The sequence below is a fragment of the Harmonia axyridis genome, chromosome 1 (assembly GCF_914767665.1).
Source record: "Harmonia axyridis chromosome 1, icHarAxyr1.1, whole genome shotgun sequence".
Lineage (NCBI taxonomy): Eukaryota > Metazoa > Arthropoda > Insecta > Coleoptera > Coccinellidae > Harmonia > Harmonia axyridis.
Window position 1 is genome coordinate 64,592,835 of NC_059501.1, and position 144,179 is coordinate 64,737,013.

At 34.6% G+C, this 144,179-nt stretch overlaps 9 protein-coding genes and 2 long non-coding RNA genes across 15 annotated transcripts in view; 6 read left to right on the forward strand and 5 right to left on the reverse strand.

Moving 5' to 3' along the window:
- Positions 1 to 1,570: 1,570 nt before the first annotated feature.
- LOC123688908 (piggyBac transposable element-derived protein 3-like) lies at positions 1,571 to 4,113 on the forward strand. Its single transcript, XM_045627656.1, has 2 exons — positions 1,571 to 1,808; positions 2,027 to 4,113. Exons 1-2 carry the CDS (start codon positions 1,789 to 1,791, stop codon positions 3,843 to 3,845), a joined length of 1,839 nt encoding a protein of 612 aa, XP_045483612.1. The 5' UTR covers positions 1,571 to 1,788; the 3' UTR covers positions 3,846 to 4,113.
- A 1,202-nt stretch (positions 4,114 to 5,315) lies between these two features.
- Positions 5,316 to 13,219, reverse strand: LOC123671112 (serine--tRNA ligase, cytoplasmic). The gene is made up of 6 exons (XM_045604798.1): positions 12,802 to 13,219; positions 12,528 to 12,744; positions 7,843 to 8,003; positions 7,127 to 7,399; positions 6,817 to 7,073; positions 5,316 to 5,659 (listed from the first exon to the last, which is right to left on the reverse strand). Exons 1-6 carry the CDS (start codon positions 13,120 to 13,122, stop codon positions 5,389 to 5,391), a joined length of 1,500 nt encoding a protein of 499 aa, XP_045460754.1. The 5' UTR covers positions 13,123 to 13,219; the 3' UTR covers positions 5,316 to 5,388.
- A 129-nt stretch (positions 13,220 to 13,348) lies between these two features.
- On the forward strand, positions 13,349 to 23,540 carry LOC123671111. The gene is made up of 5 exons (XM_045604797.1): positions 13,349 to 13,497; positions 13,576 to 13,825; positions 14,136 to 15,607; positions 16,268 to 16,436; positions 20,077 to 23,540. The coding sequence occupies exons 2-5, from the start codon at positions 13,699 to 13,701 to the stop codon at positions 21,717 to 21,719; spliced, it is 3,411 nt and encodes a 1,136-aa protein (XP_045460753.1). The 5' UTR covers positions 13,349 to 13,497; positions 13,576 to 13,698; the 3' UTR covers positions 21,720 to 23,540.
- A 579-nt stretch (positions 23,541 to 24,119) lies between these two features.
- On the forward strand, positions 24,120 to 89,748 carry LOC123671110. 4 transcript variants are annotated; one of them, XM_045604796.1, is made up of 11 exons: positions 24,120 to 24,320; positions 31,956 to 32,090; positions 38,777 to 38,957; positions 41,036 to 41,242; positions 43,018 to 43,130; positions 47,029 to 47,164; positions 52,784 to 53,123; positions 61,654 to 61,929; positions 69,483 to 71,320; positions 80,521 to 80,558; positions 81,458 to 81,678. In XM_045604796.1, the coding sequence occupies exons 2-10, from the start codon at positions 31,957 to 31,959 to the stop codon at positions 80,530 to 80,532; spliced, it is 3,237 nt and encodes a 1,078-aa protein (XP_045460752.1). In that variant the 5' UTR covers positions 24,120 to 24,320; position 31,956; the 3' UTR covers positions 80,533 to 80,558; positions 81,458 to 81,678. The 4 variants fall into 4 exon arrangements, with proteins under 4 accessions (XP_045460752.1, XP_045460751.1, XP_045460750.1 ...); XM_045604793.1 differs by lacking the exon at positions 80,521 to 80,558 and adding an exon at positions 89,472 to 89,748 and having other exon boundaries at positions 24,122 to 24,320; XM_045604795.1 differs by lacking the exons at positions 80,521 to 80,558; positions 81,458 to 81,678 and adding an exon at positions 89,472 to 89,748.
- Positions 89,749 to 101,186: 11,438 nt separating this feature from the next.
- LOC123670869 lies at positions 101,187 to 102,958 on the reverse strand. Its single transcript, XM_045604445.1, has 2 exons — positions 101,823 to 102,958; positions 101,187 to 101,504 (listed from the first exon to the last, which is right to left on the reverse strand). Exon 1 carries the CDS (start codon positions 102,899 to 102,901, stop codon positions 101,843 to 101,845), a length of 1,059 nt encoding a protein of 352 aa, XP_045460401.1. The 5' UTR covers positions 102,902 to 102,958; the 3' UTR covers positions 101,187 to 101,504; positions 101,823 to 101,842.
- An 860-nt stretch (positions 102,959 to 103,818) lies between these two features.
- Positions 103,819 to 105,099, reverse strand: LOC123672952 (myeloid differentiation primary response protein MyD88-like). The gene has a single exon (XM_045607322.1). It carries the CDS (start codon positions 105,097 to 105,099, stop codon positions 103,819 to 103,821), a length of 1,281 nt encoding a protein of 426 aa, XP_045463278.1.
- Positions 105,100 to 105,253: 154 nt separating this feature from the next.
- Positions 105,254 to 108,484, reverse strand: LOC123670867 (aryl hydrocarbon receptor nuclear translocator homolog). The gene is given in 5 exon segments (XM_045604443.1): positions 105,254 to 105,544; positions 105,672 to 106,067; positions 106,615 to 107,094; positions 107,097 to 108,295; positions 108,298 to 108,484. Coding segments are annotated over 3 exon segments (1,641 nt in total). The 5' UTR covers positions 108,404 to 108,484; the 3' UTR covers positions 105,254 to 105,544; positions 105,672 to 106,067; positions 106,615 to 106,758.
- On the reverse strand, positions 105,279 to 106,672 carry LOC123672960 (gastrula zinc finger protein XlCGF17.1-like). Its single transcript, XM_045607331.1, has 3 exons — positions 106,615 to 106,672; positions 105,672 to 106,067; positions 105,279 to 105,544 (listed from the first exon to the last, which is right to left on the reverse strand). The coding sequence occupies exons 1-3, from the start codon at positions 106,670 to 106,672 to the stop codon at positions 105,279 to 105,281; spliced, it is 720 nt and encodes a 239-aa protein (XP_045463287.1).
- A 21,998-nt stretch (positions 108,485 to 130,482) lies between the features above and the next one.
- LOC123670864 (myeloid differentiation primary response protein MyD88-like) overlaps positions 130,483 to 144,179 on the forward strand; it is a 16,799-nt gene continuing 3,102 nt past the window's right edge. Inside the window, exons 1-2 of one of the 2 annotated variants that reach the window (XR_006746005.1) lie at positions 130,483 to 130,628; positions 141,934 to 143,654. The gene's annotated coding sequence lies outside the window, so the exon portion shown is untranslated. Of the gene's footprint in view, positions 130,629 to 141,933; positions 143,655 to 144,179 lie in introns of those variants that run through there. The other variant, XM_045604440.1, reaches the window with a different exon arrangement.
- LOC123670881 lies at positions 131,810 to 133,018 on the forward strand. The gene is made up of 3 exons (XR_006746012.1): positions 131,810 to 131,871; positions 131,926 to 132,015; positions 132,066 to 133,018. It is a non-coding gene; the product is annotated as an uncharacterized LOC123670881 (long non-coding RNA).
- Positions 138,901 to 139,217, forward strand: LOC123670882. The gene is made up of 3 exons (XR_006746013.1): positions 138,901 to 138,962; positions 139,017 to 139,106; positions 139,157 to 139,217. It is a non-coding gene; the product is annotated as an uncharacterized LOC123670882 (long non-coding RNA).

The window sequence follows — 144,179 nt, forward strand, 5'->3', positions numbered from 1 at the left end:
GCGATGAGACCGTCTCAGGCGCCTATGTTTGAGAGGCGACAATTCGGCCCAGTTTGCTGGTCGCCTTATCATATTTCACTTTTGATTCTTAAAAATATTAAAAAATGCACATTAAAAATACAAGCCAACGGCTTAAAATAAGTAGAAGAAGAAGAAGAAGAAGAAAAACATTAGGTTGTTCCGCTCCGCTGCTCCCTGCAATAAAAATCTTTTGTACGCGGATCCATAGAACAAGTATGTATATACTTACTCTATGCGCGGATCCAGGCAATGTTTGAGGGGGTGGCATAGAAAGTCACGACTCATATCGATTAGCAAAATAGTCGTCTTTCCTATTGGCAAAACATTGAGAGATTCGATTTTCACAAGCGTCTGTTGAAACGAATTCTTTACCAGCAAAATATGTTCGCCATGGACAGGAATAGATAGTAACCACTTGCTGCCAGGTCCGGACTATAAGATGTGGATGCATAAAAACCTCTAGCGAGTCACTATATCGATGTGTGTGACCTTACCATGGAGCACAATTCCTCTCCTATTGGTCGCTTCTGGGCGATTGCTTCCGTCAGAAGGTCCAAATGTTGACAGTACAGTTCCGAGCCAACATTTGTGCCTAAGGGTAGCAGCTTATGTAGATAATTCCCTGCCAATCCCACCAAACACACATCAAAACCTTCCTGGCCGTTTCCGACGGCTCACCGCGTTTTTATCACGACTGTTTTCGCTTGACGCTGTCATAAGTCATCAACTTTTCATCACCAGCTACCAACCGTTTCAAAAATGAAATTTTGTTGCGATTCCAACAGCGATTCGCAGATGAAAATTCGGTCCGATATTTGTTTTGGCGGTAAGTCATGTTGGACCCATACATATCTAGCTTCTACTTGAGACCATCCTTATACAAATGGTTCCAAACGGTTCTTTGTGCAATCTTCAACTCTTGAACAATGGAAACAGGACTCGACAAAATCCATGATATTATCGATATTTCCGACAATTGGTCTTCCAGAGCGGAATCGACGAAACCAAAATTGCGCGTGATTGGGTTTGTCAAAGACCATAAACACTATTTATATTTTCAGCCGCTTGGCTTGCATTTTCGCCTTCATCGAAGAAAAACTAAAATAGCGTATTTTTTCTTTGTTATAGTGTTAATCTTCAACGCGCGCTCAAACTAAACTAAGTAAACCAATCACAAAACTGTCGCAAAAGTTTCTGTAGTAGGAATTAATCTCATCTTTCTAACGCCATTTAGTGGAAACCGATCGCACTTATACAACGTGAGATGCAGAGACCTATCTTCAACCATTCTAGATCTTATCCCACCTTTCACCCTTTTGAGTGTCCACGCATCTTTTTCGTTAATTCTGGATACACATTTTTATATTTATAAGATCGGCAGTTTCCGACGGATTTGAGTTCGTGTGTTTTTAAAAAAATTCTCACCTCACTTAACGTCAATTTTTCTAATTTTAATTTATTGGAGAATAAATATATGCATGATATAACTTTCTTTCAGCATATAGGGATAAACGTTGATCATAACAAATGCACAAACTTGGAATTCCCGGACCCTTAACCCATTACAGCCCCGTGGCAACTTAAGTTGCCACGGCGCATTCGACTACATTCTATGCGCACGCGCATAGATATTGAAGTTCCATTGGTAAATTCCGGTCATGTGATATGTCCTGTCTCGAATAGCACAAACGTCAGTCAGATATTGTCAAACAGTGAGTTAGTGTATAACGATTTATTCAGAGCTCTTGAACTTTTTCATTCACCATAATGGCCGTCGATGAGAGATTGTAAGTATTCTATTTCAATAATGCATGCACATTTGTATTTTTGTACCAGTTTTATTCAATATGAATTCAGCAGTATATTTCTTCTTCACAGTAATATTTTCATGCAATATTTTGCTTTTGCCATACGGGCAAAGTTTGATGGCAACTAAAGTGGCCAACGGGAACACGTGACAACGGTTTCTGCAATATTTACATTTCTTACTGAATGATTTCGACAGGTATACTCGTGGAAGATCAGGCACTGGATTACTTCTTCATGAATTAATTGACCTTATCGAGAACGATGAGGACATATCAGCCACCAATATAGCCATATGTCCACCTGATGAACTTCCTGGTGCAGATACAGATAAGGACTCTGATTTATCGGATGAAGAGGTAGTTGGAGATTTTGACCACCTTCCTGCCCGTATATTACGCTCTCAGGTGGAAATGCAGAATCCAGAAATCGATGATGATCACGGCAATCCAGTCGTCCAAGATGAGAACCATTCAGAAGAACCTAGACCGACGACTTCTTCGCAGACAAGAGTAAGAAGCACCAAACGTAAGCGTCCCACAGAACGTACTTGGAAGCCGAAAATGAATGGGTTATCTTCAAGTATTCCTGAACTTGAATGCGAATACCGACCGGTAGCAGAAGATCTTCTGAAAGAAACGGTAAAAAGCCCTATTGAGGCTTTTAGGGCTTACTTCTCGGAAGATTTATTGAGTCATATCGTAACCGAAACTAATCGTTATGCTATGCAGAAACTCGTTCACAACCTGAATGCCACTGCTGAAGAAATGATTACATTTGTCGGAATTATGTTGATGTCAGGTTACCACCCTCTTCCATATAGAAGACTCTACTGGAAACAAGATCCAGATGTTCATTCGCACTTAGTTTCCGATGCCATCCGTCGAAACCGATTCGATGAACTGATAAGTTTTATTCACCTTGCCAACAATGAAAACAATGATGGAAGTGATAAAATGTACAAGGTCCGACCTATTTTTGATCACCTCAACAACTCTTTCAAACAAATCAGTCCTGGGCCCACTATTAGTATCGACGAGAGTATGATTCCTTATTACGGAAGGCATGGGTGCAAACAGTTTATTCGCGGAAAACCTATCAGATTTGGGTTCAAGTTATGGGTTGCCGCGGATCCATCTGGATACATCCATCATGTTGAACCCTATTGTGGAAGTTCAACTCGTCTTCCAGAAACTGGACTCGGTCAAGGAGGTGACGTAGTAATTGGACTTGTAGACCACATGAAATTGTCAAAGGGTATTCGACTCTACTTTGACAATCTTTTTACATCGGTTGGGTTGTTGGAAGAGCTTAGTTCTAGAGGACTTGGTGGAACTGGTACTCTGCGTGAGAATCGCTGTAGTGTTTCAATGAAACTTCCAGATAAAAAAACGTGGAAAAATAAACCCAGAGGTGAAACATCCACCAGTTCTTCAGGAGATATTTTAGCAGTCCGTTGGAATGACAACAATGTTGTTACTGTACTTACTAATTGTGATAATGTACATCCTATGTCAAAGTCAAACCGATACTCCAGAATTGAAAAGAAGGTCATTTCTGTCAAAGTACCAGGTCCTATTGCTCGTTACAATAGTAACATGGGTGGAGTAGATCTTTCTGATCAATTTTTGGCTTCCTACCGAAACAGAATCAGGTCGAAAAAATGGTGGTGGCCTTATTTCTCTTGGACTGTGGATGTATGCAGCACACAAGGTTGGTTACTGTATCGTCGCCTTGGGCATGATATTCCTCTATTGGATTTCAGACGTCAGTGTGCTATTTTCATTCTGAAGTCTTACGGCAGTCCTCCAATGGTAGCAGGAGTTCGATCATCTCTAGAGTTCACACCAGCTCTCGAAGAAATAAGAAAAGATCGAACAGATCATTTCATCGAAAAAGGTGAATCCAAGTATCGCCGTTGTAAAGTATGTGGCAGGCGTACAATTTTTGTATGCAAGAAGTGTGAAGTTCCTGTTCATCCTGATGAGTGTTTCAAAATTTTTCATGATGTAAAATAATAATATTTTATGTAATTTCATAGGAAATATTATACGGTTGAATCACAATAGATGTATACGATTGATATGCTAGTTTTATTGTACTTTGGAAAATTTCTTCATGAATTATCCCAGTGGCAACTTAAGTTGCCGCTTCATAGTAACTCTCCTGCATGTTCGATCATTATTTTTATAACACAATATCACTTTTTGAGTCTAAATAACTCATCAGACAAAGTTTCAGTTGAAAATCTTCACGGGGGAATTATGGGCTTTAATGGGTTAATATTTTGCGTTCTACAGATCCAATTTGGATGAAGTTCGGTATGAGAATTCATGTTGGGTCATAATTCTCATGGGAATTCCAACATTTTTTTAAGCGAAATAGAAGATTGAATGGAAGCATTGTGCTACACCCATTGGTAGTTTTTTTTTCAATTAATTCCTTTGGCTGATACTGTCTGAACCTTAGAACATTAAATCGCCTTATAACTAATGCATTTGTTTTGATGACAACATTCGCCACTTCTTGTCTGATGGGACACTATAGCAGTAGCATAACACAATTTGATTAATTTCGAAATTGTCAATTCATGTTCAAAAATATTTTACGATGTGATTTATTCATAAAAATTCTTTCGTGTTTCAAAATGGTCAATGTTTTTCTCAGTTTAATGATTTAGCTATTGCGAAGTTATGAAAAAAGGATTCCTGACAGAGCATTCAATAATCAAATCAGGATTCTTCACGCTTATGGCTAGCACACACAATCAGCTAGCTTGATTGTGATTGGTGACACTAAATAACTATCATCTCTCTTGCATGTATTCAGGATCAAGCAGAAATGTTTACTTTCCGTTCCTTCTATCTATATTCTAAGGTCTGAACATTATCGAAAATATGCAATCTGAAGTTGAATGTAAAATATTCTTTGCCTGAAAGCTTAATATGGTGAACAGAGTGAAATAGGTATAATATCAAAGTATAAGGCTGAAGGATCTTAGGTCGATGGCCATTTGTTTGTTTATGAACAATAAAGTACTGTTACTACTACTACTATCAAAGTATGTATTATTGTAGATGAGGTCAATAAAATTCCTGTTGAATTGTTTTTAATATTGATAAATAACTTTTATCATGTAGACTTTTTTGAATTTTCAACAATTCTTATTGAACAACCAGCATAATATAGACCTCAGCTAATTCTACACTTTCTGAAATTCTAAAACTCGTTTTCAGACAAAACTAAACGACAATTTGCGAGTAGTAGTGCATGCAAAAAATGTTTTGATTATTGAATTATTGATTGGTGCTCGTGTAAAAAGACCTACTTTGAGGATAATATACAAAATTCAAATAAACAGCAGTCAATTAGCTTAACCAATTGCGGAAATTTTTTAGATATTTCAGTATGTATTTTCAGATTTACCTGGTTCGTTTTTCTTTAATTATTGGAAGGATGTTGAGGTTGGTAGACAGGAAAAATAAACCAAATTGAATTATGTTTTAATTTATAAGCGGAAATATCGAAGTTATAATAAATGATATTATTAACTAAACACATTTATTCTTCGCCTGCTCCCTTCTTGTTATCTTTATTTTGTTTCTTAGATTTTTTTTCCTTTTCAGTGTCAATTGGAGCTGGTTTGACAAAGGGAATTTCCTCTTTGTAGGGTTCTGGCATGAAGTCTTTCAAAACTTCCGGGACCTTGATACCACTATCAGTCTGGTGTACTTCAAGAATAGCACAGATTACTCTTGTTGTAGCACACATAGTTGCATTCAACATATGCACATAATCAGTTGTAGTATTCATTTTCTTGGTTTGTCCATACCTGAAATAAATATTAATATTAAAAATTTAAGTAGTTACTGTGAAAGTAAACATCAATTGCTGTAATAAATTTAGTTGGAAAATTCTACCAATTCTCTTGATATAATTATTTATAATTGTATTTACATATTATATCAAGTTATTCTTCATTCATGGATGTTTTTGGTCCAGGTATTCATTTCTACATATGTTTATGAGTTATTCATAAAAGAATGAGGTAAAGTTGAAGTTATATTATATATGTTCAACGAAAAACAAATTCAAATTTTATTAATTATTAATAAGCATGCTGAGAAATTGTGAATATTTCTCCTGGTTTTAATTTAACCAAATTTCTCTTGATAAGAAAATACAACTTGTATCAACCTAATAATAAAGTTTTGTTTCAAACAAAATTGAAAAAGTATATTCTCAATTCAATTTAAATTCAATTCATTGACTCAATACCTTGAATTGTTCAGAGTTTTAGTATGATGCATGGATACCATATCCTATATAAAACATCATGATTTCAATATATACTAAACTGTTTCACCTTCTTAACATTAACTATCTAAAAATTAATATTGAGCAGCGGGTTCAAACTTTTCGAAGTTGTCTTTTCCTAATCGAAATGAATATTTTGAATCACTATTGATGCACTTGATTTCTTCTGGATAATGTATATTCCAAAATGGAATGAAAAATTCGTCCTAAATCCAGAATTAAATTTGGTTCAAAAAGCGATTTCTATACCGTTTGCTCATCATAATTTGACAACACAATCTATAAAATTTGAAGGAAACGATCAAGGAAACAAAATTCAAAAACTCATTTCTGAGAAATGTTCTGCTAAATTATACTCAATCAATATTTTTTACTGCTGAGTTCTAGCTCTCATAGTTTCGAAGTTATGAAATCTTCATTCAAACTTCAGAACACACAAGATATTTGACGTTGAAAATTTATAATGAAAAACTGTTTCATCTAGGACGTGCCAACACACATTTTTAATTTTGTGAATGTGTGAACTCACACTCTGAAGCATTCACTGTAAAAACTTCAATATGGCTTTAAAAATATTTTTCCTAGTCAGATTCCCAAAGTAATAATAATTAACTAAAATATACGAACAGCTTTTAAACCTTCTCGAACATTCAATCACAAAATATTAGTTACCTCACTAGAAGTCTTCGAGCTTGATATTCCAAACAATTACTGCATGACACAAGTTCCCTAAAAGCACCAGACCCTGGGAACCAAGCCTCTAAGTCTAACTTTTTAGCAGCTGCATGGTTCAGAGCTCCCGAAACAATATTAACAATCCTATAAGGTATTTGCAAAGATTTATAAAAATCTTCAGCGTTTGCAATCATTTCATCCATCATTATCCAAGATGCATTGTCAAATGGGGAGGTCAAACAAAACTGTTCTACCTGTAAGAAACCATAAGTCAAAAAGCAAATTCAGAAAATGTTGCAGAGTTTACCTTCTCGAATTGATGTACTCTGAAAATACCTCTTGTATCCCTACCATGAGATCCTACTTCCTGTCGAAAACAAGTTGATATTCCTGCGTATCTGATAGGCAGAGAAGACTCTGCTAACCACTCATCTCTATGGAATGCAGCAATTGGCTGTTCAGAAGTGGCGATAAGATATTTCTCTTCAATATCTTTTTCTCCTGCCTTCTCACTCCCCTTTCCTATTACTTTATATAGTTCTTCGTCAAACTGGGATAACTGTGCTACTTCTTGCATAACCTTGGATAATGATAATAATACATTCAAGTTGAAAAGATAAAATTTCATAATTTCGTATTCTTAATACAAGCATCAGTTGACCCTATTCTTCTTTATATTATACTTTTCAAAAATGGGACTATAAATGCCAAATTACAGAAATGAAAATTTATTTCAACATTATTTCGATCTTTTAGTTTTTCATTATTTCATGAAATCAGATTTCCAAAATTCTTTATACAGGGAGATCTTTCTCATCCATGAACAATACATGATCATTTATGATGCTGATCCTGATTTTTATTTAGAATAATGAGTAAGTCAAACTTTGAAGCCTAAAAGTGACTGAAATTGAAAACAGTAAAATTTGATGAGGAAATTATTTTGAAATGTCTACCTTCTAATGAAGTTTGTATTATTCTTCTTAAGAGAACTATTGAAAAGTTCAGCATTATAGAAATTACCTCTTTTCTCATGAAAAATGGTGTGTAAAGTGGTTTATATTGCTTCTTATGTAGAATTCGAAGAGCAAGATTAATTAAGGCTTGTTCTAGAAAAACAGCAGGTCCAGTTAAATAATATCCTCTTCCTCCAGAAACTAATGTACCCCTTTCGCCATCCATTCCTAGAGAAGAGAAAAGTTGTAGTTTCATTCTGGTTTATGAAATTTTCATGAGTCTCCAATAGATCAGCAGTAACAGTATACTTAAACAGCCATCTATCTACAAATATGAAGCGGTGAATTCGTACTTAGTAACCAAAACTTATTTCACCAATTTCAGTAAATTTGGTTCAGAACTCTTAGTTTCTGAAGATGACAACATTCCGAACATTCATTAAACGCTTGAAATATTTCAAAAGCGGAGACAAATCCTTGTACAGAAAACTTAGAGGTGTGTTGGAGTACATGTATTACTTTTGAAGGTGATCAAAATCTCTTGACGCTAAAGTGAGGGTCTTTATTGAATTTTTTTCAAAACACTTGCATAATTCCATTTATAATGATGATAACTCAAATTCATTCATTAAGTAACATAGATCATTTCAAATCATCCTATAGGGTAGTATCAGCTTATGTCACAGAACAGCTTTTAGGGAAGCCTTCAACGCTTCCATCGAGATAGAAGAGAATATTAGTCTATCTCCATGCACGCTTCACATGACTGATTGGTCATGAGTCATGACTACTGATAACCACTTCAAATCAGTGTAATCACAAATCTGTCCAATGGGCTATGCGTATCGTTATTTCTTTGTTACTTGTACCCTCTCCTTTTGATTGGACCAGATAGTGCTGTTATAACACACGGGCGTAGCCAGGGGGGGGGGGGTTTGGTGGTTCAAACCCCCCCCCCCGAAATGTTAAAGATGTCAAAAAAACTTTTTTTTTTTTTAAATCTCGAAAATATTTTTTAATGGAATTTGTAAAAAGTGAATGAAATTATCACTCTCAGTTCAATTAATTTGTAATTTGAAATTTGAATTAAATTACCCCTACGTAATCCAGTCAATTTGTGCTCACATGTGCCCCTCAAAGGAAAGTTATGGGTTAGTTTGATTTTTTCGATCGTATGAAACAGGTGTTTTTTTTCGAGGTATATAACTTTAAGTTGGCATTACTGTTCAAGATGCCGACCAATTTAACAGCTGTCAAGTGATTTATTCTTAGTTTGATTTGGCAATTCATCATGAATAGACTCACGCCTGAACAACGCTTGAAAATAGTGCAATTTTATTTCGAAAATAATGGTTCTGTGCGGAATACATATCGCGCACTACGTCAATTTTAATTTGTTTAGCGATGAAGCGCACTTCTGGTTGAATGGCTACGTCAACAAACAAAACTGCCGCATTTGGAGTGAAGCTAATCCTCAAGTGTATGTCGAAACACCGTGACATCCAGAAAAACTGACTGTTTGGTGCGCTTTATGGGCTGGTGGAATCATTGGTCCGTACTTCTTCAAGAACGATAATGGCCAGAACGTTACAGTCAATGGTGATCGGTATAGAGCCATGATTACTAACTTTTTCATTCCTGAATTGAACAACCATGATGTCCAGGAGCTGTGGTTCCAACAAGACACGTTTGGTGACCGCCTAATTTCACGTTTTGGACCAATTGGCCTCCAAGATCTTGTGATTTAACACCTCTAGACTACTTTCTGTGGAGCTATGTAAAGTCATTGGTCTATGCGGATAAGCCACAAACCCTTGACCATTTGGAAGACAACATTCGCCGTGTTATTGCCGATATACGGCCACAAATGTTGTAAAAGTCATCGAAAATTGGACGTCCAGATTGGACTACATCCGAGCCAGCCTTGTCGGTCATATGCCAGAAATCATATTTAAAATGTAATGCCACAAGATTATCTTGCAGATAAATAAAATTCATATCAATCGTTGTTTTATTGCAATTTAAAGTTCTATAGCTCTAAAAAAAACACCCTTTATTTTTTTGGGTTCTGAATCCGAATCTGAGGTTTAGCACCAAAATTCTGTGACGGAACATTAAAAAAAATACAAAAAAATTTAATCTTCTGACGTTTTCTTCCATCAAGTTTTTTATCCGAAAAACCTGGCTCAAACGATTGTTCAAAATTGGCGTATTATATCTATCTCTGCTAAAACTCAGATGATGGGGTAGTTTTAATTTCTTCGATTTATTATCTTTGTTTCTTGGGTACAGAATTTGAATCTGAAGTTTGCCACCAAAATTTCAGGATAAAACATTGAAAAAAAGGCAAAAAAGGTGACAACTATCATTTTTTACCGGTTTTTTGCATATAAACTTTCTACTCATAAATTTGAATTTGAGTGCTCTGTTGTATAAATACTACGACGGTATTTTGTACAAATACTACGACGGTATTTTTTGCCTAAATATATTTATAGGAATCGATGTAAAGAAATAAACTAAATTTCAAAAAGTGATTTTGAAAATGCTTTTTTCTCAAAACATACTTGAAAAATAAAACTAGTGAAAATAGACTGAATGGGTTGGCTCTTTTAAAGTTGATATATTTCAAAAGAAAAACATAAGATTTTTTTTATAATATGTAAAACCCCCCCCCGAAACTGAAACCTGGCTACGCCCGTGTTATAACTGTATTCCTGCTTAGTAATACTATTTCTTGATTAGGACCTCTGTTCAAGTTCGAATTATAAATATTCTAAACTTAACTATTAACTCTGATTGGCCCATCAAGTTCGATCTTTTCAGATGTGTGTATCAGTATATGCAACAGTTTAACGACAATTATAGATTAATCTGCCTTCATTTAAGATTTTTACATTTTTTTTGGTTGTGAAATAGCCTAATTAAATTTCACTCATGATTGAATTGATCTCATAAGTCTGTTCCTCATTTCATAACTCAAATTAATAAGTTAAATTCAATCACTTGTGCTCTTATTAGTGATAATTGTAACCGGATAATGATTTTCTTCATACATCATAGGTTAAGTTAGGTTTTCTTGTTACCTTATAGGTTAAAATCAATTTTCTGCTGAAAATAGCGCATTTTAATGATATTTTCACAAACTATACCATAGACCAATGGCGAAGCTAGAGGAGAGCCAGGTTTTCCTTAAATATTTGCTGGCTCCCCTCTAAAATATTGCATGAGCAAAAATTCAACATGAATTCAATGTAAACTAGATGGACTTAGAAATCTTGGCCCCCCTTAAAAAATCCTGGCCTCTTGTTGGCGCCCCCGTTTCTTGAAAGCTGGAGTTGCCAGTATCATAGATAATCAGTGCAAAAGATACCACACACTTCATTAGTGAAAGTGACCTCCTGTCAAATTGGCAGAATTTTTTATATGTTATAGTCCAAGTCATTCCAAACAAAAAGTTCACTGGGCAAAAGTTTTTCTATAGGTTAGTTTTGACACTAAAGGCCCCTGAAAACTTTCATTGGTTCTCCATTGTTAAACAATACAAAATATTATTCTGAATAATAATCACTATTATGAGTTATCATTAATATGGAATACTGGTTACAGCATTGTTCTTTGGTGTTGTTACATATGGTCAATTATACAGTGTGTCCCAGCTACTTAGGCCCAGTTTCACCAAATGCTTTAATCTTGACTTAGCTCTTAAGTGAGGCCTTAGATCACGATTAATGTAATGTAGCGTTTCACAACACTCCAAAGCGCCATTTAATCGACCAATCGCGATTTAGCACTAATCGGCCATTTTTGGAGGATTATAACCTTTCAAGTTGAGATTAATAATTATTTATCAGTATGGAACTCTTGTCTATGTAATGATTTTTCTGGAAATTTCTAATTTTTGGGTCAATTTTATCGAAATATGACTATATGTATAGGCTCAATATTTCCCATTCAAAATACACGTAAACTTTGTTTTTGTGTTTTATGAAATTTATTGCAAAGAATAATTTATTGATATGTTTGATTGAAATATTATTCAAGAAGCAGTTAAACTTGTTAATTAAAATAAATAAGTTAATAAAATTACTTATATAGTTTTTTTTCCAGACTGTGTGGTTTTGTGAAATGGGATAATTTCTTTTTAACTTCTGCAAGTTTCCGACATTTCGAAGCACATCACTCGACATTTTCGGCAAAAATTAACTTTGTTTTTTGTTTACAAGATGACAAATGTTTTGAAATGTTATGAGTTATGAATGAATGACACCTGACACCTAGCGCCAATGGTGGTCATCACTGCTTATACGATACAGAACACTGTATAACTTTTTGTTCACAACGTTGCCAAATGGTTTGACTATTTAATCGCGATCATCTTCGGACGGGTTGATGCATGGTGAAACAGAAAACACTGTTAAGCCTGCTTTAGTAACAAGCGGAGTTTAATCAATCTGGGATCAAGTACTGTTTGGTGAAACTGGGCCTTACAATTTTTCAATTAAACTTGGATTTAACCTCATAGAACTTAAAAAATTGTAAGTACCATAGACACACTGTATAATTGACCATATGTAAGAACACCAAAGAACAACACCAATGAAGAATAAGTCCTCAAATTAGCTTAAATTCAGCCGTTTCTTGGTGGTTGAGAGTTTCAGAGAAACTATTAATTTTAAATATTTGTAAAAAATAAAATACTAGCCAAGCTTTGCGAGACATATTTTAATTCAATAATAAAATAGTACTCACCATCAATCATATGAATTAAATCAACATGAGAATATTTCTTTTTTGATTCACAATCTCCAAAAGTCCTCTCTACCTTATTATTATCCTCATCATCATCCACTGGTACTGAGTCATGTAAATGATTACCAACTTCTCTTAAAGCATTGTTTCTAGCTTTTGCAGTTTCAGCTAAATCCTGTTCATTCCTGAGAATAGCCTCATCTATTAAAGTACGAACCTTAAATTTGAAATGAACTTGAAATTAACGGAATATAAGAAACCACTGATTCAATACCTTTTTGATTTGATTAACTGTTAAGGGCTTCAATAATTCACCAGTTACATCAATTAAATTATCTGATACATTAGATGGAACCTCTTCATTAACATCTCCTTGAGGTTCTTTCTTTTTCATTTTTTCACCAATTGTTTTGCTACAGAGATTTTTAAGTTTATTCCAGTTATCAGCATTATGTCTCAACTGCCTCCATAAGGAATCTTTTTCAACAACCATGTCAACCAAAGCTACATCTTTAAATCTTTTCTTTTGATTTTCTCTTATTTTATCTATATTCCCACCCTTGTCATTTCTGAATAAATCCAAATCCAACACCATTTTCTCTCAAGATTGTGTAAATTCACTGGAAAATGCAAACGCAGCAAACGTGAAAGACCAGCGTTTGTGGATTCAACTCATTTGTAGGTTATTAACTTTGACGTTTACACATCTGTACCCAGGGTAGCCAATAGCAATAGCTTCACCCATGAACTAATGAAAACAAATAACCCATGGAGTAGATGAAAATTCCACTTTGGCTGTTAGGTATAAAGTCCTATAGGTAGATCAAATAGAACATGACAATATTGACATGGATTTGATCCTGTGTTGATAGCTGTCAAAAATTAAAAGAATTCAATTTGTACATTTGAGCAGAATTAGATATCACAATCATTCTAATTGTTTTTGGGGAAAACTCTTTTGGATGTTAAAGTAAGCCTCATTAGTTTATATAAAAATTCCAATGTATTCATCATTTATTCAAATAATAATATCTGCTCAATATTCCAGATTGTATGCAGTCTACTGAATTCAATGGTTTTATAAATTTTTAACAGTATTTTATTTCATGCTAAGATATATTCAAACAGGATATAAATTATTCCTAATTACTCAAGCGTGATAAAAATCTAAATGTCAAACTCGATCCTACCTCATTTATTAAGCGATTCTCCACCCCCATTAGTTGCAGATGATGAAGATTTTGAGGATGAATTTGGGGATTTCAAAGCATCTGATGAGCTATCTCTGGATAATGAAAGTGAGTTCAATAGATTCATTTGATTTAAAGAAAAGTTTCGAATGTTTGTTTGCTCAAGTTACCCTTGAATAACTATTTATTCTCTTGGAGATAATGATTTATTATAAATATAGAAATAGTATTGAGTTTTTTTTATGACATATCCTCTTCTTCTCGATAATAATCAATGATTCATTTTTGGGAGATTTACAATAGTCACATGAAACTCTAATATTCTTTATTGAAATTTTGTGAATAATAATTTTGAACATATGTTACTGTTTTTGATTATACAAGATGTAATGGAACCTAATTGTGTTTTTTTTTTCAGACCCATCAACCCCATCTTCTTTGAGGAACTCTAAAGATTATTTTCCTGATACTTTTGCTGACTTTCATTTTAGTAATGATGAGAAAAAATACCAAATATTTGATGAATCTGAAAGTAAATCATCAACAAATATTTTAAATTCGATACCTCCAGATGATTATTACTCCATATGGAAACAGATTGAGAATAATATTCCAGACATAATTGATAATGTAGAGATATTTCAAGCACCTAAAGAAGATATTGATATCCCAAAAGACACTAGGGAGGTTCAAAAATCAGAAATAGAATACCATGAGAATTCATCAATCGATACTTTTCATAATAATATCAATCCTTCAAATGTAAATTCAGAAAATGCTCACAGTCGTAACGAAGAAAATATTGAGAATGAAGTATCCTCTGAAGAAAATCAGGAATCTGCCAAAGAAACAAAAAAAGAGGAAAGAAATTGCACAAATTCAATGGAAGAAAATGGGACTTCTCAAAGTGTTGAATTGCATAATGATCATGTATTAATAGAAAATAATTCTGTACTTGAAATGGCAGATCCTGTTTTTGATGATATATCTAATATATTTGAATCCAAAGGACAAAAAGCAGAACATACTCTCCATACACCTACAACTGATGAAAAAAACTATTTGGGTTTGAGTAAATATGACAGTGAAGAAGGATTACAGAAAAATAGCAAAATGTGTGATTCTTATAGTGAACAACATGACATGAATGAGAAATCAAAAATTGTTGATTCATTAGAATTGATAAATGATCATGTAGAACACACAGACAAATTCACAATAAATAATCACATAGAACATACAGATATGTCTCCTTTTCATTCCACTGGTAATGATCATCTTAGAAATTTTGTAGAATTAAATAAAACTTCAGCTGAATCCCATAATATAGATGATGTTCCTCCAATGGAAGAAGAAAAACAAAATATTGATGATGATTTTGGGGAGTTTGCTGATTTCAGTTCATGTACCTTAAATAAAAACAACATTACAAGTGTAGAACATTCAGGTACTATTGAAATAGATGAAGATTTTCCTGAATTTGAAAGTCATCAAAAGTATATTAGTACTTCATCAGTAATATGCAATAGAACCGAAGAAAATCCTGAATTTAGTGAAAAAGAAAATTCTGAAGAAATTGATGAATTCGATGATTTCACTAGCTATTCAGCACAAAATACAGAAATTAAGGGTGATTCTTTAGATAAAGTTCTAAAAATATGCGAGACCCCAGAAGAAGCTTTGAATGAAACTCAAAATGTTCTGAAGAAAATATTTTTGATGGATGAATGCTCTACTGCGGACTATTCCAAATATGATTATACCATGAATAATTCTGTTTTTGAAAATCTGAAGGATATTACAGAATCTAATGCTTTGACATATCAGTGGGGCAAATCAGTGGCTCAAAAGAATATTTTGAAAACTTTAAATATTGATATAAGGAATATAGTAAGTAATTTATATTTGCAATGTTTCCAAGATTAGACAGAAATATACTTTTCCTACAACAGCACAAATTTAAATAATTTGAGTAATATACTTAATTCAATTCAAAATGGCCTTCGTTGACAGTATCTGTTCATTTCTTGTGTTTCCATAGAAACTACTTCTCAAAAGCCCAATTTCATTGGTCTACCAAGCAAGGTGTGGGCAGAGTGCTGTGTGGAATTATATTTCTCACAGTATGAGCAATACATAGTTTGGAAATTGAGAAGAATACGCTAATTTCTATAGCTGTTGTAGGGAAAGTATAGTGTGCAACATGTGGAGGAAGTCCTTTTCTCACTCGTGTGTTTGCGGCACAAGTCTGAAAGGCAAATGCCGCACTCACAAACGTCCACACTCGTGAGAAAAGTTGGAGTTTCCCCACTTGTGGCACAATATATTATTTAGTTGTTGAATTTAGCTAAATAGCTATTGTGTGCCATTGCCTTCTTAGGCTACTATACAATATCTTATTTATATTAGTGTATATATATATAGTTTTATTTTATTACAATACATGTATCTGTTCTTTGGAGCTTCTTTGAGATATTGAAAGAGCCAATTAAACAAAATTATCTTGGATATAATTCAATCATAAAAGTTAATCATCAATTAATTTTTCAGTTATACGGTCCATCATGGAATTCTGGCGTGCCTATATTTGCTGCTAATTTATGTTCAAAACCTTTAGAACCAATCAAATCTGAATTTCCGATACCTACATCTCCCCAGAAAAACATTGAATCACAAGAATTTGACTGGAGTGGATCTGGTCTTAGTAATTTGCAAGATTGTAAGTTAAAATAACTTTTGATTTAATTTCCTATTTTGCCATTAAAACATTGAGAATATTATGAATTTAAAAATATTTTGGAACGCAGATCCTGATGGAATTTAATTTCCTTTAAACATATTTTTTATTGAAATAGACCAGTTGATAAATTTTTAAATTCCAGGGACTTTCATAGATTTTTTTTTGCTTGCCCTATTCAAAATTGATTTTCAAAATAAACAGTGCATTTGCTATTATTTGGTATTTATCCAATAGCATCAACTTTTTTTAGTTTGGGCTTTGTAATTTCCACTAATCTAGATATAGATTAGTGAAAATTACTTTGCTTTTTGGTTATATATGCAGTGTTTTTGAAGCCATCTGTGACAAAAACTAAAAATATAGACGAAGCAATTTGACAGTATCACAGATTACAGATAATATTTGTAATCTGTGGACAGTATAAAAAATATTTTCCTATTTATTGACATCCTCATAAATTATACTTTTAAGACCTTGTATACAGGGTGTCCCGTAAAGACCACGTCAAACCGAGGAAGAATGTAGATCAAAGGATAACCCACCTGATATGACAAAATTCCCATTATAAAAGTCTTACCGTTTTCGAAAAATTTTTTTTTTTTTTTGAAAAAAATGAATTTTTGCCTCTTTCAATAGTTTCGGCCTTACCGTTGGTACAATTTTACATCTTTCTGGTTAATTTTTTCTGTAAAATATTGCCGAAGAATGATTTCAACGTTTACATTGAAAACATCATCCGAAAATTTTAAAGGGGGGCTATGAGAAATATTTTTATTGTAAATTTTGGTAGTGGATTATTATGTTCATGAAGTTTAGCCCATCGTAGTGAAAAAAAAATGTACCAAGCTACTGCTGCACATTACACCAATAAATTGTCTATTTTATAGTGATTTCAAAGAGGTATCACACAAGTCATTTGTTATTCAAAGAAAAAAGATATGGCTGTTTTTATCCAAATGGGTACGTTTCTGACAAAATCAAGTTTGTCAATTCTGTTAACAAATCTTCGATGTTGCATTACTTAGTGAACAATGGCAATTGTTTACGTGCGAAAATATTACTCGCATAATTATTCACCTCAACAAAATTCAATTTTGCCGGCAAATTTTGGAAATGATGTTTTCCAAAATCCAGATCCAGATTTTTTTAATAAGATCATTTGGAGCGACGAGTCTTCCTGTACCAAGGATGGGTACATGAAGACCTAAATCCTCTGGACTCTGAAGCCGAATTGCGGATGCGTTCTCTCAATTCGGCTTCATCATGTATGGGTGTTGCGTATACTTTGTCTTTTAGGCAGCCCCAATAATAAAAGTCCATAGGATTTAGGTCAGGTGAACGAGGAGGCCACAAAATTTCACCTTCTCTTCCAATCCACCGGTGGGGATAAGTTCTATTCAAATGTGCGGTAACTTCGAGTGTTCGAGTCCGTAATTGCTGGGCATCCATCATGTTGAAAACACAGACTACGTCGCAGCGCCAGTGGCACATCTTCCAATAAAATGGGCAGCTGGTTGGTTAAAAATTCCAAATAATTATTTGCGTTCAGTGATGGCGGCAGTTCGATCGGGCCCAAAATTGCACCATTAAATATTCCAGTCCATAAATTGATCTTGAATCGATATTGTGATCTATCTTCTCTCACCTCGTGTGGATTTATGATATTCCAGCTATGCCTATTGTGGAGGTTCAGGTACCCATCCTTGGTACAGGAAGACTCATCGCTCCAAATGATCTTATTAAAAAAATCTGGATCTGCATGATGTTTTCCAAAATTTGCCGGCAAAATTGAATTTTGTTGAGGTGAATAATTATGCGAGTAATATTTTCGCACGTAAACAATTGCCATTGTTCACTAAGTAATGCAACATCGAAGATTTCTTAACAGAATTGACAAACTTGATTTTGTCAGAAACGTACCCATTTGGATAAAAACAGCCATATCTTTTTTCTTTGAATAACAAATGACTTGTGTGATACCTCTTTGAAATCACTATAAAATAGACAATTAATTGGTGTAATGTGCAGCAGTAGCTCGGTACATTTTTTTTCCACTACGATGGGCTAAACTTCATGAACAAAATAATCCACTACCGAAATTTCCAATAAAAATATTTCTCATAGCCCCCCTTTAAAATTTTCGGATGATGTAAAATTGTACCAACCGTAAGGCCAAAGCTATTGAAAGGGGCAAAAATTCATTATTTTCAAAAAAAAAATATATCTCGAAAACGGTAAGACTTTTATAATGGGAATTTTGTTGAGGTGAATAATTATGCGAGTAATATTTTCGCACGTAAACAATTGCCATTGTTCACTAAGTAATGCAACATCGAAGATTTGTTAGCAGAATTGACAAACTTGATTTTGTCAGAAACGTACCCATTTGGATAAAAACAGCCATATCTTTTTTCTTTGAATAACAAATGACTTGTGTGATACCTCTTTGAAATCACTATAAAATAGACAATTTATTGGTGTAATGTGCAGCAGTAGCTTGGTACATTTTTTTTTCACTACGATGGGCTAAACTTCATGAACATAATAATCCACTACCAAAATTTACAATAAAAATATTTCTCATAGCCCCCCTTTAAAATTTTCGGATGATGTTTTCAATGTAAACGTTGAAATCATTCTTCGGCAATATTTTACAGAAAAAATTAACCAGAAAGATGTAAAATTGTACCAACCGTAAGGCCGAAACTATTGAAAGAGGCAAAAATTCATTATTTTCAAAAAAAAAAATTTTTCGAAAACGGTAAGACTTTTATAATGGGAATTTTGTCATATCAGGTGGGTTATCCTTTGATCTACATTCTTCCTCGGTTTGACGTGGTCTTTACGGGACACCCTGTATATATTAAATTGACAAGAAAAATATTTAAAACAAAAGCGAAAAAAAGGTTTGAGAACTAGATATCTACAATAATCCAGACTTATTACAACGTTATTATAGAGAAACAACCTCTATTTGGTAACTTTATGATGACATCTATTTCGGAGAATGTTTTTTTTTTTAATTTTCATTTTCTCTATTGTCATTGAAAATAACATTCCAAGCTCCCTAAATAATAATAATAATCTAATAATAGATTGCTATAGTGAAAATATGAATCAAAGCAATCTTCACTATGACATACTAATGAGTTTTTTATAAATACTTATATGCATTAAAAAATTTTGAATGTGCTCACCAAATAATTTGAATATGATTAGAAAAATTTGTGTGTTGGTGAAATTGAAATGATTCAAGAGATATGCTCCATAAATAGCTTGAAAATTATACAAGACTAAATGATTTATCTTTTCAATCTTTCATGCTGCTTTCACATTGGATCATTTAAGATTCTTCTGCTGCTATGTTAGATTTGAGCGAATTCTATGTAGATTGTCCTACAAATATGAATTCCCAAGATGGGGATATATTCCATTCTACCTTAGCATCTTTTGAAGATTATCAGATTCTAGACTATTGTAAGTGTAGAAGAAAATATGTTGTATGCAAATTCTAACTTTTATGTAGCTATAATTTTATATTGTAGACATGTAGACAATAAAGCAATTTCTTATCAATCCATAAGTAGATATAAATTAATTGAGAAAACAATTTTTTCAGCTGTAGGAAACGCCGACACAAGTGCTCCTCCTAATTTACAAGAATTAAGCAAGACAGAACCTGAAGTACTTCAACCATCTAATGCAGAAGGAATGTCAACATCTACATTATTGAGTAATTTTGGATTTGAAATGGGCCCATTGGAACAATTAGAATCTACAAATAATACAGAAGAATGTGAAACAGATGATGATTTCAGTGATTTTACCTCACATCAGGGAACTATAGAGAAAGAAATGAAAAGTGAAAATATGTTGCCCTTACGAGAATCACATATAAGCAGTAATTCACAACAAGACTATTCAGAGATGGATAAAGTATCTATCTATTTCAAAGAACTTACAATGGGAAAATCAGAAGTTATTAGAAATGATCAATTAAAAACAAATTCCAAAGTCAGCTTTGATGGTGACGACAGTTTGAAAGTTTCTAAAACTACACAACTACCAGAAGATTTACCTTTTGTGTCCAATGTCTGTAAAGAACCGTTAAAAATTAGTTTAGAACCATTTGGTTCTCAAAATGATCCAATGAAAAACAATATTTCATTAATTGAAAACATTAGATCAAATAACTCTTATATTTTAGCAGATGACTTTTCCTCATTTGAAAGAGAAGAGATAAAGGATGTTAAAACAGATGAGATTACTGTACAAAGTGGTGCTCAACATCAAGAGGATGAATTTACAGATTTCCAGTCATCTTTACCAAAGGCTACTTCTTTTACAGGCATGGTACTCCTTGAACCTCTCAAACCTTCAATATTACAACCAGAACCTGTCCAAAGTAATGCACTCAAAATAGAGTGGCCAGAGCCAGGACTCGACGAATCTGAAATAAATCGTATAGTGAATGGTGTATGTCGAAAAAATTCAACTAATGAAAATGTTGAGACAACCAATAATGTACAAACAATTGACGATAATTCTAAACAGCCTATACAACATAATGATCAAGATGAATGGTCTGATTTCATGTCTGTGAAGCAATCTTTCAAAACAAGAACATCAACACCAGACTTACCACTATCAGTGTTCAATTTAGGTAGTATTCAACCCAATAAAGTAAGTGCTCCTTACGTTGCCCCTAATGGTGTTGTCCATTCGCCATCAAAAACACCAACCATTTCGTTCCCTGTAGTCAACCGCAATTCACAAAATAATACTCAGCAGTATTCACATCAGAGACCCTTTATTACTAGTCAGGCCTTCAACGCACTTTATTCAACTAGCAACTATGAGGTACCACTTCCCAGTACATCTATAGGAGGTAAAACAATCGATCAAATTGATGTCAATTCGGGAAAAAACGTTGGTCTCAATTTCCCTCAAAATGAAGGCATAAATTACACGATTCAACATAATACACCTTCTAGTATTAGCCATAGAATTGAAGAGGACGATGACTGGGGAGATTTTGTTTCTGCTCCTAATACTATATCTCAATCAAATTCTAGTGCTAATTTTTTTCAACCTTCTACTTACATGAATTCAAATTTTGGTTTCATTAGTAAAAGTGCTACCATTCCAAAAACCTCAACTAAGAGTAATGTAGTGCATCAAGACAAAAACAATCTACACATTTTATCAACAATGCCTGATCTCGATTTTGTTTCCTCTAAATCCAGAAGTACAATAAAATGACAAAATGAAAGTTTTGTTTTGTAAACATTTGTATATATTTTCAAAATGTCTATAGAAAATTGGTTGATATATTTAAAGAAGAAATGAAACAAAAGTTGTTGAATACAATTGTATTTTATCCACTCTTGCATTTTGTGACTTGGAAAAATTTGAAATGTTAGATTTCCTGGGTTTTTTGTGCAAATTATACATAATTGGAAGATTTATACTGATACATTCATAAACTTTATTTATAAACATAAAAATATATTTTATTATTGCTAATGAACATGTGTGAATTTGAATATTCTCATATATGTAAAGCAAAATAAAATTAAAGAGCAGTGGTAAGAGGCAGTGAACAGTTATTTAATTTAACTTTTACTGCAATTTTTCTTTTCATTACTAGAAACAAGCAATTACATTAGTGACTGAATTGTTATCCCAAATACAAAAATTTGATTCAGTTACTTTGAAATATCCTTATAAATGAATTTGTATATTAGTATAACATCAAATTGGAATTAAATGATGAAACATGATATTATGACATAACTGATGTTGTTAGTATAAATTTTTTTCTTATTGCAAAATTTTCTTTCAATCATTTAATTTTCTTATTTTGATTCAAGGCTATGGTCCAAATTTGACTAGATGTGCATTATAGTTTTACAAAATTGTTGATTTTGAAATTGAGTGAATTTTACTGTTTATGCTTACTCTGGTTACATTATTATCCTATATAAATATCTTAAAACCAAATGATGAGAAATTGTTGAGAATATTCTTTAGAAAATTTCTATTTTTATTGAAATAATTTTCACTGCAATTGTTCAATCATATCATGACTTATTCACGTGAATAAATTCTTGCAATGTATTTCTAGAATTTGATGTGAAAATGTATCTTACAAAAAAGATTGGTTATACTTGTAATTAAGATGTGTATATATTCAATTTGATTTGAGACTTATTCGAATATATCATGGTATGAACAATTTTTTGAAAATTACTTCATTAAAACCGTAATTCTTGAAGAATATTTGACAATAAAGAAATTTAATTTTGGCATGTACCTAGCCAAACAATCATGATGAATTGAATTTATTATTTGATTAGATCTTTATGCTTGCTTATATTGTTATGTTATTTGTTTGAATAAATCCAATTCAAATAAAAAATAATAGGTTCACAATGAATCAATTAAAATTTGAAAATATTACAAATTATATATTAATTACTGAAAACACTCATTGAAGAATATTATTCTCATTTCTTTTCAATCAAATAATAACTAATCTTGCTGGTATTCTTGAAAATAATTTCATTCATTGTTGATCTATTTGTGTAAAAAAATTCTGGTTGAAAAATTCAATACCTCTTTCTGATTTGATTATTATAAAGGTATCAGGAATTCAATCTAATTCACTTTATTTGTGAAAATGAAAGTCTTGGTCACTGAGTAAAAGTAATTTTATTGTAATAATAATAATATCCTTGATTAATTTTCTTCTACTGATGTTTAATTTATTTTCCAACTAATAAAAAAAATCTAGTCACTCCAAAAGTGGTTTGAAAATTTACCACCACTATAACTTATTTAAAATTCACACTGAAAATAGCAACATTTGATCGAAATCTCATGTTTGATATGTTCAAACGGCTAAACTTTAGCATAATTATGTAAATAATGATGTATTATAGTTCTATTTGGTTGAGGGTATACACACCTAATGATAGTTGAAATTTGTTGATATATTCTGTGACAATATATATATAAATATGTATTTAAACATTCCAAAATAAAAATTTTTGGATATATAATTTTTAATTTGATCTGAAAGATTGTTTTTTTTAATTTTCCATTAATATTTCAGAAAATATACAAATTACAATTCCAACTGTACCTTCCTAATAACTAATAAGTGTATCAAACACTTTCATTGTTATCAACAACAACAAAATTTTCCATTTTATGTCTACTACTATTTTACATAAGATTCAACAAACGGTGGAAGAAGTGAATAAAATTACTTCAGATCTAAATGAAAACCTAGTTGAAATTTTGCATATGGATTCAGAATTACGATTTCAAGCTGTTTCATGTTGATTGTGTTACTAGAACCATTGAAACTTCTTGTGTAACATCGAAAAAATTCCCCATATTTCTGTAACAACAAATTTGACTCGGTTGAAATATAATCTGTATATGTCAAATATCGAATCATCGGAACCCCTAGTGTAGATTTACTAACCGACAACAATGGCATAATTTCAAATTGCATCCCATTTATACTTATCTTCAGTTCGGTTGGTCTCCAACGTTGCATGAATGAAAGAGCGCTCAAAAGCTCCTTATGCCAGGTTAGCGCTCTTCTCGAATTTTATTTACTTTTCTGTGCTTAGAGAACTTGACGTATCTATATGATTTTCGTGACAATATAAAAATTGAAACTGTCGAAAAATTTTAAGTGACGAAACTCACGTGTTTATACGCATAAAACATATCCAAATCATTTGTATGGTTTCTGATGAATAGGGCCGAGTCTAAATTGTTGAGAGGATTCAACTCATAATGATTGATGATCTGTTAGTTTGATGAAAAATGCGGATTTTTCCTATTGTGAGTCTTTACATATTTCTAATCCATATTAAATACTAACCTAATTTAGTAGACATCAGCGGCGTAACTATTACCATCAGGGGCTCATGGCAAATTCTTTGAATTGGACGCTAGTGAAAAAACGTTACGTTTATATGAACCGGTTGAAAATTGTTATTGTTATGTTATTTATTACGTGTTTTCGTTATCCTTTGCCCAATTCATATGGATCCATATACAGGATTTTTCCAAATTAGACGTGAACCTTGGAGGAGGTGTTAGTATCACTCATTTGCTATCATTTCAGCCATATTTATTGTTATCCAAAAATCAATAGTTTCCGAGATATTTGAGTTTTTTGAAAAATTTCTCACCTTACTTCATTTTCTTCAATTTTTTTCTGCGTTGGCAAAAGTTTGATTCAAATTTTGGATTATTTTCTTCAGAAAAGGATATGATATATTTATGAATGAAAAGGGCAAAACTATACTGTATTCGACAATGAATAAGAATCAATATGATTTAAAAGTTTATATTGGAAGAAAAGAATAGTAAATTTCTAATATAAATTTTACTTTTGAATTCTTCAATTTATGTAGGACAGAATTATTTTAAAAACTTCCTTCTTTATCTCCTAAAAAAATTTTTTTAGAATGCAGTCACTTATAGTTTCATTTCAGAAGATTTTCATTAGAAAGTGGATAGAAAATTAACAAATTAAACATTTTTTCAATTGCAATTGAACTGAAAATTTCGTTCAAAAATGAATTCATAAATTATGTTCGAAATGACCTCCGCCATTCCTTATACAAGCCCGAGCCCTCTTTCTCAGTGCCGTATCTAGGAAGTGGCAAAGGTGGCACTTGCTACGGGCGCAAGGTCCGCAGGGGCGCCCAAAAATATCAAGAAAAAAAATATTGAAGCACCAGTCAAAATAATTCGAAAGATCACAACTCAGTTTTCATGTATTCTAGGGATTCATCAAATCAAGTAGCTTAATATTTTAACCAACTACTTGACTTGAAAATCAAGCTCGTGAAATATTACATACATACTTGAATTTGGCTTGACTTGATTTGAGATATTTATTGCTTGACTTGATATCCAGCTATTTGATATTACTTGAGCTTGATACACACGAGTCTCACGTCGTATATTTCTGAAGGGTCGTGGGCGCTTAGACAAAATAAGGGGATTCCCCGAACTCCCAGATGACTGAAGCGATCGCCAGCAGTGGCGTAACTAGAATTGACTCATGGGGGGTCGTTTACCTCCACTTTGGAAAACCACAATCTTTAAATTTTTATATTCTTTTATTAATTTGGTTGGGAATTGGGATGCCTAGACTGTTCTCCATGAATCAATTTTTGTTTATTGAGGTTCTGCGTGATTCTAGAAGAATATACGTAAACATAATAAAATCATAAAACTCCTTTGGTTGCCGTCGGCTGAGAACAACCGTAAACGGTGAATCCATGAAGGATAAGGCATTAAAAACAGATGGTGTAAATTTCAGTTGAAAATATTCCACCATCGGGTATTTTATAACGTGAAAAAAATGTAACTGGAATTTCTTTGACAAATTAAAGTGGCAGAACATTTCAAATTTATCTAAAAATCTAAAATATTCTCACTTTTCAATTAATTCCACATAAAAAAATATTTTTTTTTCTCATGACCTCTATTTTACAGAGAATTTTTACGTACCTCTGCATTCCCAATCAATTCAATTATTTATCATTTTGATTCATATAATACTGTTATATGAGACTATAGGCGCATATGTTCAATTACTGAATTATAGGGAAGAAATAATCTCAAAAGTAAAAAAAAACATCAAAAATATTGATAATCGTGAATCGAATTGATTAATGCTAAATATGAAAATTGATAAAACGTTTTCATAAGACAAGTATTTTTTATTTGGAATTTCAGATCCATCATGAGTTAATGGGATTTTTATGAATAAAAATGGTGGCGACGAGTAGTTTTTTTCGAATGAACCTTTTTCATTTTTTATTCTGCAAATACGTAGTAGTATTATAAAACTGCGGTTTGAACCAAGAATGTTCAGTGCATCCCATTTTGGGTGAGACTGCCAGGTTTCTCGCTTGTTATTTAAGATAGAGCCTTGCGGTTTTCACGTTCCTGTCCTACTTTTTCGTGAAACTCAAGTTGGTCTAATCAGATTTTGCATAACTGTTTCCGTTCAAGAGATACATGGCGATTTTGGTTATCGAAACTTCGAGTTTTGGTTTCTTTTTGAGTTTTCCGGAAATCACAGACTAGGTACTCCACACAGTCAGAAATTGCGGTTTTTCCTCATTTACCTAAAGTTATTTCCGAATAACTTTCGAAGTATTCATTTTAGGTTTGTTCAAGTAACTCCCCTTCTTTTTATACGTAGAATTGATTTGAATAATAAAAAATATAGCTTCTAATTTGAAATTCCTTAGTTTTGATGGATTTGAATTGTCGTAGTCTCGGTCCAAGTTCATGATCTTCTGATAAACGCCCTGTACATTTTCGACACAAATCGCAAACAGTCCAATACTAGATACTACGTATTTGCAAAACCGAAAATAAAAAGGTTTTTTCGAAAAAACTTTTTCTGCAGAAATATCCAAAAAGGCGAGTCCTCGTCCAATAATTTTTTTCATAATAATCCCATTAACTATTGAACCGCAGTGACGGCTCGTCAGGGTCGGCAGGGTCGGCCGGGCCGACCCAAAAATTATCGGGAAATAGAAAATAATTATAGATATTCAATTCATTCAAACTCAATCGGAGTTATCGATTTCGATATCCAAATTCCCTCGGTAATGAATATTTCCACTCAGAACAGGAAAATATAACTTATACCGGCCAATATTTTCTTTCGGACCCACCTAATATTCGATTTCCAAAGCATCCAGCGTTGTTATTCCCTTTCATAAATTGTAACAAACCACAATCGTAAATGGTTACTTTTCGTAACATCACCCCAAACAAGTTATTCCAGAATTGTACGTAACACCGTAACATTAGGTCTGAAATGTAACACAAATGTTACAATTATACAATTGCAACTCCTGGAATGTCACTGAAAGCATCTCATCACGTTAGGTCGGCCAAGAGCCGATGGCGGAACCGGCGCTACCGAGAGCGCTACGTAAAGGAAAAGATACTACGACATACGCCCAGAATACGACCACTCAGTAGAACGGCACAACAACTCGATGTTAGGTCGCTTCCCAATCCACAGGGTCGGCCGGCCGGTTATCCTATTGCAGAGCGTCAAGCAGCAACTTTTCACAGTTTATTTCAAATATTTGATAATTAAATGAATGGTTAATTATGAGACATTATGTCTTAATCAGAAAAGAATATAGAAAGAATATTCGATAAGAGAGAAGAATTAATTGAAGTTTTTGATCATATCAGCGACAATTTGGATGAATGGGATGATATTACAATACGTGAAGCTACCGGTCTGAAGAAAATGTTGAATGATTTCGAATTTTTATTCATTCTCCACTCTTTTAATTTGATTTTTACATACACAGATCCCGTTTTCTCTATAATCCAGCATAAGTTATCAGATATAACTTATTGCAACGCCAGAATCACTTCTTTATTATCGACTCTGAAAAAATTTCGCACAGAAGATGAGTATTTCATTCGCTTATATTCAGAAGTAGAAAAACTCCCAGAAGTAATGCCACCGAGTGCTAGACGTCGAAAACGTAAAATAGATTCCGAAATTCAGCTCACGGATAATTCCTCAATGAAACGGCTTTTTTGTGAAATTCTGGATTTAATTATAACTCAAATTGAAATAAGGTTTAAAGACATTTCATCACTTCATTTTTTGGAACTAATGAATTTTAATAAATTTGATATATACGTTCGTAATTTTCCGGAAATACCTTTCAAATCTTTGATCGATAATTACAAAAACTTTTTCGATAAGGATAAACTCAAACGTGAATTACAAATTTTGTACTCGGACAATGCTATCTTCGGCAATTCAAATACGCTGAATGGTATTACGGAATTCATTTTCTCAAATAATATTGTTTCCGATGTTCCTGAATTATATAAGTTATTTTGTATGATTTTGTCCCTTCCACCAACATCCGCGTCAGTAGAAAGAAGTTTTTCAGCGCTCAAAAGAATAAAATCTTTCAGTAGGAACACGATGTCTCAAGACCGTTTAAATAACCTGGCACTGATATCAATCGAAAGAGGTTTAGTTAAAGAACAAGCCAGAGGAAACATTTTTTTCGAGAAAATAATTGATGACTTCGCGACAAAGAAAGATCGTCGAATTGATTTGATCTATAAAAATGAATAAAGGGTACGCAAGCTCATACATTTTTGACCAGAATACATGCGGTCATTTCCACAATATTTTTTGTGGTCTTTATAAGATTTTTTTATATTTTAATTTTATACTTTTATTTATATGTATTCATGAGAGGTTTTCTCTATGTTTATTCAAATATATATTTTATGTTGATAATTGAACAAAAAACCAACGCGTCGTCAAATAGTACCTCTTGGGTGACGTGGAAATCTATTTGTTTATATATAGATATATATATATTTTTTATATATATATATATATATATATATAATATATATATATATATATATAAAAAAAAAAAATGTGTGGCCGACCCACATCTCGAGGGCACGAGCCGTCACTGTTGAACCGTTGAGTTCATACCCAAGGTATGGTATATTGCTAAAATTTTCCTCAAACAAGCTATCTAATGATGCAATTATATACAGGGTGTACCATTTGAAATAAGAGAGTGGTCTGTTTCCGGTATAACTGGAAGCTGTAGAGATTTGAAAATATTTTAGAGAGAAAGATTATCGTCTCAAACTCCTAAATGCAAATTTTCAGCACAAATTTATGATTAGTTTTCCATAAACGTCTAATAGGCCATCGCGGTGAATCACCCTGTATATATACATAGGCGTACAACTTTGCTTCCGCCGTTTTTTTCCGTAATAAGAGGCTTTCGCGAATGAGTTTCTCATGCAAATTGTCCCTCAGACACAGACATTAGTTTTCGTCTATCTAATATAGAAATAGGACATCCCAATCAAAATGTCCGATTTGGCCCACCTGTTCAATAAGAGTTTTAAAACCAGCCTAAGGCTGGTTTTAGAGTCACGCTGACCGTCGGCGCTGACAGGCCAATATGTATGATTACTTATGAAGCGTTTTAGAATAACGCTGACGGCTCAGCGCTGACCACCGTCAGCGCTGAGGAATCGAGCGCGTACGCGCCACGCGTCAGCGCCGCTGACCAGGCCACGCTAACGCGCTACCGAGCTCAGGGAGCGTTACTGTGTTACGTAAAACGTACGCGCTGACGGGGACAGTCAACGCAACAATGAATCGCGATATTGATACTGGTTTTTTGATTGAAGTTGTGGTTGGGCATGACTGTACCTCACGACGTTGAGCGTGACTCTGAAACGAGTTTCTAGTTGCTACACGCTGAGCGCTACGCGCGTAGGCTTCAGCGCTGACGGTCAGCGTGACTCTAAAACCAGCCTTAGATACTTCGTACGAAATTTCCTAATTATCCCGTCATCAGAACAATAGGAAAAATTCTAATACTTAATTCCGTAACAAAAAATTCGACTAGGTTTTTTTTATAAGTTTATCAGCAATTAATTAATATACCTTGTTTTCCATAAGCTAATTAGATGACGAAGGCTGTCAATATACCCCATTCAACGTGGCGAAGACTCGTCCAATGAAAAGACCTCTTTCTCTTAAAATTAAGTTTTTATACAAATAATCATGCACATCGAATTTCAAGAGGATACCAGGGGCGGATCCGGGCGATGTTTGAGGGACATAGAAAGTCATAGCTCATATAGGTTAGCAAAATAGCGGAATTTTTTTGTTGGTACCTACTGTACTGTGTTTTTTTCATAGAAAGATGTATTTTTGTAAATCATATCATATTCAGTTTCCAAAATTTTTAGATTAAAAAAATTTCACATATTTCATTAACATATGTAAATTTATTTCACAAGAAAACTCAGGCGCATGGAAGTAGGTATAAGGAGTAGTAAAAAGAAATCCATTATTTTTGCATGAAGAACAAGGCTTCAGTTACCATAGTTAGAATGATCCAATTTAGGTCAAATATCCGCTGTTTCTTTTGATAACTACAGTTCTAAGTTAACAGTTGTGCCTTAGGGGAGCAGCTCTTCGTAGATAATTCCCTTCCAATCTCACTAAACACACAGCAAAATCTTCTCGACCGTTTCCGATGGCTCACCGCGTTTGGACCACGACCGTTTTTGCTTGACTTTGTCGTAAATGATCCACTTTTCATCACCAGTTACCAAGCGTTTCAAAAATGGGGCGATTTTGTTGCGATTCTGCAGTGATTCGCAGTGGAAAATCGTTCCATGCGATAATTCATGTGGATCCCATACATCTAGCATCTTCTTGAGATCAGCCTTATGCAAAAAGTGTTCCAAACAGTTCATTGTGCACTGGAGCAATCGAAACAGGACTCGACAATGTCCATGATTTTATCTATATTTACGACAATTGGCCTTTCAGTGCGTGGTGCATCTTTGACATCGAAACTACGAAACGGAATCGACGAAACCAATATTGCACATGATTGACTATTATAGTATCAGGTCCATAAACACTATTCACATTTTCAGCCGCCTGGCTTGTATTTTTGCCTCTATCTGAGAAAAACTATAAAATATAGCGTATTTTGTTTGCTTGTGTTTATCTTTGTGGCGCGCTCAAACTTAACTGAGTTAACTTATCACAAAACTGTCAGAATGATTTTGTAGAACGAAATCTCGTTTTTATAACGCCATATAGTGGAACCCGATCGGACTCGTAGAACGCGAGATACAGATAACTAAAGCCATCTATTGGAAAAATAATGGATCCTTTTTTACAGTACTATTGAATAAAAACATATGATCAAATATTAAAAACTCAATAACAAATTCTAGTCTCCTATTTTTTTGACTAGCGTATCTTTGGATAATATTTTCAGCGTTCAGACTGCTGCAAATGGTCCTGTGTATATGCATTAATATCAATCCATTCAACATTTCTAGATCCATTCAACTATTCTAGATCATATCCAATCTTTAACCCTTCTAAGTGCCCACGCATTTTTCTCGAAGATTCAGGATACATTTTTATATTTATAAGGTCTGCGAGGGGGGGGGGCATGGCCCCCATGCCCCCCCCTGGATCCGCCCCTGGAGGATACCTAATATCATCGGTACCTTTCGTCTATAAAAAAAAACCGACGACAATGACATCATGATACAATCCTATACGCTTTTGTGGGCTCCAAAGGCCTAATAGGCGCATGAATTACGAACGCTCGAAAGCTCCTGACATTAAGTCAGTTCTTCCATTGAACATAAAAAATCGTAAAAAAGGGATTGAATGGTTTTCCTATAGTTTATGAATGGAAATAATATTATTTTCCACCAGTCATTCAATCACATATAAGAATCAACAAGTGGTCTTCAGTTTGTTTGTATTCTATGTGTCTAAGCAGCAGACACAATAACAAATATGGAGTAACTATACACTCCCCTACACTTTTTATTACCTGAATTCTCACGAATTTCATTGTTTTTCTTTCATCCAAGTATGGTGTTCGACAACTGCCAGATAGATGTATATTTTCATATGAGAAGTCACTATAATAGACTGAAAAACGTGCAAAGTGTTGTTGATTGTACTCCCCCGGCAGCGTTGAAAAGGATCAGCCACTCAGAAACTAGGTAAGATTGGTTTATTTGAATAATTATTATTGCAAGACAAAACCTCAGTTGTAATCTTCAAAATTTCTTAACAACTAACAGCGGCTTAGCTTAAGCTTGCCTTAGGGGGAACCTGTAACAAAATGTTACGAGAGGCCCAAAGGAAGGGTTAAGTTTTTCTAAAAAAACCAAAAATTCTCTAATTTAACTAAAATAATAATATACAGGGCAATTTCGTCAGATTTCAGCAGAAGTTTACACTAGTCAAGATAGTTTCTAAAGAATGTTTGGTTCACATATGGTTGAGGGCCTCACTTGAAACTCTACAGGGTGATTTGTTTGATTCGACCGATTAATCTTTAATTGATAATTTTGATATGGCTCATTTGATTATGATGTTATCTAGTTAGGGGATCTCACAATCCCTTTAAGCTAGAAAAAAGGAATGGCTCATTTTCGGGCTCGATTTTTGAGAGAATTAATTTGGTGAAAACCTCATACATTCAACTGTTTTTAAGCATTAAAGAAAATTGGAAAATGGCGTGAAATGAAAAGTTCTCATAACTTCTTCATTACTGGTGCTATCAACATGAAACAATAACGTTCTACAAGCACTTTTCCCTAAAATCATATTCTAATGATAATGAGGCTAGACATCCTCTGGTGATAATACATATGACCAAAATAACTTTGGGTCACGTATGTCGAGTTTTCTGAGTGACAATGTACCAAGGGCATCTACCCTTATTGCATTTTATCCAAGGATATAATTTTGCCCGAATAGCTGTAATATTCTAATTTTGAGCAGAGAATGGTCTCGAATGATTGGGTTCGTCTCACTGATAAATTAAAAATCGATTTTGTCCGCCGTCAAGATACTTGAAATGTTTTTGTAGATTCAATAAACCTAGTTTTAAGACCCCTTTCGCATTCCCGTAACAGCAACCCCCTAACGGAGTTGAGTACAACCCCTTAATTTTGAATAGGGATAAGGGGTGTTGCGACACCTCATTTTGAATATCTTATCGAGTACCATCTTTTCCTGAAATTTCGCTCTGAAATTTCCATCGATAACGAAATGACAGATAAAATAGTGGAAGAGTACAACTACTTTAATACCTTCGAAATGTGTCGGATACGAATAATATTCTCGAGATAAATTCCACATTATCTCTTTCACTATTTTCGCTGTTATTTCATTATCGATGGACATTTTGAAGCGAAAGTTCAGAGTCAGATAGTACTCGATACGATCTTCAAAATTAGTTATCGCCCCCTATTCCCTATTGAAAATCTAGGGGTTGTAGTTACCCCTGTTTCCATATTTTCATTTTGATGTCGAAAAATCGAGGTGTCAAGTTTTCGTTGCATCACCTTGTATATTGTCTCCGAAGGGTAAAGTTGGCACATGAATGAATGAATATTCTTTCGATATTCTACTTGAATTTTCTTAGATTCTGATTACGAGATAAACTCAAAATTCTGCATTTATTCTTATTTTATATTTTCTTGTAAATTATAAATTAAAATTTGCTTTGAGCTTGAAGTTAATATCCTAAATATACAAAAAAAAAATTGTTACGGTGGAATTTGTTGTCACGGAAATATTTGGTATTTCAATTCAGTGCTTTTACCCTTTTTAATAGTTTTTGAGTCATGGATTTTTGAACTCGTTCGGATTTCGGAACGAATACTGTAGAATAGAATAGAACATACATTTATTCACCAATTATAATCGTATAAACAATGAAAATGGGAAAAGTCACACAAGAGAAAAAAATCATGTACAGGGTGGACAAATAAGCGAGGTAAGCGGCTATATCTCAGGATCCACTCATCGTAGAGACTTGCGGTAAAAAATTTTACCACTAAAGTGTACAAGAGAACACACTGGAAATTGTTTTGAAGTTCATACCTCTACCGCTAGGGGGCGTAATAGCTACCGTCGAGTAGAAAAATGAATTTTACTCGAAAATGTTTCATATGAAGTTGAAGAAAAAATATCATCACTGTAATCCTTGAAGAATTCTCTATCTTTTTGAATTGTCACTTTCGATTTTACGAAATCATATAAGGGTAGGTGAAAGAGAGAAATCTGACTGATTGAAACGGCTCTAACTTCAGTTTGGCTCAACATTTTTGAGCAAATTAGATCTCGTCTGGAAGGTAATATCTTGTTGATTGAAGACAAAATATAGTCATGATAAATTTGTTTTTGCTGCTTTCGATAGGGGGCGCTCAGAAGTTCATTGTTTTGTTCATTTGACACCGAAATTTCAAATGTAATTATAGGATTTTCTCAACAGAAACAGAAGTTCCATCAAATTTGCATGAAAAAATCTCATGATCGCAAAGCGATAATTTCAGGCGTTCTGAAGTTATGGCCGAAAGAAGATATTCTTCAACTGATACACTGGGAAAAACCAAATTGTGTCTTTAAGTTCTAACAGAAACAGAAAGTCCATCGAATTTGTATGAAAATACCAAAAGGTCGCAAAGCGATAGCTTCAGGCGTTCTGGAGTTATGGCCGAAAGAAGACACAATTTAGTTTTCAGTGCATCAGTTGAAGAATATCTTTTTTCATCCATAACTCCAGAACGCCTGAAGCTATCGCTTTGCGACCTGTTGGTTTTTTCATACAAATTTGAGGGGCTTTCTGTTTCTGTTAGAACTTAAAGACACAATTTGGTTTTTCGCAGAGTATCAGTTGAAGAATATCTTCTTTCGGCCATAACTTCCGAACGCCTGAAATTATCGCTTTGCGATCATGAGATTTTTTCATGCAAATTTGATGGAACTTCTGTTTCTGTTGAGAAAATCCTATCATTACATTTGAAATTTCGGAGTAAAATGAACAAAACAATGAACTTCTGACTTAGCGCCCCCTATCGAAAGCAGCAAAAACAAATTTATCATGACTATATTTTGTCCTCAATCAACAAGATATTATCTTTCAGACGAGATCTAATTTGCACAAAAATGTTGAGCAAAACTGAAGTTATAGGCACTTCAATCAGTCAGATTTTTCCTTTCCACCTAACCTTATTTGCTGTCGTGAAATCGAAAGTGACAATTCAAAAAAATAGAGAATTTTCCAAGGATTACAGTGATGATATTTTTTCTTCAACTTCATATGAAACATTTTCGAGTAAAATTCATTTTTCTACTCGACGGTAGCTATTACGCTCCCTAGCGGTAGAGGTATGAACTTCAAAATAATTTCCAGTGTGTTCTCTTGTACACTTTAGTGGTAAAATTTTTTACCGCAAGTCTCTACGATGAGTGGATCCTGAGATATATCCGCTTACCTCGCTTATTTGCCCACCCTGTACATACGTTAACATACATTAATACAGTATGAAATCAATATTCAATGTTACTCCTCAAAAATTCGTTAACAGAATATGGTTCTAGCCGTAGCAACAAGCTGTAGATCTCCTTTCGAAAATATTCAAAGGTTTTGTTCTGTTGCAATTTGGTTGGAAGTATGTTATTCAGTTTCAAGCACATATATGTACAATTTCCCTCAGTTCTCAGTCAGAGATTAACAATAAAGAATTGGTATCTAGTCCTATATGCATTACTTTTCCCGAACTTGTAGAAACGACTTTCATTTCTGCACAGAAATTGCAGACATTTAAAAATGTAGAGACCACAAAGTGTAAGCATGTTATTTTCTTTGAACACTCCTCAAGCCAAAGGGAGCTTTAACAGCCATCTTCTGAAGGCGAAAGACGGACGTCACATGCCGATCATTCCCCCAGACCATAGCTCATCACCAACTGAAAGTTGGAAAAATAAATTGATTTAAAAAATTCAAGGCTAAACTCTGATTTCAATACGCATAGAACAAATACTGTCTTGCTCAATTTTTTACTTAGTTTATCAATGTGCTCAGTCCATTCAAGATATTCATCGATGTGAATGCCTAAGAACTTGGTAGCTGCTCCGGAAGAGATGATTTCACCCGATAGTGCTGATGGTCTGCTTCAACTTTCCTAAGTTAATGTGAGAAGAGGACAAATGCCGTCTTATCCACATTCAGATGTAGATTATTCAATGTGCAACATGTTTGTACACATTGATAATAGTCCAGGAGGAATCGGCGCATGAGTACCGAAAACTATTCCATCTCAATTTTTTTATGTGATCCTCTTCAAATTGTCCTACTGATATTATAAATGCATGTTGCCATGGGGCAACCCCGGGCCATATTGTTTAAACCGAAATTGTTTAAACAATTGCAAGAAATTGTTATTTTTCAACCGGACAATTTTTTTTTATATTCTGTATTGAAATACAAATAAAAAAGGCTCTTCGACTTTTTACGATAAAGTTAATATTTTTAAAGATATGAATTTTTAAAGGTTCGAAAAATCTCAAATTTGGGTACTTTCGACCCATGAAAAATATTAAAAAAAAAAAAATAAATATTAATAATATTTTTTTCTTAATTCTTGATACAATAGTTAATAATATTGTAAATAGAGATCTTAAAAAATTTCATTGTTTATACCTGTTTTTTAATTTTTAATTTCGCGCACTCACAAGTATGCGTCGCTTACCTTTAAATATCGCCGTCTCTCTCTGACTCATGCGCTGCATCGGCCTCTCTGTGTCTTGAATCAATATTTATCATCTATCTTAAAAACTATCAACTTTATCAAGATTTTTAAAGAGAGCAATGTTATTATTAATTAAATTTTCTACAATTTGTTTTGTATACATTTTTTTCTGAAATCAATTTTTCAAAAGTTATTTAAGCATAAATCGGAACATGTAATTAAAATTACTTTTTTATAAGTTTATGTTATTTTTTAATGGTAATGATTCAAGACACAGAGAGGCCTATGCAGCGCATGAGTCAGAGAGAGACGGCGATACTTAAAGGTAAGCGACGCATACTTGTGAGTGCGCGAAATTAAAAATTAAAAAACAGGTATAAACAATGAAATTTTTTAAGATCTCTATTTACAATATTATTAACTATTGTATGAAGAATTTAGAAAAAAATGTTATTAATATTTATTTTTTTTTTTTTAATATATTTTTCATGGGTGGAAAGTACCCAAATTTGAGATTTTTCGAACCTTTAAAAATTCATATCTTTAAAAATATTAACTTTATCGTAAAAAGTCGAAGGGCCTTTTTTATTTGTATTTCAATACAGAATATAAAAAAAATTGTCCCGTTGAAGAATAACAATTCCTTGCAATTGTTTAAACAATTTCGGTTTAAACAATATGGCCCGGGGTTGCCCCATGGCAACATGCATTTATAATATCAGTAGGACAATTTGAAGAGGATCACATAAAAAACATGAGGTGGAATAGTTTTCGGTACTCATGCGCCGATTCCTCCTGGACTTTAAGTGTATTCAAGAAGATCTTGGATATCTTGACGATTCTTTCCGCGTATGAGAATGTTCGAGTCATCTGCAAAGTTCACGAATGCTATTGAAAGTTGTGAAATTAAACTCAGATCTTCATTTCTTTCATTGAATTTGGATAATATATCTAACGATATTAGGAATATAATTTATATAGACAATAAAGAGCAGCGGGCCAAGAACACTACCCTGTATCACACCTTGCTCAATAGTTGATTGCACGGATGTATAGTAAACACCATCAATCGAAACAGATACATGCTGTGATCGTCCTCTAAGGTAGCACTCAAAGAACTTGAGTTGTGCATCTCGTATACCATATGCCTCGAGTTTCTTCAACAAAATTTCGTGGTTAAACGAGTCGAATGCCTTTGAAAAATCCAAAAAAAATCCTAGCAGCCATTTCTAAACCTTCAGTTATCATCTCCACGCTATCTCGGTGTTTTTTCCTTGCGTGAAACCATGTTGTTGTTAATTTAGAACATTAAACTTTCTAAAGAAACTTACTCCGGATTTGAATCCCGCTGCTGGCTATCCAATGCGCATTGCTGTTCTGGTTTTTGAGGCATCTTTTCAACTTTCAGCTGCATTCATAATTTTCGTTAATTAAATTAAAATAACAATAATCAAATTATTGATAAAAAATATTCTATCAATGTAAAACCCTGTATAATTATTCTCAATTGTAGAATTCGATGAACCGCCGTAAAATTCTAATATAAATCTTTGTTTTATTCTTGAGTTATTGTGTTTAATGTGTAACAGAAATTATTAAATTTTTTTTTATTAATGAGTAAAATTTAATCTTTGAAAATCATTTTATGCTCGAAATTCGATAATTACAGGTACTGTAACGAAGTGACAAGATTTATATAAAATTAAATGCAATTTTTCGAAAAAAGCGGCCTACAACAAATAGTACCACAGATAAATGTGGGGTAGATATTTCTAAATCAGAATTTTATAGAGATAAAGAGTATGATATCAAAAAATGGACATTCCCATTAAAAACAAGGTGGTATCGTGTTTCACAACTTTCGGACCAGCCTGTAGAGTCAAAAATAATTCAAGCTGTCGATTCAGTCAAAATTTGAATCATTCTCCTAGCCCAAAATTAACAAGAGTTATCGACCGATCGAACATTATTGACTCACTCTGTATATCATATATGTTAAGTTTCAAGTACCGTCATCACATGTTTCCCTTTTTTTTTGTTAACAAAATGTTCTTTATAATTTGTTACATTCTGTGAATCCTTCGAAACCTCTTTCTTGTAAATAATAGAATAATGATATTCAATGGAATTATTGAATTCAGTTTCCAACATGTCGAAATGGCCCATTTTCCGATGCACAGTTATGGAATTAAGAAGCATAATTGCTGTTATGGTCAGCTGACGGATATGGTGACACCTGGAGACCATAATCCACCACCAAAAAATAAAAGACTTCCTCGTCCGAAGACAAGACGGCACCCCGAAGATTCCCCACATCGTTTGGTGAGTGTTGTTATCCATATACTCATTACCTTTCTTATTTAGTTCAATTAACTCGATGATGCCCAACATGGTTTTAGATCTGATCACTCGACGGATTTCCGTTGAGTGATCAGAAACTGCTGCTATTTAGCAGCAGTTTCCTTTTTTTCTTATGTGTATGAATGCCTTGACAATGGCTTGCATGTAGCAGGGTCATTTTTTGACCTCTTGCGAGCATTCGATAGTCATTCATTTCAGTTTCTAGTTGACAAGTGTTACAAATTGGGTTTTCGAGGTGTATTTTTGGATTGGCTCCGAAGCTATCTCGAGGGTAGACCTACTTCTGTAAAAGTTGAAGGCTGCCTATCTGTGGGAGTGCCACAAGGATCCGTCCTTGGGCTTCTTTTATTTTTGCTCTTCATCAATGATCTCCCTGTGAATTTAAGAGTAATTTTCCTGGATTTGCTGACGTGTAGACGCTTTTCGTCTTCAATAAGAGAGTTTTTATTGAGTCTATTCGCTGATGGTGGTTCGGTAGTAGTTTCGGCCCCAACATTCGAAGAACTTCAGGCTCTGTGAGCTTTTACTACAGAGCTTTGTGAACTGGGATAGTGCTATTCTATCTAAGAGTGGTAATAAATTTCTTGGCATTCACCTTGATAATAATTTAAAATGGGATTTGCACATTGATTCCGTTTGCAAAAAACGAAACAGTTCTTATTTTGCATTAATAGGGTGAAAACCTTACTTCCTTTAGAATCGCTAATAAATATCTATTACAGCATGGTATATAGCCACCTGTAGTATAATATTCTACTGCGGGGAAACTCTTCGGATGTTGGAAGGGCTTTCATAATACAAAAACGTATTTTACGTATGATATTCAGCATACCTCCACGTTCGTCCTGTAGACCCATATTTGTAGAAAACAATATTATCACCTATTATGTCTACTATATGTGACAGAAAATGCGAAAAAATTCATACAGTTGTCTAGTTTTCATAACTACGGAACCAGAAGTGATAGAAGCACAGATCAACAAAGTTGGAAATGTCTCCTTTGTATCAATGTGTTAAACTGTATAACCATTTTCCTCACAATATTAGATTTCTTGTTTTTAGTAAATTTAAGAAAATTGTTAAAAAGTTATTATTGAATAGATGTTATTATACAGTGAATGATTACCTCAATGATGGTAAAGTGATTAGTTGATTAATTTTTTTCATCTGTATGACTTATCCTAAACATTTATTTGTCTCAGAGGATTAATAAATTATTATTATTATTATTAATATCATTGGTGGCTTGTCCTATGAGGCAGATGAGGAAGTGCATCACCAAATAAATTCCGGAAATTGCACATTTTAATCGAATCCTTTATTAATCCATTTCATTCTCAATTTCCCATCATACGGTACGGCACTGGATCTATCTTCCATAATATCCGGAAAATCAAATCGGGGGCTTCAAAATACCAATGGTATGAAATGTACGACCGGCTTACTGGCAGTATAACTTCAGATAAATTATTTTGTTTGCAATGATATTAGCAGTAGATCAGATTTTTTTGACAAATTTGAAAGTAATGAGGTTTTCTGATTATATTGGTGTACAGACGGCTTAGTAAGACGGTTTGGAGATTTTTATTGCAGATGTTGAAAAACACAGCCGAGCGGAACAACCTTATGCTTGAGAATTGAAATATAAAAGGTGGCCAGCAAACTGGGCCGAATTGCCGCCCCGCAATGTTTCACCCCTAAAGCCGATCCTGATCTCTAAACCCTAAACCATCAGACCAATGAAAACGTGAACGGAGTGCGAAACTGGAAACGCCTACTACAGCGTCTCAAGGGAGCTGAAGACCCTATTCGGAGTTTCCAGTTTCGATCTTCTAGAGGTGGATTATTCAAGACAATTCTTCATATTTTACGTCAGTTCAAAAAAAAAAAAATTTATTGATGAAAATTAAAACAGTTAATTCAGTTATATTCTGCGATACCTATTTGAATGAATTCTATGACTTTCCGCATGTCTTTGTAACAATATAGACTCATCACGAAGATGAAGTGAACTTTTATTTCATATTTGAAATTTTCAGGCAGATAAATTTTCAAGAGCATCTGGCAATATTTCCTCATCGTCCAATTATCTATCTACCGGATATTCTAATGTGACAAATAAATCGAAAACTAGTGATGGAGTCTCGAAAAATAATTGCCATTTTTCCTACAATTTAGTGATCCCTGGTTCTAGTGCCAGAACTTCCTACCCAAGTACTGACAGAAATATGCCCATGGACAAAGTGGTGAGTTTAAAATAGAAAGGCATTTTTTAAATTAGAAAAATTTGATAGTTTACGTTTAAAAACCAAAGTTTGTATTATAACTTAAAAACTACTTGCAAAAAAAATTGATGACAACACCAACGGATTCTACTGAAAAAAATTCCCGAAGAATGTTTCTGTTTCATGTTTATAGCATCAGTAATGATGAAGTTATGAGAACTTGTCATTTCATACCAGTTTCAATTTTTTTATTTCAACTTGAAAACAGTTGAACGAAACGAAAACGAAAATGTATCCTTTTTTTCTAGAATAAACGGATTCTGAGATCCCTCACTAAATGAATTTGAGACACCTGATACACTGGAAACTTTGCTTAGATGAATTTTAAATAAACGCAAACGACCAGGAGATTATAGTATTCATCACCAGACCTAATAAGGCCAATTGAAAAGTCCCCGATCTACCATAGTAAAACACATTTTTTTTTTGACAAAATTCGATTTTATTATTCAACATAGGTAGTTGCCTTCGAGGGCGATACAGCGATTATAGCGATCTTCCAACTTTTCGATACCATTTTTGTAGTACGATTTGCTTTCGCTTCAAAATAGAGCTCAGTTTCGGCGATAACTTCTTCACTGGCGCTAAATTTCTTTCCAGCGAGCATTCTTTTGAAGTCTGAGAACAGGAAAAAATGCTGGGGACCAGATCTGTCGAATACGGTGGATGTAGAAGCAATTCGAGGCCCAATTCATACAATTTTGCCATTGTATTCATTGATTTGTGACACTGCGCATTGTCTTGATGAAACAGCACCTTTTTTTTCTTCAAATGGGACCATTTTTTAACGATTTCATCGATTAAACGATCCAATGACGCTATATAATAATCGCTGTATGGTATGTGACATCACTGGTGACCAATCTAAAGGTGTAGATCTAATAGTTCCATTAATAATTCTCATAGAAGTGTTAAGCTGTGCATCAATTTTATGAACATTAGCACTATTGAACCAAACAGAACAACAGTATTCTGCAGCAGAAAAAACTAAGGCTAAGGTTGCCGTACGAAAAGTCCTGGCATCAGCACCCCATGAAGAATCTGCTAATTCTTGAAGGATTTATTATTCCTCAACTTCAATTTCAACCAGTGGCCAGTGCAGACATATATCTGTTTAGCTGCTTGATTGTCATTTCAGCTCTCTGATTTCTGCTGCTTTAGAGGTTATTTGCACTTTTTTTGCAGAGAGTTGCTTGTCGAACTCATTCTCACAATCGCTTTGAAAATTCATATTTTTTACGGAGGACATATTTATTTAGTGAAAAAATAAAAACTTGATTAATATTATTGAACGTTCCCTGTGGACCTGGCGATCTATTGATTTAGACTCGACACAGAATGTTAGAGGTTATTTTTTATTAAACTTCCAGTTACAGTTGTTTTGATAACGATATTGATTAAAAGTGGCATCATTTTATTATGAATACATTTCGATGTTTCTTGTATCAAGGTTGATGGAACTGCATCCAACTTAATACACACAAATTCAATTACTTAATACATATGCTATAACATCAGTAAGCTCATTTTGTTTCTACAATATCAATGATATGAGAAATTCTGCGATTGGAGAAAGAAAAGGAAAAAAGATTTTAAATTCTTCTTCATTTGTGTTAATACTTCGTACTATCAGAGAATAATATACGGCATCAAATTGTAAAAACCATAAGAGTAATCCTTACTTTAAGTATTATGTATAATAGTCGGAAATAAAAAATTTGAATTCTAATTTTCAGACTTCTCAAGGAAAATCTCAGCAACCACACTCAGTTGCACATTATGAGACAAACGAAACGTCAAATTGTACCACACCTAAGAAAGTTACACCTGCCAAATATGCGGACACGAGGTTAGTATTGTAGAAACCCAATGGCGGTTCCAGGGGGGGGTCAAGGGTATCATGACCCCCCCAAATTGAAACCACCTAACATTTAATATGCGTTTCAAGCAGACGTAATTATTTCAAGCACGAAATGATCCCATAAAAAAACTTGAAGCCCATAACAGAAAAATTTAAGGCTAGGACCGTCCTTGTAGAAACATAGATATACTCGTAAGCATTGTAAATTTTACATCGCAATCGAAGATCTAGATTAATCATTTGATTCCTTCTCAGTGTGATGTGGTTATGATATAAAATAAAACAGGACAACAACAATAATTTTTTTTTGATGTCTGGGATTTTAGAGCTGATTTTAAGGATATTTGGGACGCTAAATCTGTACATGCAATCCGTTTTTCTCTATCAGTTCTACATTTTTAGATACATCTCAATGTAGACACGGCATACGCCCTATCTCGCACTCAGCTCTGGTTTTGCAGAAGATAAATTAAAGATTTGCGTAGACTTAAAAATATGTAAACTTTCTTCTTGGGCAGCAAAATGGTTACACGAAATATCCGTGTTTCTTGTGCCCCTGGGATAGAAGGGACAAAACATGTGAATATTTTATACTATTGTATTTCTTGGAAGGTGAACACTAGTTCACCTGTTGAGAAGCACAACACTTAGAAGAGAGAGCTTTATTGGTAGACACAGAACAGTGGTTGAGAGAGATCATAGAAAAGTAAGCGTGTATTGAACACGGTATAAACCTAAATTTTTAGATACATGATTCAATTTCAACAAAACATACCACTGGGTTAGAAAAGATTGGCCTCAGAGAGAAAACATGGACGTTGGAAAAAATGCCATTAACGACTTTTTGGTTGAAAGAGAAAAAATCAAACTTCCTCCGTTACATATAAACTTGGGCTTAATGAAGCAATTCGTAAAGGTTCTTGATAAGAAAAGGTCATGTTTTGCATATATAGCGGTAAAAATGCATCAGTTGGGAACAGAAAAACTCAAAGCAGGGATAGTTGACGGCCCACAAATAAGACAATTAATTAAGGATCCTGCCTTCATAAATTCAACAAATCGAGTTGAACGAAGCTTGGACATAATTTATTGCAGTTGTAGAAAATTTTCTAGGCAAACATAAAGCTCAAAACTATGTTGAAATGGTTAACAAGATTTCAATAGTTACAAATACTCAGGGTGCAATTGAGTATTAAAATACACTATGTACAAAGCCACTTAGACCGTCTTCCAGAAAATTTAAGAGACAAGACTGAGGAACAAGGTGAAAGATTTCACCAAGTTATTAACTATAATAACTTATAGAGATATACCCCGAAAAAGAAATTGAGTACGCCACTGGATTCTACGCAGAATTCTGATTCAGAAGTAATTTTCAGCTCAGCATTATTTTCAATAATTTCGGAGATAAAGGAGGGGTCCGAAAAGTATCAATTTCCAAAATCACCCTGTATCTCTTGAACGGAAACAGTTATTGAAAATCTGATTAGACCAACTTGAGTTTCACAAAAAAGTAGGACAGGAACGTGAAAACCGCAAGGCTCTATCTTAAATAACAAGCGAGAAACCTGGCTGTCTCACCCAAAATGGGATGCACTCTACATGATGGCAGATTACCGCTGGAGTTTAAAAAAGGACTGTTTGAAAAACATTCAAGAATGGCTCGGAAAAAGAGCTTTCGAAGTGTTGAGTGGCTATTTGATTTCTTCAATGTTTTTTTTTTTGTTTGTAAGTACGTCGTAATATTGTATTTTGTATAACTAAAATAAAAATTTCGTATCTACTTCTGTTTAAGACACTCAGGGATTTGAGTTAAAATAATTCAACTATTTCTCTTAAATTTTAAATCTTAAATATTTGAGCTCCTAGGTAAAAATGAATACATTATTTGAATTCAAGACACCAAATTGATATAGAATCAGCTCAAAAATCCTCGACACCAAAACAGCTGTTCCCCTGTGTACTGAATATAAAAAGTATGGTAGTATCATGATACAGAACAGAATATTCCTCAGTATGAAGTATCACTTGTATTCTTATTTTGGAGAGGAAAATTCCAGAAAAGAACTATCAGAAGCTTTTAAGCGCTCGTTCATTCATGAGCCTATTGGACAATATCTCTGATGATAAGATCCTCCTGAAATTAGACACGAACATTCGAGTGACTATTTTGTATAAGCAAATTAAACTTCAACGTAGTCCGATCTGTTGTTATTGAAATATTCAACATTTTTCTTTCGATATTTTGATTGAATTTTTTTTGGTGTTGTTGGTGGCGCGATCAACATAGATAAACGCAAAATTTCAACTCGTTAGAATCTGCTTCAATGGAAATATTAGATATTTTTTCTATATTCTGCTTAAATTTTTTGAGGTTCCACAATTTCGCACAAAGCTTGAAACCTAGATAGGGTAAATGCACTGGTTAGCCGACCGGCACTGGTTCTCGACCATTCCGTGATTTGAGATAAAATAATAATAAAAATATATCATGTAGTGCAAAATATTTTCGCAGTACGTTTTCTCGACCATTCTACCCTTCCAAGATAGTTTGCATAGTAGTGGTATAGTTCAAAGTTTTCGCGCTAATAATTAGTTTATAATCGTCTATCATAGAGAAGGGTTATTGCTCTTCCTCTCTTAGAAAAGTGCTTTGTGATATATGACCAGAAAACAGTGATTATTTCTTATTTTAAATGAATTATGTGTGTATATTTTGTTCCATATGAACTATAAGACATATTTTTGAGTGTATTTCAATCAAGAAGCAAATAAATGTATATTTTTTTGTTCAATATTCGGCGGTCGCGAACTGGTATTGGAAAATTTGTATCTTTTATTTCTCGACCAAAGTGGTTGAGAACCAATATGTTACTTCAATAATTGTTTATTTCAACCGTATATTTCTGTTGGATCATTTTCGTTTTTTTTTTCGATACCCTGATTCATTTATATATCAACTTTCTGAATATTAGTTTGCGACCACTGAATTAACGTTGAAACACTTATTTCTACCCTTTATTTATTCGCGGTCGAGAACCAATTTGATTGTACTTAATTCTCGACCACTGGTGGTCGGTGTTTTGTATTTTATTTACTCATTAGTTTCTAAATAGATATTAAGAGCAAAATAACCAAAAAATGTTGTATGAGTTCCTATTTCGAAATATTTATAGAAAGTGGAAACATTTGCAAAATAATTTTTTTTTACGTTCCGAGTGTTTCTTACTTAATTACTTCATCTGAAACCCATCTGAGGGATGGGTAGTGATGTCGATGGTACGGTACGAAAGTAAGTACTAATCACTCATCTCGCTCTGAAGTTTTATATACAATTTTTAAGTGGAGCCGCCACTATTATTAGTGGTCGAAATCTAACACAAAAATGGTCGAGAACTCTGCGGCGTGGTCGAGAACCGAAGGTTATTGAGATTTTCTATGTTTTCACATTTCAAAGGTTAAATGCTGAAAGAACGCTTAAAATTATATGAGAAATCATTTAAAACTCTCCAAAGAATCGATGAACACCAACACCATTAAAATTTGATAAGTTTATGTGTGAAAAAGTCGTGCTCGAAATCGATGTTTCTGTTAACTGGTCGAGAACCAGTGCATTTACCTTATTCAAGCCGAATTTTAATTCGGTTGGGTTTATTATCTCTCAAATATTGTTTTTTTTTTAAGATTACTTTATCATGTGGTCATGAGAACATTTAAAATAGTTGTTTTATATCATTATGCGAAATCTCGACTCGATCGGATCTATTTTCATTGAAATATTAAATATTTTTTCTTCCTATATTCCCTTTTTTTCTCTGATTCAAACTTTCATACGGAATTCACTACCCAAACAGAATGTTTGTCATTCTAAAATTTATTTTTATAGTTTAGAAGAACATGAATACCTCCAATTTCTATTGAGGATCACGGAAGACATCATAAGAAATGATTTGTACAGCAATAAGGAAATGAAGAAAGTATTTACTAGTCATGTCAAAGCTAATAGCCATAGATTAGAATTGGTAAGTAACACACTAAACTATTTAACATTTTTCCATCCAGATTTTATGTCACTTCTGCACATTCTCAGTTTGAAACTTCAATATCCAATGAAATATTAATGAGAATGTTCCCAGTCATACAGGGTGTCCCATAAGTGGCACGTCACAGTGACACCGGAGGTAGGTCAGCTAAGAAGGGACCTAACCAGCCTAACATGACCCCAGTAAAAGTTGCATGGTTTTCGAGTTATTACCAAATTACGTTTTTTAGTGAATTTTCACCTTTTTTAACATTGTCAGGGTCAGAATTCTGCTGGAAAGCTCTCGAAGCTTATTTTTGTTGTTGTAATGGAATCTTAAATAGTTATTTAAGATGACATGAGTAGATTCTGTCAAAAAGTTATGTGGATTTCCGTAAATTAATGGATAAATCTTGATTTCAATTGCTAGCAAAACGAGAACTTCGACTTTGGACACCTGCTGTGAAAAAAAAATCCTTGAAACAAAACGAGCAAGTAACATAAAAAAATTGGGCATTTTAGACAGATTTAGAAATACACGAATCTTATGCCCATAAAACTAGGTATTTTCATCATTTTACCGATGCCCTACTTAACTAAGTTGAAACTAGGAACTCCGCTATCAGGTAATTTTGCCGCTTGCTATGACATTACATTTGATACCGGGCTTTGTTATTATTTGTTAAAGTCACAATAGGGAAAAAGATGGATTAGGGGAAGCGAAAAAGGAATATTATTGAAAAAAAAGGTAAATTAATTAAAAACAGACTTAACTTTCGATTATTCATTTAATTCTTAAATCTAACTTACAGTAAATGTTCAAACTCTTTCCCTCGGATTCTAATGCATAAATGACACCGTTTTATAAAATTACGATTCAATTTTCTTAAACTAATTTCCGATATGGTCCGGGCTGCGTCGAATACGCGTTCACGCAATTCTTCCTCGCTTCTTATTGGTTTTGCATACACTTTGTCCTTTAAACATCCCCAATAAAAAAAATCCAGTGGATTCAAATCCGGGGATCGCGGTGGCCACAGTATGGGTCCTAATCGCCCAATCCACCTGTCGGGGAATTAAATAAGTAATCGAAAGTTAAGTCTGTTTTTAATTAATTTACCTTTTTTTTTCAATAATATTCCTTTTCGCTTCCCCTAATCCATCTTTTTCCCTATTGTGACTTCAACAAATAATAACAAAGCCCGGTATCAAATGTAATGTCATAGCAAGCGGCAAAATTACCTGATGCGGGGTTCCTAGTTTCAACTTAGTTAAGTAGGGCATCGGTAAAATGATGAAAATACCTAGTTTTATGGGCATAAGATTCGTGTATTGTACCATTTCTAAATCTGTCTAAAATGCCCAATTTTTTTATGTTACTTGCTCGTTTTGTTTCAAGGATTTTTTTTTCACAGCAGGTGTCCAAAGTCGAAGTTCTCGTTTTGCTAGCAATTGAAATCAAGATTTATCCATTAATTTACGGTAATCCACATAACTTTTGACAGAATCATACTCATGTCATCTTAAATAACTATTTAAGATTCCATTACAACAACAAAAATAAGCTTCGAGAGCTTTCCAGCAGAATTCTGACCCTGACAATGTTAAAAAAGGTGAAAATTCACTAAAAAACGTAATTTGGTAATAACTCGAAAACCATGCAACTTTTACTGGGGTCATGTTAGGCTGGTTAGGTCCCTCTTTAGCTGACCTACCTCCGGTGTCACTGTGACGTGCCACTTATGGGACACCCTGTAGTTTCATTGAAGAGAAAACATTTGATTATTTTTTGGCCTATGCCCAAGGTTCTAAGTTTAGTTCCAAGCAATATTATTGTTGATAAATTTTGAAAATATCTACATCTATCGACACCGACTCTCTTTATTAGCGAGATACGGAGGGCTTTATGAATTTTATTCATTTCTTCCTGGGGTCATAACGAGCGAATCACCATGTACATTTTCTCCATATTTGGCACCCATGTTTCTTTTTCAATATTCAAACTAATTACATGGAAAAAAAGTTTGGGTTGACAAAAACTACAAAACGATTGTATCTTAGAAATAACACAAAAAAGCTCATTTTTCTCCGAAAGTCCCCGACTTAGGTTGATGTAGAAATTCAAAATACCAAATGAGATTTAATTGGGTCAGCAACAACAGGAATGAATACCGAAAAATTTAATTAACATCAAAAACCATCAAAGGTGCCGCATTCTACATTATATTCATAAATATCCAGATGTCGCGTGATCCCCTTATAGTGCTGTTTAAGAGTGATTGACGCTAAAAAAAAAACACATGCACTATCAGGCTTGTGGGCGTTCGGTTTGATAAACGTTGCCAAATGAATTTTATTGCCACCTGGGGCGGCTTCTTGATTATTTTTCCTTTCAATTCGCCAATCAGAATGCTGATTCATCATAATGAAACGCAAAATATATGAGAAACGATTCCATTTCAACATTTTCAACCCACTCTTCTTGAGAAATATGAGAAGTTTTTTTATTTCATACATTTCATTATATTATAAGATTTTTCATTTTTTATATCAAATTAATTATCATTTGAAATAATGGTCCATTCGCATCATCCGATTGCTTTACTCGATAATCTTACAGAAAAAGTAAACAAAAAGTTTTTTATAAAGTCGAAACTGAGCAGAAAAACCGAAGGGCCTGCTCTAGAGGGACGGCAAATAATGGAGGGCGGCAAATTTTTTTAATTTCAAAGAATTTCACAAACAATTTTTTATCGAATTCACTATTCATAAACATCTTTGCATCGAGAATGTCTGCAACATCTATTCTAATTAAAAATAATGGTTCATCCTCATCTTGTTGTTTTATTCAATCATATGGAAGAAAAAAATGGAATGTTCGAGCGTTTGATGAAGTCGATACTGAACAGAAGGATCTGAAACCAGAATTCAAATCATATATTTCATCATTTATTCATTAGTATTCAGTTGAGCACGTTTATGGTTTATAATATTTCACGTCTCCTAAATCATCTGTTCGATATTCCCTTAACTTCTCAGAACAATCGAACATTGAGATTAACTTGAAGAAATTTCGTTTTCCATTGATTGAATATTAGTGTTTCCTGATACACACATCGGAAAAGTCTAAGGATATTCTTCGAAATGATTGGTTTTGAGTTAAATGAAAGAAAATTCGAGGAAATTATGTATAGATGTATTCAATAATTGTTTATATACTTCAAATAAACCGAAATTTTTATAATGAAAAAGTGAAAAACTGAAAAAAATCGAAGTCTCTAAATTGCGAAAAACATAGTAATTGTTCTTAGTAATTTTTTATCGAAAATCAATTCAAGTTTGGCATTTAATACAATGTGTGGCCTCCTCGTTGATTAATTACGGCTCTACACCTACGATTCATAGACAAAATCAGATTGTTTAGGTCTTCCTGATTTAAATTTGTCCATTCAGCTGTCAGAAGCTCCCTGAATTCTAAAACATTTTGGACGTTTCCCATATTTGGCGTAATCCTTCTTTGAAGCATGTCCCATACATGCTCTATCGGATTCAGGTCCGGAGATTGTGCTGGCCATGGCAAAACATCAATTCCCTCATTATCCAACCATTGTGTCACAATACGAGCGGTATGGGGACGAGCATTGTCATGCATCAAATGGAAGTTTTCACCAACAGCTTCTGCATAAGGTTGTACAATTGGTTGTAGAATATTTTCCAAATATTGCTGAGCTCTTAGAAAACCATCAGGAAAAACGAGCTCTGTTCTACGTCCAATGGAAATTCCTCCCCACACCATAATTGTACCACCTCTATAACGGTGTACTTCCTGGACGTGTCTCAAGCGTTCTAAATTACCAGATCGTCTCCATAGTCTTATTCGACGAGAATCTGGATGATATCCGAATCTTGATTCATCTGTGAATAAAACTGTGGACCACTCATTGACACCCCAATTTTGAAACTCACGACACCAATTCAATCTTGCAGCGCGATTTCCTCTGGAAAGTGGTGGACACCTAATGGGCCGTCGGGAATGAAGATCGGCTTCATGAAGACGATTCCTCACAGTATCTCGCCCAATGGTCAAATTATGAGCCCGTTGAAATTCCATAACCAACTCAGGAGCCGTTATAGTGGGTTGCCTTCGGGCGGTCAAAACCAAAAATCTGTCTTGAATAGCAGTTGTACAACGTCCACGTCCTGGATGATTTTCGGCAGGATTTCCAGTTGTTCTGAAACGCCTCCACAAACGACTTATAACACTTTGTGAAACACCCATTCGCTCAGCTGCATCGACTTGTCTCATGCCCCCTTCAAGTAAACCAACCACTCGATTCATCTCTTCCAAAGTTAAATGATGTCGTTCCATAATAAAAAGAAGTTGATAGAAAAATATTGTCGATGTTATAACCCAAAATCGATCTAACGAATGCATGAAATGATTAAAATCAAATACAGAAATTTTAACTGCGACATTCATTTTTTTTATTTTTATCATATCTCCCATATTTTCTTGGCTAGCATATGTATACAACCAAAATTCATTCCGCATGATGATTTCAATTGATAGTCTGCAAAAAACTTGAGATAAAAGCAATATGCGATTTACCATGCGAGATATACTGAAATATCCTTAGACTTTTCCGATGTGTGTATTTGGGAGGTAGTACTCAATAATCTAAAATTTCTTGAAATTATGTACTTATGGTTTTTATTTAATGAACATGATATAATGATAACATGCATATCAAAACCTTATCAAAACTTTGCAGTGTGAATACAGAATATAGATTATTCTCCTATGGTACATATACATAGATTTAGCTTGTTATTCAGAAGGAAATTTTTTGTCATCATAGTGTTTCATGTTTTCAACTTGGCAACGTCCATTTATTTATTTATATAATAATAATATAATGTTTATGAAAAAGTGAATTAATGGGTAATTAATTGTTGTTACAAACGAAATGAACAATAAAAAATGGTTGGATATGAATATGAGAGATAATATGGGTGATTGCGAGCTCAATTCGTTATTATAATAGAAAATAAAATAGAAATCAAGAAAAGAATATTCAATATTCATCGCCAACGAAATAACGTTGAATTATTGTATTAAAAATACTACGTTCCCCAAATAGAATGGATGAAATTCTGATCGTTTTTCTAATATAGTATCTCATTTCTGAGTTCAAAATGGTAAATCTTATGGTTGTAAAAACTTTAGTGTGCAGGTTTCCAGGGGTGGCATAGCTCATTATGAAAATTTAAAATGGCCATATCTTTTTATCTAGGCCCAATCCGATAAAATGGTAAAGGAAAAGAGTGTTCCTTTTGACTTCAAGAATCTCCTGTTAATGTTATATTCACAAGTCAAAGACTCGCCCTTTTATTATATTTATCGAATAATGTTCGATTTCAAACTAATCATTCAACAAGACGCAAATTTGATGCAGTCGAATGATGCCCTTTCATTTTATATAGGTAGATGAAGGTAGATATTAGGTAATGATATTCCATCCTAAACTCGTAGACGTTTTTTTGTCATAATCGAATTGCTAACCTAATTTACCTTCATTTCTGAACTTGGGTACCAACTACAATTAAATTACCATTTCAGGATAGAATGCTTCTGCGTATACATGAACTTATGAAAGAACTCAATATTCCTTTGACCACTGACGGAGATGAAAACTCTAGTGCATCTTGGACAGATATAGCGGCAACCATGAGAGGTCTACTTTGTTTAGAAAAAATGAAGTTACAAGAAGAGCAAACGGATGACAAAACTAAGTCGGCAGAAAAAAAAAACTGCATTTGCTTTGATCTCAGACCAACATATCCCACCACGAATACCAAGTGTAATGAACCAGAGGAAGAAATAGAAAATTTCAATTATCAGAATTGCACACCGACGACCAAATTCGAGACAAGTTTGGATCGTCTAACAGAACATACAGGTGGGTTTTTGAAGACTTGGATCAGACAAACGCCGACAAAGGAATATTAGTTGAAGTATTCCTTTAGATTCATTCACTTTTCTCATTCAGTCAAGAGAAAATTGTTATGTCTTAATTCTATAAATTTTATTTATATTCATAATAGTCTTTATTCTTATCATTCCATTTTGTATTCATTTCCCAGATTTTCCTCCCTTTCCCATTTCCAATAATATCCGAAAATTGGTCATTTCAGAAAGCATTGAAACAATTGATCACAATTGAACACTAGACAGGGTGTTTTATGAATCACTGTACTTTAAGAGTTAATGCAGGACAATTTGGAGAGGATAAGTGTTGAAAATTATCATACATATCTCAACTATATTCTTCAATAAGATAAAAGGTGTTTTATGCATTTTATCAGAAACTTTCAACCGCTACAACTCTTTAACGCTTTCATAGATCGCCATGAAAATATCAAGGATCAAGTTAGGGAGAACGACAAATATTCAGTTCTAGTGAATAATTGGCATCGCAGACTCAGCCTGAGAAAATTATATACAGCGTGTACACTTTTGAAACGGCCTAGTTTTTCATTCATAAACGATTGGAAAGATACGACTTATTTCGCTCTCTTCAGAATATTTGTATCCACCATTTCACCATACTCGTCAGTAAAACTCTTTTGCCATTCATACTTTCTCATATGAGGCAAATTTAATGCTCTTTCGGAGTTTATGAATTCGATGAGGATGCAGAAATGAATAAGATATAATTGGTTTAATGGAAAAAAGTGATAAATTCCGTGAAATCAAAAAATGTTAAATTGAAGAATAACCGCCAACATTCCGCCCATGCGTTATATGACATTTTTTGTTGCAAATCACTTGTATAATCTCCACTTGAAGTTAGGTTTCAAAAATGTACACCCTGTATTTGATGTTGCATTTAGTAAAATATCCTGAACATCAATTTCTTCAAGATCAAATTTATTAGTATTTCAAATCATCGTTACAGAGGACTTGTCATTAACTGAATAAGGCGTTGATCCATTTTGCATAACAATTAAATGATTGATTCACATAATAATAGATCTCAAAGTGAAAGGTTCTCGGATAAGGAGTTTTTTTTGGATATATAAAAACGAGCATATTTTGAGATGAATCGATGGGAATCGATAAGCCAATTGACCGCCACGGCTACAAGTGCGCACCATAGAATTTTCATGAAATTTTCCATGAACAATTTGCACATTTGTGGGTGTATCTCCTCGATAACTTCACTAACTTCATATTTAAGGTCTTGACTGTGGAGCATTCACTTAGATCTTATCTTTCATATGGAAAAAAGTCTAAAGGCGTTAAATCTCAAGATCTCGGAGGCCGATTGTGATCACTTCTTCGAAAATAATATGACCAAAAAACCTTGCATGTTTCGTTGCTTGTGTGACATGAAGCCCCGTCTTGTTTGAAATAAACGTCGTCCACATCCATATCTTCCATTCTTCTCAGTTGGTCTTGAGCGTCGCACACGGTTTCGATTTTTACATCATGCTCAAACAGCTCAAATTTTTCCACCACTTGCACTATTTCCGGCCGAGAAAGTGCTTCACGACAGGCGCGGATCCAGGACCCACTTTTGGGGGGGGAACTTTTAGATACTCAAAATACTGAAAATGTGGACCCTAGACACTTCCGCCATTTTGGGACGTCATTTTTTGGCGTTCATCAATATGGGTTTTCACAAAATTTATTGAAGGTGAAAATAATGCTGATCTTGTAATTATTTGAGCCTTAGTATGTCAAATTCTAGGAGGGCCGGCAAAATTTAAGAGGTACCCGGGCCATTTGGGGGGGAACGTTCCCCCAGTTCCCCCCCCCCCCCCTGGATCCGCGCCTGCTTCACGACGATCCAAAAGTGTTTTATTTTTGCTTCAAAAGTGATAGCTGCCCAGATAGCAGGCTATTGAAAATAAAACCAATACCAATACGTGAATTTTGTAGCATTGTATTAAATGATATTAATTCAAATAATATATTTGTCAAATGTAAACTACAGATAGAGGGCGCATATAATCACATTAGCGTACAGTGACTATATTACCACAGTGGCGACAACTGGCCATAAAACTGTCAAAAGTCCGCTATGTTTCGTCAAGAAGTTTTTGGCGGTATTTTTGAATTGTATATCGGTAACTTACGGCAATGTTTCATATTATCGGTCTCAATTTCTTTAGGAAGTAACATTATGTAGAATAAGTTTCAGAAAATTCATTTTTCTCTTTTTCCAATTGACTTATCCTATGCATTTTGTATGTCTTAAGGGATCAATAAATACAGAGTGGGCCATTGAAAACGAAACAGCGGCTCTGTAGGTCGGCAGTACCGAGTTATATAAAAACGCTCGGATACGTCAACAACATTTTCGAGGGGGACATCGTTCGCGATGAAATTCACACGAAATACATTCCATCCCTCGGAGCTGTGACCGCCACCCCTAAATTTTTAAATGGCATCATATGGCAAGTGATACCTCATTTGAAAGGTAGTTTCCTTCTAAATATCAAACAACAAAAATAAATTAATTTTATCGCTTGGTTTTCGAGATCTAGGAACTTGAAGATGGGAAATGACTTTTTATTCACTCAATCAATAAAAATAAGATCTAACATTGCAACTGTTTAAAGATAATTATCATTGTCAATGGATTAAATGTCCAAACTGTCTACCACCCATTTCCATACAATAGTACAAGTTCTGTTCAAAATGAGACCTCACATTTCGTAGCATTTCCGGCGTTATTCGACGGCATTCTTCAATAATTCTACGTCGTAAATCTTCCAGAAATTCTGGTTCGGTTGCATAGATTTTGTTTTTCAAGTGACCCCACAGGAAAAAGTCGAGTGGGGTTGAATCTGGAGATCTGGCTGGCCACTCTATAGCGCCTCTTCTTCCAATCCAACTTCCAGGAAACATTCTATCTAAAAACGCCCTAACAGGCTGTGCATAATGTGGAGATGCCCCGTCTTGTTGAAATTTCAAGTGGTCTTCATGGTCGTCATTTTCAATGATGTCTACTAATTGTGGATAAACAAATTGATTCAATAATTCCAAATAAGTTTCTCCTGTCAGGTTACCGTCGAGAAATACTGGTCCAATCAAACGGTCCCCAAAAATACCGGCCCAGACATTGAGGTTTTGGGGAGATTGAGTATGGACTTCGTGGAAAGCATGTGTATTAGCATCTGACCAATAACGACAATTATGACGATTCACAGTCGAATTCAAAAAGAATGTAGACTCATCAGAAAAGCAGATGTTGAAAAGGAAATTCTCATTCACAAAATTTCTGTCGCCTATCAAAATCATCTTCATTCAATTGGTGTACCAAATGTATTTTGTAGGGGTAGAATTTATGATGTTTCAGGATTCGGCGGATACTGGTTCTACTGATATTGGTAGCACTAGCAAATTTCCTTGTGCTCAATGTTGGGTCTGCATGAACTTGTCCTAAAAGTGCAACTTCAACAGGTTCATTTCTCACCGGAAATTCACGTTCTGGGTCTCGTTTCTTGTTGGCTACTGATCCAGTTTGACGAAATTTTTGCAGTAATTCTAGAACGTATTTTCTAGCAACAAGTTTATCTTATTTCCCAACTTCAAGTTCCTATATCTCGAAAACGAATCGATAGAATTAATTTATTTTTGTTGTTTGATATTAAGAAGGAAACTACCTTTCAAATGACGTATCACTTGCCATATGGTGCCATTTAAAAATTGAGGGGTGGCGGTCACAGCTTCGAGGGATGGAATGTATTTCGGGTGAATTTCATCGCGAACGATGTCCCCCTCGAAAATGTTGTTGACGTGTCCGAGCGTTTTTATATAACTCGGTTCTGCCGACTTATAGAGCCGCTGTTTCGTTTTCAATGGCCCTCTCTGTATATTATTATTATGTTTCATGAATTCGATCCAAGGTACGACATTGCAAATGAACTGAATCGTGCTATCTATTTTTCGAAAGATACGGATCGAAAATATTGGTTATCTTTAACTTCTAACTTAAATTATTATTAAGAAAAAACTCAAGAACTAGGTACATACAAATGTAAAAATTATTATTTTCCAATAATAAATTCACCTTGAATGATCAGCCATGGCCTTAATGGTCATAACTCTCTATAGTCTTTTTCGACCTTTTTCGTAATCTGTAGGCAACAAAACGTCTTATTATTTTGAATGTTTCATGAATTCGATCCAAGGTACGACATTGCAAATGAACTGAATCGTGCTATCTATTTTTCGAAAGATACGGATCGAAAATATTGGTTATCTTTAACTTCTAACTTAAATTATTATTAAGAAAAGACTCAAGAACTAGGTACATACAAATGTAAAAATTATTATTTTCCAATAATAAATTCACCTTGAATGATCAGCCATGGCCTTAATGGTCATAACTCTCTATAGTCTTTTTCGACCTTTTTCGTAATCTGTAGGCAACAAAACGTCTTATTATTTTGAATTCGATCTTCGATCCAATGTATCACGTCTGAAATGAACTGAATCGTGCTATCTATTTTTCCGAAGATACAGATCAAAAATATTAGATATCTTCAAGTTCTAACTGAAATTATTATCAAGAAAAAACTCAACAACTACATGCACAAGTAAAGATTATTATTTTCCAATGATAAATTCACCTGGAATGACCAGCCATGGGCTTACTGGCCATAACTCTTGTTTTTCGACTTCATTCTTAATCTGTAGACAACAAAACGTCTCATTATAATCGATAATCGAAGCTGGTAATTTCCACAAACTTGACAACTCAACTGCTGAACACGTTTTGACAAATAAACATAAACAAACTAAATCTGCAATATCCAACAAATAAATCTGCAATCTGCGCAACTCCGACGAAACATGGCGCCAACCAATAGAAAATGAGACACGAGTTGTCGCCAAAGCGGTAATAAAGTCACTGTACATTAGCGTATAGTGACTTATGTGCGAATTAATTCAAACTAATTATGTCATTTAGTTCTACAAAAATTAGAATTAAATCGCACTGGTTCAGCCAGTCGAATACGCTATTAATTGGACAAAGTGGTGACAATTCGTTCAAATTGACCCTGAAAATGGCGAATGGGGACATAGAACCATAGAACTTAAGAATACAATTGATTGAAATGAACTGACACACGTCAAAATGAAAATTATTGGGCCTGATATCATTTGGTTGTATATAGAACAAATTTCTTTGACTGAATAAAATGAGCCTTACATTTTGAATAAATCCCAAAAATCAGGTAAATGGAGAATGTAAACAAAAAAACCAAAATATTTAGGCTCAGCTAATCAAAAACGAGACCACGCTTGTTGTCACTGTGGTTTATTGAGGCACTGTTTAATGAAGGATAATAATTTGAATACGGCATTGAATTTCAATGAACGTATCTGCAACTGGGTTAATATATTCCTTAAATGATTGAAACACAAATGATAGCAACTTAAAAGATTTGTTTCAAAACAGCATGAGAGCAACCGAGCATATACCTAAGTTAAAAAACAGTAGAAATTATATGCGCTTACAGCGAACATATTATTTTACTGAAGTTTTAACTTCTATACTAATAATAATAATAATATTCATAAGCTTTCATTGAAAGTTTCGACAACGACGTTGTCGTTTTCAGAAATTTGGGCTAGGGCTAGAACAATGATATGAAGAATAAAAAGTTACCTGAAAAACGTAAGCGTAAAAACGTATACAATAATGAAATACAAGAAATCAATTCATATTTACTCCTTTTTCTTCACTTATGATGCTATTGAAGAATAAAAAGTTATCTAAAAAACGTAAACGTAAAAACGTATACAATAATGAAATACAAGTAATCAATTCATATTCTACTCCTTCGCTCGCTTTAATAACGAAATCACAATCAGTTAATAAGTTCAATCAATAAGTTTAACTATAAGTGAGTGATGTATAGGTATGGTATATTTTATTGATAATAATCCAAACTAAATAATAAAATTCGGCTGTCCAAATTCAATCCATTCAGGACACTTTCAACATTATTATCAAAATGCTTCTAAATATTTATTTATAATAGAATAAACAAAAGATTGAGATATATAAGTTCCTGTCTGATGCACAGATGGTGGTGCTAGTATTAAATCCATATGATTTTTAGTTAGTACCAAACTTCAAACGATACGTGTCACAATTTGACAGCAGTCGGACCATTAGTTTGTGAGATAATATTATTATTAATAATAATTAATATTAATATATGGCTTATGAAGCCATTTACTTTACGAAGAAAAAATTATATCAGGATCAGGAAGGTGACGTCCTTCTTCCCTCGGAGAATCTTCTATTCTGTTCAAGAAACTCCTTCAGACTCGACTCAGTGGCTCCTCAGTGATCAACGCCACCTCTGTACATATGGCTACTTTCAAGTCTTCATTAAGTCATAATGGATCTAGGGATCACCGTTTCTTACATATCGTATGTGAACACGCAATGCTCTACCGACCACTGCTCCATTGTGACTGAAAACCAAAATGGTCGTTTCTTGAAAAGGCTCTAAAGGCAACTGGCCAGAGGCAATAAAGTGACTCTACTATAGGTACCAGGGCACTGTAGTGTTCAAACCCCCCCCGAAATGTTAAAGATGTCAAAAAAACTTATTTGTTTTTCAAAATCTCGAAAATATTTTTTAATGGAATTTGTAAAAAGTGAATGAAATTATCACTCTCAGTTCAATTAATTTGTAATGTGAAATTTGAATTAAATTACCTCTACGTATTCCAGTCAATTTGTGCTCACATGTGCCCCTCAAAGGAAAGTTATGGGTTAGTTTGATTTATTCGATCGTATGTAACGGGTGTTTTTTTTCGAGGTATATAACTTTAAGTTGGCATTACTGTTCAAGATGGCGACCGATTTAACAGCTGTCAAGTGATTTATTCTCAGTTCGATATGGCAGTTCATCATGAATAGACTCGCGCCTGAACAACGCTTGAAAATAGTGCAATTTCATTTCGAAAATAATGGTTCTGTGCGGAATACGTATCGCGCACTACGTCCATTTTATTTTTTTTAGCGATGAAGCGCACTTCTGGTTGAATGGCTACGTCAACTAACAAAACTGCCGCATTTGGAGTGAAGCTAATCCTCAAGTGTATGTCGAAACACCGTTACATCCAGAAAAACTGACTGTTTGGTGCGCTTTATGGGCTGGTGGAATCATTGGTCCGTACTTCTTCAAAAACGATGATGGCCAGAACGTTACAGTCAATGGTGATCGGTATAGAGCCATGATTACTAACTTTTTCATTCCTGAATTGAACAACCATGATGTCCAGGAGCTGTGGTTCCAACAAGACGGCGCAACATGTCACACAGCTCGTGCCACAATCGATTTATTGGAAGACACGTTTGGTGACCGCCTAATTTCACGTTTTGGACCAATTGGCCTCCAAGATCTTGTGATTTAACACCGCTAGACTACTTTGTGTGGGGCTATGTAAAGTCATTGGGCCATGCGGATAAGCCACAAATCCTTGACCATTTGGAAGACAACATTCGCCGTGTTATTGCCGATATACGGCCACAAATGTTGGAAAAGTCATCGAAAATTGGACGTCCAGATCGGACTACATCCGAGCCAGCCTTGTCGGTCATATGCCAGAAATCATATTCAAAATGTAATGCCACAAGATTATCTTACGGATAAATAAAATTCATATCAATCGAATAATCTTTCGTTGTTTTATGGCAATTTAAATTTCTATAGCTCTAAAAAAACACCCTTTATTTTTTTGGGTTCTGAATCCGAATCTGAGGTTTAGCACCAAAATTCTGTGACGGAACATTAAAAAAAAATACAAAAAAAATTTAATCTTCTGACGTGTTCTTCCATAAAGTTTTTTGTCCGAAAAACCTTATATCTATCTCTGCTAAAACTCAGTTGATGGGTTAGTTTTAATTTCTTCGATTTATTATCTCTGTTTCTGAGGTACAGAAGTCGAATCTGAAGTTTGCCACCAAAATTTCATGATAAAACATTAAAAAAAATGCAAAAAAGGTGATAACTATCATTTTTTACCGGTTTTTTGCATATAAACTTTCTACTCATAAATTTGAATTTGAGTACTCTGTTGTATAAATACTACGACGGTATTTTTTTCTTAAATATATTCATAGGAATCGATGTAAAGAAATAAACTAAATTTCAAAAAGTGATTTTGAAAATGCTTTTTTTCTCAAAACATACTTGAAAAATAAAACTAGTGAAAATAGACTGAATGGGTTGGCTCTTTTAAAGTTGATATATTTAAAGAGAAAAACATAAGTTTTTTTTATAATATGTAAAACCTCCTCCGAAACTGAAACCTGGCTACGCCCGTGGAACCCTCATTTTCATTTGAAGATTTAATCATTCTAGGTAGATATACAATAATTTCAATTACTAAAGGTACATAGTTTTTTACACAGTTAAAAATTTGTTCTCAGCTCGAAACTTTTTCCCCAGAGCCATTGAGTTCTCGACCAACTTGTAAAATTTCATCGAGTTTTTCGAATTTTGGAGATGTGGATGTACTTCCTGGATTTGAGTGTCTCGAAACTCCCAAAGTTTCCTCTGTGTTGACTTGTGTAAAGTATGAGAAGAAGAAGGCGCTAAATACACATTTCAAGAGCTTTTGCCATTGTCAAGTAGTAGTCAAGAAAAAACCGATGGTTCGAAAGCGCAAATTCACGAGAAGAAGGAGAAGGATTCGCTTCAAAAAGATTGGTAAAGATGAAAAAGGTGAATATGAGTAAAGCTTCAAATGTTACTTACCCTTCCTTTTCTGGTGTTACTTCACAAGTGAGTATTTCAAGGATTACTGAAAATAATTTTTTTTATCAATAAACGTATAAAGGGTGTTGATCTGAAGTCGTACAAAAGTCCAGTAAAAATAAGATGTAAAATAGACTTTTCATTTTCAAGTCTTTCTAATCTTATAGGTATGAAAATGTGCCAGAAAGCTTCAGCCAGAATTGGCCGAGACCTAAGGGATTCTTTTTCTGTGCTACCGATCCTGGCTGAACTTAGGCCTTATGGCCATTGATACTCACCATAAGATTAAAGAGACTCCCAGGGCCCCCGCAAGGGACATCAACGCCCGCGTGCGGAACATATTTTGGCGCCCCTTAAAGGGGGGAGGTGGAGAAAAGCACTGCTTGATAATAGAAATTTTTTTTGTTTTGTTAAGAATTTAGTGTAGAATGGTTGAAAATCTATCAGCAACCTTCATTGCCTTAAGAACTTTATGGTGTTAGTTGTAACATAATACATTTTTAATGTGTTTCAAAACTTAAGCTGTATTCTTCAATAAATTATTCATAAAGGCATAAACATTTAATTAGGATCAATGCAGAAATTGAATGGATGTTTTTCTAGATTTGGCTGTTGCAAAATTTTTTATATAATCAATCAATCAATTTTATCGAGTATCTCTTGCTCTATATCTAAGATTGCCAATCCAGAAAATCTTTCTTATGACATGGTAAACTTCAAAAAGTTTTCAATTATTTTTAATTTAGTGAATGATCTCTTACCAGAAGCAACAGACACAGGTAAAGTGAGAAGGATTCTTGAGGCAATACTAAGATTCGGTAGAGAAGAAGTAAGATTATTCTCGAAAATATATTGTAGAATTTCAAGAGGATTTTCGCTTCAGATACTGAAAACAATCTTAGGGCTTTTATCTCGTTGAATAAATCATTTTCTTTCACGTCAGCCTCTTTTTTTCCTGATCAGTTAGCTTTTGTTGAAGAGCATGACATCATTTTAATAGATATTTATTATTTAATTTAAGAATATCACAAATAAAACAAAAACGTTATCGTAAACCTACTATTTAAGGAACTTAGTGTTTGATCAATTATTTTCAAAAAGAAATTCATTTTAAAAGCGATTTTTTGATCTTGAGGTGCCTCATCCGTCTGTTCATTATCGAACAATTTTGGTTTATACTTTCGTCTTACAGTATATAATAGAGAAAAACCTTGATCTATCTCAAGAGCAGCCGCTAGTTTTCCAGCTTCCGCAAGTTTTTACACGAGAACATTATCATCCCTATAATTTTTGAAATGATCAACTAAATTCTTCAAATAGTTTTGGCACACTTCAATGTCAATCGCTACACTTTGCATCATTTTGCTGACAATATTAATCTGGAATGAAACATCATAAGAAATTATTATACTTCAAATAAATTCAAAAGAATGAATATTTAATAAAAGAGAAATGTCTATGTCTAGTTTCCTGTTCTGCTATTTCTAAAAGGCTATAACATATTTGAATAAAATAAAACTTTAGCATCAATTCTACTTGACCATCTAGTATCACTTAGGGGTTTTAGATGTAACTGAGGATCATGCTTTCTTATAACATTCCAATCTTCTTGCGGATGAAGAGAAATATATACAGGGTGGCCATTTGAAAACGAAACAGACGAGATTACAGACGAAATAAAGTTTTTCGATAGAAATGCTCGGACAGGTCGATTTCTGTTTCGAGGGGGACAACTTAAGATGTAAGTTACGGATGCATAGCGCTTCAACCCTTGCTGCTACAACCCCCACCCCCAATTTTTGAATAGGGAAGATGGGGTGAGTGATACCTCAATTTAAAGGTATTTCTATACTGATTTCAGCACAGTAATTGTTTTTTCATTTTATGCATTAGTTCTCGAAATATTCATGCGTTAGTTAGTTAGGAAGGAAGCCACAGTCATGGTTGTTTTGAAGCTCAAAATGTCGATTTTTCACAAAACACTACGAGTGCCATGAAAACACTACTTCATTTTCAAATACTTAGTTAAGAATATTTCGAGAACTAATGCATAAAATGAAAAAACAATTACTGTTCTGAAATCAGTATAAAAATACCTTTCACTCACCCCATCTTCCCTATTCAAAATTTGGGGGTGAGGGTTGTAGTAGCAAGGGTTGAAGCGCTATGCGTCCGTAACCTACATCTTAAGTTGTCCCCCTCGAAACAGAAATCGACCTGTCCGAGCATTTCTATCGAAAAACTTTATTTCGTCTGTTATCTCGTCTGTTTCGTTTTCAAATGGCCACCCTGTATAAAGTTCTTGTACAATATCAAAACCTTTGGTCCCTCGGTTCTTCATGCGGTCTATAAGAGGTTTTGGCGCCCTTTTAGAGTGGCGCCCGCGTGCGGTGCACGCGTTGCACGCGCGGTTGCGGGGGCCCTGGAGACTCCAATCAGAAGAAACCCCAACAATATTTGTTTGGTTTAGGACGGTTACAACCTTGGATTCATTCCACTTGATGAAAATTCTTATTAATTTGATAAAAAATAAATGAAAATACATTCAATTATTTTCACAAATTTTTTATTAATTGATTGTTTCGCCCCCAAGACGCCGCTGAGACGGCAAAACAATTGTTGAATTAATAAAAAATCTGCGGAAATCAAAAGTGTTTTTATTTATTTTTTATCAAATCAATATGAATTTCAATTAAGACTGAATCCATTTAATTATAATTTCATCTGCACCAGCGGGATGAGGCGATACCAGTTCATTCCAGTCGATGTAAATGTTTTTTTTTAAAGCTATCCAGTCCCAAGGGGCAGAATTTTTTGACCTCAGGCTAAGAGATCTGCTTTAGAATACTCCTTGGGTTGAATTCTGAGAAAATATTGCTATCTTTTCATCTCCATCACAAGTTTCTGACATATGTTTGTCTAAACATATCTGGAATCTGGATTCTGATATCGTCCTCTGATTGGGTATCAGCTCACGCAGAGCCGAAGACTGGAATGTTTTTTTCTCTAATTCTGTGGTTATTCCGTTCATTCTTCCACATCTTGTAGAACAAAATCGTGCGAGAATATATCAGAAACACACAGTTTTCATGGTTATATTTTATTATTCTATGTTGGCACTCCGAACTTTCCGCTACGACTTTATCTGTCAATTCATCAAATTGCCTTAAAGAAATCAGTTCTGCCAACCAACATTTTTCAATGCAAAAATCACTTAATTATATTTATGGAAATATTTCATTAATTTCAATGAAAATGCAATGAATTAGAGAAAATAATGTATAATACTCGTACAGAAGACTCATTCTACCACTCGTTCATTCCAAAACTCGCCACTTCGTGGCTCGTTTTTGAATTTTGAACTCGTGGAAGAATATCAATGCCTTCTGCACTTGTATTATAATAGTTATTTATAATACAAGTGCAGAAGGCATTGATATTCTTCCACGAGTTCAAAATTCAAAAACGAGCCACGAAGTGGCGAGTTTTGGAATGAACGAGTGGTAGAATGAGCCTTCTGTACGAGTATTATACATTATTTTCTCTAATTCATTGCATTTTCATTGAAATTAATGAAATATTTCCATAAATATGTTTTAGTGATTTTTGCATTGAAAAATGTTGATTGGCAGAACTGATTTCATTAAGGCAAATTGATGAATTGACAGATAAAGCCGTGGCGGAAAGTTCGGAGTACCACCATAGAATAACAAAATATAACCATGAAAACTGTGCGTTTCTGATATATTCTCGCACGATTTTGTTCTACAAGATGTGGAAGAATGAACGGAATAACCACAGAATTTGAGAAATAACTATTATGTATTGTATGAAGTATGAAGCCTCATCCATTACCAAGCATTCTCCGAGTACAGTGCATCCCATTTTGGGTGAGACAGCCAGGTTTCTCGCTTGTTATTTAAGATAGAGCCTTGCGGTTTTCACGTCCCTGTCCTACTTTTTCGTGAAACTCAAGTTGGTCTAATCAGATTCTGTATAACTGTTTCCGTTCAAAAGATACAGGGTGATTTTGGAAATTGATACTTTTCGGACCCCTTCTTTATCTCCGAAATTATTAGAAATAATCCTGAGCTGAAAACTACATCTGAATCAGAATTCTGCGTAGAATCCAGTGGCGTACTTAATATTTTTTTTCGGGGTATGGTTTTGAAGATTCAACACAAACCTATATTTTTTTTAATGGAACACCCTATATATCATTACTTCGTTGAATTCGTTATTTTTTTCCCTTCAAAATGATATATGATACTATATAGGTAGGATGTTCAGAAATGTTAAAAAAACACTAAAACGTCAAATAATGATGATTTTTTTGTAAATGGGCCATGGATTTTCTATGTTTCAATAAGAGGATTATTACTTTCGATTTTTAAAAGTAGTAGGTCATTGATGACACAAACATCCTTGTTGTTATTATGGCTACTATGCATTTGGGAGCATTGTTTTATCAAGTAGGCCTTGGAGGGAAAAAACCAATCTGATCTAGCTTTCATCGCTTTAAATTATTGTTATCATTATTGATTCTTTTTTTTCTATGGGAAATCCATTGCCCATTAACAAAAAATCATCATTATTTGATGTTTTAGTGTTTTTTAAAATTTTCTGAACATCTCACCTACATGGTGTCATATATCATTTTGAAGGGAAAAAAATAACGAATTCAACGAAGTAATGATACACATAGTGTTCCATTTAAAAAAACATAAGTTTGTGTTGAATCTTCTAAACCATACCCCGAAAAAAAATAATGAGTACGCCACTGGATTCTACGCAAAATTCTGATTAAGAAGTAGCTTTTACCTCAGCATTATTTCTAATAACTTCGGAGATAAAGAAGGGGTCCGAAAAGTATCAATTTCCAAAATCACCCTGTATCTCTTGAACGGAAACAGTTATGCAAAATCTGATTAGACCAACTTGAGTTTCACGAAAAAGTAGGACAGGGACGTGAAAACCGCAAGGCTCTATCTTAAATAACAAGCGAGAAACCTGGCTGTCTCACCCAAAATGGGATGCACTGTACATCAGAAGATCATATTGTCCTTAATCGATCTCGATTCGATCGCTCTTATTTTTCTGTCTGAATGAATTAAGTAACTTGCATTTATTTTATTAGGAGAATATCATCATATATTAATTCGATTTTAGTATTTTATTCTTGGTGGTCGACGCCAAGCATAATCACAATTTAATCAGTTGAATACAATATCTCTAATATGACTTTCTACATATCTATCCATTCAACTCCTCTGAAGTAAATTAGAACAAAAACAAATTATTCGGAAATATATTTACTTGGAAAAATATAAAGGGGAAATATTTTGATGATTGGATTTTCATTCGCATAAGTGTATTCGTTGGCGTAGGTAAGTGTATTATTTCAAAAGAAGCATCCTTGATTTGATTAATTTGGGTGAGAAATTCATGTTTTATATTTTACTACTCAATTCCTGGAATTTTGGTGACCAGATCGTTATAATTATGATGAAAGTTGGCATTGAAATTGTAAATTTCTTTTATAAATTTGCCTGCAATTTTGAATTCCACAATTTATGTATGACAACATTATTTTAAAAACTTGCGAAATTCCTTCTTTATTTCCCAAGAAGTATTCGTTAAAATGCAGACAATAGTTTTGTTTCAGCAAATTCTGATTTGAAAGGGGAAGGAAGCAGAGAAGGGAAGTAACGAATCGAATATTTTTATTGCAATTAATTTCAAAATTTCAGTAGAAAATTTTTCATAAATCATTTTTGAAATGACCTCCACCATTTTTTATACAAGCACGTGCCCTATTTCTTATTTCTTCAGTTGATATATATACTAGTGGAATAAATTAAAGGATCAAAATAAAATTCGAAATTTTTAGCGGTTTTTCAAATGGCTGTATTTTTGATAACAATGGTCGTATCTCAATTTGAAAAGAAGTTTTTTGAAGCATAAAGTTTAAAGTTTAGAGATCTCATGAAGAAAAAATTTTTCAAGCTCCTTCAATTTCTTCAATTTTTTGAAAATTCGATCGAATAAAACAAAAAACCGTTCCATGGATTGAATTAGAATTCTCTGAGATTTTTGTGTTGATATTGAACTGTAAAACGCACACTCAACATTGAGGGTTTTTTCGATATTTTCAATTCAGCGCTAGATTATCTAAAAAGCCCCCCAAAAGCCCTATTTTTATCAATATTTCAAATTGGAGTAGAGAACGAAGAACATTTTTTTCCGAAAATACCATAGCTAGTTCTTATAGAGAATTCATTCAAGATTTCAAAACATCCCCTAAATTTTCTGTGTGAACATTGATTGGTGAGATATTGATGGTTAAAGACAAAAAGGTCCTTTTCAATTCAAAGTTCGATATTTCAGAGAGAAATGCTCGTATAGAAATTTTGAAAAAAGGATTTTGAAGCTGAATGAACAAGTTATATCATCCAGATAGTGATTAAGTTGGAAAAAAAAATTCCAAGTCTGTAGGCCAAGAATAAAAACTGAAAAAATTTCGCGGAAATTTTAGACACTGTATTCATTAGGATTGAGCGATACACGTTGCTTGAAAAATTTTTTCATCATGAGATCTCTAAACTTTAAACTTCATGCTTCAAAAAGCTTCTTTTCAAATTGAGATACGACCATTGTTAAGGAAAATACAGCCATTTGAAAAACCGCATAAAATTCTGATCCCTTAATTTATTCCCCTAGTGTACTTTCCGCCTGAACTTTACTCTGAGTCTTCTCGCTGCTTCGTCTATTCTAACGGTGTTAGATCCAGACTTGTCGCTGGCCGCGAAAATAATCCAAAATTATAATCCAATTTGTTCAACGTAGAAAAAATTGACGAAAAATGAAATAAGGTGAAAAGTCTTTCAAAAATCACAAGAAATGAAATATCCCACAAACTGTTGATTTTTGATTATAACTAAAAATGGCTCAAACGATAGCAAAGGAGTCATACAATCACGTCCTCTAAGGTTCTCATCCAATTTGGAAATACCCTGTATATACAGGGTAAGAAATTTAATCCGTAAATTTCCCATAGTTACGGCGTATTGATGAGTGAATATAATACTTGACGACGTGGTATAATCGTTTTGGTGTTTCGCCTCCTGCCATATTGTGATCATTTCCATAGTAACATTCTTGAACGTTCGCCAAAAAATAAAAGTCAAGCTCAGTGAAATGTCATTGAAATATCAAAATGCTTTTGTTATAGTTATTGAAATTATTCGTTATATAATCGTAACGAATACCACTCGAGCATAGACAAAATATTTCGATTATACGAATCTCTCCATTATACGAATCTCTCCACTCGAGCTGCGCTCTCGTGATGTTTCGCGAACTACATCTCGTGAATCGTTGTATAATCGAATATTATCTATGCTCTTGTGATACTATAACTGAATATATCATTACTTTGGTTCGAACTATCACCAAAAATATTTCAAGCTTTTTGTTCATACACTAACTGTATTGTAGGTATATTATGCATTTCATTTCAGATCAGAAAAAGTTGATGAAGTCTGAGAATCACGAAACCCAAGTGGAAATAGAGAATCGTGAAAGTGGAAAATCAATGTCCAAATATAATAATACACCCATCATAATAACTATTCAAGAAGATAAAAAAGAAGACCGTATTATTCAAACCAACAGTAATGATTTATATCCCAAGAAGTCTAATAATGAGTATATTTTTATTAATGGGCCCGTTTACTTGCTCAGACGATTTGTTGAGGAAAATCCCCACATATTGATTCGAGCTGAAACACCTCCTTGTCCCATTCCAGAAATTTGTTCGAAATCTTATAACAGCAAAAGCGGAAACGAAGACTCTTCGAGTCAGTCTGAGGTTGCAGATATCGACGAAGAAAAAGAACAAGTGACGAGTGAAGACGGGAAGGTAGAAAGCCAACACTCCGTAAATGTTGAAGTTCTTCTTTCAAAACTAACCAAGCTGGAGAAATGCATGAATTCGTCGGAAGAAGAAGACTTTCATTATTTCGAATTGAACGACGGCTGTGGCCAAAATGGCCTTCCAGATGGTGAAAAGACCAACCGTTTATGTGATAAACTTTGTCCCTACAAGTCTATTTGTAGTAAACTAAGGTTAGCTTCATCTGCGCTAGAGGCGAGCTGTTGGAACGACGAGTACGATCTGACTCCGCATAAAGATGAGGAAATACAGAATACCAGTGATTTTGTCCCAGTTATATCTCCATCAATGATTCGTGATTTCCTCACAACGAGGGAAATTCAAACAGATGATCTTCCGCACATTCCATTGATAGTAGGTGCAGTGCTCATAAGTCAGGATGGACCTTCCGATACAGACAACCCTGATCCAAAAACACCGGTGACCAATGACGAGTCTCAGATCGCGAGGATGCGATCAGAGCCAATAACGCAACCCACAACCGATTATTTCGAATTCGAGAAAGGAATGACCGAACCGACGAATTACAACATCCTACTGATGGCCACCAGCCACTCGGGGAATCCAGGCAGTTCTCAATCGAGAAGCGGCGAGAAGAGACTCCGGCAGAGTCAGGAAGGCAAGGGACCCGAAGTAGAAATACCTGGAGTGAGCTCCTACCAGACCAACGACACCTTGCCCACTTTAGGCTCGACTGCGACAGTCGAACGTACCAAACAATACTTGGAGATCGAGGAAGGAATGTACAGGAAGAGCGTGGCTCCTATGTTCGCGGTAATGGCTGACGAAAACGAGAACAGACATCTGCGTAGGGTGTCCATACTCAAGAACCCCATAGTTCAGGTACCGATGGAAAAGATCTTCAGCGACAATGACGACTCCAAGAAGAAGCAGGAATCGATAATTCGAACTGTCGAGGGTTTGAAAGAACGTCAAATATCCAGAGATCCCTATCTGGACAAGGTTCTGCAAGAGATCGAGAGCAGCAGGGAAACTAGAGCTCCCGATAGGATACTGAGTACGGAGGTATCCGAAAAATCCGAACATTTGGCCATGCCTGGTCCTTCCGCCTTGAAGCATACAGGACGAACTTCGTATTATCCACGTGATGAGAACACAAACGGCAACAGTACCGAGGACCTTACTTCTAAGATGATTTCGAGCAAGCAGAAAGATGGCGAGGCCGGAGGAGCTCTAAACAGTGGAATAAACTCGGAAGTCCCATCGGAACATTTTTTGACTCCTCTTGATGAGCAGTTGGAATTCACACCTAAACCGAGCCAGTTAATACAGATGGATGAGATCAGTGCCGGGTCGGAGTTTTTTAGGAGCTCCAAAGAGAAGAATGAAGCTGAAATTTCAGCTACCCTGGATAAGTTGGTTGAAACCCTGAAGAATCAGCAGGTGAATACCCATACTTTCATCACCACAATTTTCATTATATACAGGGTGGCCACTTTTTCAATGGGATTGTATTGGTAACTTTTGAACCATAAGAGTTAGAAGGTCGGTCAAATGAAGAAAAAGTTGCATGCATAGAAGCATTATCAAGCAGTTCAAACAAATCGAGATTATCAGGGCCGGTTAGTGAGATATCATAAGAAAAGTAAATTCTGTCATTTTGATTTTTCTTTTTTTCCCACTTTATTTCAAATATTATCAAAAAATGTTACAGGAATTTTTTATTCCACAATAAATTGTTCTCAATTTGACGTAATCAGATTTCGTATCCAACGTTTCGTGCTCTCTGGGCCACCCTCAACCTCATTTTTTTCAATACGGACCTGTATATTTTATGACACTTTTCGAAATAACTTTTAACGCTGAATTCAACGATATACCATACAATGTCATTCAAAGTGGATTTTCAGGTGATTTTGACCCTTATCCAAATTTCTTTGGGTCGGATCTGTATTACATTTCGGTACCTTTAGTTTAATTAACAACAAACAATACATTTCGATGAGAAAATCAACTTATTCATCTTGAACTAAATGGAACATATCAGAATTAAATCAAAAAACAAGTAATAATTATTTACATATTTCAATTCATAATAATTAAACGAATTATCATTTAATGAAAGAAAAATCGAATGATTATTCGAAAGTAAATGAAAATGAATGAAGTAAGTTTTCGAAATGTCCACTATTTTGTAAAATGCACTTAACGGTTCTGGAACCCATACTTCTTATACATTTGCTTATTTCGTTCTCTTGAATACCTTCCAATACATTCTCAATCTTCTCGCGAGAAATCACTATTGTTGGATTTGTCATTTGTTCCGTTGAAACAATTTACAGAATCGAACTTTATTTTGATATCATTACGATAAAAGTTTTGCAAGGCTTGGTATTCAAATTTGAAATCATTGTATTCGCGTCTCTTGACTATTTTATTAACAGCAGTTTTTGATAAATTGCATTCACTACAGATCCGACCCAAAGAAAATTGGATAAGGGTCAAAATCACCTGAAAATCAACTTTGAATGACATTGTATGATATATCGTTGAATTCAGCGTTGAAAGTTATTTCGAAAAGTGTCATAAAATATACAGGTCTGTATTGAAAAAAATGAGGTTGAAGGTGGCCCAGAGAGCACGAAACGTTGGATACGAAATCTGATTACGTCAAATTGTCAACAATTTATTGTCGAATAAAAAATTCCTGTAACATTTTTTGATAATATTTGAAATAAAGTGAGAAAAAAAGAAAAATCAAAATGACAGAATTTACTTTTTTTATGATATCTCAATAACCGGCCCTGATAATCTCGATTTGTTTGAACTGCTTGATAATGCTTCTATGCATGCAACTTTTTCTCCGTTTGACCGACCTTCTAACCCTTATGGTTTGAAAGTTACCAATACAATACCATTTAAAAAGTGGCCACCCTGTATATGTATATGTATATAAGTGGGGATTCTACAGCCTATGCCGCATCCCGCATTTCGTTCGCCATTTCTTTCTATCATTCCAGTCATCTTCATCAATAGCTCTATCTCTCATACTCTTTGTAATTCCTTCCTTGCACTGCGTTGTTGGTCTTCCTCTCCTTCTGCTTTGTGGTATGTACTCCAAAACTCTTTTCGGCCTTCGTGTACCGTCCATCCTCATAACGTGCCCGTACCATAGTAACTGTCTCGTTTCCACTCGTTCTGCCGTTGTAAGAACCCGCCCAGTTTTCCTTCTTATCTCTTCGTTTTTAATGTGATGCAATCTGGAAACTCCACAAGATCTTCTCAAGAAGTCCATCTCTACTGTGTCTATGGGTCTTATTTTTTTTTTCTGGAAGTTTCCAGCATTCACAGCCATAAGTTAAAATAGGTTCTACAACTGTCGTGTACATTGTCATTTTTGTTCGAAGTTTCATCCTGCCTGACCACAGTAAAGAGTTCAACAGGTGAACAACCCTCTTACCTTCCTGTGTCCTATTCAGATATGAAACTCCCCAAATATTTGAATTCTCTGCACCTTTTAAGCCCATGCACCTGCAAATCCAGATCTTCCTCCCTCGTGTCTCCTATCCTCAAATATTCCGTCTTACTCACATTCACACTTTTTTCATTAACAAATAAAAAGGAATAAGGACAGTCCCTCAAAGAGAAGTGCTAATCGTAGACACTTGTTTCGAGCTTTCGGCCCTCATCAGTACGGTGGAAAAGTTTAAGGCTGAGCAAAACTTGAAGGAAACCACAAACAAACAGAGTCCACAACAGAAGCCAGCCGTCCATTTGTGGTTTCAACAGGCCCAATGGGTTTTCGGACAACAACTAACATCACCACGTGGGAAGCTATATAATGGGTGACCACGGGAAGTATTTACATTTTGAAAACAGCAAAACGGTGTTAATTTTTTAAACAAAAAATTTATTTACTTTTCTGACATGTTTGTTAGGTTATGCCATTTAATTTAACTTGCAAAAATAATGTCAGGAAGCTGACGGCCGTCTTCTCTGATGCAGTTTTCAATTCTGTTGAGGAAGCACTGCCATACTAGCTGTAGTGTCTCCTCGGTGATTAGTGCCACCTCTTCACGAATTGCCTCCTTCAAATCTTCCAAATTACGAGGTTCTCCGGAGTCCTCACTGTTCGTGTAGCGCCTGGTGGTTTTTTCGCCATAATGTTGCCTGTGGTCCGAAAAATTGTAACCCATTTCATAATCGTTGGTCGGGTAGGTACAGCTCCATGCCCGTTAAAATGAATGCGAAAATCACGCTGCGCCGCTACCACTGAATTATTGTTTCTTACATAAGAATCGTACGTAAACACGCGATGTTGAATTGTCCACGGCTCCATTGCGACTGGAATACCTAAATGGCCACTGCTAAGGAGGTGAATGACCGCCCGCCCAACCCCCCTAATTTGCCAAGGCCGAGTACAGTCGCATCAAAAATGTAAATACTTCCCGTGGTCACCCTGTATATAGCCATTCCACATTGTTGTATTTTCTTCAGTCGGATGTCACGCAGGTAGCTTTAGCTTCTCACGTGGTGATGTTGGTTGTTGCCCGAAAACCCATTGGGTCTTCCTCCTGAAACCACAAATGGACGGCTGGCTTCTGTTTTTGACTCCGTTTTTTTGTTGATTCCTTCAAGTGTTGCTCATCCTAACACTTTTTCATCGTACTGATGGTCTACGGTTAGCACTTCTCTGTGAGGGACTGTCCTTATTCCTTTTTCTTTGTTTTATGAACAATTCCCCTCGTTAGCCATTTCACATTGTTATTTTCATTAACGTTTCACAGTTTCACTACCTTGTTGTCAGGCATACCCCCTCCACCCTGTTTAGTCTGTTACAACGTTTAATGTCTGTTCAAAAAAAAAACAAATAAGCAATAGCATACATCGATTTTAGTGGCTCTTAACTGACCAATATGCTTCTTTTACTTTGTGAAAATATGTCAAAGTTTGTGCTATTTATCTCAATCGCAATAAGGTCAACATTTAATTTGATATTTTGTTCAATGTGAATTACCTGTTTTCTAGTTAAGGATTTCCTTTATTTGGATGTGTCAGGTTACTTTTATATACAGGGTGGCCACTTTTTCAATGGGATTGTATTGGTAACTTTTAAACCATAAGAGTTAGAAGGTCGGTCAAATGGAGAAAAAGTTGCATGCATAGAAGCATTAAGCATTATCAATCAGTTCCAACAAATCGAGATTATCAGGGCCGGTTATTGAGATATCGTAAGAAAAGTAAATTCTGTCATTTTGATTTTTCTTTTTTTCCCACTTTATTTCGAATATTATCAAAAAATGTTACAGGAATTTTTTATTCGACAGTAAATTGTTCTCAATTTGACGTAATCAGATTTCGTATCCAACGTTTCGTGCTCTCTGGGCCACCCTCAACCTCATTTTTTAATTCGTCATATGACGTTCGTAGCGTAAACACGGGACGAACTAGCTCCGCTAAATATATTTGTACTATAAGATTGAGCCGCTGCTCTGGAAAAATTCTTCATAATTTGTTTCGATATCTTTTGTAAATCTTTTTTGGAATTGAACATGGGAGGAACAAGAAAAAACCCATCGAACGAGACACCGTCGGATCTTACTGAAAGAATGACTAAAATTGAAGCAAAACTACAGCAAGGTCTCGAAAAATTACGCAAGGACTATATCGACCACAATGCAACAGGATCATCTAGCCCATCAGTTTTTGAGGAAAAATTGAAAAGCTTCGAATATGAAATCAGAGCTGAAATAAAAAGGATGAATGAAAATATACTACTTATTCAATCAAAAGTGAGTAAAAATGAACGTAACATAAATAAGATCATGCATGGAAATAACAACAAGAAACTCTTATTTCGTGGAATTCCTGAAAATAATGGAAGATTAGACATCAAGGAAGACTTGTTAAGTATGATTCATAAAAATCTGGGCGTAAATATCGATAAAAACGAAATCGCCTCCTGTTATCGCCTGAAAAGAAAGAACAACAAACAAGAAGAGAACAGACCATCACCTTTGATAGTTGAATTCGTCACCCAGTGGCGGCGTGATGAAATATTCTATAATAAAAGTCGACTCAAAGGGAAAAATATAATGGTGTGTGAAATGCTGTCAACTGAAAATTATAGTCTCCTTCTGAAAGTGAGAGAGAAATTCAAGAACAAATCATGGACCGATCGAGGAAGAATTCTAGTCTTTCATAACAACCGAAAGATCCAGATCGCCGATGAAAAGCAGCTAGAAGAGTTGGTGAATTGAGGGCGGAGCGGTATCTATGTGAGCGTATACTTTTCGTTTTCTCTATTGCTCATATTTTATATTAGGTTTTTTTTTTTTTTGTAAAGCTCTCTCTCATTTCTAATAACTAGTCATTCAAGTTTTCGATTAATTCTGATAAATTTCTTTTAGTAGCACTCAGTGAGAAATCTTTGTGCCTCTTTCTCTGGATTTTTCTTTTTTTTTGTTTTACTCATCACTCTTATGAATGTTTACTTTAAATTCTTATAATACACTCTGCTAACTCTATTCCCGATGAAAACTGCTCAAAATTTAAGAATAGGTCACATTAATATTAGATCTCTTACTCCAAACCTTTCTGACTTCGATCAATTCGTGAACTCTGAGAATTTTGATTTTATTGGCATATCTGAAACATGGCTTAATGATAATTCATTAGACACGAATGTAGGGGTTTATGGATATCACGGTATTTTCCAGAACAGAAAAAGTAGGGGAGGAGGAGTTGGCTTATTCATAAAACAAGGTTATAAATTCACGCGGATGGAAAATGAACTAACAAGTAATGAACACTTCGAGCAAATATGGATTAAGGTTCAGATGGGCAAGAGTGAATTCATTCTGGGATGTATTTATAAACCCCCTCATTACAGACAATCTGATTTTCTAGTTGAATTTGACGACATCTTATCATCCTTTGTACCTCTTTGTGATAGAATATGCTGCGTTGGCGATTTCAATATAGACTACATGGATTCCCTATCGAAGGAAGTTATGGAGTTCAATTCTGTGTTGGAATCGGCGAATCTTTCTCAGATAGTTCCACACCCCACTAGAATAACTACACAAAGTAGCTCCTTAATAGATCTTATTATAATTTCTAATAACATTAAGATATTCGAATGTGACACTTTGCCATTCCAGTTCTCGGATCATGAATTTATTTATTGTGAGGTAGAAATACCTAGTATAACTAAAGTTATTAAATATAAAGAGGTCAGGAACTGGAGTGATATTAATATCAGCCAATTTGAACAAGACCTAAAATCTATCCCATGGCGGAATATATATGACATGAATGATATAGATAGGAAGGTTGATTTTATAACTGAGAGTTTGAATATTTTATTGGATCTACATGCGCCAAAAAGAACAGTAAGACTAACTAAACGTAACAGGCAACCTTGGTTGAAGAACGTCATTAATCTGATAAAAATGCGTAATAAAGCGCTTAGTAAATATAAAAAATGCCGTTCTGATACTAATAGAGCTTATTACAAATCACTTAGGAACTTAACATCATCAACAATCAAAAAAGAAAAAAAAGCATTTCTCGATAATAAATTTTCAACATCTAATAACTTCTGGCATGATTTGAAATACTATTGTGGTGACAGCGAGGATAATCTTAAAACTATTCCAGAAAACCTAAAAAAACCTGACGAAATCAATCAATATTTCATCTCCTCAATCCCTCAAACCACAAGAAACTTAGATCAAACAATTGCATATTATTCAAGTAACAAGAGAGAAAATTTGACTTCTGTACTGAAATTCGAGATTGTAACGGAAATTGAGATCCTCAAAATTATCAGCCAAATCAAATCCAAGGCATGCGGTTTAGATGAAATAGGAATGTATACTATCCATCTATGCTGTCCTTTCATCCTTCCTTATTTGACTCATACTATTAATTTCTGCATCACAAAATCTATATATCCAAAATCATGGAAGAAAGCCCTTCTAATTCCGAAACCTAAGGTGAACATGCCCAATGAGTATAAAGATCTCAGACCTATCAGCATTCTCCCATGCCTATCTAAAATCCTAGAGAAGGTAATTAATGGACAACTTCTAAACTACATAACCTCAAATAACATACTACCAGAAACGCAATCTGGATTTCGTAAGGATCACAGCTGCTCTACTGCGCTATCTGATATCGTAGATGATATAGTTCGAGCAGCCGACAATAACCAGTATACCATGCTGGTGTTGTTGGATTACACTCGAGCTTTTGATACTTTGGATCGTTCAGTATTGTTAGCAATGCTCCACTATATCGGACTGGACGAGGGCGCAGTCCAGTTCTTCAGAAGCTACTTTGAGGGAACATCACAGAGGGTAATAATCGATAACACCGTATCGCAGGATCTGATAACCACAACCGGCGTAATGCAGGGCTCAATCTTAGGCCCCGCTTTATATGCCATTTATACCTCAGGGCAAAACTGCTGCTTTAAAAAATCAAAAGTACATTATTACGCTGACGATACTCAAGTATACTTGTCATTCAACAGGGAAAATGCTCATGACACATGTGAAACAATGAATCGCGAACTCTCTGAATTGAGCAAGAACTCATTGGATCACAATTTATTTCTAAACCCAGAGAAGTGTTGTGTTATGTTGTTCGGTCCAAGGAGTCATTTTCAAGATATCAAGAAAATGATAAAAATAAAAATAGGAGATAATTTGCTGAAAATAGAAGACGCCAAACGAAATCTAGGACTTACATTTGATTCAAATTTAAGGTTCGATAAACATGTTTCCAGTTGTATTCAACGTGCTCGGTATAAACTAAGAACGATATACAATAATCGCCATTTCATCCCGGAAAAATTGAAGAAACTATTATGCGATTCTCTTGTTCTATCAACCTTCAACTACGCCGATGTTGTCTATGGCAATTGCCTCACTAGTGCTCAGAGACTGAGAATTCAGAGGGTTCAGAATTCATGTCTGCGCTTCATTTATGGTATCCGAAAATACGAAAGAATATCGCATAAATTAAAAGACATTAGTTGGCTCAATATGGATTATCGCCGTAAATATCACGCTGCATGTTTTTATCATAAAATCCTGGTAAATAAAGTACCTAAATATCTCTACCGAAAAATAATCTACAGAAGTCATGTACACAATATAAATGTACGAAGTAGAGGTTTAATAACACCACCGGCGCATAGGACGACTTTTTTCCAGAGGTGTTTCACGTACAACATCGCTTCTGTGTACAATGCCCTTCCTTCTCAACTAAAAATATTGAACCTGCAAAAATTCAAGTCCAGTATTTTTTCTCATTACCAACTTGAGCAGAATCGAATTTGAAGGACTGAATTGTGTATTTAAATAGTCCTAACCAAATGAAAGAGAGAGAGAGAGAGAGAGAGAGTTATTGTAAATATTATATATGTATAAATTTTCTAATGTAATTAGACGTCTCAGGTTGTTTTATACCAATGGAATTTGTTATATTTTGTTTAGGTTGAGTTGAACAGAAGATGTACTTAGGTGCATCACTGGACTCCGCCTATTCTCACATTTTCGAGGTTATTTTTTTTCTTTGTAAAATTATTTGTATTGATCTTGTTTTGTGGGAATAAAGTCAATTATTATTATTATTATTATTATTATTATTATGAAATGAAATATGTAAACAATTATTACTTGTTTCTTGATTTGATTCTAATATGTTCCATTTAGTTCAAGATGAGTAAGTTGATTTTCTCATCGAAATGTATTGCTTGTTGTTAATTAAACTAAAGGTACCGAAATGTAATACAGATCCGACCCAAAGAAATTCGGATAAGGGTCAAAATCACCTGAAAATCAACTTTGAATGACATTGTACGATATATCGTTGAATTCAGCGTTAAAAGTTATTTCGAAAAGTGTCATAAAATATACAATGAGGTTGAGGGTGGCCCAGAGAAACGTTGGATACGAAATCTGATTACGTCGAATTGAGAACAATTTACTGTCGAATAAAAAATTCCTGTAACATTTTTTGATAATATTCAAAATAAAGTGGGAAAAAAAGAAAAATCAAAATGACAGAATTTACTTTTCTAATGATATCTCAATAACCGGCCCTGATAATCTCAATTTGTTTGAACTGCTTGATAATGCTTCTATGCATACAACTTTTTCTCCATTTGACCGACCTTCTAACTCTTATGGTTTAAAAGTTACCAATACAATCCCATTGAAAAAGTGGCCACCCTGTATACAGGTGGGCCACGGTACCCTAGACTTAGACGGAGAACGAAAGGTACGATTTTATTGAAAATTTTGTTTCTTGGGTAGAAACCACTGGACTATCGATCTAAAATATTTTCAGCGCTGCTGTGTGGCTGCTTTTATCGAAAAGTTCTAACAACTTCGATATTTCAAATAGAACACCCTGTTTATCTTGAAAATAATTGGTGTTAAGGCTGTTAAGTATGATTTGAATGGTGATATTGCAGAAAAAAATAGTAAATTTCTAATATAAATTTGCCTGCAACTTTCGATTTCCATAAATTATGTATGGCAAAATTATTTTAAAAACTTCCAAATCCCTTCTTAATTTTCCAAAAAAATTTTCGTTATAATGTAGATACTATAATTTTGTTTCAGCAGATTCTGATTTGAAAGGGGAAGGAAGCAAAAATAGGAAAGTAAGGAATTGAATATTTGTTGTTGCAATTAAACTAAAAATTTCAGTAGAGAATGTATTCATAACTTATGTTTGAAATGACATCCCCCATTTCTTATACAAGCACATGCCCTTTTTTTTATTTCTTCAGTTGATAATGTCCGCCTGTCTTTTCGCTGCTTCGTCTATTCTAACGGTGTTGAATCCGGACTTTTCGCTGGCCTCAAAAATAAATAATCCAAAATTATGATCAAATTTGTTCAACGTAGAAAAATTGACAAAAAATTATGCAAAGTGTTCAATCTTTTGAAAATCATAAGAACTAAAATATCTCGCAAACTGTTGATTTTTGCTTATCACTAAATATGGCTCAAACGAGTCATACTTACACGACCTTAAAGGTTCACGTACAATTTGGAAATACCCAAGATGTTGAAAGAAATTTAAGAAAAAACTTCATGAACGAATGTTATGAACGTTTCAATTTTTGAGATACAGAGGATAAACAGTCGGGACTAGTTTTTTTTGTTACCACTGTGCTAGTATTGTAGATTTCATCAAAAAAATTGCTGCACGTCTTTAATGTTTCAAAAAACATTCTTTGGAGTATAATGTTATTATTTCTGCCAGTGACTTCCTTAAGTATTTTACATTCACTCTATCCAAAGAAAATTTTGATTCTTCATTGCTTCTTCTTGGAATACAATTATTTCCACAGTTTTCATCCATTTTCGAGCATTTTACTTTAGAATCGAATGGAAATTGAAATGATTTTTCTCTCTTCAGAAAATTAACTTTATTTGTTCAGAAGTTTCATTTTAATAACTGAATTCACTTTAGGAAAAAATAATATTTACAAAATATTTATTCGGTTGTTCGTTGTTGTGATTGTTTATCAATGAACGATACGATACTTTACAGGAAAACGATGAAGAATTACAAGAGAAAAACGATGAATTTGAAGAGAAAAAGAAGCCTGACACCTCGAGTCGTAGGCATCCAATTATATGTTGCGGTTTGTGCAAAAAAAAGAAAGCATCTTCTGCTCTACCCTACAATGAACCCCTACAGATGAATACTTTTTCTGAGCAAGACTATAAGGCAAAAAGTGAAGCTTTCGAATTGGCTCTCGCCAGCTTAGGGTAAAATTTATAAAAAATTATGTTATAGTATAGAGGCCACACTCTGCAGACAAAACTACAGTGACCATGTTTCCACATTGGCGATATAGTTGATTCGAATTTCTATTGGTTAATCACGATAGCGAGGTATAAATAAGGCATAATCGCAACAAACACCTACGGATATGACAATTCCAGTCAAGGTTTTTCATTGGTAAATGTACAGGGTGGGCAAATAAGCGAGGTAAGCGGCTATATCTCAGGATCCACTCATCGTAGAGACTTGCGGTAAAAAATTTTACGACTAAAGTGTACAAGAAAACACACTGGAAATTGTTTTGAAGTTCATACCTCTACCGCTAGGAGGCGTAGTAGATAGTCGAGTAGATAAATGAATTTTACTCGAAAATGTTTCATATGAAGTTGAAGAGAAAATATCATCACAGTATTCCTTGAAAAATTCTCTATCTTTTTGAATTGTCACTTTCGATTTTACGACATCAAATAAGGGTAGGTGAAAGGGAGAAATCTGACTGATTGAAACGCCTGTAACTTCAGTTTGGCTCAACATTTTTGAGCAAATTAGATCTCGTCTGAAAGATAATATCTTGTTGATTGAGGACAAAATATAGTCATGAATCATGATAAATTTGTTTTTGCTGCTTTCGATAGGGGGCGCTGAGTCAGAAGTTCATTGTTTCGTTCATTTTACTCCGAAATTTCAAATGTAATGATAGGATTTTCTTAACAGAAACAGAAATTCCATCAAATTTGCATTAAAAATCCAGAAGGTCGCAAAGCGTTAATTTAAAACCTTCTGAAATTATGGCCGAAAGAAGATATTCTTCAACTGATGCACTGCGAAAAACCAAATTGTTTCTTTCAGTTCTGACAGAAACAGAAATCCCATCAAATTTGTATGAAAAAACCAAAAGGTCGCAAAGCGATAGCTTCAGGCGTTCAATAATAATAATAATAATAATAATAAGATCTTTATTTTCAACAGGTAAACACCCAATTACAGAAAATAATTAACCAAGTAATAAAAAAACCAAGCTACAGTGCAAAATGAGATGAAAAAAAACAAAAAAAATACAGAAATGAACCGACAATATCGATTCACAATAATCTAAATTAGCTTCAATACATGACACATCAAAAATCAACACTGATAACCAATATAATATCTCAAGAGCAAGAAGATAACCGTATACCAAAAATACAAAAAAAAATACAATCATATACATTCAATCTAACCCCGTTACATATTTATCGACAATAAACGCCAACGAATCAAAGTGAATGTCACACTCTCTCGCAACTGAGTTGAAAGTAGACTCCATGAACCAAATGGGGGACTGTATCAAAGAATTGGTCCTGAGTGTCTCCAAGTGGAATAACTCCACCGCACGGGACGCAGGTCTTGGAACGCGGAATCCCAAAGCAGCCAGAAGAGGTGGGCAATCTATACTGTTGTGCAGTAATTTGTATAGGAATCTGAGACACAAAATTCCTCTCCTATCCCGCAGCGAAACCACATTGAATCGACGTAACAATGCACCATGGTCGAATCCTCTTGGTGGATAAACCCTATCCTCCCTCCAAACTAAGAATTTCAAAAACCTTCTCTGAACGGCCTCAAGGTGGTATTGATGGCAAAAATAAACAGGATGCCAAATAATGCCGCCATACTCCAACTTGCTTCGGATGAGTGAATGAAAGAGACTCAAAAATGTTGAAGTATTGCTGAAATATTTTCCATTACGAGCAATGAATCCATATGTTCTCGAAGCAGATGAAATGAGTTGGGAGATATGTGGAATGAAAGTAAACTTCTGATCAAAAACCACACCAAGGTCTTTCACACCATCAACTCGAGATAGAACTTGATCCCCGACGAAATATTCATATCTCAGCATATCTTTTTTCCTTGTGTAGGTAACAACACTACACTTTGAAACATTCAAACTCAAAAGATTATCCCCACACCACTTGGCAACACTATCCAGCTCGAGCTGAAGTTGAACACAGTCTTCCAGTGACTGAATTTTATAATATAATTTTAAATCGTCCGCGAACATCAGATGCAGCAATTCAAGATCATCCATCAGATCATTCACAAACAAAATGAATAGGAGGGGCCCAAGGTTGGAGCCCTGAGGTATTCCAGAAGTGGGTATAAACTCAGATGACCGTACACCCTCCAGCTGGACGAACTGACGTCGATCAACCAGGTACGAACGAAACAGTTTGACAAGGCTCTCGGAAAAGCTAAACTTATTGTATAATTTCGTTATAAGATGATCATGTGCAACCTTGTCAAAAGCCTTCTGAAAGTCTGTGTATACTGTATCCACCTGTCCACCGGAATCGAGCACTTCGCAAATATACTGGGAAAATACCGTCAAATTGCTTGCGCAAGATCTCCTCGCCATGAACCCATGCTGCTCAATCTTAATATGACTCCTTATGGCTGGAGAAATATTATTGTAGACAATAATTTCAAATAATTTGGAGAGGTTGGACAGAATAGAAATTGGTCTGTAGTTACAAACAACCGAAGAGTCCCCTTTCTTCAAGACTGGTACAATCTTGGCCAGCTTCCATGTTTTAGGAAAGGTGGCCTCGCTCAAGATGAGATTGAATATATGTTCCAATGGATGCGACAGCGCACAAATATAATCCTTTACAATAAAACTTGGTATTCCATCAGGACCAGATGTAAGTTTATTAGAGAGTTTCTTGGCAGCGACAATTATTTGGTCTTGTGTTATTGAGTTAATTCGAATCGCATCCTGACTACTATATATATCGTATATATCAAATTCATCACGGTCCACAACAGGATCATATACCGAACTAAAATATTCCGCAAAGACATTAGCGATAGACGTGGGCCCACTATAAATTTCTCCGCTCTGTCTCATCTCACCAGGAATTCTGGAGTTACCCTTCTTCTCATTAATAAAAGACCAGAAGGAGGAGGGATCCTGTGTAATCTTATCCTCCGAGCTTTGAATGAAGTTCTTATAAGCCAAGCCAATGTCACGTTTGACGGTCTTTCTCAACTCTCTGTATTTCCTCAGATAGAACTCATCTCCATACCTCCTGAAATTACTTAGAGATTTTTCCTTCTTTAAGATGTTGTTAATAATAGTCGAGTTGAAGTAAGAAGGAAAACGTCTTTTTCTCTTGATCTTAAAAGGCACAGTTTGCAAAAATATATTATTCAATATGGCATAAAAACTACAACATGCCACATTGACATCCTGGGTCGACTCAAATACATCATCCCAAGTGGTATCCAATATCATCTGGTACATGAGCGGAAAATTAGCCTTACGAAAATTGAACTCTCTGGTATCCACAGAGTTCACTCCCATGGACGAAATACGTTCTGACATACAGGACACGCAGAAATGAATCGGAGGATGTTGTGGATCAACATTCACCAAAGAAAATGCGTCCAGAGAGACGTGACATGGAACATTTGAAAACACCAGATCTAGCAGCCTTCCATTATTATTAACCAAATTATTGTATTGATCAAGGTTGATAATCTCCGCCATCACTCCCAAGGCTACACACTTCCCATCCGAAGGAGGGTTGCTCACAAACTGAGGTGCATTGAAATCACCAATAATTAACAGTTTCTTATCTAAAATTATTTGAATAGTCGAAAGACAGCTTAAAAATGAATCATATGTTACCAAATCAACTTGAGGGGGTATATAAACAACAATAATAAGTAATGTCAGTGATCTAAATCTAATTTTACAGCCAATTAAATCTATAGATGGAACTAAAGTACGCAGCATAGATAAGTCAATGCACTCCGATGAGTGCCTGCCATGTACAGCGACGAGAACTCCACCTCCGGTAGTACACCCCGTCGAATGAAGATCTCTATCACACCTGTAGACGGAGTAATCACTCGGAAAAAGCTCCGAGTTGAAAACCCCACTGTTCAACCACGTTTCACTGAAACAAATCACATCAAAATCACACAACAAGTCATTTGTCTTTGTATTAAGCCCACGCACATTTTGGTAAAAGCAGTTGATCCCAAATTGACTGCAATCGGGCGAGGTCAGTTTCCCTGAGGTACAATTGTTGGAACCCCATGTACGAACTTCAACTGTATACTCTCTCCGTCAGCTCTACGTTTCTCCAAATCAGATTTGACTTTTTGATAGAATAATTGCTGTCGAGATGTTTCATCTGATGAAATTGAGAGATGTGAATATTGAGGACTTTTTCTGAGATTCTTCGAATTTTTCAGAACAGATCGTACATGAGCAGCATTTGAAAGAGTTATTTTCACAGGTCTAGGCTTATTTGTAGTTCTATTAGGCTTACCAATTCGCATTATTTTCAGGCTACTCACATTAGAGACATCTTTCGATAAATAGGTTATGACCTCTGTAACCTTATGATTATCTTGAACTCTAGATTCCTCCCCTGAAATATTAGATGGCTGCTCTTGCAGACCGAAAAGAACGATGTTGTTCTTACGTTGTTGACGATTATCGAACTCTAACATTATCTGCTCAAAAGTTTCGTCACTCAACATAGTGTTGGCATCACACTGAACACTCTCCAATGCAATCTTGAGATCCTTAACCTCCTGCTGAAGCGCCACAATAACTCCCTTCAATGAATTTAAATCATTTCCCATCCTCTCGCAGCTCTTACACGACCATGAAATGGCTTTTTTCGAGTTAACAACTAGAACTTCAGAGGCACTCATACCGGTACAGGAATTACCGAAAGTGTTGCGACAAATATTGCAGGTAACAATCAAATGTTCCGCGAAAGATTGTTTGCAGCAGAAGCACACTTTGCCAGCCATCGCAAAAAACTGTTTTCCAGGAACACAGCAAAAAGGAAGGGAAAAAAAAGGACGAAAAAAAACAAGGACACACGCTTCACTCCTCTGTGGCCCGTCAGGGAAGCTCAAACTTGACACACAGAAAAAAGGCCACGGATGGAACAGGTGAAAAACACAGCTAAGACAATTAGTGGATATTTGAAGGAGCGTGTGTGGTTTCCTTTATCAAGGGAACTCCCAATATCAGTCAGATGTTCGACTTAATGATGAGGAGCCCTGAGGTAAATAAACAAATGAAATCACGCCCAAAGAAGTGCGGACAAAATCGTTCAGGGAATAATGTGCAACCTCAAAAATGTTATACGAAGTGTACTTACAGCAGGCATATACTTTTCCAGATTCTAAAATAACAACACTTAACTTTGCGAATAATATATATATCAGAACAGTGTAATATACGTGTGCATAGGCGTTCTGGAGATATGGCCGAAAAAAGATGTTCTTCAACTGATGCACTGAAAAACTAAGTTGTGTCTTTTTTCGGCCATATCTCCAGAACGCCTGAAGCTATCGCTTTGCGTCCTTTTGGTTTTTTCATACAAATTTGATGGGATTTCTGTTTCTGTCAGAACTGAAAGACACAATTTGGTTTTTCGCAGTGCATCGGTTGCAGAATATCTTTTTTCGGCCATTACTTCAGAAGGTTTGAAATTAACGCTTTGCGACCTTCAGGTTTTTTCATGCAAATTTGATGGAATTTCTGTTTCTGTTAAGAAAATCCTATCAGTATATTTGAAATTTCGGAGTAAAATGAACAAAACAACGAACTTCTGACTTAGCGCCCCCTTTCGAAAGCAGCAAAAACAAATTCATCATGACTATATTTTGTCCTCAATCAACAAGATATTATCTCTCAGACGAGAACTAATTTGCTCAAAAATGTTGAACCAAACTGAAGTTACAGGCGTTTCAATCAGTCAGATTTATCCCTTTCACCTACCCTTATTTGATGTCGTAAAATCGAAAGTGACAATTCAAAAAGATAGAGAATTTTACAAGGAATACTGTGATAATATTTTCTCTTCAACTTCATATGAAACATTTTCGAATAAAATTCATTTATCTACTCGACGGTAGCTATTACGCCCCCTAGCGGTAGAGGTATGAACTTCAAAACAATTTCCAGTGTGTTCTCTTGTATACTTTAGTCGTAAAATTTTTTACCGCAAGTCTCTACGATGAGTGGATCCTGAGATATAGCCGCTTACCTCGCTTATTTGCCCACCCTGTACATACGTTAACCTGAGTTAGAGCTACCCTAGACGAATTCAAAAAATCTATATATGATAGGTCTAATCTAGCCGAGATACAGGGTGGTTTATGAATTCACCAATATTTTCAATTTCATATAACTTTCGAACCACCAAGTATGTGAAATTTCAAGAAATATTCTACAAAATATGTTTTTTTCAAAGCGATTAAAAAAATATTCTTATTTTACTAAGAAACCGATGAAATTACGTTAAATGTGCCCAAAGTAAAAATTATGCAGATTTTTATAATTTATTTATAAATGTCAATTTCATTAAAATAGGACCTGAGTTATGTCTAATCTTGTATAGTAATAGAAGTAGACTAGGTATTCTAGTTTGTGTTGTCAATCCTTCGGTAGCTTAGGTACCGATGAACTTACTCATTTTAATCTATGTGTGCGTATTCATTTGATTCGTAATAAGAATGGGTTTTGGTTGTTTTCGAATGAAGTATCATCATACTCATGTTTACCGCCATTTATGTAAAATAATTAGATTAATTACATTTTATTTAGATTTAATTAAGGAGTTTACGTTTCACTGCGACCTAATGGTCTATTGTGCCTTTCATCATGGAGCTATTCTCTCCATAAAGTGATCTACAGCTCGCCTTCCGGTTCCAGAGTTCTGATGGACTCCAATATCTTGGATGGCTTCAAGGAGGCTAATTTCTCACTTCCATAAGTTTCGTGTCCAAGGCAGGTTTTGCGTTGGCTAGCGATGGCGAGGCATTCCGTCACCAGGTGATCCGGAGTTTCTTCCTCCTCCTCACAGAATCTACACTTGTCATTTTCTGTTAGACCCATTCTCATAAGGTGTTTCCTAAGGCGGCAATGCCCTGTGAGAAATCCAATGAGTTCTTGGATCTTGTAGAGTCAAAGTTTCGAAGAAACTTTTTGGAGTGATCCAGACCAGGAAGATTCCGCTATAGTTTTCCTCTTTCGGTTACCTCTTTTTCCTGAAACTCTTTCTCGTATAGGTGCATTTGTCTACACCACAGAAAGGTTCCGGGCCGATGGAAGGAGTTTGTGCTCCTTTTCTGGCAAGTGTGTTTGCCTCCTCATTCCCTCTGATTCCCGAATGGCCGGGAACCCAGACTTAAAAGACCCTATTATTCTTACCCATTTCACTAAGTTTTCTTCGGCACTTCAATACCATCTTAGAATAGATGGTATGTGAGCTGAGTGGTTTAATTGCAGCCTGACTATCGGAATGTATCGCTATGTCACATTTCCGATAGAGTCTTGTTATGTTGATTTCTACACATCTTTCTATTGCAAGTATCTCTGCCTGAAAGACACTTAGACAGTGGCCCAGAGATGTTGAGCATTTGGTACCAGCCCCGAATACTCCAGCGCCAGTCCCCGTCGTGGTTTTGGAACCATCTGTATACCATTTGATGGTATTCTTTTTAAGAACTGGGATTGTGGACTCTTTTTCCCAATCCTCTTTCCTACTTAGTATCGTAATGAATGTTTTTCGATGCTAATTTCGATGATTAATTAGGAGAAAAATAATAATTAATGTTCCAGTCAGAATAGGATATCAAAACCTATTTATGAGTAGTAGAAAGTTATCAGTCTGGCTGAATTGCTTCAATCATTATTTATTGTAAAATATCTGAAATTTTTCGGTCTTTAATATGTTCACCACCTTGAATATTTTTGCAGCCAAAAACAAAAAACTCCCGAGAACGAAGAGCCTACTGAAAGGGTTGTGTTGAGGGAGGACGACGGGGTCAAACCTAGTGAATATACTGGACCAAGTCCTATTGTGCACAGTGGGAACAGATTATCCTTAGTACGAATAACAGACGAGAGAGAAACTGATTTGGAAACTCTGAACGCTGATTTCGAAGAGATTTCTACGAAAATTTCTAATGATCGCATAAAATGAGTGTGAACATGTATCATTTCATCAAACATTAAATCATTTGTCCAACTGAAATTAGTATCCGTTTTCTATTAAGTAGGTGTACCGGGTTTTTCACCATAATTTAACCTCCCCCTTTAACTTTGTTACTGAAAAAGGTACCGAAAAATGCTTTCCACAAATATTTCACGAAATCGAGTAGTGTTTTTCGTGAGTGAAATTTCATTGTTGAATAACTAATCGACCGAATATTTTCGAATTTTGATGTTTTGTCACATTTTACTATCGGCTTACTTCAGTAATTCTGAAATCGAAAAAATCAGGTCCGGACTAGGAAAATTGACTTTTTCTATTTTCGTGAATATTGGATCACCCTGTGAGTCAATATCATAATTTTTTTCGTTTTCGTAACGACAAAGAATTAATTCATAATCAAAATTCTAAAACTCTGATTGCCACCATCATGCAGGTTTACCATGAAACATTCCCTTATGAAAGAAATTTCAGAGAGTGAAAAAACTGCAATTTTCAAAATGATTCTACCGATAAATTCAAGACTTATCGAACTATGAAATTTCTTTAATAAGGGAATGTTTATTGGTCACCCTGTATGGCAGTGGCAAGCAGAGTTTCAGAATTTTGATTATAAATTAATTCTTTGTGATTACAAAAACGAAAAAAATCATAATATTGACTTACAGCGTCATCCAATTTTCACGAAAATAGAAAAAGTCCAAAATTTTCCTAGTCCGGACACGTGATGATTAGATAGTTGAGTAATTTATTATTTGTGAAGTTACGAATGAAAGTTTGAATGATCACTTTTCAGGAATAATTGAAAAAAGATATTGAAATTGGAGATCACATATGTTGAAATTGATAGATACAATTATTATTATTATTATTATTATTATTATTGAACATCGATTAAAGTTTAGGCAATGCCTATAAACTCACAGAAAAAATATTTTTTTTAAAGAGGAGAACAAGGTAAAGTGCTTGAAAAGCGAAAAATAACAAAGATTATCTGGAGAAAAAAAACAATAACACAATAAAATTACACATTTTCCTTGGATGCCAAGGTGTTGAAGACTGGAGCGAGAAGGAATTCGTGACCAATTGTAGATGTGCTGTCGTACCTCGGGATTCACGGGTGAAGCCAGGATTCAGCAGGCTAATTTAGTTTTTTAGCTGTTTGGTATCTGATATATCAGTGATAACAGGAGTACCAGATAGATATTTTATGTTAATATTAGATTCTCCTGCATTTATTCTGCGCTTGAGCTGTTCACGTAACTCGTTAAGTTCCTTGATTTGCATAGGTGTCTTGTCGTCCGAGATGCTGCAATTTCGGCAATCAGGTTTATTTTTAATCATTGTCTTATTCTTCAGGATCGTAGTAGCAATCATTGGGTTAGTGAATGAAACTTTTAAAATCCTTGGACGATCGGTAGAAGGGGCGCCAATTCTTGCAACTGAGATTCGGTGCGAGTTTGCATCAGGAGCTACACAATCAAGAATCCTCGAAACAACAGAGGAATCCTCATTGAAATTCGTCTCGGGTACACCACGGATCAAAACATTGTGGGATCTCCGAAGACGATCAAGCAGTTCGGATGGTTGCATGCTTGGATTAGGACAGGTACTAGTGGAGAGCTCAGACTTTTCAAATCTTGATAGCCTTTGATTAGTAGAATCTACAACATCTTTGAGGGACCTGTGGCTTTCAGTCAAGAGATCAATCCTGGAGGAGCAAGTGGCAATATCCAAACCATGCTGATCAATGGTTTGAGAATGGGTGGCCAAAGTATCGTTGTGATGAAGTATTTCAGACGAGTGCTTCTCGAGTATGGATTTACACTCAGAAAGATCTGACTGAAGGATTTGTTGGTTAGCTTTAATTATGGAAATATCAGTAGATATCTCATTCAGTTTTCTCATGAGTAAAGCAAACTGATCTGAGCTCAGAGAAGCCGACTTTAATTGTTGAGAATCGACCTGCGCCGACGAGGAGGATGATTTACCACGAAGAGATCTACCCTCCATCCCAAAACGTAGAGGAAATTTGTTCTGAACAAAGTATACAGGGCAGGTTTTTTGTAGCAGGAATAGAATAGGAAATCACAGAATTTCACTCTCTTGGGCCGATAAGAGAGGCTTAAATACAGACAGGGTAGGCCACGGAAGAGAGAAGGTAAGCAACAAAGGTAAGGAACAAGAATTGGTGAAAGGACGCAATCTGCAGTACAGTGATTGGAATCATAAAATCACGTAACCACGCGGAAAGGATCCTGCATTCAAACGCCACACGTCGCAATCAAAGATATATGAAATACTGAAAGAAGTCAGACTGTCAGATAGCGGCAATCAACGTACAGCGCACAGGACAGGTGGGAATGGAGGGGTGATCGACGCAACCGAAGTGCGTACTAATGTAAACAAAGATGAAATTCCAAAGCAAAACAAAAGAAAATAAAAAAAAAATAAACCACAGGTAAAGTGCTTTTTGAGTGGAAATTTCCTACCTTGAATGTATAATATTAGTACACAAGAAAACTAATAGTAGAAACACAAATATTCTTACAGAAAAATCTTATATTTTGAGGAGCCACTTTTACATACGTGTTAACGTGTTGTATGATCTCTAGTCACTCTGACACAATTGAATTGTTATTATTCATTTCATAGTAAAAACTGCTAACTGGTATTCATCAAAAGAAACATGAATAGAATTGGGATTTTATTAATAAAAAAATATAAAAATTTAATATAAGGGGTTGTCCATTAATCACGTGATCTTTTTTTAGCATTTTTTAACCCCCCCCCCTCCCCCATTGGTGATACGTAGTGAGGTTTAAGACCACCCGCCCTCCCCCTTCTCAACATCACGTGTATTTTTAGTACCTACAACGAATCTTGAAATTTTCTGAATATTATCTTAATTTAAATACAGGTATAAACTATAATCTTATTTTATTCTGAAATCAAGGACCATAATAAAAATGTCTACACCAGGTTGCAAGTTTTTTTTGATTGCCATAACAATAATAATAAACGAAAAGTGTAATCATAGGAAAAACATGTATTGTACTAGTACATAAATATATTTAATGTAGTCAAGGTCACTACACGCCGCGCCGTGCCGCTTAATATTTGTTTAAAAATCGCGCGTTTGACGGAAAAATAAATACACGTGATATCTTACTACACCCCCCCTCCCCCTTGTGATATTTTCGTGATTTTTATCAAACCCCTCCCCCCCTTTCAAGCCTCACGTGATTAATGGACAACCCCTAAGATTCTAACATATGAATTTAGCAATAAAGAGTTCTAATAATAGATAACAATATAAGATTCTACATTCGAAATTTAATGCCGTCTTTTTAATCGATTGCAGAGTTTATTCATTTGAAACCTTGCTTACATATTTCATATGCATTGTCATTTCTAGACATTACTCTATTTCATTGGTCAATTATTGTTTGATTCTGAATTGCGAAACGACGAATCTTTCTATTATTTTAAATCTGAGGTCTAAAAATGTAAACACATCAACTGTGAGTAGCATCCTCCCCATACAAAACTGAATCAGAAAACAAAGATTTTTGAAAATTCCATATAATTGAACACGAAGTGTATTCTTGAAGGATTTAATGTTCTCAGAGTTCTCTTGGTCATTCTTTTTGTACCTGCACAACTGTAATGGGTCTATGTTAGGGCTGGGACTTTTTCGCCTTTTTGTATTCGAATATTCATCCATAAATTTATTCGATTATTCGAATAATTCATTCAAACAAATATTCATGCTTGATTATTCATGAGTAGTCATGAATATTCAACTAATCGTTGATTATTCAGTGATTATTCAATGATTATTCAGTGATTATTCAATGATTATTCAGTGATTATTCAATGAATATTCAGTCAATATTCAGTGATTAAACATATGTTTTAATGAACCAATGAAATCCGAGCGTTTGGATGAGTGAACATACCCTTTGCGACGTGGTATAATCGTTTTGGTGTTTTGCCTCTCGCCATATACGCTCTATTAGTGTGACGTCACACACCGCCATTTTTGATTCTCCTGTCAGTGTTCGGAATCCAAACAAATAAATTGTCATTCGAATTAGTACGATCTCGTTGAAGGAATTGGCTTATTTTCATAAATAAGAGTATTTGAGGAACGATTTCAGTATTAATTGATAGACAGAAGGAAAGAGGTTAATACCAGTAACTTTGAATGCTGTATCATTCCCCAGATTCTGTAAAAAGCCGTGTTTATTAGTTGAACCTCAAGTTCGAACTTACGGCATTAATCTCGTTACTTCTGTCTATAAATTTATAGTAAAATCGTTTCTCAAATAATATTATTTATCAAAATATGCCAATTTCTTCAACGACAACGTACTAATTTGAATGACAATTTGTTTGTTTTGGATTCCGAACACTGACAGAAGTTTATTTATAATTTTAATTCAATTGTATCTATCAATTTCAATATTATGTAATTTCCAGTAATTTTAATATTAATAAAACGATTTATCCGTAGTGAATCACAAAACCTTGTTTTAATCATTCCTGAATAGTGAGTCAAGTGATCATTCAAACTTTCATTCGTAACTTCATAAATATCCAACTACTCACTGAATAGATAACAATTCACTGAATAATCAGTGAATACTCAACTATTCACTGATTATTCATGAATAGAAAAGTAGTCATTGATTATTCAACTATTCAGTGAATACTCGACTATTCACTGATTATTCATGAATAGAAAAGTAGTCATTGATTATTCAACTATTCAGTGAATATTCATGATTATTCGAATAATGCAAAATGCAATTATTCGAATAATTATTCAATGATTATTCGAATATTCAAATCATTCATTCATGATTCCCAGCCCTAGTCTATGTAGATTGTATTGTCATAACGAAGGTTTTACTACGACTATTTAAGGAGCTATTGTATTTTGTACGTTGTCATGTAATAAAAATGATTCCTGCATTTACCAAACGACAATTTGATTATAAAAATATGACAATTTTTCAGTAAAACCAGAGTACTCCCTACTTTCCAAGAATAATGAACGTTCATTCAAATATCCAACAGTTTCTTGTACTTTGTACTTCATTTCATTAAGGAACATCATTCGAAACCGTTCATGAAAATATATCGAATTTTGTCATTGTCCACTATATTCGAGATATCGGATGTTGTGAAAAATCGCTGACTTCATTGTCAAATTTAACTTATTGCATTGTATTCATCGTACCCATAGAATTAATAAAACCATGGAAGGAGTCTAGAGAGAGACTTATGGTTATGTGAATGAGATGGACAATAATCAGCTGTAAAGGGGCAAAACATTGCATGGAGTGGCTAAATATCACTGCTGATGAGCATATTTTGTTCCGTAAGAAGTGTTGAAGTTGAATTAATTATCGTTCCTTGCAACAATTTAAGATTAGTAGGATCATATTTTTTATTTTTCATCATGGTTAAATCCTGTTCTGTATATAATTGTACGGAAAGGTTCAAGAAAGGTAGTGGAATATCTTTTTTCTCGTAAGTAGTTTCGCAGAAATAATACGTAAATATATTATGCAGTACTTACATTCCTAATTCTACAGATTTCCCAGTGATTCAAAATTGAGATATCAGTGGGTGTTAGCTAAGAATTAAAAAAAAATTTCCAGCCATCAAAATTCACTACGTTATGCAGTAAACATTTTATTGACAGTGATATTGTGCGTAATTTTGGACAGATGAAACTCAGAGAAGGCTCCATTACCTCAATATATTAATTTTCCGGAACATTTGAAAAAGAAGACTTCCTTACCTAGATCTCATAGAAAAAGTATGAAGACTATGGATGATCAAAATGAACCCAGTGATAATAAAAGGCTCTATCTTGAAAGTGTACTTTACTACCACCAATTTTTTGGGTATGACTCTTGATTGCTGTCTGAGCTGCAACTGCCACGTTGAGGGGACTATTAAGAAATTGAATAGGGTAAGCTACTGCATAGGTACGTATCCTGAGGAGATATGTAGATGAAACAACGATTAAAATGGTATACCATGTAAACTTCGAATCAGTCTTCCGCTATGGGATAGTTTTTTATGGAAATAGCAGAGACAATGAACAAATCTTTGTCGTGTAAAAATGGGTCATTAGAATCATGGCAGGATTAGGATACAGAGAGTCATGCAGAGGGCATTTTAGAAGAGCAAAAATCCTGACCCTAAGTGGAGTGTACATCCAGGAATGCTTGATGTTCTTCTATATGAATAGGGAATTTTTCACGGAGTATGGATCCCAAAATGTTTATGGAACTAGAACAAACAACTATTCATACCCAATCCATCACCTAACATAGACTAAAAAGACTGCCCTGTATAGATGTTTAAAGTTGTTCAACAGATTGCCAGATAAAATAAAAATATCTGGTCCTATTAATAGGTTTAAAAAAGAAGTCCATACGTTGCTGATGGACCTAGAACCATATTCAGTGGAAGAGTATTTATGGGAGAGACTAGCATAGCGCTCACCGATTCTTGATTTTTGACATAAACAATTTTAATAATTTGTTTATTTATGTATTCAGGTTATTCCTCAAAATAAAAATTATTATTATTAATTTAAGAATACATCACAAAAATGAATCTACTCTTGAAAATGAAGAGCATATTCGACAAAAGTACACAAATTAATTCTTTTCAAAGGACAATAACTAATATCTCAAAATTAAAAAAAAAAAAATATATATTAAATCTCGAAATCTGATGTATTAATTTTTTAAATCTTCATTAAATTAATTCTGTTGAATTTATATTTTTTTTCAAATCCCTTCACTTTCCTACAATATTCATTCATTATGTTAACAATTGTTTTAAGCGAGTTTTTTTTTTAATTGATTTTTACTCGCATTAACCAACATCTTGTTAATTTTAATTTAACGTTTCCAATCTAAAAAAGTCGACGTTTCCAATCTAAAAAAATATTTTGTCCAAATTTGTATTTTACCAAGAGGAATTTTAATGAATAAATCGATAATTTTAAGCAATATTGCAGGAGTAGTAATGTGGAATTATCGAATTAGGAAGTCTTAATATGAATATCATGATTTAATTCTCCTAAAGTACCTATGATATTCAAAAATTACAAATTATCCTGTGGCGATCGTAACTCCGGTTCGAAAACCCGATGTTTTGCCCCGTATCACGTGGTCTCCGATTGTTCATCTTTGTCAAACTAGTGAAATGCGTATTAGCTCTATTTCTCTCTAATGCGCGTTTCCATTCCTAACACCAAAATAGAAGCATAGACTCCTTCCATGTATTATTAGTTCAATGATCGTACCATCATTCTTTAGTTTGTTATAGACTTAACTTGTTTGGTTCCCAAAATATTTATTTAATAATCTTTCATGGAACTCTTTCCTAGTATATTTTCAATCAATTTCTAGTTTGATAGGAGTAATTAATGATTTTTCAATCCATTCAAATGGTTTGTCAATGAGAAATGCTTGACTGTGTAGAAATGAAGTACAAAGTTCTATTGAAGAGTCATAAAAAAGTCGGTTATAGCTTTTGAGGCCCTTTTTTGAGCTACGAATTTCTTTTTCAATGGCACCCATAGCTTCAGCAAGCGTTCGAATGCTAGAAGTAGTGAAAGCCCTAGAACCCTATACACTAAAGTTTTTCCAACCATAAGACAAATTTCCTCAAGCTTACTATGTACATAAGAATAATCTGTGTTCAGACTGTTCAGAGATAATTATACTGTTAAGTTATACATGAGCTTGTTTTGATGAACATTATCAAAGATTTGTAGAAACACAACAAAATATGGAATTTCCTGATTTCCAAAGAAATTTAATTCTAATTTCTAAGAAATTCAGTACTATTTCCCAAGAAATTTTGTGGACACAAAACAAATTAGTAAATTACTGTGTAATGTACAGTGGGTGAGACAGCCCTCCAATGCCTACTTGATAAAACAATGCTGCCAAATTCATAGTAGCCATAATAACAACAAGGATGTTTGTATCATCAATGACCTACTACTTTTAAAAATCGAAAATAATATTTCTCTTATCGAAACATAGAAAATTCATGGCCCCTTTACAAAAAATCATCATTATTTCATGTTTCAGTGTTTTTTTAATATTTCTGAACATCCGACCTACATAGTATCATACATCATTTTGAAGGAAAAAAAATTACTAATCCAACGAAGTAAAAATATACAGGGTGTTCCATTAAAAAATATATAGGTTTGTGTTGAATCTTCAAAACCATACCCCGAAAAAAAAATTGAGTACGCCACTGGATTCTACGCAGAATTCTGATTCAGATGTAGTTTTTACCTCAGCATTATTTCTACTAACTTCGGAGATAAGTTATGCAAAATCTGATAAGACCAACTTGAGTTTCACGAAAAAGTAGGACAGGAACGTGAAAACCGCAATGCTCTATCTTAAATAACAAGCTAGAAACCTGGCTGTCTCACCCAAAATGGGATGCACTGTACAGTTCATTCAGACAGAAAGCAATTTTCTTATTAAATCATTTCAGTGAGCTGGACTTTTATTTTTTGGCGAACGTCCAAAAATGTTACTATGCGAGTAGATATAATATTTTTTTCTTCAAATATTTTCCAGTCAAGCAATTGGTTTTTCAAGAATAATTTCCTGATGAAAGTAACTGTTACCCAGACTGTGAATATCCATAAAGAGATTATATAAACTATTGAAATCATTATCAAAACAGTTGATAAAACTTCACTGAGAATTAGTATCCAAAAAAACAATATTATGAGGAAAATGTAACATATCAAAAATTTCCAGTAATATTCTGAATTCTGTGTTAGCACAGTGTAAATATATTTTTTATTACCATCCATACTGATGTTATTATCAAGGAATTGTTGTCGTAGTATGATCACATATCAGTATAATCTTCACCCCAACCCAACCTAAATTGATATATTTATTATCATTAGAATTCAGAGAAGCGGGCGAAGTGGCGAATGTGCAATACCGCGCTGTTGCCAGATGTCGTAAATCTAGTTGAGAGAATGACAATCCGAAAGCAGCGAATAAGATGTCTAAAAACGTGGTGAATTGGTGGAATGACATTCGACCAAATTGAAAATATTAGTTTTATTCTTAGAACATTAATCTATCTATATTCTAAGGTTTTATTTCGTGGAGGCGCCGCAGTGTCATACCTTTCATTTCGATCTTTTTCCCTTTGATTTTGACAGGATACATCAATTAAAAACCGATCCTAGCCAATCAGAAGCTTAAACTAATATTCTCAAAATTGTCAAAACAAAAGCTAATTAGTCCACACATCAGGTTTTAGGATATCTTAGCAGCGAGTCAGATTTGAATAATTTGATTCTTGATTGTCAAGCCCTTAGAACAAAAAGGTTTTTTCGCAAAAATTTTCCAAGACTTGGTTTCATGGGAAAAAACGACAGTTCAAATTTGAGCATATTTTAAAGTTCATATAAGAGGTTTTGGGGTCCCAGATTCCGAATATCAGCAGAAAAAATTATCCAAGCATTTATAGAAGACAATTTAATAATAAATAACAAATAACTTAGGCTTGACGATGTCGATTAAGGTTTATTGGTGAAAATGACTCCAACAAACTACATACAAGTTTTCTAAGAATAATTCTGGGGTGTTGTCTCAATCCGCATGGTCAAGCCAGAATAATACATTTTTCTATTAATGCTTGGATAACTCCTCCTGCTAAAAATCGTTATCGGCTATCTATTTCTTTTGAGCAGGAGTTTGGATAAATGCGGTTGAAGGAAATTTGACCACTGCGGTCTGCGAATACGAATCTGCAATTCGAAACTTCAGGGTTGATTCGATGGGTCGTTTCAAGAAAAAAAGGTTCTATGAACATACGTCCGGGCTTCTTTTCAGAGATACAGGACGTTGAAGTTTGAAAAAAACGGTAGGTATTTATTATATATCGTAAATATTTTTAAACCGATTCAGTTGAAATTTGGTAAAGTTATTTTAATTAATAAGGAGCTCATTCAGCCCAAACTAAATTGCCATCAACAGCCAGCAATGTTGAGGAAAAAAGTACGCCACTGTCTCTTTTAAGATTGAGCAACTAAAAATACAATTTTATGGTCTTGGTCTACGTTTCTTTCAAACTATCAACGTATCTAGGAAACAAAGCAATTCTGGACAATGTTCTTAGAACTTTTTTTCTTAAAACGACCTAATGAATCATTCTGAATTTTCTTACCATAGTAAGGAATCGCTCCGTATATAAATGAAGATATGAAGGGGGTGATAATCAGTAATTTGTTCAAAAGTTATAAGAAAAGAGATATTAAATTAAAATATAATTAAATTTCAAACTTTGATTACATATTTCATCATTGAAAAATAGAGGAGATATTCTGAAGTTATGCAATGGTATATGAAATATGGATAAATTTCCAGCTCAAAAAATGCAATATTCAAAAAGTTTAAAATCCTTTAAAAGCAAATTAATAAAGTATCATACATACAAGAAATAAAATTGGTTTAATAATTATCAAACACCGAATGGCAATATAAAAATGAAATTATTTATGTATATAATTGGCCTAAAAAGTATTCATTCAATATTAATTAATTCATATACTTCAAACTTACAAGACATAAAATTTCTTTAATAATTTTTTTTAACACCGATTGGCAACATAAAAATGGAATTATTGTATATAAATTGCCTAAAAAGTATTGATGAACAATAATAATAAATTTATTCAACATAAATTACACCTATCTCATAATTCACATCACGAACCACCAGGTGAGATAAAAGAGGTTTTTTAATGAAGCAACCATGCACTGAAATTAAAAGTGCAACTACACATTTCCATGGAAGGAACCCTTGTGCATGGTGAGTATGGTATGACCATAAATAAGATAACCTTCTTGAAATTCACAATAAATATATTAAAGAGTGTTCCTGAATTGGAGGTACAAATGAAAATGACAGATTTCTTGGTTGATTTAAAAAAACATTCCTATTCTGAAATATATGTTTCCTTCTCTGAAATTGTACTTTGATTTTCTATTTAACAATGGGAAAAGGTGTAGAAAATTGTTCGAAACTTTTCCCAAAATCGGTAGCAGATACGACAAAACTACAAGAAACCAAAAATTATAGTACTGGACCAAATTTCTTTTTACATTTTTCTAAACTACCAGTGGTCCACCAAAAAAGAGTTCATAACAAGAGATAATAATAATAATAATAATAATAGTTTATTCTGAAAAATCAGTATAAACATTAATCGCTGAGGCGCAAGCCAGTATGCGATATACAAAATACAAAATATAATACTTTCATACAAAAACCAAAATAATATACTTATTCTAAACAAATCGAAAATGAATGTTCTATCGGCAAATGGACCATTACATCATGTAACCAATGAAAAAAAAAAAAAAAAAAAAAAAAAAAAAAAAATTGTTCCAGAAAAAATATCTCCCAGTAGACTTGCATTCAAATTTAGCATATCACGTGATGAAAACTTCAAATTGGAAAATTGTCAAATCCAAGATGAATATCTTGAGAAGGGAAGGTGAAGGTAGGAAAAAAAATTAAGTTTATTGTAATGTAATTGAACTTCTTCAGAATATCCTTCACAAAGTTTCCGTCCTAAAACTCCATACTTCATCTGCCAATGGAGTCCTTAGCTCCGTTGACTCAAACCTCCTCCTACACTCCAACAATCAACTTGTTTCTGTTGATTTGTGATTTTTTCCATTGCTCCTAGCTTCTTTCAGAAGATGATGTAGATTGTATATTATCAGATATGTATATGGACATGACTTATTAATTGCGATTTTTCCAAAAATTCAGAGTTACACATATCACATTTATTAACGCTTTTAGCATGTTGCATAGATATTTCTGGGACCGGCTTTGGGTTTTCGTTTCATTGCAGTATTTATATCGCAATGATGAATCACATGCACTATTAAATCCTGGGATTCGGAGAACATGTCCGAGCAGATGGTACTACGAAACGGCGTCATACTATCAGAACAACTTGGATCAGGGCCCGAATGGTGCGATCTGATGTTGCTCCTAGCTTCTTTCAGAAGATGATGTAGATTGTATATTATCAGATATGTATATGGACATGACTTATTAATTGCGATTTTTCCAAAAATTCAGAGTTACATATATCGCATTTATTAACGCTTTTAGCATGTTGCATAGATATTTCTGCTAATTCCAGAAGAGGATCGATAATTTCATGCTCCACACTATAATCCCGAACTTCAACATCTCTCTTATCTTCCGGTTTCGAAGGACTAATTATATTTGCATATTCCGAAGCTTCATCTTTAACTATTGTTTCTGAATGAAATTCAGGAATTTCATATAAATCAGGTGTTTCATATACATTTTGTTGTTCACACTGTTCAAATTCTTGTTTGAAGCTAAATTCACCAATACTCTGTTCTTCTTTCAACTTTCTTGTTTTTTCAGTAATTTCTGCATCACCAATGTTAATATTTGATTTTCTCAAAGATATTCTTCTAGTCCTTTTTTCTGGAACATTATCTTTAATTTGTTCTTCTAAATCATCCAAACTTTCAGTATGGTCAGAATAAAGTTCTTCCTGAAATCTTGGGTTTTTCCTTCTTTTTCGAGAATTCCTGGGAGGAAAAGTTGCTATTGATGGCTTGCTGTGTTCTTGAACAGGATAAGTGACATTTTTCGTTCTTGGTCTGACACCTTCCAAAAATTCTCTCACAATATTTTTTTTTATTTTTCCTTCCTCTAGTTTCAACTGGATTAATCTTCTTCGGTTTTTTTTTTCAGTATGTATCATTTTCGCCCTTGAAGTAACGACTGAGGTATTATCTCGCAATTCTTCTCTATTTTCCATTTCAGGCAATTCTAAAATTGGCGTTGAAGAATGTGACATTTCTTGATAGACATACATGTCCTCATATTCCACAGAATCATGCTCCGAAAGAGTGTTTCTCATGTCCTGCGGCTGGTTAATATCCATGTCTATTTCATAGTTGGGCATTGTCCCGCTTTGCTGATGATGCCCATCTTCTTCGTTCTCCTCTTGAAAGTCATAGTCATCTTGTTCTTGAACCTTTTGGCTTTTCAATTTGGATCTGCGATCGTATTTTCTGGGACCGGCTTTGGGTTTTCTTTTCATTGCAGTATTTATATCGCAATGATGAATCACATACACTATTAAATCCTGGGATTCGGAGAACATGTCATGATGAGAAATAGATGACAATAGATGAAGTATAACAAGAGCAAAATTGTGCAATAACTTTGTACTTATATATCATTATCGAATAAGCATAAATAAGATCAAGCTTCAAAAATCAATCCACTCCACAATATCCATCATTAGCGAATAATAAAAAATCAGATATTTTATTCATTTGGAGAAAAAATTTTTCACTAAAATATTACCTAAAATATTATGAAAATATCTTTCCTTTATAATTGATAATGTTACATTGATTGAACAATCCAAACATCAACAGTTTTTCAATTGCCATATTTTGATATGAAAAAATTGATTTTTAAAAGTTTCATAAAATGGTTCCTTGTTACAAACAATTCCATCAAAATTCAGTTGATTTCATAATTGGTCCACGAAATATCCTATCAAAACCTAGTTCAAGAAGATAACTAGTGAGTTTAAACGAATACAACACTAGAATTGGAAAATCAAGCTTCATTGGTTTTGACAATAACAACTATGCTGAGAAAACCCGTAACAAAAATAAAACAAAGATGAGAGAAAACTACTCTTAGTCATAGAAAAATCGTTCAACAAACAAATATTCTCAAGAACATCCCAACTAGACATTCAAAGATAGATTGATGTAAGAAATCCAAAAACTTGATTTTCCAAGTATGAGAAAAACCATCGTTTCATTGTGATAATCACAAAGCTAGTTTAAGTTTACTTTCTTGGAAAATAAACAAGAAAGAAATCCTCGAATTAACTATGAACACTAAATTGATAGCAGGATGGCGAAGTTATTGAAAACTGGCACAGTACGGTATCTAGGCACTTGGTATGATGTCTTTGTACCTAAAAAACCCTGTTCCCTATGTGGCAGCTACTGGTTTCCTTTTCACACACTTACTCCACAGCTTCTTCTTCTCCCTGTTACCCTCAACTTCACCATTTGCTTTGATGTGTTGCTGATTGCAATTTTCATAATTTTTGCTGTTCTTAGGAAACAACTTCTTCAGCCAATTAGTCTTTTTCGGCTTTATTTTTTTTTCAGGTTCGCAGAAACTGATACCCAAACTGTTTGCGCTGGTACTTGGTATCAGATTTACCTCCGGTAGAATATGATCAGCGTCAGTTTTGCTTAGGTCTACGAGACTGTTGGATTTTACGTTAACACTTGGGGCTCTCAGTCTGAATTCGGTATCTCTTTGCGAGTTATTTTTTATTATCAGCTGTCTTGGAGGTTGATCTCTTCTTACCACCCTGTTTGATGCATTAGCTGGTGCCTTTTTAGTTTTTATGGATTCATACAGTTTGTCCCAAAAGTTATAAAGCACTCCCCTCTGTTTTGTATAATCCAGCATGAAATAGCACCTGATCTCCGGTGGCATCACAGGACATGCTTTATACAAGCAAGGTATTATTTTTCTCTGTTCCAGACTTAGAGCTTGTGTGAAGTTCAGGAAGAACTTGTTCATAGGACTCTTGAAGAAACTAGGTGATAATATAACTATAAGTTTTTCGCAACGTTGAGAAATTAGTCGAATTATTGCTTCATGCTCAAAGAGACCCCCAATCAAGTAGTCCTTGACACAGAACTTCAGTTTATACTGTTTTTCCATTGTTTCGATGACTTCGGTGGCAAAATCAATGTCATCGTCTGCGAATAGAATGAAGGCATCATACTGGATGAGTTCCATATTCTTTCCAATGTATTCTAAGTCATCTACCGTTAAGATAGAACTGTCCAGGCCTTGGTAAAGAGGAGACTGTTTTTTGTGTTCTTTTGGATGCTGTAGATGGAACTTAATGTCTTTGGCTATGAGACTGCTGACATCTTCTATAACGTCCCCTCGATCTATTTCCTCCAAAAAGGTAATCATCTTCTCTATAGTAGCTACATCTCCTTTTGATTGCCATATTTTGAACACTTCCTTTGTAGGATCATCACAAAATTCCCAATTGGATATCAAATACGACTGAATGGAACATAATTCAGCAAATCCTTTCCAATTCCTACTAAGACCTTCACTTGTGTTAAATAATTTAGGTGGATTTAACATCGCTGAAAGTAGCTCCATCGTTTCATGTCTCAAGATGCTTACAGGATGGGATGATTTCAGATGCTCTTCCATATCGTTCTCTTCTTCCATGATACGTTTTTTTAAATAAATTAATTGCAAATGGTAATCTGTCTCAATTCTTCATTGTTTTTGATATAATGGCAATGTGTGATAAAACGAAGATGTCTTTCAAATGAATTCTTCGAAAATGGAGAATTGTAACAGAATTTTATTAAAATCGTACCTAGCTTCTGACATCTCTTGATTGCTTATTTTGGATTTGGTCCGAGCAGATGGTACAGATGGTCCGAGCAGATGGTACAACGAAACGGCGTCATACTATCAGAACAACTTGGATCAGGGCCCGAATGGTGCGATCTGATGTGCTCCCTTAAGACAACCCTCTGATTGAAAGCTTTGGGACAAATGACGCATGCATAAGGTTTCTCGCCAGTATGAATCCTTTCGTGTTTTCTGAGAGTACCCCCATCTGTGAAAGCTTTGTGACAAAAACTGCACCCATAACGACGTTCGCCTGAAAATTATATCGAAATATTAATCCATTTTTGAAATGGTCTGAATGAAATTTTGCTAAATGTTTACAAAACCATCCCCTCGTGTTTTACACCGTAAAAACTCATTCCTGAATTAAATTTATTCACCTGTATGTATCCTCATATGTATTTGCTGAGAACTTCTGGTAGCAAATCTTTTTCCACACTCTTGACATGAAAATTGCTGATCTGATAATTTACCAATGTTTTTATATCTGTTGGTTGTCTGATCATGCACATTATTCATTAACGATTCATCTTTGTGTGACAGCAGATGTTTTTCTAATCTGGATATATCATAAAAAATCCTTGGACATTTGCTACAGTGTAAACCTTCTTCTTCGGGATGTTGTTCTTTAACATGTACGGCACACGTTTCTTCATTTATAAAATTTTCTGAGCACACCATGCAACTGTATTCGAAACCACGAGCATGCTCCTCAGCATGAGCCAAAAGGTCAAGGGGTTCTGCGAACGTTTCACAGCAAACTCTGCAAGTAAAACCTGCAAATGAAATTGATCAATATGTGTATTTCTTCAAAAACTCAAATGTAACATTGAGGAATAATGATCTTCTTATTTTCAAGAGCAATTGTGTAACCAAAAAGAGAGTCGACTTTCCGGCAGGTAATCTATGTATATTAAACTGAATTAAATGGAATTATCACAAACATTTTTGGAAGGTGTAATTGGGAAATTATTTAAATGCGATTTTAGAGAATTTCAGTGTGGCTATAGTGGTTTTTCTGCCAAACAATTCTGAAGGTATATTGGAAATAATAAAAACGAATAATTCAAATTTTTGGACAAGACATACTCTTTTATCCAATATCAAATCTGCTTGCCCTCTAAATTTATGAATTATGTCAGAATTTTATAATTGTTTTTCACACATATTAAATACGCATGAATACTTCAAAGCAATAGTCTGAAAGTTAGACTAAAAGTTCATCTTATTCTGTCTTGATAATATTCAGAATTAGAGGTGTATTAGCACAATGTTGTTGAGGTTTTGAGTTTTTGTTTTTATAATATTTACAAAATCTCTTACCTCTTGTTTTTGGACAGGATAAGAAATTATTAGTCCTTTTTTCTAACTGTAGCCACATATCCAATTCTTGAATATATTATTTAACTGAATTAATTTTCACGAATTGCATCTGAACTGTGACAAATCCACTCCTATCTATTGGTTTCACTCGAATGTGCTGTTGAACATATTCAAATCTTCGAAGGAAGTAGCACCACTCTGATCCAACATTTGCAACATGTCGGATAATTCGTGCTGAGGTGGTGGAGGTGCACCTGATCCGCCAGGAGTTGGTCCCGAAGGATCTGGGTTTTGTCCAGCATTTTTCCAAGTGGTCCATTGGTAAGGTGCATGTGGTGGTGCAGCTTGCCTACCACCTCCACTAACCTGGGTGTAGGTGGGTTCATAACCAGTGTAAACCGGTTGTCCACTTGCCGGTCGAGCTGATTGTGGTGGCTCGGAAACAAGAACACCATCAGGACGTTGCGGAGGGTGTGGAGCGTAATTTATACTCTGGAGGCAGTTTGGATATGGGTTGTTGGGAGCATATGGGAATAGATTCCAGGATCCCTTCTCTGACTATAATCAAGCCCAGGTTGTTGATAAGCTACCTGCTCTGGATTTTCCGTAGTTTCAGCACCTGGATGAAGGGCCTTAGCTGTTGTGTTGGTACACACTATATACTCTACATCATCTGTATATGGGTTAAGGAACGCAAATGCACTGGTACGAAGCCAAACCCACTCTCTGTTTTTAGCTCTGAACCTGCACATCACAGACAAAACTTGTCCCTTTAATTTCAACACTTGTTCGAAACTGTCTTTCATATGCGTCTGATCTTCATGGTGATAAAAGTCGAAACAGCTTTTTCCGAGAAGTTCAGGTGGAGAGTAACCAAGAAGTCCAATAACTCTCTGATCCACAAATGTGAATTTTCCATCTATCGAGTGGCGGGAGATGAATTCTGCTGTACTACTTGAACCAGACAGGTCACTTGTATTTGGTGTTGAAGTCACTTGAAGCCTTCCAATAGCAACGAGACAACAATGAGAGGAACGGATTTCATCTTTCGTTTGTCTGTCTAACTGTACACCGGTTGGAGGCCAATTCTTGATATAGCCCGTGCAATGTACCACAGCATAGTTCTGTCCATCCCGACCAGGACCCAAGCTATTCCTTTGCTTCAGCCTGTTCAAATGTCCTATAGTCATGCTTTCGGGTGCCAAATTACCAACTTTCATCCTGCAGATGAACCCTCTTCTAGGTCCCATACACAACCTCATGGATGACTGATGCCCTTCTTTTTTGACAGTACCGGTTTTCAGGTCCAATATTCTGCCAGTGTTCTGTGGCTCTTGCGTTGATTGCTGTTCCCTTACTTTTTCCACATCCTCAGGATGAAGATTGTCGTAAATACATGATCCGTACCAATCACTTTGCAAGTGATTCAGTACAGGAGCTACTGAGTCTGACACATATATTACTCTACCCGTATCACATGTAACAACAAATAAGAAACCATCTGCTGCTTCTAAGATGAGATGTTTCAATTCCTGATCAGTTAGAAATGAGGGTTTGTACGTCCCATCTGTACTTGTATTGTCTGTACCACGTAGTGCCTTCATATGGGCCACGGCCATCCGGAGTATTGTGAGCTTGTCCGGTTTCCTTGCAAGGGGACTGCATGTCGGCACCATGTCTGCAGCTCCGTTATGTAGGCTGTCATCTTATTTCGGCGCCTTCTTTCAATTTCGCAATGATTCTCCCTACTTGCGAAACGTTCTTTATCCTGTATTTGGTCCTCCTCCATTCTTGCGTATTTGGCGCCACTTGGGTCGTCCTCATCTGATCCTATGCTTCCGGCACGTCGTTTTTAGATGCCCTTTGTGGGATCAGCACTCGACTCCTGATGCTTTCTTTCACAATGAGGTGGTTGTGATGGACTGCTGAAGAGTCTGAATATTAACACTATATGAGCACTAAACTAAAACTAACTAACTAAAACTACGAAAGTACGTAACATTAGTCTCGAACGAAACGCTGAAATTGTGCCAGTCCTGTACTGGAGTTTCCTCAATACTGCCGTCTTGATTTTGACTGAACAAATAATAATCAATTTTTTCAAAGGCACCAGCTGTTCTTGCGCTCTTGAAATGCCTTTCTGTGTCGTCAGAACGGACTTTCATCAGAAACGGCTGGTTTTCCTCCTTATATTCAATTTTGCGTCTCCTCATGTTGGCGAGTTTCTTTTCTTCCCTTTCTTTTTTGAGTTATGCAGAACCGGCACCATACCTGGTCAGAAATAGAATAATAAAAAACATAGCAAATTTCATACTACTGTTTTCTCCTATTCCAAAGATCAAGAGTAATATGATAAAAACAATTTTTTTTTCAATTTTTAAAATTTTTACCATCCTGTATTTCAAAAGGTGAGACATTTAGGACATATGTTGATATGAAGTTTTTTATTAAAATGGGCCCAAAAATTACCCCTCTAAATATTGACCTTCAATTAGGAAACACCCTGTATATACGCCTCGAACAAGCTAAGGAATCTGGAAACATTTAAAATATTTCTAGCCTTTCCTAGAATTTGCGTACTAAATCTAAAATAATCACAAGATCAACAAAACTTTAAGGTGAGAAATAATATAAATATGGCTATGTTCAATCTAGTCATGAATATTACGGTCGCGCGTCGGCATGTGTGCTTACCCCTATTTTCACGTGTTTTTTGCACTTAATCAAGCTGCTTGTCGGTATTTCTTCTACCAACGGTACCATCTATTTTTGTGAAGTACGGCTTCTTTTTCTTTGATATGATATTATAACAATCGGTTTTTTAGATCTTCTGGAGTTATCTCTTTATATGTATATGAAATGTGTATTACAATGGTTTCAATAAATACCTATGAGAAAATATATACAAGGTGTTCATGAATAGTTCCGAAAAAATTAGGTGTTGATTCCTTGTCAAAAAATCGGGTGGGTCCTTCATATAACATTAATTTTTGAGCCCCCTTCCGCTTGATAGAGCCTTCGGAACCCCCTCCTCCGAAATTTTTCAGAAATACAGGATTCTAATTTCAATGAAAATAATCTCCAATTTTTCTATTTTATTATTATTTTTTTTTGTTCAAGTCAACGGACACCCGAAATGTTTGTCTAACTACGGCCTGACCGCAACTGCGAGTGAAATTTAGCAGAAATCAAAATAGTATCTTATATATCAAGGTAGTGAACATAATTTCTTGAATCTCAACTCGTAAGAAAAAATATTTGAAATTATCATCGAAAGAACTAATAATATAACAAAAATCTTTTGAGTTTTATAATATACATCCACCTATCGACTATATCGCCTCCGACCTAACAACGTCCGAGCATTTTGAATCACATATTATTCGAGTTGTATCAACAGCTATTTCGGTGATATTTCATAATGTTTTTTCTATTGTGCTCCATGCAGGTCTTTAGGAGAAATATTAACTGTACTCACCTTGGTTCTTCTTCTTCTTCTTTCTCCTTATATAAACTTTCGTTATTTTCCCGGCATATATTTGAACACTTTTCCATTGTTTATATTCAACATCTTTATGAAAGCTCAACATTGTGCACTTTTCATTTTTCCTTCTACGCAGTCTTACAGGGTAAAGTGCTCTATTTCTTCGCATCTTTCAGAGAGCCATAGTTCCTTGGCTTTTCTACACTTTTGGCGGATGATTTTATTCAGTCTTTTATATTTCTCGACATCTGTTTTGTTTTTTCTCCTCTCCACCATAAGTTCCAAGATCTCTGATGTCATCCACTCTTTCCTTCCTTCGCTTTCCTGACGTCCTATATACTGTTCTTGTATCTCCAGTCTCCACAACAGCTGTCTTGATTTCTGTCCATGTATGCTCTATTCGCAACGGATTCGAAACCTCTATGTTCTCAAGCCTCGTTATTATTATCATTTGATTGATGATTACTCATAAAATGTACAATAAAACGAATAACAGATGGATAGAAACAAATCAATATGAGCAATGGTGAAACCTCTGTCATAAAAGGACTTCATCGAGCCCTACACTTAAAGATTATACTATAGTCTCTAATTATGGCAAATATACAAATTCAAAATAGCGTAGACAGGCAGCTTTGTACACAAACAAACAGAGGCTGCAGAGCCCTTAACTGCACTTGACTTCAATGCATTCAACTCAATAACATGGGAATATACAAACTCAACTTGAGTTTCAATTATTGCCAGGGTATCTTCAATATCAAAAATAAACAAAACTCTGACATGTTCAGCACCACAAATTTGCTATTTCGGATTGAAATAAGGAGGCTGCTGAGGGTGTGGTGGACCGGGACCCATTGTCTAACCTCCCATTTGTGTGCGTGTTCCTGAGGCATATAATTGTTGTTGGAAATTGTGGAATTGCTGAGCATAGTTTGGATCGGCAGTAGTAGGGCCAACAAACGGTGAACTCTTAAAGCTATTGTTCTGTCCCATCGATGGAGGTAGAGGTTGACTGGCATCTGGAGCACCCAGTCCCATCGGACTTCCCTTAGGTCCACCAACAAACATTTGAGGATTAGGATTTTCCATATTCCCAGGACCTGGATTGAACATTCCATCATGGCAAGGACCAGGTGGACCATTAAAACCCATCTGAGGTATCCTCATCATAGCTGAAGGCCTCATAGGAGGTCCTCGCATCATTGGTATCATACCTCCAGGCATGCCCATATTACCTCCCATCATTGGGTTACCATTACCCATAGGGCCTCCCATCATTGAACCTCCAAGTTATGGTGGCATAGGTCCCTCCATATGGCCCATGTGGGGAGGCATAGGACCGCTGTTCGGTCCACATCCCGGAAAGTAATGATGCATATTTTGTCCAGGCATTTTGTTCTCCATACCAGACATGGGATTTGCGAACCTCTGCAGAAAATCTAAACTGGGCGGACCTCTTGGACCTGGGTTGTTTCCTTGTGGTTTAGCAAGTAGATACTGGATAGTATTAGGCGCGTTGGGTTTCACCTGGACATTGGCTTCGTTATAAGAATTTGGCCCTGGAGGACGTCCCATCATCCTAGGCATAGGCATGTGATTGGGAAAGGCACCTGACAACTTAGGGGATAGAGAGCGAATAGGTCCCATTGGAGAGTTTGGGTGGAAACTATGAGGGGGACCTTGCATAGGCATTCCCATCATGCCACCACCTTAATCCATGTCAGGCATACCGTGACAAGATGCCATGTCCATCATATGCAACTTTGTCTCAATTTCTTCCAATGTGTCTGGGTTTCTCAGTTTATCTAAGTCAATATTTTTCCTGGAGACTTGTCGTTTTATGTTCTTAAAACGTTTCATCTTGAAGTCCATTGAATGATCACTGTTCACGTCTGCCCCAGGGTAGGTCTTCACCGATTTGATGTACTTCCTGAAAACCGACGCTACCATGACAAAATCAATCTGGTTCCTCACGATCTTTTCTGGGGTGTGCTGAGGCGAAGTCCACGTGTATAATCTTCTCGGATGTTGTTTGAAAAGTGTGTTGGTTATTAAAAAGTTATTCCCCACGCAGAACTGGACCAGCCTGTCTCCACGCGTATTTCTTGTGCCCAAGCCATGAGCCCCAATCAAGTCCCCATCTGCACCTGATCCGATCTTTGCATTCAAGTCACCGATTACCATGGTGATCTCTCCTTTCTTGTTGAGGTGCAGAATCTCAGTTACCTGATTGTAAAATTCCTCAAAGTCTGCTTCCGGCTTTTCACCTGTAGGTGCGTATACTTGAATGATGTTCATTATTCTAGGTGTTGTCTGGAGCCTTATCATCATGATTCGGTCACTCAGTGGTACGAAGTCGATGACTGATTTTGCAACATCTTTTGTGAGTAGAATGGCCGTACCATGTCTGTGTGCAGGTAAACCTGAAAAAAATTATAATATTGATTTAATTATTATGAAAGGGATGAAGGTGGCTGGAATCTACTGGATATCATTCAAATTGCTTATGATCAAATAGAAAGTTTACCAAATATTTCAAAGATCAAGAAAGATCTCCCTATTTCGCGGTTTACATATTTGATTTCAATCAGATCGATTTTGGGTAGGCGGGTCAATAAGTACATAAGTACTTTAAGGCAGCTCTCAGATAATTCCCTGCCAATCTCACTAAACACACAGCAAAACCTTTTCTTCACCGCGTTTCGACCACGACCGTTTTTGCTTGACGTTGTCATAAATGATCCACTTTTCATCACCAGGTACCAAGCGTTTCAAAAGTGGGGCGATTTTATTGCGATTCTTCAATGATTCGCAGTGGAAACGCGGTCCATGCGGTTTTTTGCGTTAGCTCGTGTGGTATGCATACATCTAGCATCTTCTTGAGATCAGGCTTATGCAAATAGTGTTCCAAAATAGTATATTCTAAAACAAGTTGCAGAATGGGCTCCTATTCCAATACGAATGCGAAATTCCAAAACTCGCTCCTTCGTCGCTCGTTTTGGAATGCATCAGTGTTGGAATTGCCTTCTGTAACGAGTATTAGACGATATTTTCTCTTTTTCAGTCTAGTTTTATGAAATGTTGTCGAAATTCAATGGAAAATTCAGATCATATTATATCCTAATGACATTTGTATTGTAGCTTGGCAGTTGGTGTGACAGTTACGAAAATTGACAGATTACAGAAATTCAATTTGAGTCGTACGTCTCGAATTTCGAAATAATTTATAATTACGCATTGAATTCGTGAATTATGTCTGACGAAATCGATTCAACACCAACAGAATTGAAAGAAATTGCGAATAATGTCGCGATTTTTCAGGATACATTTTTATATTCATAAGGTCTGCGAGGAGGGGGCCATGGCCCCCATGCCCCTCCTCTCTGTATCTGCCCCTGTAGAAAACGAAGGACGAGGAAGCGTAGTGCCCCACCCAATGGCATTGGCGAAACAACAGCGACGTTGTTGAAACCGCTACTTTTCAAAAGCAGCAAAATCTCTCTTACCAACAATCTTCTTGTCTACAAGTCCACCATTCGGCAGGTCACGTGGGGACTTATAACTTTTTTAGCACAATTATTTTGAAGGAAATTAAACTTATGAAAATATTATTTGCATTATTATTTCATATAATATGCCATCATATCGGTATCAAATCATTTAAGGAGTACATTCTGCATGCACGTGTGTCTATCACAAATCTTGAAGAAATGAATGCTGCATGTTCTTCATAGTTAGTTGAGAAAAAAAATTTGGAACAAAATGTTGACAAAGTTTACCACGTTTCATATGCAATAAACATCTTTTAAACTCTTTCGCAACAATGAATATCATTGAGCACCTTATGCCCATTAATAAAATGTTCAAATGGAACTTGTTAATTTCAATACTCCTTCTCATTTTTTGTAATTATATCAAAAAGAATTGAATTTTCTACTAATTTCTACCTAACTAAGTTTGCCTAACCATATCTTTTGACACCATTTCAAGTTAGAAATAGGTAAATACCAAACGTAGAAATGTCTGGTATTACATGTTTACAAAAATTTGACATTGGATGATTTTTCTAATTTCTACTAATCATAATTAATTTTTAATTTCCGAAAAAAACAATCATACCTTTCTTTATATGATTTAAAAGTAAAACACTTTATTTCCGCTTATATTGCTCACACAACAATTGTTTTCGTCAGATTAAATTTTGACATCATTAGACTATATCAAAATGTAATTTGACGAAACAATTGTTGTGTGAACAATATAAGCGGAAATAAAGTGTTTTATTTTTCAATCATATTAAGATGAGTTTCCGTTAACACCGAAACAATCGAGAATATATTTCTTGTTTATTTTTCGAAAGCAAATTAAATGAACCAATTTTTGATGATTAATTAGTGTTGGACATTCTGGAATTAAATTCTTACTAATTTTTACATAATTATGTTATTTGGAGGTATAAATTTTTTCCTAGATGCTAGCGGCTAGGTTTATCGGCTAGCAGCTAGCCGATAAACCGAATTTTACAAGGACTCAAAAAAATTCTTGTCAATGTTGTCAATTGCCTTAATTCATATTCCAGTAGAACTGATTCATTCGATAAATTTTTTCTGGAAATTCTTGCCTCCATAGATTTATGCAAACATGATTGAAATTGTTATTAAGTAAACCATATATACAACATAAAAGCTCCTACATATGTGCGAATGAAAAAAGAAAATAAAATACAGTAATTCGAATAATATCTGACATCTACAGCAAAAAACAGATTATATATCTCATATGAATCCTACGAGTATTAGCTCCGAATTTTTGAATAGTTGTGACTCAAGGTGACAAACTTTCAAACTGTTTTGTAACGAATAATATATAGTATATAACATTACTAGCAAGGTAAGTGGGTTTTTACTGGCGAATGGAGGATATAATTGACGAGCCGCAGGCGAGTCAGTTACCTCCTTGAGCCTGTAAAACCCGTTACCTTGCGTGTATTGTTTTATATTTTATTTGTTTCTCATTTGTAAAAAGGTTAGATAAATTCCAAAAAAATCTCAATAATTTGCCTCAAATGTCGTAAGCTATCATAGACATAAGTCTATGTAAGCTATGGAAGCGTTGCCATGAACATGTCTGTTTATTTTTCTTTACATTTGTTTTGGCGAAAACGAGAATGAATGTACCAAAAAAAATTATTGAAGCAGCCAGTAGTGTAGCTTCAAGTTTATTACCTGCAAAATCAGCTTCAAGGTACGAGCGAGAATACGACGACTTCAAAAAGTGGCAAAACAAAAATAGTGTGATTGGGGTAACTGAAGATGTTTTGTTGGTCTACTTGAATTCAGCCCTAATACTTTAAGGGCGAAATGGTCTATGCTGAAAAGCTGCTTGGAAATGAAAGAAAATGCCCCTGTTCGCAGGTTTGTTTTCCTTAAAAAATGTATTGAAAAATATGACGTTTAGTTGTCATTTGCAGATTTCAAAAGGTAATAGCGTTTCTGAAACGAAAAAATGAGCGTTATACGCCAAAAAAGGCCAAGCTATTAAGTAAAGAAGAGACTGAACAATTTCTTTCACATGCTCCTGATGACCAGTGGTTGCTGGCGAAAATTGTAACAATATTTGGGATTTTTGGATGTTGTCGATGTGACGAAATTCTCTCCTTAAACATGAATGATGTAGAAGATATGGGAAAATACATTATTGTGACATTGCGGCATACAAAAAATTTAACAACAAGAAGATTCACCATAACCGATGATGGCTGCAGCTTCAAGCCTTGCATGTTATACAGAAAATATGTAAATCTTCGGCCTCCTGGAACAGAAAGCCTAAGATTTTTTTTTGACATACCGACATGGAAAGTGCATTTCCCTTAATGCTGGCCAGCACACTATTGGTGGTATTCCAAAGCAAATAGCGAAATTTTTAGGTTTAAAAGACCCAGAGTTATACACCGGCCACTCTTTTCGCAGAACTGGAGCCACTATGGTTGCGGATTCGGGTGGAGATATTTTAGCACTCAAGCGTGCAGGAGGGTGAAAGAGCACCGAAATTGCGATGAGTTCTGTAGATGATTCGGTCAACAAAAAAATCGAAATGTCTAGCAAATTATTTGGTAGTAAGGAGAGTACAAATGTTCTGCAGTCCTCGAGTTCAGCAGTTTCTGAGTCAACAGATGGTTCATCATCTTCATTATCAACTCTTTCATCATCAAAAATCTGTGTTACTGGAAATAACAATTGTACCATGATTTTCAACATATATGACGATAAAACAAAATTTTCTAATGTAAATAATACTACTAACTTGTAAAAATTTTGCAAGTCAACTGTCAGTTTTACAAGTTAGTGACTTGATAAAATAAACTTTCTTGATTAATATTGTGTTTTTGGAAACTGACGTTTACAAATGAGAAACAAATAAAAACAATAAATGTTCTCAAGTTTACTCCATATGACAGTAGTATATAACTATTTGAGAATTAACATCTTCGAACTTTCTGAAAGTGTTCTAACTAGGTTGAAACTTCTTTGGAATAAATATACCGACAACGAGTATTTTCTTCCTGAACCCTGAATAATTATAAAATTCTAATTTATGAAAGTGAAGATAAGTAAGCAGAATAGGTAGTTGAACCAAAATACGGGGAAATATTTTCATAGAATGGTAAAGCAAAATGGTCATAAAGGATTGTTATTCATATTATTGTATTTTCTCATCTCTGTTGAGACATTTAAGGCTTGTATCCGAAGTACTTAATAAAACAAAGAGTATGAGTTATGTTGACATCATATTATAATATAAGTCGAAGTTTTTTATAATATAAGTATTTTCAAATACACAATAATTTACATGAGTTTAATATTATGTTTATTGAACTAAACTAATTGTTTGAATAATTCTCGGTGGAATAGGTAAATTTGAATAATTTATCTATGATAATATTTCCTATATTTATCTGCTGAAAGATGGGCCTAGGCATTTTTGCTGCATTTTTCCCCGCAATCTATTATCGGTTGTTTCATAATTTTGAAGTGTTTTCAGTGTTTCCACTAGTTTACTTCAATATTTCAGTTTTTTTAATTGACCATGGAACATAAAAGATGTGCTCTTTGTGGAGTAACTGTTACATTGTGTCAAATCTCGTATTATATGGTGGTACCTGATAAGTATTTTGATTTCGCTGTGATGTTTGTTTTCACATGTTCACCAATATTGGTACACTGAAAATGACCTATGCTTTATTTTTTGATATTCATTAGATATATTAAAATATCTGATGAAGGAACAAGTTGTTAGGTTTCAAATGAAAATGTTCTATGAAAGAGGATGTAAATGATTAATCAAACTGAAATGATCAACTTTCGTCAAAACTTTCAACGAAAATTTATTTCTCTGAAGACTAATTGTTACAAGTATTGACGAAATTCTCATTATGTTTTGAAAAACTCATATTTTCAGCAATCAAATCAAGTACTAGTCAAGAATTCTTCATTTTCAAAATTGAAATAGATATATTTATCCGTTTTGAAAATCGCGAAACACACTTGAGATGGAATGACAAACTTCAATTAAATCAAACGACAAAAAATTCGATAATTCTTTTCTGTGGCGTGAATTAACAATTAATTATGATTTTAAATCAATGCAACACCAATTGATTCGGTTCATTTATGACTCGAATTAACTACAAACTTAACAACATAGATTATATCATGTAAAAAAACAAATCATTTTACCTTTTCAATTTTTTCAGATTTCGTGAATACACATATTGCACGAATAATACACAGAATTCTTCAGAATTGAGTTATTTTCAAAATGCATGATAAAAATCCTGAACTTATCCACTTACTGCGTAGATCACGTGCCTAAGCTAACTGAGATTTTACTGGTTAACAACTCATTTCGTGATTTTAGTAATTATTAGGTTTTAAACTTTATTTTCAGGTGAATAACTCTCATGAAGTAAAATATGGTCAGCCTTTGTTGTTTTGATTTAAGAAGGACAAATATTGTTGGTGGGGGTTTGTTATGATGAGTAATTTTATGAAAACAATGAAATATAACCATACTTTCTTTCGGAAATATTCGAGAAACTAAGAGGTTAAATGGTAATATTTCGAGGTAATAAAAACAAGCTAATAATTTCAGCTTCAGAAAAGAGATGGAATAGTATCTCTGCATTTTATTAATCTGAGTGGTCGCCTGCTTCTTCAAAATCGTTCATTTTGGCTCATGACGTCATTCAGAAGTTTTTGGGTATTCAGATTAAGTTTGGATGTTCATCTAGTATTTATTTTCTGTTTGTGGTTAGAATGGCCAGGTGAATGATAAGGTTTAGACCTTATCATGATTATGATTAATGATAATTTTTATTCCTCGATGTTATTTCTCGATAAGTTCACGAATTCCATCTTTAATGGAATTCGTGAAGTTATCGAGGACATACATCGAGAAATAAAAATTATCATTAATCATAATCATGCAGCCTCAAATGCGAATTGATCATAACATTTTCATGAAGAGGATATGGTGCTGCAATCGTAGCCGTGGCTGCCATTTAGCCGATATCGTTTTCCATACCTTCTTCGCTACAATGAAATAAACAAACATTGATTTCTTTTGAATTATTTTTTTTTTCGATATCAAAATGAAACCCTCCATTGGAAAACCCTTCACTTTCCTTCACCCAATACCATTGAAAATATATAGATATGGAGATACTCACAATTGATTTAACTGGACAATACCAAGACCGAAAAGAACACCACTACGCCAGAAAGTCTAATGCCCGCCACTCACGAAGCGTTTTTTCGAGCGTTCATTCTCTGATTTACAGTCGTGCGGTCGTGTCCCGAGCTGCCCAACTGTAAAATTATCCGAACGCTCGAACATGGGCGCATCGTGAGTGGCCGCCTTAAAACTGAACACAACCTACCGCAACAACCGAAACTTGTTGACGCACCACAAGCACAAGACACAAATCAGATAACCATATAATGTAGTCACAGTCAATTTGATCCAAGAAGTTGAAGGTGGGGAAAAAACTCGGCCAATAAGAAGTTTTGAAAGTTTGGCCGTTACAAATTTCTGAGAATAAAAACCGGAAGGTAAGTTAAGGTGTGAGCATACCTAAGAACCGTCATAAACTGAAACCATTTAGAGATAAGGTAACTATGTCATTTAATGAGTTACCATAACATAAACATTTTCAAAACGAAGTTTCCGTAAGAATAACAAAGGTTTACTATATTTCTTATTCCTAAACTGCCATTGGGGCTCGAGAGTTTTACCATTTTACTTCTCACTTTGGGTAACTATCAGGTATAAGGCACAGATTGTTGACGAGATATTAGATTGTAGTACGAAAGTAAATAATACAACAAACGCTTTTTTTATATGCGTTTTCTGGTTCAATTGAATTAGATATACAGGTTGTTTTATTATAAACTGAACAAAAATATTATATAGTAGCGTAGACGACTCCGAGAGAATTATTTTTGCCTTATGACATATACCTCGTTTTCGAAGTATAACGTCGTTTTTGAGCAATATACAGGGTGTCCCGTAAAGATACATCAAATCGAGGGAGAATGTGGATCAAAGGATAACCCACCTGCTATGACAAAATTCCCATTATAAAAGTCTTACCGTTTTCGAGATATATTTTTATTTGAAAAATAATGAATTTTAGCCCCTCAATAGTTTTGTTCAATTGAACAAAACATGTTCGCATTTTCGAAATAATCGAATACTATCCACGAAAATCTACAAAAATTGATTTTTCAAATTTTCCCATTAGTGATAAATGAAATTACAAAAATAATAATAAATCATGTATTAATTTTGGGAAATGCAATCATGAAAATTAAGAACATATATTGATGTTATGATACTGAATAAAATATTCAATAATTCTAAGTCTACCCAACTAAAAAAATGTGTTTTTCTACATTCATGCAAAAAGCAAAACTTTATTGAACTATACTTAGTGGAAAAAGAAGTTCTTCATTGCACTAGTGCAATGAAGTTTTTATTGCACTCATCTGTCATTCTACTTCAACGTGATGTCATCATGACAAACAAATATTTCAGCCTGAAGGAAATAACGATGTACAGTTACCAAGTACTAGTACGTTTACAGCAGTAACAAATCAAGAAGTGGATTTAAAAAGTACTTCACTACGAAATATTCATATTGAAAATTGCACCAATTGTTCATTCACTTTCAACATTGAGGGTAAAAATAAAGTTTGAGTTAAATTGTTCGTAACATATTAGTTCCTGTTTCAATGCAAATCGATTTTGATAATAAAGTATTCAAGTTGCGCTTTTCATTTTCTCACACCTAGTGCCGCACCTCAATAAATCATTCTTTGCTTTTTGCATGAACGTAGAAAAAATGTTGTATGCAACTCGTGCAAAAATTGTTTATTGCACTCGACGAGTTGTCCAACTCGGCCTAACGGCCTCGTCGGATAATTTCACGTCGAGTGCAATAAACATTCACTTTTTGCACTTGTTGCATAAATAACTATTATTGATAGCTGTATAAACAGTTATAATCTATTTTTTATATGACAAGTGTTTCGTTAAAACATTATCGTTATAACTATATGTCATCATTACGAAATTTGATAAGGGGTGTGGGAAATTGATGAGTGTTATAGTGTCACTCTTCTTTATTCCATTTAGTCGACGTTTCGATCCTGATGGACCTTCTTCAGGACTCTACGATTAAACTCTAGATGTCTAATTAAGGTACTTTTCCAATTCTAAAAATATTTTTCCGTATTATTTGAGTTCACAAAATAAATGAGGAGAAGAATCAAATAAATATACTGTCTAGTCAATTTCGGGCCAAGATATATAATTAACGAAAAAATATTATTTCCGGTCAGATTTAGTTTAAATGTTAGGTACTTCAAAGAAAGACGCGAAACATTTATTTCAGTTACATATTAATCCGAATAAAATTTTCTTCATATTGGCACCGTCTAAATATGCCCGAATTCATCTAACCTGTGGAAAACCTATTCGTGAGATGTGGACCGCCACCAAATTTTAGGGGCACATATTTTTCAACACAAAAATGTTTTCTCGTTGCAAAATCCACACTTTCTAGTAAAATAATATAAATACCTGAAGCCAATTTCTTTTTGAATCCAATAGGCCCTCTCAACAATAGTTATGATATTACAAATTGGTACTAAACTGCACCTTTGGGGACTACGTCTTCTTTCAACTATATTCTTATAGAGCGTCGGACTTTTATAGAATGCAGGACGTTTTTTGATGAAACCGACAAAACGTCCGTTGATAAATTTTACAAGGTAAATCTAAGTGAAAAATACGATTACATATGAAATTCAAAAGATGCATGAGAGGAATAACGGAGGCCCCTCCAAAGACAATTCAGATAAATTAGGCGATACAGGGCGGTGAAATTTTATGTTGCCGGGGCGCCAAAATGTCCTTATCCTAACCCCCGTAATGTGTGGCGGTTTGAAAATCAAATTGCGCATGCGCATGTTAAACGAATCATAATGAACAGAGTTCAGAAACAAATTTTTGTTGATGTATTATTCCAACCTCTAATTTTTAACTCCGTTATTTCTTCGGAGTATCTTAAAAGCTCCTTGGGTCCGTAAGAAATATATTTGGAATTCTTCGATTCGATCTCAGATAGTTCCTTCAATGCTAAATATTTAATGTTTTAATTACTTTTAAGCCCATAAAACTTCATAAACTCATAAAAACGTGTATGTGTATGTCCATTTGTATTTTGAGTAACTCATTATCAACCGTATTGGCATGAACCAACTTTTCAGCTACTATCGAATCAAGTTCGTTATTTTAAAATTGTGATATATTCGAAGTATTTTGAAATTTATTTCTTTAACAATGTCACTTTAGAAATTTGACTGAAAAATTCGTTAAAATCCTTGATGGTGAAATTGATCTCCTCATAACAATAATTTCCTTTGGATAATTTAATGATGGTCTAACAGGCTTCATTTGCTTTAGGTTAGCTCAAAACTTTTTTTATTCACCACTCCTTTCAGTTTTTCACATGGAATCGCCCATTTTTGATCCTTTTATTTTTTCTGACTTTAGGTAATCAAATTATATTACAATACTAATATTCTTGGCTCTATATACCGCTTATCACTAATTCACTATTACCTATATTGGTGTTGATTGAATCATAAAGCTCATATTAATGAGTTTGACAAGAGTGTTCCATTAAATGAGTCGTTATAGAAATGACGTTATATTAACATCTATAAGAATACACGATATGCTTTTTCAAGACTTTTTGGCTAATACGATAATGAAGTACCATTATAGTTAGTATAAAACAAATCAGATATATTCGATAATATTATTAATCGATTATATAATAGTTCGATCCCTCAAGAAATATAAAATGTTGGGACTTTGAACATGACTTCAGAAAAATATCAAGGATGATGAATGTTTATAATACCATAGTATAAGTCCTTGATATTTATACTTATACTTGATACTATGATAATACCTTCCTTTTCAAGCCTGTTATCTTATGAACCGAGTACCGCCAATGAACCAACCCAGATTCTATCATCCCATAAGCCGATATATTTTCTCAATGTTATTTTATTTTTTTGAAGATTCTAGATATTTCATTAAATACAAATTATAAATAAAGAAGACCATATAATTTGCAGTGATTTGAATTATATATATATTTCTTAACATTTTTAAACGATTTCAAATGAAATTAGTTGCCTAATAAAATTGAGCCTTCATTTCAAGGGGATTTTCAATCTATTTTTGATTTTTTGTATATTTCACTGAGACATATGAAAATTCATTGGTGATTTCTTTGTAATTGATTTGATCTTTCGCAATGTTTGATTCAAAAGTGACCAAATAGGTGACAAGTTTCTGTCCTATTTCATTTGATCCATCAACATTGACCAATGCTTGTTCATATTATTCGATTGAATTTGGAAGAAAATTGTATCAATATCAGTTGAAAATCATATTTTCGCTCGTTGTTACAACTGCAAGTATTTGTTGTCTTGGCCAAGTTACTAAGGCTTTGAGGGGCTTTAGGGGGCTACTGCCTCTGTTTGTTATTTACAACGGGGCCCAATTGGATACATACGATACTGTAAACACTAAATCTGTTGAACCATAAATGAAAATGAACATTTAAACAGAAAACTGAAGGTTTTACAATTCTATTTATGGATTGCGAAAAACTTTCTGTTAATGATGTTGATTTCGAAGCGAAAACTAATTGCAGATGATAAGTGCAAAGAATTTAGTTGGGAAATTCTCAATATTATAAACATAATTGGTAGTTATTGAAATCTATTGAATCTAGGATTCGATGAAAATTCGAAAATATTCTTTATTGTCAAGAACCCCGGGTTCAAACCATTGTTATTTATTATTGTTCTTTTATTGAGGTCAAAAATCGTTCAAACGGTGAATTGTGAAATTTGTACTCTCTTTCATATATTTTAAAACTTAAATTTGCTATTGAAAAAGTATCTTATTAATATTTTTGTTCGTTTCAATTACTATTTTCAAACTAATTCATTATCATTGTAAATAGTTCTGAGAAATTAGTTTATATCGTTGAATATTTTCAACATTTACCTTAAATATCCATTGCAACGTCATCGTTAGTCGAAAACAATTTTTTCAATAGAATAGTATTCAAAAATGTAAACTCTAACGACTTTCATAAACATTATTTCTAGTTTTTCGACATTTACCTGAAATATCTATCCATTGCAACGTCATCGTTAGTCAAAAACGATTTATTCAATCAGGGTAATATTCAAAAATGCAAACTCTAACGACTCATAAACATTCAGGTAGATTAATTTTGAATGGACTTAAGAAAGTAAGTATGTGTTTAGAGAGAAATTTGCCTGAAATTTAAGGTTGAATAGAATAATGTTGAAGTTGAAGAATTTATAATATATGAGTGTTGATATTGTAAAAAAAATTGTATTTGTATGTAGGATGTAAATTATTACCGAAAGAAATATGACTGTCGTAATTCGAAAGTCATTACGAAGAAATACTTTTCAACCAGAATCTTAACTTTGAGTTAATCCATATAATGAAAGTTTGAACTTCTACGGAACTATTGAAGGTAGTTGGGTATCGGATGTCGCAAATTGGTTGTCTAGTGAGGAAATCTCGGAAACTCTTTGAGACAGAAAAAAGGATGGCTCATCTAAGGACTAGATTATTGGGATAGATAATTTGGTGAAAACCACATGCTTATAAATTCAACTGTTTCCAAGCAATAAGAGAAAATTGGAAAATGGCATGAAATGAAAAGTTCTCAAAACTTCTTTATTACTGGTGCTATAAATATGAAATAAAGATTTTCTTCAGGCACTTTCTTAGGTAGAATCCATAGATGTCATCATTTGATGTTTATTGTAGTTAATTTTGAAGTTATGATACAACCTTGTGTTTTTTTTTTTAAGTAAACCATAAAAATTTCGTTCACGAATAAAATTGCTCCATTTTCCCTTTTCAAAATTATATAGCATGATATTTGAATTTCTCATCAAATAATAAAACCATCAAAAGTTTAGTTTCAAACGGCAAAGCAACTCATTAGTTTTCACGGCAAATCAACCAAATGCCTATACAGGGTGGCCACTTTTTCAATGGGATTGTATTGGTAACTTTTAAACCATAAGAATTAGAAGGTCGGTCAAATAGAGAAAAAGTTGCATGAATAGAAGCATTATCAAGCAGTTCAAACAAATCGAGATTATCAGGGCTGGTTATTGAGATATCATAAAAAAAAGTAAATTCTGTCATTTTGATTTTTTTTTTCCCACTTTATTTCGAACATTATCAAAAAATGTTACAGGAATTTTTTATTCGACAGTAAATTGTTCTCAATTTGACGTAATCAGATTTCGTATCCAACGTTTCGTGCTCTCTGGGCCACCCTCAACCTAATTTTTTTCAATACGGACCTGTATATTTTATGACACTTTTCGAAATACTTTTTAACGCTGAATTCAACGATATATCATACAATGTCATTCAAAGTTGATTTTCAGGTGATTTTGACCCTTATCCTAATTTCTTTGGGTTTTCTTAATATTTGAAATAAAGTGGGAAAAAAAGAAAAATCAAAATGACAGAATTTACTTTTTTTATGATATCTCAATAACCGGCCCTGATAATCTCGATTTGTTTGAACTGCTTGATAATGCTTCTCTGCATGCAACTTTTTCTCCATTTGACCAACCTTCTAACTCCTATGATTCAAAAGTTACCAATACAATCCCAATGAAAAAGTGGCCACCCTGTATACGACAATCGGTGAGCTATAATTAATATAATCGGTGGCCCAAAGATCTTCGGATTCACTACCGTTAAATTTTTTCAACATTCCAACATATTCAATTTAATAAATGTGATATTCCCAATTTGGACAGAGGAAAAGTCTAACATTATTTAATCCGGAGACCTTGGCGGCCACCGAAAATTTTAATTATCTGAAGTTCACAGATAGTCATAAATAATCTGTTAAGAATTGAGTCGGTATCGTGGCAATATCTTTATTATTCAGTTGTTACAACATGCTACAGTTTCGAGGAATGGTTCTCCTCTTCTTCAGGCTAAAAATCAGAACACATAGCAATAAGGAAAGAGTCAAAACTCAGAATATGCGTCTAGTGAAAACCTACCAATATGTAATAAAATTCAAAAATTAGAAAATTGTCAGGCAGATTTATAACAAAAATATTTTTTAAAAACTCCAAGTTCATAAACAAACATATGATTAAAAACCATAACCTCGAAAAAACGGTGTAAAGATCTTATGAACGACCGCAGAAAATGCCACTAACAACTATCACAGAACAAAAACATACATTAGACCACTCTATGTTCAATAATAACAATCTTTCTTAAATTTTTATTTTATTGATGAGATGGCAATATATATCTGCAAATTTTTTTGGCAACAAAAGGTTTTCGTTAGTGATAATCATAGATAGACTCTTGATTGATTTCCCGTGTGAAACTGAAAATTTTGATGATTTTAAGAGTAAGATAAGAACTTTATATATCATGCTATGTATTTTTGTAAGCGGAGAAAAAATTTATGTAGTTTACATTTAAAAAACACATCAGTGTATTATAACTTGAAAACTGATTGCTATAAAAACTAATGATATCACGATGTTTGTGGCAAAAATTATAATTTTCTTAAAAATTTTATTTTTCACCTGATTTTTCTTTAAAATTCGATAAAAAAAATTTTTTTTCTATTGTACATGACGACAGAATCGTATTATCTTCTCAAGCATAATGAGTGTTTCGACGTTAAAAGTCACTCTCAATGATAAAGTACAAAATTTATCGTCTTGTAAAATAAATAACTAATATTGACGATTTTGTTCGGTTCAATGAATATTTTCAATCTGCATATTCATTATCTTATTGTTAATTGTTCTTAGAATTACTAATTATTTCTAGTTTTTCAACATTTACCTGAAATATCTATCCATTGCAACGTCATCTTTAGTCAAAAACGATTTATTCAATCAGGGTAATATTCAAAAATGCATATTCTAAAGACTTTCGTGAACATTCGGGAAGATTAATTTTGCATAGACTTGAGAAAGTATGTGTTAATAACATCATAATTGAGAAAAAATTGTCGGAAATCTAACGTATGAATAGAATAATTCAAAAAGGGCGAAGTCTTTATAATAGAGGAGTATATTGTACAAAACAGTGACGACGCTCGGGGGGTAGCAGGCAGAGGGCCCCCCCAGTAAAATTTAAAATTTGATATACTTAGCCAGAAATATTTACAAGATCAGCATAACTATAATTTTCGCGCATTATTTCGATTTACTTTGGGCCCGCCAAAAAAAAATCCGGCTCCCCCTTGGTTCTCCTGTTGAAAGCTGGTGTCGTCACTAGTACAAAATGAATATTTTGTATGTAAATTTTAACCGAAATAAGACTGTTGTCATTTCGTAAAAATTTTATGAGTCTTGACTTTCAGTTAATCCATATAATAAAGGTTTCAACTTTAGAAAGTATGGGTGACATAACTAATGAGAGAAATTTTTCTGAACTCAAGTATGAATAGAATGATTTGAAAAGGTCGAAATCTCTATAATACAGGAGTTAATTTTACAGAAAAAATATTATGTATTTATATGAAGGGTGTAAATATGTCGTAATTCGAAAGTCATTACGAAGAATTTCTTTTCAACCAGAGTCTTTACTTTCAGTTAATCCATATAATAAAAGTTTCAACTTCTACGGAACTAATGAAGGTAGTTGTTTCGTCCAGAGAAAAATGACTCATTCAAGGAATAGGTTTTTGAATAAATTTGTTGGAAACAGCAACCTTATAAATAAAACTGTTTTCAACCTATGCGAGAAAATTGGAAAACGGCGTGAAATGAAAAGTTCTCATAACTTCTTCATTACTGTACTATAAACATGAAACAAAAACATTCTACAGGCTATTTCTTTGTAGGATCCATTGGTGTTACCTATCACTCATATAATATGTTATATATTTTTGAAAAAAAAATATTATTCGTGATAGAAATTTATATGATTTACATTGAAAACAACACAGAACACAATAAATCTCATCATAATCTGGATGTATTAATAGCTTTAATTCTCCGATAGTTAGAGTTACCAGTATTGTAATGAGTAGTATCCGAAAGATAATTACTATAATAATAATAATAATAATAATCGAGTTTATTTCGGTAAAAAAAGAAAATATAATAGGATAATTTTCGTCAATCCTTCTTTGAATAATTTCGCAACTGGAGAGGTGACATTTTCAATTTCAATATGCAACTCTAAAGTAGCCCATTGATTCAATTTCTGGGTCCAATATCATATCCTTACTCCTCAGAGCGTCAATTCATAATAGTTATTTGCCTAACAAGTGAGGAAAGTGGTACTTTCCCGCACGAAACTGCCGTTGACAGTTTTGGAGTTCAGTCAAGCCATTGAGTCCGGGAAAAATACATTCCACAAGAGTTGGGAACAACATTTCTTCTACAAGCGCATGAAATACATCGAAACTCAAATGATTTGATTAATTATTCATATACACCTAAATGACGTACGTAACTTTTCAAGTCGTTACCATAGTTATCTAATTATTGGCGTTAATTAGGTTTTGAGTACATAGAGACATGACACAATTCAATGTACTCTTTTATATTTTAATATCAATCGACTCAAAGTGTACCAAATAATTTTTCTGTAGCATCAGTTGACCCAGGAATTTAGAAGAATAATTAATTTATTCTGGAAATTTCATCAACTTACCCCTCAAACAAAAATTTTCAAATTTTGCAGAATATCAATGATATCTTCAGAAATCGAATAAAAAATTCAATTTGAAATGCGAAAATCTTTTGAAAAAACCTGTTGTTCACTGTTTTTCTCCGAATTGAAAAAGATTTTTCCTTAAATGCGCCAATTAGGTTCATTGATACAATATTAGCTCAATCGTTCATACCGTATTTTATTTCCTACTTGCGTTTGGAAGGTAGTACTTTTCCAAATTCGTGCGGAAAAAAGCCCTGTTATTCACTTTCCGCACGCATATGCATGCGGAAATTGAATAGCAAGGGTTTTTTCCGCACGCAAATATTAAAGAGTCGCATCAATTATAAAATTTTGACATGTCTCTGCGTCAATCATAAAATTCAAACGGTTCTCTATGCGGCTGAGAGCGCTAAAATATAATTTCTTATAACGTCAGTCCGTATCAAGAGGAAAACTCTCCATAAAAGTGTTCCACTTACGCTAGTAGGAAAAATATTGTTCCTAACTCATGTGGAAAGTGCATTTTCCGCACTCGACAGCTTGACCTTGCAGTCTCTTGCGAAAACTATCACTTTCCACACTATTTCACAACAACTCTTGAAACATTTTTAGTGGCTTCTACAGATTTTTTCAGAATTTATTCTCATAGCAAAGTCCCATCACAAGATTTTTAACATAAATTTAGAATAGATATTCCAATTTGAACTTTCCATTATGTGATATGCTAATTCTGAAAGCAAATCTACAGGGTGATATTTTTTCTGGACCTGCGCTTGATTCTTTCCTCCAGAACATTTTTTGGTGAACCACTGGTAGTTTGGAAAAACAAAAAATTATTTGATGCAGTACTACACTTTTTGATTTCCTATAGATTTGTCGTAGGATCATTGAAAAATTGCAAATAATTCTCTCGTATCCTTCAAGGAAAATCCAAATTATTATAAAGATCCAGTAAATAAGCTGTGATGAACGAATTAATTATAAGCTTTTGTACCTATTAACTTACTCTGTAGCGAGAAATAATGAAAAATCTATAATTTGGTAGCGTTTGCGCAACCATGTTAATAGGACTTTTTTTTCTTAAAATTGTCCCAGGAATCTGTCATTTTAGATTAGAGATTTTTCGTGTTTATATAGAATAACCTTTTCAAGCGACTTGCAGGAATTAAAATAGATAGCATAACATAAAATTACATAAACGTCTGATAGGCCATCCCGGTGAATCACCCTGTAAGTTTAAGTTTTACTTCTACTAATTCATAGATAGTTTTCTTGAACTATAATGTGAGATTTCATGAAGAATCAATAGTCTATATTGTCCAAACTTCTTTCTGCAACCACAAAATTCCGCAGATTAATAACACATGTAAAAAAAATACAAAATACTGCAAGAGATCAGTGACGAAAGCGTTTTGCTAACTTATTTGTATTGTGATGGTGAAAAATATTGTATTTCAAATTGTAACAAAAATTACTTCTGTTTTTAAACGTGATATCGCAAATTCAATAGTAAAAACTTTAAATTTAATTATTGAGAAATCGAAAGAAAGGAAGTTAATTTTTAGGAAATCTTGTTCTTTTTCATCTTCAATTCAATTGCAAAATATTGGTGGAAGAATATTTTCATGCAGCTTCTTCTAATAATACAAACATGTTCATGACAGTTCATTAGTCATTCGAATAATATTGACAAATAACGGTCATTAAAATTTGAAAATAATTGGTCGTAGATAAAGGAGAGTGTACAAGTCAAAATAATAGCTATTTAACACTCACGAAAGTATTCATCCGAATATTAACTACCATTATTGAAATCTGCAAAAATCTGACTCAACAAACATGCCATAAGTAACCAATCAGAATCTTTCAAATAGACCCCACTGAGATGAAATTGTGGAGGGGACAAGGGTTATTTCTCCATATAAGTTGATCTTAGGCAAATACTCCGGCATTATTTTGTAACGAGTATAGGCTTAGAGTGTTTAAGTAAAAATCTAGTTAAAATGACTTCCTCAGGACTGTGGGAGACATCTTATCCGAAATAGAAAAGAGACCCTCACTCTGGTATGACTGGTATGAGGAGGAATCAGAGGAAACAAGCTTTCTATGGGACGAGAGGTGTCCAGAAAACTCAGTTGGAAAAGGCAGTTGGAAACCGAATTTTCGGGTAAGCAACTTTGAATTGTTTTTCATAAATTATTATAATGTCGTAGTGTCTGTCATTTAATCGTTGCGAGTGTCAAGACTGCAAAATAAAAATGGTGGATTCAAACTTTAATTTTTATTTCTCATTGATATCCTTATCAAATGTTGCTAGAATTAGTGACATTCGTTGAAAATATTACAATGTTGCAATGATTTATTATGATCCTACATTAGTGCGTATTAATATTAGTATAAATGGAAAATTGAAATTAATTAGAGAAGCACATAGGTACTCGAAGTCGTGTTCGTTCTCAGAGACAATTTCTGACAGTTATCAAAAAAATATGAATTCAAGTGTCTATATTATTTTACTTGCTAATCGACATCTAACTAACCTTCCAGTGCATTTTACGTTTGATTGTTTTATGATCAATATAAATTGATTAAATTCATTATTAATAAATCAAAACTGGGGAATATGCTTTTGTATTGTAATCATCACGAATTTTTCACAGTATCTTTATGAATTATTGTAGCTTCATAGCGGGTGTTGACATATTTTTAATTCACTTATCACGGTTTGGAAAAAAAAATTCCATGGAAATTAAATGACAATTGAAATTTTTAATGGAAAAAATTCTTCTAATATTTGTTTCGTTCAATTGTAGTATGAAAAATTTGAAATTGTTGGAGTAGAAGGAATTTTATTTAACAATTAATATTAAATTCAGTCAAAAAAGTCAACAATTAAATTGAATAGTGTAACGGTTATCTTTTACACATTTGAGATTTCGGTTGTTACTGCGCCCTCTGGAGTTTGATTGTTGATTCAACTCGGAATATTCCGTATTAATTTAAATTTGAATTTATTATGGAACAGTTATTTCCGGATAAGTGAGGTCGAATATCATTACCGTTGGGAAATAGTTTATAGTTTCTGGATTTCTTGTTTGTTTTCTTCTGTGTCGGAAGTTTTGTTTGACAACTGGTAGATTCTGTGGTTATGGATTGTCAAAATGGAGGTTATCGGCGATTTGAGATAGTTTTTGAAAGAGAGTTTTTTGGAAAGAAAATTTGCCTGATTGAAGAATATATGATCTAGAATCATCCTTATTATAGGCGATTATTTCTTCAATTTGGATAATTCCCTGTATGGTTTATGGTATTGTGAATAATTTTGGGAAATACGTTTTATACGTGATTATGAGAATTTTCTTCCACAAGGCCCATCTCTGGTATTGAAATTTACTCTGAAGATCTGAGAGGTATGATATAATTTCTATATCTTGAACTGTTGTCTGAGATTTCTATTTTAATAGGATTCGCTTCCCGGCGATTAGTTCGAATAACTGTGGAACTTACACGAAGAATAGCAAGAAGATCCTTTTCCCTCGAACAACAACTGAGAGGTATAGATTCCTTTTTATTTTGTGAACAATATCTTATAGTATTTTATTAGGGTCCTAGTGCCTGATTGGATTTGTAATCCTAGTGCCTGGATATTTTTGGCAATCCTAGTGCCTGGGTAACGTTGAGAATCCTAGTGCCTGGTTACGTTCTGGAGTCTGGTATATGGTATGGTTTGAGGTTATGGTACTTATTTTCTGGTAAATTTCTGGTGCAGCTCTGGTGGATGGTATTTTCTGATAGATAGTACAGTTCGAGTATATAGTATATTGCTGGCATATGGTGTACTTTGAGTAGATGGTATATTCTACGTATAGAGATCTCACCGTTAGATTTGCAGTCAACCTTCAATATTGATTTTGTATCAGGTAACCGGTGCTTGCACTGGCTTTAATGAGTATTGTACTGAGATTTAATTTTGGAAGTAACGATTTAGTGTACTGATAGTAAATCAGTCATTTGAATAGGAATTAACGGTTTTAATATAAATTTTCTATCCATTGATAGTAATATTGTAAATATATTGATCAAAGGTTGTTTCATGCTTATTATACACTGTCTCAATTGTAAACAGTTTGCGGTGAGGTGCACTTCACTAACTGGCCATTTATTTTAACAACTATAATACTTGTGTATCCCTTCAGGATTTGTGACTGGAATTTATTATTACTTTATTCAACCTACTATTTTATACCAGCCAGTTATTACAACCACTGTATTTGTATAGTCCTTCAGAATCTGTGGTTGAGGTCAATCTTCTTGTTTAACTTGGTTATTTTGTCTGGTTTATTATCTGGTTTAGTTGGAGTTTGTTGAACTCTGTTTACGTTTAGTTTTGGTACTGAAGTTTTAGGTTTAGCCTAAGCCAAGTGTGGCTGATATATATTCTATTTTGAGGATTAGTTTAGGCATTATAGGTTATAGGAAGCCCTTCTGGCATTTGTTGTTGATTATAGGTTATAGGAAGCCCTTCTGGCATTTGTTGTTGATTATAGTTTTAGGAAGCCCTTCTGGCTTAGTTAGTGTTAGGTTTTGGGAAGCCCTTCTGGCTCTTGGCAACTTTGAGAATTCTTTTTATTTTATTGTTTATTATCAACCACTGCATAAATTTTAATTTTATTAAACGTTTGACTTGAGTGATTTGTTTTATTGCTACTCTGGTAGAGGAGTACGCAATTTATTCTTAAGACAGGCATATCTCTACCTGGCGCCCAATATTACCTTCCATCTAATTTTGAAGAACTCACTCCCATCTTCACTGAGTGTAGTCGCGAGCCGAATTTAGCCTTGTGACCGGCTTACTCAAGGTCGACATGTCACAAATTGGCGCCCAACGTGGGGCCTAAGAGTCTATTCTATCTGACTTGCAGTGGTTGATCGGTCTTGTCGTTATTATTGATATTTTTCGTATTCCGTTAGTTTTCAAATCTACCTTGTTATCAATTTTTTCTGTAGTGTCGATTTCCGTTGTATTTATTGGCGCTGTCAATATTTTGTATTTTGAGGTTAGGTAAGATTGTGTTTTTAGTATTTTGTTAAGTATGGAGGGTCGAATGGACGTGAATCGTCTTGATAAAGATGAATTGAGTTATGAATTAGCTATTAGAGGTGTAGGTGACGTGAATACGGTTGCTGAGATGAGAAAGAGTCTTAGAGGTTATTTGAGGTTAGAAAAATCGGGAATTAAAACCAAGTATCCACCATATCCATATCGGTTCGAAGATGACTCAAAGGCGATAGAAAGCTCAATTGCATTCTTTGAAAGAGAATTATTAGAATTTTCGGGTGATGAGAAAAGTCCATCTTTTCTCAAGACATCTACACGCTTGGTACATTTATTTAAGCGAGCGGAAAGATCTCAAGCGCTCTCAGAAGAAGAACAGGTTCTCCGGTCAGGATATTTAGCTAAAATAATTGGATTAAAGGCGGAATTAGGTTCGCGAGCTAGGAAATTTCGGAGATTGTCGCTGCAAACTCAGTCACCTCTTGAGTTGAGCATGCTGATGGATAAAGCTGGTATATCTGATTCATCGTCGGAATCTGAGTCGGATGACGTCACAGTTAGTGATGTAGTTCACCGGACCACTAATACAGCTTCAGCTCCCCAATGTAAGGTACCTTCAGTATCTGTGGCCAAATGGAATATTACCAAATTCAGTGGAGATAATTCTAAATGCTCCCTGAGTTCTTTCCTTGAAAATGTTGAGGAATTATGTATTTCCCGGAACGTTACAGAGGAGCAGTTGTTTTTGTCTGCCAGCGATCTATTTGTGGGTAAGGCTCTTATCTGGTTCCGATCTGTCCGGTCCACCTTGTCAACGTGGTCTCAGCTGGTTGATGAACTGAGAAAACAGTTTCTCCCTCCCAATTATAACGAGAAACTTTTCGATGAGATTAAACGCCGAACACAGGGCCCTGATGAAAGCATCGGTTTGTATCTGGCAATGATGGACACTATGTTCAAGCGTCTTACTGTACCTGTCAATGAGGATGCTCGACTGAGAATCCTTCTTCGTAATATCTCACCCTTTTACCAGAGTCAGTTAGGTTTGACTAACATAACCTCGATTTCTCAACTGTTGGATATCGGAAGACAACTCGAGGCTCGCAAGGAATCCATCGAATCCTTCGTACCTCCTCCACGAAATAGGAGCTCTTTGATGGAACCTGATCTAGCATACGTATATGCAGAACAACCTTCTGCCTCTTCTGTTGATGTGAGTACTTCTGCTGATGTAAGTACCTCTCCGGCTGAGGTAAGTGCAGTATTGACTTGCTGGAATTGTAAGCAACCTGGTCATGCTGCTAAGGATTGTAAGATGACCAAAAATAAATACTGTTTCCGGTGTGGTCGTCCAGGTTCCACTGTTCGGACCTGCCCTAAGTGTAAGCCGTCGGAAAACTGAGGGGGAAGACCTCTAATGGCAGTATGTGTGCCTTCCCTCATTTCTCTGCCCGTGATCGTTTACCTTTACACCAAAAAGCTCTGTTGGATTATGTGTTGGCGCATGCGCAAAATGATGAACGTCCATATTTGTCGGTTTCTGTTTTTGATGTCGATTTGTTAGGTCTTTTAGATTCGGGTGCTTCATGCACGATTATTGGAGGTCCTGGATGGGCGATGTTGAAGAATTTAAATTTAAGTATTAATGTCGATAATGTTGTTTCTTGTAGAGTCGCTAATGGACAAAGTTGTTCGAGTATCGGTTCAGTGGATTTACCAATTAAGCTTGAAAATAAGGTTAAGATGATTTCCGCCTTAGTAGTTCCTGAGTTGCCGCACTCTTTAATCCTAGGCATTGATTTTTGGAGGAAGTTTGGTGTCGTACCGGATCTTCGTTGTGGGAAATGGGTATTTCAACGAGATGCTGATGTCTCTGTGGATGCGATTGCATCAGAGGAACACCTTACCCCTGAGCAATCTAGGATTTTGAATGAGGTTGTGCAGGAAGCTTTTCAGAAAATGGGTGATGAGTTAGGGTGTACTAAACTGGTGGAACATGAGATTAAAACCTCGTGTCGTCCCATTAAGCAGAGGTATTATCCTGTGAGTCCGGTAATGCAGGGTCATATTGATGCAGAGTTGGACAACTTACTGGAGCAGGGCATTGTTGAACCTTCGACCAGCCCCTGGTCATCCCCGATTCTTCTTGTTAAAAAGAAGGATGGCTCGTACCGATTCTGCGTTGATTACAGGAAATTGAATGCCGTCACAGAAAAAGATGCGTATCCTCTCCCCTATATTAATTCCACCTTGGATCGGCTCCGCAACGCCAAGTTCTTGTCCTCTATGGACATTAAGTCGGCTTATTTTCAAGTGCCCTTAGAAGCATCCTCTCGCCCTCTGACTGCTTTCACAGTACCCAATAGAGGTCTGTTTCAATTCCTCCGTCTGCCTATGGGACTGTCTAATAGTCCGGCTACCTTCCAGCGTTTGGTCGATAGAGTTCTTGGTCCGGATCTTGAACCATATGTTTTTGTCTATTTAGATGACATAATCATCATTACTGATACCTTCGAAAAGCATGTAGAGGTATTGAAGGAAGTCTTTAAACGACTCAAAGCGGCTAACTTAACGGTTTCAAAGAAAAAGTGCCATTTTTGTCGACCGGAACTCTTGTATTTAGGGTATGTAGTGGACTCAAAAGGTCTAAGAATGGATCCAGCGAAGGTTCAGGCTATTTTGAACATACCAGTCCCCACTTCTGTTTCGGAGGTTCGACGTATACTGGGTTTGGCTTCATGGTACCGGAGATTCGTACCAAACTTTGCGGATCTGACTGCTCCCTTAACGGAGCTACTCAAGAAAAATCGGTCCTTCAGATGGAGTTCCCAATGTGATGAGGCTTTGATTAAGTTGAAGGAATGTTTGATTAGCGCCCCTGTTTTGTCTTGTCCGGATTTTTCGAAATCGTTCACCATACAGTGTGATGCTTCCGGTTATGGGATTGGTGCTGTCTTGACTCAGCAACAAGAGGATGGAGAAAAGGTGATATGCTATCTTTCTAGGTCTTTAACCCGGTTAGAACGCAATTACACCACTACAGAACGTGAATGCCTTGCCGTTCTATGGGCGATAGAGAAACTGCGACCGTATATTGAGGGGTCACATTTCTCGGTTATCACCGATCACGCTAGTTTGCTCTGGCTGGATCGACTGAATTCACCTTCTGGAAGATTAGCCCGGTGGGCCATCAGACTTCAACAGTATGATTATACCATTATCCATCGTAAAGGTAAAGATAACATCGTACCGGATACTTTATCTAGGTCCGTACCTATCATCGATACTGTTGATACTCCTCAGAGTCATTCCTCGGATTTGTGGTATGACAAACTTCTAGGAAAAGTGACTCATGCCCCTCACCGGTTCCCATCCTGGCAAATTATTCAGGGTAAGCTTTTCAAAAATGTAACACCTCGAATTCCCGAACTAGCCTCTGATTCTGATTACTGGAGAGAAGTTGTTCCTCGTCCTCAAAGAAAATCTTTAATTAGGCAGGTCCATGAATCTTTACTACATGTAGGAGTTTTCAAAACCTATAGTAAGTTGGCACAACGGTATTACTGGCCAAAGATGCGGTATGACGTGGCTTCGTTTATTCGCTGCTGCAGAACCTGTCATGCCATCAAACCGAGCCAGGAGAAGCCTTCTGGCCTCATGCTCTCCAAACAGGTCTCAATTTCTCGACCATTCGAGATTCTGTCTGCGGATTTGGTTGGTCCTTTACCTCGGTCTCGCTCCGGTAACCAGTATATTTTCGTCGTCGCGGATTGTTTCAGCAAGTTCCCTCTTCTTTTTCCACTGCGTACGGCTACCGCGTCAGCCATTGTAAAGATACTGGATACACATGTCTTTCCTGTCTTTGGGTGTCCCAATTCCATCATAGTCGATAATGGCGTACAATTTCGTTCTAAAGAATTTGTTAAATTCTTACAATCTTATAATGTCATCATTCAGTATACCGCACTATATCATCCCCAAGCTAATCCGGTCGAAAGAATTAATAGGGTTATAAAAACCATGTTGAGGTCCTACCTGTCAGAAGATCAGAGAGGTTGGGATAGACAGCTAAACCAGGTAGGGTTAGCTATTCGTTCCTCAAAGCACGAAGTCACCGGATACTCTCCAAATTTTATTGTTTTTGGAAGGGAAGTTTCCGGTAAGGGTGAAAATGCTTGTCCTGATCAGATTAGTTTCGACAGGTCTGCCTTGACTAAGGACCGGGAAAAAGCTTTCGAGAGAATATATGGTGACGTTAAGATTAAGTTAGCGAGAGCGTACGAGGCCAATAGTCGAACTTACAACCTTCGACGTCGGGATGTCCAATACACTGTTAACCAGTTGGTGTGGAGAAGAAATCAGGTGCTTTCGGACGCCGCGAAATATTTCACAGCTAAGCTGGCACCGAAGTATGTTGGACCTTTCGTGATTTCAGCGCGGGTATCCCCTTGGACTTATGAACTGCAGGGTGAGGACGGTAAATACCAGGGAGTTTGGCATATAAAGGACTTAAAAGCTCATCCACCGGATCAACTGACTGATGAACACTTGTCGGACTAATTTTGGCTGTTTTGTTTTCGCTTGGGTTAAAGGATGGTTAACCCTTGCCTTGAGCATAAATTTACTAGGGTGGTCACTACCCCCATCTAGTGGTTGACATAAGCTTAACATCTTTTGTATCGTCAGATCCACGATAGCAACAGGCTATATTATCCATCTCCGTTTCACTTTGGAGATATTGGACTTTTGAAGTTAATTCAAGTGTGACAATTCTGGTTTTAGTTTCGTATTCGGTATTGAAGTTTTGCTGGTGTCGTTTTCTTTAGGACTTATTGAGGTATTGTCGTTGTTTGGTTTACCGTATTTGGCTTTGTGAAGTTACTGGCAGAAAAAAATTTCACCCTTCTGGTAAATTTTTTTTTTTAAAGTAAGGGGGGATTTGTAACGGTTATATTTTACACATTTGAGATTTCGGTTGTTACTGCGCCCTCTGGAGTTTGATTGTTGATTCAACTCGGAATATTCCGTATTAATTTAAATTTGAATTTATTATGGAACAGTTATTTCCGGATAAGTGAGGTCGAATATCATTACCGTTGGGAAATAGTTTATAGTTTCTGGATTTCTTGTTTGTTTTCTTCTGTGTCGGAAGTTTTGTTTGACAACTGGTAGATTCTGTGGTTATGGATTGTCAAAATGGAGGTTATCGGCGATTTGAGATAGTTTTTGAAAGAGAGTTTTTTGGAAAGAAAATTTGCCTGATTGAAGAATATATGATCTAGAATCATCCTTATTATAGGCGATTATTTCTTCAATTTGGATAATTCCCTGTATGGTTTATGGTATTGTGAATAATTTTGGGAAATACGTTTTATACGTGATTATGAGAATTTTCTTCCACAAGGCCCATCTCTGGTATTGAAATTTACTCTGAAGATCTGAGAGGTATGATATAATTTCTATATCTTGAACTGTTGTCTGAGATTTCTATTTTAATAGGATTCGCTTCCCGGCGATTAGTTCGAATAACTGTGGAACTTACACGAAGAATAGCAAGAAGATCCTTTTCCCTCGAACAACAACTGAGAGGTATAGATTCCTTTTTATTTTGTGAACAATATCTTATAGTATTTTATTAGGGTCCTAGTGCCTGATTGGATTTGTAATCCTAGTGCCTGGATATTTTTGGCAATCCTAGTGCCTGGGTAACGTTGAGAATCCTAGTGCCTGAGTAACGTTGAGAATCCTAGTGCCTGGAGTCTGGTATATGGTATGGTTTGAGGTTATGGTACTTATTTTCTGGTAAATTTCTGGTGCAGTTCTGGTGGATGGTATTTTCTGATAGATAGTACAGTTCGAGTATATAGTATATTGCTGGCATATGGTGTACTTTGAGTTGATGGTATATTCTACGTATAGAGATCTCACCGTTAGATTTGCAGTCAACCTTCAATATTGATTTTGTATCAGGTAACCGGTGCTTGCACTGGCTTTAATGAGTATCGTACTGAGATTTAATTTTGGAAGTAACGATTTAGTGTACTGATAGTAAATCAGTCATTTGAATAGGAATTAACGGTTTTAATATAAATTTTCTATCCATTGATAGTAATATTGTAAATATATTGATCAAAGGTTGTTTCATGCTTATTATACACTGTCTCAATTGTAAACAGTTTGCGGTGAGGTGCACTTCACTAACTGGCCATTTATTTTAACAACTATAATACTTGTGTATCCCTTCAGGATTTGTGACTGGAATTTATTATTACTTTATTCAACCTACTATTTTATACCAGCCAGTTATTACAACCACTGTATTTGTATAGTCCTTCAGAATCTGTGGTTGAGGTCAATCTTCTTGTTTAACTTGGTTATTTTGTCTGGTTTATTATCTGGTTTAGTTGGAGTTTGTTGAACTCTGTTTACGTTTAGTTTTGGTACTGAAGTTTTAGGTTTAGCCTAAGCCAAGTGTGGCTGATATATATTCTATTTTGAGGATTAGTTTAGGCATTATAGGTTATAGGAAGCCCTTCTGGCATTTGTTGTTGATTATAGGTTATAGGAAGCCCTTCTGGCATTTGTTGTTGATTATAGTTTTAGGAAGCCCTTCTGGCTTAGTTAGTGTTAGGTTTTGGGAAGCCCTTCTGGCTCTTGGCAACTTTGAGAATTCTTTTTATTTTATTGTTTATTATCAACCACTGCATAAATTTTAATTTTATTAAACGTTTGACTTGAGTGATTTGTTTTATTGCTACTCTGGTAGAGGAGTACGCAATTTATTCTTAAGACAGGCATATCTCTACCTGGCGCCCAATATTACCTTCCATCTAATTTTGAAGAACTCACTCCCATCTTCACTGAGTGTAGTCGCGAGCCGAATTTAGCCTTGTGACCGGCTTACTCAAGGTCGACACGTCACAATAGCTACCACTAAGATGCATAGAATACCTGGTGTGTTTACTGATTCGATTTTGTTTCAGACTTTTTGAGAGACCCACCTGTTGCTTTGGTGTGCTGCTTCACCAGAGTTCTGTAAGGGGGCACTCTTCAAAAACTTTCGAATTTCCGCTATCTGCCAGGTGCCGTTTAAAAAGGAAACACTGATTTTAGACACTGCAAACATTCACAATAAATTACAATTCAGTTCATATAGAATATAAAATATTATTGTTCTATACTCAAATTTCACGACAAGAGCACAGAAATGGGGGATACTGGGGGTAATTACACGGTGTTCCTAAATTGGAGATACAAATGAAAATGACAGATTTTCGGATCATTTCAAGAAAAAAAGTCCTATAATATGAGTCCCCATACATTTTGTTTTGAGAAACATGTGTTAAAGTTTAAGTTTTTTCTCGTATAACCTTCTCTTCACAAGATATTCAATTTCAATTGGCCATAGATATTCCAGGGTGAAATTTTTTCTGGAAGGATGCCTGCTTCCTTCCTTCAAAACTATATTTTGGTGAATGGTTGTTAGTTTGGAAAAATGTAGAAAAAAACTCTGGTCCAGTGCTACACTTTTTGGTTTTTTATAGTTTTGTCGTATCTGATATCGATTTCGAGAAAAAAACTCTAGTAATCCTCAGGAAAATCCAAATTATTATAAAGATCCAGCTAGTGAGCTCTAATGAATGCATTAATTATAAGTTTTGGTATTTATTTACCCAATCTGTTGTGAAGATTAATAAATATATTTAATAAACTGTACGACACACTAGAAACAACCTGTATATTGAATGCAAAGCGTTTGTGGGCTCATATTCATGAAACTTTTTTCCTCAAAATTATCCAAGTAATTTCTCATTTTCCTTCATAACTCTTGTTTGAGAACACCCAGTATAAGTTAAGAACAACCGAATTAGTAACAACAAAAATTATTTCGAGTAATTTGGTTCAAACTTCTTTTTCTAACATTACAGATATGAATAAAAGTTATCATCAAAAATTTTTTTTCGATTATCCCTCCCCAAGAAAAAAAGATCTACGCCCTTGGTTCACAAGAGTCGAGAATTGAGAGAAATGTCAAATGTAAACGATGTATGCGCCATCTGAAACAGACCGCGATCTCTCGAAATCAAGTAGGTATAAATCTGAAAAATCTCCCGTTTTGTCTGAAAGTTTTACAAGTATAAGTAGACACACCAGGTTTTCTATGCATCTTAGCTACCACTATAAATGTGCCACTGGCTTCTTCAGTCCTCTAAATTAGAAGGAAATACCGAAACTAACTACTTCATAAAATGACAAACATGTAAAGAAAGATATTTTTGCTTCATTACCCAAATAATGAACAAATCTAGCCGAAAATTTATAGTCTTTCCTAGATTTCAAAGAAAATTGAATTAAATTTTAGAATATGTTCATGCATAATTGTTTATGTTAATTTCAATGAATTTTTATATTCCAGGTTTTCAACTCAAACTCTTTTGGGTAGCATTGAGGGAAAATTTCAATAAATTCAAAGCTCACATAGAGGAGAGCATCCTTTATCAAGAACTTGATAATTACCCAGTACCGGAAGATCACTTTCCATTCGCCCTCGATTTCCTCGATGACAAATATCGACAATTTAAACAAAAAATATTCAATGGGTTCGATGAACATGGTGAACCCATTTATATTGAGAGTGATGGTCTATCTCAAACGGATGATGAGGATAGTAATACCGAGTGGATCGATTATTCCAGCTCTACTTTTATTCCTAGCCATGCAAAGGTTGGGAATGTCATCATTGACCTCACAAAGAGTACTTTAAATGACCTCCATCAGCTCCTTGAAAGAGAAGATCTCAGTAAAAATAGAACGGATTACTCTGAAATCCTAGAAGCAGTAGAAAATCTCATAGAGACGGAAAATTTGCAAAATGACAACCTGGGAAATGGCGGCTGCATATCATCATGTGAAAATAACAACCCCGAAATGGTTGATGTAAACAATGAAAATATGAACTATGTTGTTATGAATCTCAAATGGATAGAAATGCTTGATTGTGTTAGTCAACAAGCTCCTCTTGCACCAGAACTTGCAGCTCGCATTCTAACTGAAGAGCAAAAACGGGAAAACGAAAAGAAGAACAACAAAAAACTCCCCCAATTTAAGCCAGAAGATGATCCAGTGTTGAATGATTTCAAGAGAGAAACAATTTTTCATAGACAGGCACAGAGTACAGTATTAGAAGCATTCCCTCGAATAAAATCACTAGGAATACCAACAATGAGACCTGATGATTATTTCGCAGAAATGGCAAAGTCAGATGATCAAATGCAGAAAATAAGAACTGCATTAATGAAAAAGCAGGCCCAACAGAAACAAAGTGAAAGGGTTAAGGAACTGAGACAACAGAAGAAGGAAGGCAAGAGAATACAAACTGAGAAAAAACTACAACAACTCAAAGAACGAAAAGAAATGCTTGAGGAAGTTAAGAAAGTGAGAAAAGGTGTAAGGAAAGACTTGGACTTCTTAAATAACAAAAAGAAAGGCCCCTCAAAGGGAACCTTAGAAAAGAGAAAACTCAAGGATAAGAAATTTGGTTTTGGAGGTAAAAAAAGAGGACTAAAAACCAATACAAAGGACAGTAGTTCAGACTTCAGTGAATATAGATACAAAAATAATAAACAAGGTAAAAATAAGCAGCAAAGTAAAAATAAGCAGCAAGGTAAAAACAAGAGACTAGGAAAAAGTAGAAGGAAACAATCTAAAAAATAATAATTATTATTATGTTTGAGAAATTTTCTGAGATTGGGCATCATTGACAAGTCACAAGGCTTGAAGAATACTTATCTATGGTTAATAGTTGGTTAGTTGAACAACAATAATCTGCTATAATATTTATGGGAGATGAAATTGAGGTTGGAAACATAGTGGATATAACGTTTAGTGGAGGACGCCCAGTGGAAAACGCTTATGAGGTACAAGAAATTCCTGATTCTTTAGAAATTCCAGTCGAATTACCTGATCCGTTAGAAATTCAAGACCCTCCTGCTGAAAATCATATAGAATATGTGGAACTCCCCATCGAAATACCAGAAACAGCGAATGAACTACAGAAACGAGAAAATATGTGGCAGATGGTCTCGAGTTCGCTGAAAAGAAAAAGAGCTGAAGAAAAAAATACGCCTAACAAGAAATGTATGTATATATTAAGATAGAATGTCAGTAAAATTGCAAAAGAGCGTTTGATAAAACACTGCCTCTACGTAATCGTCGGAAACTATTCATCAATGACGGTTCATTTTGATATCATAGACGTCATTTTGACCTACGGGAATTTATTGATATATTGATGCGTCATTCTAAAGACCATAGAACTATTGTTTATAAACAATCGAATGTGATTAATTATTACATCATTATTGTCTGGCAGTTTATGTATGGATGAAAAAAGTCTTTATCATTAATATCCGAATGATTATTTTAAATACCCACGCTGAATTATTTTTTCGATATTCGGCTTGAATATTTTATATTTCTGATAAATTTAAAAAAACCTGCAATTATTAATTTATACGAACATGTTATTTGTTGAATTGCTTGAATTCGATATCACTGAAATATTGAATAACTGATTTTCATGATTTCCTTGGATTTTGTTTGGTTGTGATAATCATATCCTTGTGATATATAAAATGACGCCAAAAATTAAATATTGCAAAA

Coding starts and splice junctions, on each gene's coding strand:
- LOC123688908 (XM_045627656.1), top strand. CDS start 1,789: ATGGCCGTCGATGAGAGATT. Junction 1,809..2,026: donor ATGGCCGTCGATGAGAGATT/GTAAGTATTCTA, acceptor TGATTTCGACAG/GTATACTCGTGGAAGATCAG.
- LOC123671112 (XM_045604798.1), bottom strand. CDS start 13,122: ATGGTGTTGGATTTGGATTTATTCAGAAATGACAAGGGTGGGAATATA. Junction 7,400..7,842: donor CATTTTTCATGAGAAAAGAG/GTAATTTCTATA, acceptor TCATTATCCAAG/GTTATGCAAGAAGTAGCACA. Junction 5,660..6,816: donor GCTCGAAGACTTCTAGTGAG/GTAACTAATATT, acceptor TATTTATTTCAG/GTATGGACAAACCAAGAAAA.
- LOC123671111 (XM_045604797.1), top strand. CDS start 13,699: ATGTCAAACTCGATCCTACCTCATTTATTAAGCGATTCTCCACCCCCA. Junction 15,608..16,267: donor ATATTGATATAAGGAATATA/GTAAGTAATTTA, acceptor TTAATTTTTCAG/TTATACGGTCCATCATGGAA. Junction 16,437..20,076: donor TCTTAGTAATTTGCAAGATT/GTAAGTTAAAAT, acceptor CAATTTTTTCAG/CTGTAGGAAACGCCGACACA.
- LOC123671110 (XM_045604793.1), top strand. CDS start 31,957: ATGGTGTTCGACAACTGCCAGATAGATGTATATTTTCATATGAGAAGT. Junction 32,091..38,776: donor ATCAGCCACTCAGAAACTAG/GTAAGATTGGTT, acceptor TATTGAATTCAG/TTTCCAACATGTCGAAATGG. Junction 53,124..61,653: donor TCGTCTAACAGAACATACAG/GTGGGTTTTTGA, acceptor CTTTTTCCCCAG/AGCCATTGAGTTCTCGACCA.
- LOC123670869 (XM_045604445.1), bottom strand. CDS start 102,901: ATGAAAAGAAAACCCAAAGCCGGTCCCAGAAAATACGATCGCAGATCC.
- LOC123672952 (XM_045607322.1), bottom strand. CDS start 105,099: ATGGAAGAAGAGAACGATATGGAAGAGCATCTGAAATCATCCCATCCT.
- LOC123672960 (XM_045607331.1), bottom strand. CDS start 106,672: ATGTGGCTACAGTTAGAAAAAAGGACTAATAATTTCTTATCCTGTCCA. Junction 106,068..106,614: donor ATCCTGTCCAAAAACAAGAG/GTAAGAGATTTT, acceptor TTTCATTTGCAG/GTTTTACTTGCAGAGTTTGC. Junction 105,545..105,671: donor ACATATGAGGATACATACAG/GTGAATAAATTT, acceptor TATAATTTTCAG/GCGAACGTCGTTATGGGTGC.